The 143,217-nt window shown below is 39.4% G+C and overlaps 13 protein-coding genes and 1 long non-coding RNA gene across 15 annotated transcripts in view; 2 read left to right on the plus strand and 12 right to left on the minus strand.

The window, feature by feature from the left end:
* Positions 1-538, minus strand: part of LOC129749516 (microfibril-associated glycoprotein 4-like) — a 1,492-nt gene extending 954 nt beyond the window's left edge. The window contains exons 1-2 of the mRNA XM_055744495.1: positions 397-538; positions 1-331 (exon numbers count right to left, since the gene is read on the minus strand). The exon at positions 1-331 is cut by the window's left edge and continues 407 nt beyond it. Of these exons, the coding sequence (XP_055600470.1) occupies positions 1-331; positions 397-518 (453 nt within the window). The 5' untranslated portion in view covers positions 519-538. The remainder of the gene's footprint in view (positions 332-396) is intronic.
* An 11,312-nt stretch (positions 539-11,850) lies between these two features.
* On the minus strand, positions 11,851-13,803 carry LOC129748773 (microfibril-associated glycoprotein 4-like). Of its 2 annotated transcripts, none has more exons than XM_055743512.1 (3): positions 13,688-13,803; positions 12,943-13,626; positions 11,851-12,670 (listed from the first exon to the last, which is right to left on the minus strand). In XM_055743512.1, the coding sequence occupies exons 1-3, from the start codon at positions 13,798-13,800 to the stop codon at positions 12,544-12,546; spliced, it is 924 nt and encodes a 307-aa protein (XP_055599487.1). In that variant the 5' UTR covers positions 13,801-13,803; the 3' UTR covers positions 11,851-12,543. The 2 variants fall into 2 exon arrangements, with proteins under 2 accessions (XP_055599487.1, XP_055599488.1); XM_055743513.1 differs by having other exon boundaries at positions 12,943-13,605; positions 13,688-13,790.
* An 18,544-nt stretch (positions 13,804-32,347) lies between these two features.
* LOC129746853 (40S ribosomal protein S19a-like) lies at positions 32,348-32,916 on the plus strand. The gene has a single exon (XM_055740755.1). It carries the CDS (start codon positions 32,382-32,384, stop codon positions 32,850-32,852), a length of 471 nt encoding a protein of 156 aa, XP_055596730.1. The 5' UTR covers positions 32,348-32,381; the 3' UTR covers positions 32,853-32,916.
* Positions 32,917-35,705: 2,789 nt separating this feature from the next.
* On the minus strand, positions 35,706-37,354 carry LOC129743170 (uncharacterized). Its single transcript, XM_055735143.1, has 3 exons — positions 36,790-37,354; positions 36,129-36,691; positions 35,706-35,765 (listed from the first exon to the last, which is right to left on the minus strand). Exons 1-3 carry the CDS (start codon positions 37,352-37,354, stop codon positions 35,706-35,708), a joined length of 1,188 nt encoding a protein of 395 aa, XP_055591118.1.
* Positions 37,355-37,649: 295 nt separating this feature from the next.
* Positions 37,650-38,753, minus strand: LOC129748967 (fibrinogen-like protein A). Its single transcript, XM_055743783.1, has 2 exons — positions 38,101-38,753; positions 37,650-37,968 (listed from the first exon to the last, which is right to left on the minus strand). The coding sequence occupies exons 1-2, from the start codon at positions 38,703-38,705 to the stop codon at positions 37,836-37,838; spliced, it is 738 nt and encodes a 245-aa protein (XP_055599758.1). The 5' UTR covers positions 38,706-38,753; the 3' UTR covers positions 37,650-37,835.
* A 2,446-nt stretch (positions 38,754-41,199) lies between these two features.
* LOC129749207 (microfibril-associated glycoprotein 4-like) lies at positions 41,200-42,516 on the minus strand. The gene is made up of 3 exons (XM_055744138.1): positions 42,320-42,516; positions 41,547-42,251; positions 41,200-41,448 (listed from the first exon to the last, which is right to left on the minus strand). The coding sequence occupies exons 1-3, from the start codon at positions 42,442-42,444 to the stop codon at positions 41,322-41,324; spliced, it is 957 nt and encodes a 318-aa protein (XP_055600113.1). The 5' UTR covers positions 42,445-42,516; the 3' UTR covers positions 41,200-41,321.
* Positions 42,517-61,343: 18,827 nt separating this feature from the next.
* On the minus strand, positions 61,344-62,711 carry LOC129749737 (ficolin-2-like). Its single transcript, XM_055744794.1, has 4 exons — positions 62,503-62,711; positions 62,248-62,433; positions 61,570-62,190; positions 61,344-61,478 (listed from the first exon to the last, which is right to left on the minus strand). The coding sequence occupies exons 1-4, from the start codon at positions 62,652-62,654 to the stop codon at positions 61,352-61,354; spliced, it is 1,086 nt and encodes a 361-aa protein (XP_055600769.1). The 5' UTR covers positions 62,655-62,711; the 3' UTR covers positions 61,344-61,351.
* Positions 62,712-68,181: 5,470 nt separating this feature from the next.
* LOC129743172 (uncharacterized) lies at positions 68,182-70,482 on the minus strand. The gene has a single exon (XM_055735144.1). The coding sequence runs from the start codon at positions 70,480-70,482 to the stop codon at positions 68,182-68,184; it is 2,301 nt and encodes a 766-aa protein (XP_055591119.1).
* A 30-nt stretch (positions 70,483-70,512) lies between these two features.
* Positions 70,513-73,392, minus strand: LOC129743173 (uncharacterized). The gene has a single exon (XM_055735145.1). The coding sequence runs from the start codon at positions 73,390-73,392 to the stop codon at positions 70,513-70,515; it is 2,880 nt and encodes a 959-aa protein (XP_055591120.1).
* A 20,606-nt stretch (positions 73,393-93,998) lies between these two features.
* On the minus strand, positions 93,999-94,886 carry LOC129743174 (UPF0746 protein DDB_G0281095-like). Its single transcript, XM_055735147.1, has one exon. It carries the CDS (start codon positions 94,884-94,886, stop codon positions 93,999-94,001), a length of 888 nt encoding a protein of 295 aa, XP_055591122.1.
* A 13,980-nt stretch (positions 94,887-108,866) lies between these two features.
* Positions 108,867-109,274, minus strand: LOC129743648 (uncharacterized). The gene is made up of 2 exons (XR_008736639.1): positions 109,088-109,274; positions 108,867-109,015 (listed from the first exon to the last, which is right to left on the minus strand). It is a non-coding gene; the product is annotated as an uncharacterized LOC129743648 (long non-coding RNA).
* Positions 109,275-109,649: 375 nt separating this feature from the next.
* LOC129743175 (uncharacterized) lies at positions 109,650-112,169 on the minus strand. The gene is made up of 2 exons (XM_055735148.1): positions 111,568-112,169; positions 109,650-111,102 (listed from the first exon to the last, which is right to left on the minus strand). Exons 1-2 carry the CDS (start codon positions 112,167-112,169, stop codon positions 109,650-109,652), a joined length of 2,055 nt encoding a protein of 684 aa, XP_055591123.1.
* Positions 112,170-112,499: 330 nt separating this feature from the next.
* Positions 112,500-115,226, minus strand: LOC129743176 (uncharacterized). Its single transcript, XM_055735149.1, has one exon. The coding sequence runs from the start codon at positions 115,224-115,226 to the stop codon at positions 112,500-112,502; it is 2,727 nt and encodes a 908-aa protein (XP_055591124.1).
* A 5,249-nt stretch (positions 115,227-120,475) lies between these two features.
* Positions 120,476-124,530, plus strand: LOC129743177 (uncharacterized). The gene is made up of 2 exons (XM_055735150.1): positions 120,476-121,566; positions 121,617-124,530. Exons 1-2 carry the CDS (start codon positions 120,476-120,478, stop codon positions 124,528-124,530), a joined length of 4,005 nt encoding a protein of 1,334 aa, XP_055591125.1.
* Positions 124,531-143,217: the final 18,687 nt, after the last annotated feature.

The raw sequence follows: 143,217 nt of genomic DNA on the forward strand, positions 1-143,217 counted from the left end.
ATCGCAAAAAGCTTCGAACTCGTTTCTTAGAATCTGTTGATATATCCCGGATGGGGAATTCCGAAAATCGAAGCACGTTTGTGTGGTTTCTTCTCTTTTCTCATTTATGTGTTGCAGCTCTGTTATCATAACTCCATCGGTGGTGGAATAAAAATTGATGACTGATAAGTTATCTGTTGTTTTTTCAACAAGCGAAGGAAGCGTTCCAGGATGAGTACTCAGTTCCCTAGTTTCATGGTTTTCGGGAGATTTCATGTTCCGCCGAAGTTCCTCCATATGTAATTGATACATCTGACGGTATTCTACCAAGCTTTGAGTTAGATTTTGCAAGCTTGAAGATAAGAAAATCAATAAACATGATGAAAACAAAAAAAAAAACAACAACATCATTCTTACTAGGAGTTCATGGTTTCCAACGAGGTCTCAAGTTGCTCGCATCCGATGAAGCACGATATCCTGGGCGCAGAGCCAAACAAGACAAGCACTACGAGGTAGATTTTAAGTCGTTTGATCAACATTTTGAACTGATGACTCTCAATTTTTCGGCCATCGTTATAGTTTTTATATCTTGTAGCTCGTGTTGCAACTTGGACAAAAAATATCATCAATATATCTACGCACGCACGCTTGCGGTACAAATTTGATTAGGTTCCATTGTTTTGAGTGTTCCCTCTATACACATTCTAAACAATTAATTTCTGACTTCATGCAACCGCAACCGATTTAGGTCGTGGCACTGCTTTTTTTTTAAGGTTTTTTGTCCACTGCGGCCGGGCGATGTTATCAAATTCGAGTATTCTGAAATAGCACTGAAAACTGCTCCAGGTTGTAAATACATATGTGAATCCTTCATAACACAAACGATTAACCTATTTGACGGGACTTTAATCGTGTCATAATTAATTACGAATAATCATTTAGTCATTGAACTCGAAATGTTTCCTAAAACTTTAACTGAATTTGATTTGATTCTTTTTTTTTTCAAAAATGTATTTCATGAACATTAAAACATGAACATTTCGGATTCCATAACCGCAAGAGTGGCTAAGTAGAACGAATTCCACATCGCCAATGGTAGCTTCTCCGTGATTGACCGAGGCCATCAATTTTGCTCAGAGTTCAAAAGAACGGTATCTGGGATTGACAACACATTCACAATGAACAAAACTGACGCTCTCTCTTTATTCATCAATAACGGCGCCGGTCACGTCCTAGTAGTGAATATATAGAAAGGAAAACAAGAGAAAAGAATGAAAGAAAATAAATTTATGCTTGAGGACCGAGGTCACCTCTGCATCCTGGTAAAATAATTTTAGTATGGATGGGGTATGTAAAAGGATACAATCAGGAAACAATTTTGACAAGTGTAAAGATCTTAGTTTTGAACCTGTTTTCTGTTATTCTATTATATACTATCAGAATCCTAAAATTTTTGAAATATTATAAACTTCTTTTTAAAGGGTGATACGGTCAAAATTTGGTCAAGAAAAAACGCGTGTAAATCGGTGAAATCGTTTATTTAAAAAATCAAATTAAATTTCCTTTTCAAGTTTAATTAGTTTAAAATTCAGAAAAAAATATTCAGTTAGGCTCCCCCTTTTCTAAATCCGAATTGCCGGAAATAACCCCTGCCATCAGATTTTGTACAGCCACCTTGCCCACCTTCTTCGCCGCAGAAAGAAGCCTGCTGCTCGTCCTTAGCAGTTTATTTGGTCTTCTTTAGGTTCTGCTTGACAAACCCCAGTATTTCTCAATTGGGCGGAGCTCTAGCGTGTTGGGAGGGTTCTTGTCCTTGGGAATCACCTGCACGTTGTTGGCAGAGCCAAATGCCAAATCCGGCCAAAACAGTACGGAACAATCGGGTTTCTTCAGGAAAGGCAGCAGACGTTTATTCAAACACTCTTTCAAGTAAATTTCTCGGTTGACAGTCCCGGAAGCTATGAAAATGCTGCTTTTTAAGCGACAGGTACAGATGGCTTGCCAAACCAGATATTTCTTTGCGAACTTTGACAGTTTAATGTGCTTGGAAATATCTGCTACCTTTCCCCTTCCTTTAGCCGTATAAAACTCCTGTCCCGGACGCTGCTTGTAGTGGCTTTGACGTAGGTTTCGTCGTCCATTACCATGCAGTCAAACTTCGTCAGCATCGTCGTGTACAGCCTCCGGGATCGCGCTTTGGCCGTCGTATTTTGTTTATCATCTCGATTTGGAGTCACTACCTTCTTGTAAGTCGATAGTCCGGCTCGTTTTTTGGCTCGATGCGCGGTTGTAGACGATACACCCAGGTTATTTGTGGCATCTCGGAGAGAGAGGTTAGGGGTTAGCTTGAAACTACCGGCAACTCGTTTTGTCGTATCAGCGGCTCCCGGTTCTCAATTTCCCCCCGATCCAGACTTCCTGGCTGTCGACAAACGTTCCCCAAACACTTTAATTACATTTGTAACGGTTGATCTGGCAACTTTTAGCGATTTTGCCAGCTTTGCATGCGAGTAGCTCGGATTTTCGCGATGTGCGAGCAAAATATTCATACGCTGCTCTTCTTCCTCGGACGGCATTTTGACAAAATCAAAATAGGAGCAACATTCTACACACACACACACACACACACACACACACACACACACACACACACACACACACACACACACACACACACACACACACACACACACACACACACACACACACACACACACACACACACACACACACACACACACACACACACACACACACACACACACACACACACACACACACACACACACACACACACACACACACACACACACACACACACACACACACACACACACACACACACACACACACACACACACACACACACACACACACACACACACACACATCAGCCGTGGGGTAGCGGCCCAAGAATACTACCCCTGGGTCACTGGCCCATGTCGTAAGAGGCGACTAAATCCAGCAACCCCCCTCTCGATGACGACAACGGCAAACGGAATTGGATTACCCTACCGGACCTATTGGAAAGAAACAACCCAATGTGCCCAAGGTGTGCTGCTCATGGGAGCGCTAAAACGGTCCCATGCATAAGACCGTGCTTATGAGGTGGAAGGCTGGCGGGTTGTAAATGTGTCAGTCGATAACGGTAGCCTGTGGGGCACCGGGACAAACCTCACAGTATTGCAGTCCTTGCTGCGCTAAAGCAGGGCACTGGCGCAGTCGACCGTATATTTCCCTAGCTACTCGTGGGATTCACTAATGATTCAAAATACTAAAAATAATGATAAGAGGAAGAAGGAGGAGAGTGCGGAGAAGGGTGCAAGCCCTAATCCGTTCGGTGGCAGGAGTCTAAGGCGATCTCCAGCTCGGCAGCTTGCTGTCCAACTGGTAGAAACTCCAGAAGGCTCCATAGCGGAAGAAAGAGGAGAGCCTGTCAGCTCTCCAGAGAAGAAGGAAGTTCCTATGCCAAAGGCAATGAAGGAAGCGATGACAGAAATGAAGGCTTTGACTAGCTTGGTTTTGAGCAAGCAAAACATTCATAAGGAGGTCAAGGACAAGCTTGTGAAGGCTATGGCTCTTTTTACAGAGGCAAACAAAGCAGTCCTAGAGATGGTAAGAGCGCTAAATGGCAGCGCTACTAGCAGAGGAACAGAGGCGGAGAAACCCTCTAAGGCGAATGTCAGTCGCCCGAAACGGATCGATGCCTTCGTTCAAACGGTGAGGAATGAGCTTATTACTCCGAGAAGCTGTAAGAGTGTAAAGAGGAAACGAGGGTCGCCCGGTGATCCAAGACCTGGCACCCTAAAGAAGAGGGCCCGAGACCCGATGGTTCGACAGGACCCTGGCCAACTGAAAGGCAAGGACGACAGACCCAATGAGGGAGCGTCCTCCGAATGGCAAACAGTGACGCGTAAACACCGTAAGGAGAGAGCTACGAAAGCAAACCCCAAGCCCAAAAAGCAGCGAAGCCGCGTAAGGGAAAAAGGTGAAGCTATCGTAGTTAAGGCGCCAGAGGGTACGTACGCGGACGTGCTTCGTCAGATGCGGACCGACGACAAGCTTGCTGGACTAGGTGAAAACGTGAGGAGGATCCGTCGTACTCGTTCCGGTGAGATGATCCTCGAGTTGAAACGAAGTTCAGCAACAAAGAGTGCATCCTTCAAGGTGCTGGCGGAGGAAGTTCTAGGCGAGAAGGCGGAGGTGCGTGCGCTATGTCACGAAGTTACCATCCGTATCAAAAACCTCGACGAAATAACGACAGAAGATGAAGTCAGGACAGCGCTAGTTGACCAGTGTAAGATCGGCGAAGATCAGATCTCTATCCGATTGAGACAGGGTCCTCCTAGATCCGGAACACAGGTTGCGATTGTGAGGCTTCCGGTGGTAGCAGCCAACGCAGCACTCGAGTGCAGACGGCTAAAAGTGGGATGGTCAGTTTGTCAGATAACCATCTCCCAGCAACCAGAGGTATGCTTTCGATGCATTGAGTACGGCCACAAGTCGTTTGACTGCAAGGGAGTTGACAGACGAGGATTATGCTGGGGGTGCGGAGAATCCGGCCACATAGCGACTAGCTGCAGTAAGCCGGCGAAGTGTCTTATCTGCACTGGTGACCATGTAACTGGCAACCCAAGGTGCTCCGCCTACCAAAAGGCGCTAGCAGCGATACCAAGGGCTTGGAAGTAATCCAAATCAACCTCAACCACTGTCACGAAGCACAACAGCTTCTGCGACAGATGGCGGTGGAAGAGAAGCTAGACATTGCGTTAGTAGCAGACCCCTATTTAAGGGCCCTGAATGGCACAAATTGGGTGACCGATAGTGCCAAACTGGCCGCTATAGGGGTGACAGGAAAGTTTCCCATACAAGAAGTGGTCACATCAAATGAAGAAGGCTTTGTGATAGCCAAAGTCAATGGAATCTTCTTCTGTAGCTGCTACGCTCCACCGAGGTGGACCTTGGAGAAGTTTAGCGCTACGATGGATAGGATAGTCGATTTGCTCACAGGCCGAAGCCCCGTTATTATCGCGGGGGATTTCAATGCGTGGGCCCAGGAATGGGGTAGTTCCCATACGAACGCCAGAGGACAGAGTTTACTTGAAGCACTTGCAAGGCTGAATGTGGACCTGGCGAACGTAGGTAATACTAGAACCTACCATAGAGAGGGACGTGAATCGATTATAGATATCACATTTGCTAGTCCCAGATGGACAAGTAATTGGAGGGTGAGCGAAGACTACACTCATAGCGACCACTTTGCGATCCGTTATCGTGTGGGTGAAAGTGCACAGTCAGTCAGAGGAGAGGTAATGACAGGTGAACGACGCTGGAGGACACAACAATTTGACCGGAATGTCTTCGTCGAGGTTTTGAAGTGGGAGCAAAACCTGTCAAACTTGTCGGCGGAAAACCTGACGAAAGTACTCACACGTGCTTGTGACGCAGCAATGACGAGGAGAGTTAATCGTAGAAACCCACATCCACCAGTTTATTGGTGGACAGAGGAAATCGCGAATTTGCGTGCCACCTGCCTTCGCGCTAGACGAAACATGCAGAGAGCACGAACTCAAATGGAGAGAGACGAGCGTAGGCCGCTTTTCAAAAATGCGAAAAGAAACCTATGCAAGGCAATTAAAGAGAGTAAAAAGGCATGTTTAAGGAAACTTTGTCTTGATGCCAATGACCGACCATGGGGCGATGCCTACAGGATAGTCATGACAAAAAACAAAAGCGGTAGCACACCACCTGAAATGTGCCCCAACAAACTGAGGGAAATAACGAGAGAGCTGTTTCCTCATCATATTATTAATAGCTGGCCGCAAGTCCCGTACGACTGGGATACGAGCAATGAGGAGTTAATATCGTTGGAGGAACTGCGGGACATCGCCAAATCCCTTCAGCTGGAAAAGGCTCCGGGTCCAGATGGTATCCCGAACATTGCAGTTAAGACCGCGATTATGGAATTTCCCGAAATGTTCCGATCGTCACTGCAAATTTGTATAGAGGAAAGGATGTTTCCAGATATTTGGAAACGACAGAAGCTGGTTCTGCTGCCCAAACCAGGAAAGCCATTGGGGAACCCATCGGCATACAGGCCAATATGCCTACTGGATACGGTTGGAAAGACTCTGGAAAAGGTGATCTTGAATCGTATCCAGCGGTACACCGAGGGCGAAGGCGGATTGTCCAACAATCAATTCGGCTTTCGAAAAGGGCGATGCACAGTCGACGCCATTCGAACTGTCATCGAAACGGCTGATAAAGCCAGACTCAAGAAGAGAAGAGGGGACCGTTTTTGTGCGGTAGTAACATTGGACGTGCGTAACGCCTTCAATAGTGTCAGCTGGGCAGCGATTGCTTCTTCGCTTATAAAAATGAGGATACCGAAATATCTCTACAAATTAGTGGAAAGCTATTTCCAGAACCGCAAGCTGCTATACATGACGAGCGAAGGATTTCAGGAAATGGATGTTACAGCTGGAGTACCGCAAGGGTCGATACTGGGCCCGGTTCTGTGGAATATTACGTATGATGAGGTGCTGACATTGAGATTGAGCCTGCCAGAGGGAGTAAAGTTGGTTGGTTTCGCGGACGATGTCGTGCTACTAGCGACGGGTTACTCTACAGAAATCGTCCAGCTAAGAGCTTCAGAGGCTGTAGATGCGGTAGAGAGCTGGATGCACTCCAAAAGTTTGCAGTTGGCTCACCACAAAACCGAGATGGTCCTGATATCAAACCTAATTTCACCGCAAACAGGCAGGATTACAGTTGGATCATGCACTATCGAATCAAAGCGTGAGCTTAAATATTTGGGTGTGATGATTGACGACCGGCTCAGCTTTAAAAACCACGTTGAGTATGTGTGCAAGAAGGCGGCAACAGCAACGGCCGCACTCACGAGGATAATGGCGAACAACTCGGGGATCCGAAGTAGTCAGCGAAGGATAATTTCGAGTGTAGTTTCGTCAATCCTTCGATATGGAGGGGCTGCCTGGAAATCTGGTCTTAACATCCAGTGTAACCAGCAGAAGCTGAACAGTGTACAGAGGCGAATGAATTTGCGGGTCATCAGTGCATACCGCACCGTTTCGTCGGAGGCTGCATGCGTTGTAGCGGGAGTCATGCCCATCTCGGTTTTGTTGGTGGAGGACTCATATTGCTACGAAAATAGAGGCATGCAAAACGTGAGAACACGAGCCAGAGATAGCTCCATGGCTAACTGGCAGCAGCTGTGGGACAGCTCGGAAAAAGGGAGGTGGACTCATCGTTTGATCCCAAACATCAAAGAGTGGATGGAGAGAAAGCATGGCGAAGTGGATTTCTACATGACGCAATTCCTGACTGGTCATGGATGCTTCATGAAGTATCACCACAGGTTCGGACATGCGGCCTCGCCGGTCTGCCTAACATGCGGTGACGTGGACGAGACACCCGAACACGTGATATTCTATTGTCCAAGATTTGAAGAGGAACGTGCCAACATATTCGCCGCCTGCGGACCAGAAACGACAGCGGACAACATGTTGCAGAAGATGTGTGATGACACTAACACATGGCAGGCAGTCAGTGATGGGCTCGCCCGGATAATGGCTGCTTTGCAAAGGAGTTGGAGACTGACGCAAATTGCAATTGACGCAGGATAACGTAGGTTAACTTTACTAAGCTTAAAGAGTCCGAAGCTATGAAATGAACTACGCAAAACAATCAGCGTAGCCGATGGGAGTGAAGATGATGTTGGGCGGTCAGGATGATATTTAATTAAAATATGAACTTCTTGGCGAGTGTTGCGAAAGTAGCGCTATGCGTGAATTAGACACCCCCTTACCGAAGTATTGCCTTAGGGCAGGTACCGGTTTGGGAATTAGTCTGACGCCCCAGGTGGAGTTTAGGGCATATGTATATACGGATGAGTATATAACGAGTTGACCCATTGTTCCCATGTAGACACGGCACTCGACGTGCATTGGGAACAATTCGTAAAATTCCTTCTTCGAATTTACCACCTGGGTAACCAAAAAAAAAAAAAAAAAAACCCACACACACACACACACACACACACACACACACACACACACACACACACACACACACACACACACACACACACACACACACACACACACACACACACACACACACACACACACACACACACACACACACACACACACACACACACACACACCTTCAAAATGAGGGGTGTTCAGGCTTTTTAAATGCAAAATTGAAAAAAATACTTCAAGTTGATATGGACCAAATTTTGACCGTATCACCCTCTTTAGATTCAAATTGTGACGAAGAAGAAAAGGAAGGAGGAATATCTAAATCAATGATTGAGTGTCATGTTTTAAAAAATAATACAATTTGCCCATTCTTTAGCAAAAAATATCTTTTATTTGAAACACAACAGTTCTACACGGTGATTAGTCTGGATACTTATAACTTTTCTCAAAACCAATTTTATTTGCCATGCAGCCTTATATCCTGTCGGCACTTCAAAAGGCGCAGTAATTTAGACTTAATATAACGAAATTTGAGAAATTTTATTTAGAATTCATTATCAATTATCACCCTTATTCTGGTTTACGACGTATCTGCCGTTCGTTCGAACGGATACTTTCGATCGAATTCGAAAAAGGTATTCTTGTTTTCGTTCGAACGCGATACCTTCGTTCATGGTGTTGCCAGATCAAATTAGAAGTCTTGAGAAGTGCGTCAGAATGGGTTGATTCACGATGACGTATTCTCCCTTTTGTGGTGACAGTTCGCACGTCCTGTTTACAAAATTTTACGAACGAGAAATGGGGTGCGGCGAAATTTTTTGGGTAGCTGCACGGTCAAGGAATTTAACTCAAAACTCAGTTTAAGGATTGCAAAAAACCAAGTTCCATTTTGTGAATTAAATTTAGCGCATTTTTTGGTTTCTCATGTTTATCTCTTTGGAAATGAACAGAAAGTTTAAAATTCGTTAAAATTTCGAAAAGGAGGTTTGTTTATTAAAATGTTTCAACATTTTTTCAAAACCCTTCTTCAACACATTTCTTCTGGACCTATCCACTTTGTATTGAATAATCTGGAAAAGCGCGTCTACTTGAAACAAAAAATCCCATCGAAGGTCCAAATGTGGAAACTTCTAAAGAATTCGAATGTGCCGAATCGATCGTACGGAAATTTCTTCTGTTATTTTGACCGGAAACTGTAAACAAATGCACATGCATTCTTGTACGACAACACCATTCAGGGACATAAGAATCCAATATAGGAAAATTCTCAAGTAAACATTCCAGAAAGAAAAGGCTGAAATATTATAAATTTATACGATATGATATTTTCGAGGAATAAAAATAACATCAGATAATTAAACCACTAATCACACTAACATGAGACTTATAACCAAATTCCTCTCAGTTTTTGGCTAGAAGCAGCTCCTATCGTCGGTATTGCGCGGCAGTAATTCGAACATGAAAATTTCTGGTATCGACATTCTCATTGATTTTCGAGTGTCCAGTCAGTGTGGTCAGTGGTTTATCTTTTATAGGTTTAAGTCCATTAATTCCAGCTGGATTTCAGCTGGATTAACAAACAAATGGATTGATTTTTCATTATTTGATACTTAAAAAATTCAATTTATCTTTCATTCTTTATCCCAAAATTGAGCTGAGAACTTTTGCTAAAAACGTGTGAATGAGAATTCAATGAGGACCCAAATGTTTGCTTTGTTTCCTCAGCGTGTAGAATTGGAAGATAAGGAATCAAAACAGGAATCGCGAAATGTCAAAACCAGTGAGGCCAGGCAGTGCGTGAATCGACCTATTGTCAAAATCAACATCTCACCATGACAACAACAGCTTGTTTTTGTAAACATTCCGTAAAATTTAGCAGCTAGTGAGAACAGGCAATTATACCGGACCCCATTGTAACTGAGCGCTGTTATGGAGTGCCTGGCGACTGAAGTGCTGGAGTTGACCGGAATCGCCGCCCTCAGCAACAAAAAATTCTAAATCATCAATCGTTATCTGCAGTTGGCCATTCGGGATGAAATGGGAATGAAAATCTCCTGGAGGACAAGGCCGGATGGGATAATCGATGCCGAACGGATCTGGCCTGATTAAAAATTCAACACCATCAACAGCTGCAAATGGTCGAGGTAAATAGGTGCTGTTTCGATTGTTCAATGAGCCGGAGCCAATACCCAGCCGCTGTGGGAGTGCACTCGCTGCTGTTCTGAAAAGCGAACCAGCCGAGAGAGAAGTTTCAGAATCAAACTAAGCCTGGTTGAGAACTTGTATATAAAAAGAAAAAATTCAAATAAAAATAATTTTTTTTAATTCAGAAAATTTTTTTGTTCTGTAGTTTTTTCCAGAAAAAAATCATAGTTTTATTCACCTTTAAAATTCACAACTGACTTCATACAAAAATTTATTCATTTGCACCAGTTTGAAATTTTACAACCGCTGTTGAACTTTGTACACTTTTTGCCAAACGCTCACGGTTCGCAGGATTGTACTTGCGTTTTACAGCATTTAGAAAAAAATATTTTGAACCGCTTTTGTATTTTATAATCTGCTTTAAATTACACAAATTGTTTAAACGATCATCATTCGCAGCGTTAGACTCGCGTTTGTCAGTACATAGAAAAAATACTTTCGATCGAAAACGGGAATGCAGTTTTTTGTTCGTACGAACGATGTTCGAAAGATCGAACGGTTCTCATTCGTTGGAACGAAAACAAGAATGCAAAATTTCAAAACTTTCGAACGAATGCCATTCGATCGAAAATAAGAATAAGGGTGAATATTCCAAATTTCTTTCGCCAACGTTCAAATTTCAAATGACGATCACGGGCTTTGAACAGCAGGCAATCGTTGCTCTCGCCTCGCGCCTTTTTTGTCTCGTCTAAATCCCATTCGCCTCTTCTATTTCCATTCGCCTCTTCGCTCCGCTGGGTAGCTTGCGGTCTCTGGTGGTGGGTGGTGGAACCAGTAGTGGTCATGGCTGCGTGCTTTTCGTGAAAGTTTTCGCCTTCCAGAGGAATAGTTCAACCCCCAAAATACTCACTCCTTGTAAAATTACAAACTACGAACAAAATCGCTGAGACCTCTTTCGAGAGACTAGCAACGCTTACAAGGTTTCAACAAATGTGATAAATTAAATCAATTTTTTTTACACTTTCTGCAATAATGTCAAAAATACTTGAGATGATATCTTTCCTTTTTTAACTGTGGTTTTGAATTGTGGAATTTTCCTTTTCAGATCATGTATCATTTCTACAACCATATTATCTCTTTCATTGAAAACTGGACTTCGTGCAATGTTTTGCAGTCGTAGTTATCCGTACAAAGGTTGACTGAATAGCGGTTAGCGTGTAGAACTCCGACAGATTTTACACTGATCTGACAGGTCGCACGAATGAACGAGTTCGCACAAATATCGCAGTCATGAGTACGCAGTCCAATTTAGTGCGAGCGATTAATAATAATTAATAAAGGGTGATACGGTCATAATTTGATGTGTGTGTGTGTGTGTGTGTGTGTTTGTGTGTGTGTGTGTGTGTGTGTGTGTGTGTGTGTGTGTGTGTGTGTGTGTGTGTGTGTGTGTGTGTGTGTGTGTGTGTGTGTGTGTGTGTGTGTGTGTGTGTGTGTGTGTGTGTGTGTGTGTGTGTGTGTGTGTGTGTGTGTGTGTGTGTGTGTGTGTGTGTGTGTGTGTGTGTGTGTGTGTGTGTGTGTGTGTGTGTGTGTGTGTGTGTGTGTGTGTGTGTGTGTGTGTGTGTGTAGAATGTTGCTCCTATTTTGATTTTGGAATTCACTCTTCAGTTGTCAAAATGCCATCCAAGGAAGAAGAGCAGCGCATCATAATTTTGCTCGCGCATCGCGAGAATCCGAGCTACTCGCACGCAAAGCTGGTAAAATCGCTAAAAGTTGCCGTTACAAATGTTATTTAAGTGTTTGGGGAACTTTTGGCGACAGCCAGGAAGTCTGGAAATCGAAAACCGGAAGCCGCTGAGACGACAAAGACAGTTGCCGGTAGTTTCAAGCGAAACCCTAACCTCTCTCTCCGAGATGCCGCAAATAAGCTGGGTGTATCGTCTACAACCGTGCATCGAGCCAAAAAACGAGCCAGACTATCGACTTACAAGAAGGTAGTGACTCCAAATCGCGATGATAAACAAAATACGACGGCCAAAGCGCGATCCCGGAGGCTGTACATGACGATGCTGACGAAGTTTTACTGCGTTGTAATGGACGACGAAACCTACGTCAAAGCCGACTACAAGCAGCTTCCGGGATAGTTCCGTAAAGTTTTTAAGATATGCGCATTCGTAACTGTCCCATTTCTAAAAGAACTAAGCTTTATTTCACTTTAACTAGTTTTCAGCATTGCTATGAGAGTTTCTCGATTTTAGTTTTTTAATTTCACATTATATATTGAAAGCGTATCTTATCGAGAATTGAAAAACAATAATCACCTCACATTATCTAACAAAGTTTAGAATGGCAGCTTTGAATCGAAATTCATAGGGTGACCTTTTGTGCTAAACTTTCGATCGTCAACATGGATGGATTAAACTTTCGCCCGTATCATCATCCGAGAACTTTTGAGTGAATAATAGGAGTCGTCAAAATCTCGCCAGAACATTCCTCTGCTATTGTCCTTCACACCTTTGCCAAGATACATCCCGTTGAGGTTGCTGTAAATGAAAATAATTGAAAAAAAACCAAATTAATTATTCTACATTCCATCCAAAATAGAACGATTCATATTTTAAATTTTTTTATGGAATGTAGCCATAGGACCAATATTGCTAGCGTCAGACGTCGTAAAATCCAATTTTGACAAACGAACAAGATTATTCTAATTTGAAATACAGAATTAATTTGATGTGGGTGCTTTGGGTTTGATGCGCCCTTTAAAATGATTACTGATTTGATAATTTCATTGGGATGGTGAAACTGAACTTACCTAACAGCACATGCATCATACCACCAAGCGCCACTGCGGCCTTCCGCACAGTTTTCATAATAATCTGAATCGTTTTCCGAATCGAAGGTGCTGAACTTTTGACCACGATGATATGTGAGCGAATCCCCTGCCGTGCCACTGTACACTCCGATGCTCTTCAGTGTGTACTTTTCTGCCTTATCGGCCACGCGGAAGTCGTCGTATGTGGCCACCTTGGAATTACCCTCGAAGTCCTCCAAAATCACGCGCAACTCATGCCGCATGTAAGAGGTAAGCTGATGAATCTTCTCCAGTCCCAACCAGAATTCGCCTTCCAGATCACCGAATCCTTCCTCGTAGGCCTTCCAGCCTCGGTAGAAGTCCACGGAGCCGTTGAAACGATACTGGATCACCGTCCAGCCTCCTTCGGAATAATTGCTATCGCATAAGGCTTGGAACGGTTTCCCGAACCCGTTTTTCAACTGTAATTGGTAAATTCCGGATGGTAGATTCCGAACATCGGAGCACGTTTGTGGTACTTCTTGTTCTTTTCCATCATTTGTGTCTTGTCGCTCTGTTTTTGAGAGATCATCAATTTTTTTCCCAACCAAGTCTTCGAGGGATTTAATTTTCAACCGAAGCTCCTCCATGTCACTTCGATGCGCCTGACGGTGTTCTGCCAAACTTTGAGTTAAATTTTGCAAGCTACAAGATTGGAAAACAAATCATCACGAAGACAAAAACGTTAAAACAGTATGAACCTTACTAAGACTTAATGGTTTCGAATGAGGGCTCATGCTCGAAAGACCACGATATCTTGGGCACAGAGCCACACAAAAAAAGCACAACGAGATAGATTTTAAGTCGTTTGATCATCATTTTGAACTGAAGACTGCCAAATTTTCGGGCGTCGTCATAGTTTTTATATCTTGAAGCTCGTCTTCCGATTTGAACAAAAAACAATCTTATCAACATGGACGGCAGTTGTAGTTTTGTTTTGTGATTTTTTTTAGCATGTATGTAGGGAGTTAGGTTTTTGCTCGAGAAGCACCGCAAAAATCATTATCAGGACATCAGAGGAGAATTCTCGCACGCGCAAGCGATTTGGGTCGTCGAGTTACTATTTTAGAAGATTTATGCGCACCACGGGAAGGCGATGTTATCACCCTGATTCAGCAAAATATACTCTCAAGATGCTGAGATTTCACGCGGCATAAAAGGCGTGGCACAAAGCATACAGCTTTTTTTTGGGTTTGAGTTGAGTGGAACAATCTCACCAGATTAAGCTGATCCTCCGTGGCCGTTCGACGCACTTCATCTAAAGAGTAGATCCAGGTTCTGAGAATTCTTCTAAGATTGATGACCGGAACGCGCTTGCACAGTTTGCTGATTTTTACTTGTCGAAAAATGACGATCAATCAGGCAGCCACATCGATTGTATTGAAAAGATAGGCACGTCAGGGTCAGGAGGGACGAAGATCCAATCCAACTGTTGGGAAGAATGGCTTTAACTATAATTTAATTCTCATATTTGCACTAAGGAGTGCGATTTTAACACTTTAATATAAAGTAAGGTCTTTTTTACGCGGTAATACGTACCGCGTTTGTTGCGGAAAACCGTGGGAAAAAAACCTTTAAAGTTGCGACAGGGGGAACCTGACATGAATGACATTTGGCATTCTTTTCATGACAATGAAATTTAAAACTTACCCGAGCAGACATTGATGCCCAAACCGATAACAAACTGGGACCAAAATTAGCTGTCAACAGCAAAGTGATAGTATCTTTTGGTGGTAGTTTTTTAATGAAAGCATAAATAGGCATAACTAAGGTATCGAAAATTTTCAATTGAGAGCCACCTGAGAGCATAATTTAATATCAACAGCAACATCAAAGCAAATCTTGGTGTATAATTTATTTGATAGCAAATCTAGGCTTGTTGTTTTGTTTTGTTGTTTTATTTGGGATTTTAAGCCTCCAGGGTTTATTCATCCCATGGCATGCAAATCTAGGCAATATTAAAGTATTAATAATTTTACCAGATGCGAACCAGTGATAGAAATTACAACATGATTTTCTATAGAATGAATCCAATAGCAAAACAAGGCATAAGTAAGGTATCTCTTACATTGGTAAATTAAAAAACTTTGATAATTTAAGAATTTTTGGTGTGATTTGTTTATCTAACAGAGAAAATAAAATTTATCAATTTCTTCGCAACCTGACCTGAACAAAAAAAAAACTCACCTCATCACTTGACGACGAATTAGAAGCACCAGGTAATCGTGCTTCCCAGTGTCAGAATGTCCTTTACTCCGCAACAATTGACAGTTTATTCCGTTGCAATTTAACAATTTTTTGGTCCAAAAAGTCCTGGAGATTTTCCGTTCTTTTTTTTTCAATTTATGTTACAAATTCATGTTGGTGATTTTCAAGGATTTTCAATAAACTTGAACTCAATGACTGGCAAACGTAGACAAGAATTCAGTGGTACTAGCTTAAGCACAGAGAACCAGAGTTCGGGCTGGAGCCCCAACCGTGTGTAAAAATACCAACCGTGATTTCAAAATAAACGACGCCATTTTTGCAACTTAGCTAAGAGCCACCAGATGTCGTTACCGGTAAATTTATTTTTTCCATTTTTTCTACACACTCAAACGATAGTACCTTCAACGAATGAAAAATGCGCTCAAAGGCAAATTTATTTTCAGTCACTCAATTGGGTATTAAAATAATTGTATGTTTTTTTTCAGTTTTTGGAATGTGTTTGTTTTTTTCGACATAAAATTCACTACATCAAGACTAAATTGATTTTTTTATAATTTAGAATAAATTTCAATGATGAACACAAATTTAAAATCTCGTTCAGTATTATTTTTTTCTTTCACAAAATTGTTATTTCGGTAGGATTGGTGAAAAATTGGCGCATGGTGTTATCGGATGTCTGTAATTAGTAGAATAAAAGGGGGGAATATTTGAAGAATTTATAAAATTTTGATATCGAGTTGCTTTAAACGCCTATTGCTATTCCCATAAATTCTTAGAATTCTTAGGTGTCCGGGTAACCTCCATGCAATTACTTTGCACTGTCAAAGAGGCCAAATTCGATATTAAGAATCTATTCCAATTTCCGAATATTTTCTGAAGTAGGTACTGAAGTCCTATCCTGGCAGAAATGACGCGATGTTTACATGCTAGAATTTCGCAATGTTCGAACGAAGCTGGGTGATGATACTTTCGATTAATTAGATTTGAAATGCTTCGTTATGAGTGAAATTTGATTTAAAAAAATCTGATCCATTAGAGGGGTATCATAAATTAACACAACATACAGAAATCCTGCGGCAAATGTTGTCTGAACTATTTTTGAAATTATAATTCATATTAAAACAGACACATAGTTAAAATCTTATATGAACTTTCTCTTCAAACAACTAAATAATGTTTGCTTTTTTCTCAAACAAAATCAGTGGCTCAATACAAAACGAATACTAAATGAGGCAACATTTCCAAAAGAAAAAGATTTTGTTTAAAGGGCATATAGTTCCTGCTGCAAATTTCATTATGTTGCTTTTTCTACACCCAAAAAAAAAGAAAACTAGCTGAATTCTGTTTTGGTGCGACCTGGAAGTAAATTTTGGGTTATTTATGTTCTGAGTGTTATCAACTGTTGACAAAAAAAATCAACAACAACAGCTGAGTCACTTAGCTAAGAGCCACTAGATGGTGCTGTTTTTAGGCCAATTTTAACGGTTTTAAAATGGCCGACGATTCAAATTCTTACACACGGATTCGACACATATTTGTTCGGGGCCCGTTCTCTGGTTCTCTGTGGCTTAAGCTCGGCTTAAACTTCGCGAGAAAATTAAATCTAGCGTAACATTTCATAAGGGCGAAACTAGCAGTTAGCTCGAATCGAGAAAAACCCATTTGAAATTTTAGAATATCTAATCAAATCATATTTAAAAAATCGGCCACTTTTTGTTCAACAAAATCAAAAAATGTGAATTATATTCACTTATTGTTCGTTGGTTATCAAGAGCTTTAACTTTTTTCACTAAATTTTTGAGAATTTCGAGTTTCGCCTTTTTTTGTTTTCGATTCTAGATTCGTCTGCAAGTTTCGCCCAATTGATCGGCCGTTTTTGTTTTGTTTTTGAAGTTAGGCCCTTTGGTCCTACTCAACCCCCTGGCAACTTGACGTTTCCCATACAAATCGCGTGTGCCAGTTTTTTCTGGTTCTCTGGTTCTGTCAAAGCGAAAATCAAGCGGCTTAACATGACGGAAGGACACATATCGAAATATTTTTTATTTCAATTGATTCAAGAAATGGAAAAACGATTCAAATTTAAAAATTTTTGCTCAGTTATATGTAAAATGAATCTGTTTTCGAAAGTTCAGTCGAAGTCGAACACAGACGTAAATCTGTGTGTCCTTTATTAGGTTTTAAACTTCTGGACTGATCAAAATAATTCACTGAAATACGGCTGTTGTTTGGGACAAGTATCCCTTCCACCGAAACTATTGAGGACAACCGCACACAATGAATGTAAAACAAAACATTACCACAACAATCATCAAGTGATTTTCATTAACTGCGATACATATGATAATTCTAGATAGGCAAAATTTTCATATTATATCAGAACATTTCCCGTTTTATGGAAAAACTGTTCTTATACAATATAAAAACAGGTAGATTATTGAATGAAAATAATAATTTCGCTTGAATCTTTTTTTCATTAATTCGAAAGTTATGAATTTGCTTGATTCGCACCACATTTGATGATGTGCCCTTTCTATACGCATGGCACGAAAAGTATGTAAACAAGCGGTACACATGCGACATCTGCGATTTTGAATCAGGCACACGAAACTCGCCAGAACTGTCAAGTTGCCAGGGGGTTGGTCCTACTCGCAAAAACTAATTAGGCCGTTTTTAAAGTGGATTGAGTTTCGGATGGCCAGAAAAAGGTTTAACACCGGGAAACTTCGGAACAAAGCAAAAGCACGTTTTATTTAGTCGAGAGAAAAACTTTTATTAGATGAACACAGTTTATACACGCTTGTTCATGTTTACTCTATAGCCGTAGCTATTACACTCCGGGCGTATACACTGAGAGGAATACTCGCTGTGATTGTACACCTCAATACCCCTGCTCAATCACTGCAACGCTCCAGACCAAGTCCCACGCACAGCCTTTTAAACGTGGACCCTGGCAAACCCTTCGTCATTATGTCTGCCTCCTGTTCTTCAGACCGCACGTAGTCGACCCTGATCACCTTCTGTTGGATCAGATCTCGTAGGAAGTGGAACTTCGTATCCACATGCTTCAGTCTTCCATGACCACGGGCATCCTCGGCAATCCGGATGGTAGACTGATTATCTTCACAGATTCGTATTGGAGTCTCCGGGCACCTCTTGAGATCCACCAGAATCCGCTTCATCCATAGCGTGTGGCAAGCCGCAGTACAGAGCGCAGCTAGCTCGGCCTCTGTAGACGACAACGATACGGTTTGCTGTTTTCTTGTAATCCAGCTCACTGTACAACCAGCAACCTTGAACACGCATCCTGTAACTGACCGGCGATCAGTCACGTCATTCGCCCAGTCAGCATCGGAAAACACCGTCAACATTGGTTCGTTTTCCTTCAGCTGGTACACCAATCCAACATCCATCGAGCCTTTGATGTACCGCAACACACGCTTAAGGTGCACCCAGTGCTCCTCATTCGGGCAAACTTGGAACTGGCTGAAAAAGTTTGCTGCTGCTGACAAATCGGGTCTGGTTGCCAACGACGCATACATGAGACAGCCCACTAGCTCTCTATACGGCTTCTCGATACGCAACTCCTCAACTCCTTTCGTCAACTTCAGCCGATGTTCCATCGGTGTCGAGATTGGCTTACACTCCGACATTTCAAAGCGCTTAAGCAAGCCTTCGAAGTACTCCTTCTGACTGACGGTCATAACAGCCTCTTGCATGTTCCGTCTAATCTGCATCCCGAGGAATTGTTGCACATCGCCCATGTCAACCATTTCGTATTCACCAGCCAGGAGTTTCTTCACCGTACACAGTGCTTCGAGACAGGAACTAGCCAACAAGATATCGTCGACATAGAGAACTAATATAATCTGCTGCTTTCCATCGTCTCGCACATACAGGCACTGATCGTTTTCACTTCGGACAAATCCAAGTCGCTTCACAAACCCGTGGAATTTGGTGTTCCACGCCCGGGAAGCCTGCTTCAGACCGTAAATGGATCGGTTTAACCGGCAACACAAACCTTTCCCCTGCTGAACTCCATCTGGCAGGCTCATAAAAATTTCTTCATCTAGAGAGCCATTCAGAAAAGCTGTCTTCACGTCCATTTGGTGCAGATGCAGCCGATCCCGATTCGCTATCGCCAACACTGTGCGAATCGTATCCAGCTTTGCCACTGGTGAATACGTCTCCGTGTAGTCAAATCCCTTCCGCTGGCTTGTACCTAGGTTCACCTCTGCATCCTTTCTTAATGGCAAATACCCACTTGCAACTAATCACTGAACGGCCTTTGGGCAACTTCACTAAAGTCCAAGTGTTGTTCTTCCGCAACGACTCCAACTCTTCATGTATGGCACACTTCCACTTTTCCCAATCTTCCCGTTCACGCAGTCCAGCAATTGTTCCCGGTATATCTTCCACAAAGTTCATAGCACTCAACGCGAAACTGGCATATTCCATTTCAAAGTCTTTATGCCACTCCGGTGGCTTCCGATTACGGACTGGCCTCTCCCCAGAGTTCACTGGCCTTGAAAGTTCACTACTTTCCGCAGGTTCACCACCACTATCAGCGTCCACAAGAATCCCATCACTTCCCCCCTCAGGATCAGAGTCATTCACAAAACTATCAAACTCATCGTCTGAAACCTCGTTTCCAACCCCCACTGGGGAATCCCCACCCTGTTCCGGAAATGATTCCTTGTCCGACACGGAACCACCACAATTCGTGATATACTGCCGATTGACTTGCGGCTTCCACTGAACGACTTGCTTCCCAACACTATCCCCGATTTCCACAAAATCAACATCACGCGCCGTTACGATCTGTCTCTTAGAAGGATCCCACACACGATAAGCGTTTGGCGAATACCCCAGAAAAATTCCTTTCCACGCTTTAGAATCGAGTTTACGCCTTGTCTCCTTAGGAATGTGCACAAACACTTGACTCCCAAAAGCACGTAGTTTCGAAATATCTGGCTTTTTGGATTCCCATAACTCATATGGTGTCTTCTTCTTATCAACAGCACTCGTGGGACTTCGATTTACAAGGAAAGCTGCCGTCTGAACAGCCTGTCCCCAAAAGGACTTATCAACATTCGAGTCTGCTAGCATAGCGCGAACCTTCTCTATTAGCGTCCGGTTCATACGCTCACTGACCCCATTCAGCTCTGGAGTATAAGGCACGGTCCACTCCAGCTGAATACCCTTGGATCTACAAAAACTACGAAAACGATTCGATTTATACTCACCACCGTTATCACATCTTACCCGTGAGATTCTGGTGTCGAACTTGGCGGTAACAAGTGCTTCATAGTCCTTAAAGCAACCGAACACCTCATCTTTGGTACGCAGGAGATAAACCATTGTGAAATGGCTCCAATCATCGATGAATGTTACGAAAAACTTCACACCATCGAGTCCTATAGGTGTCACAGGACCGCACACATCTGTGTGGATGAGTTCAAGCACTCGCGAGGATCTTCTTCCCTCAACCGACGGAAACGGTTTGCGTGTCTGCTTCCCCATAACACACGGTTCACAAACTACCACATCTTTCGTTTTCGTACCGTCCAATTTCATTCCAGACACCATATTTTCCCGAATCAACACTTCAAGTTTCTTCTCACTGATGTGTCCCAAACGGCGATGCCAAAGTTCGAGATCCTTCCGAATACGTCCACAAGCAAGCAACGAAGATTCACTAGACGCGCCCTTATCCACCACAAAATCCAGTTCGTAAAGTTTGTTACGACGGAAACCACACGCGACGATCTCAGAATTGTTGTATATTTTCACTTTTCCACCCTCAAAAACGACACGCATTCCCGCTTTTTCAACTCGAAGGACAGAAAACAGGTTGCATCTTAATTGTGGAACATACAACGCATCGTTTATCGTGCACTCAATCGATTTACCATTCACTCGCGACATAACTTTCACAGTGCCGAAATGGGTTCCCTTAATAGAATCCCCATCTTTCGCTACAGCAATCATAACTGGATCTTTCAGCGGCTGAAGTTCTGTAAACAGATGCTTGTCTCGCACCAGGTGATCTGTGGCACCGGAGTCAATGAACCACTTAGCCCAAGAGCCCTCATTTGATTCAAGCCCCCCACACACACCAACGAAGCTAACACCACCAGAACCACTCGGACTGGCAACACTTCCTTTAGAACTCTTCTTCTGCTGCTTTTTCTTCTTTTGCTGCGGACAATCAGCAAGCTTATGGTCCCCTTTGCAGCCAAAACACTTTATTTTGTTTTTCACTTGCTGCTTCGTGCCGGCAAACGCAGCCCCGTTATTTCTCACAGAAACACTATCACTTTCTTGTGCACTTCTTTTGATTTCTTCGTCCAAAAGTCTGCACTTCACAAACTCCATGCTAAGGTTCTCTTCCGGCATGGTTTCCAGGGCTGTGACCACTGTGGAGTACGACTGGCCCATCGTGAGCAACAAATGACACAACACATCCAAGTCCTCCATCACAGCGCCCGTGTTTCGATAATCCCGCACTAAACGATCGAACTTCAAAAAGTGGTCCTTTAATGAGCCACCCTCGAAACGCAATTGCAACATGCTGCGCTTCAGGTGCATCCGATTTGCAATGCTTCTCCTTGCGAACACCCGCTGCAGAGTTTCCCATATCTCCTTCGAAGACTTCTTCTCCTGGATATACTCCAGCTGGGAGTCGTGAATCCGGGAGATCAGCAATGACTTGCACTTTCGTTCACGTTTCAAGTGCCTCTCTCGTAATCTCGCTTTTTCCATCCGGATAGGAGCCGGGTCGTCATCCTCGACCTTCAGCGCATCCAATTCGTCTATCTCCGCATCCAGGCAATCCAGAAGGTCGTACTCCTCTAGTAGGACCATCATCCGGTACTTCCAAGCGGAATAGTTGGAACCATCAAACAAAGCGAGATGGAACCGCTCGCTTCCTTCTTCCGCCATAGTCGGAAACAGTTTCTACTTTCGTACACTCGCGACGAAACGTAAACCGGGCCAATAACCTAAAGTGGATTGAGTTTCGGATGGCCAGAAAAAGGTTTAACACCGGGAAACTTCGGAACAAAGCAAAAGCACGTTTTATTTAGTCGAGAGAAAAACTTTTATTAGATGAACACAGTTTATACACGCTTGTTCATGTTTACTCTATAGCCGTAGCTATTACACTCCGGGCGTATACACTGAGAGGAATACTCGCTGTAATTGTACACCTCAATAGTTTTGTCACACACGGTCAACTCAGTTACGCCACGAATAGAAGAATCAACCCCATTTAGAATAGGCGTAACTTCACGTTCCAACAAAAATGCATAAAAATGAAGTTTCGTCCAATTAAATTTTATAAATTTTTTAAAAGTTAAAATCACTTATAAGATGAAACCGCGTTTAGTGCAACCGCGTACATCCGGAATGGCCGTTTACTCGATTTGTTTACATTTGGCAGTTTCGCCCTTTTGTAATGTTACGCTAGAAATGTAATTTTTAAATTTCGGTAGTGAATTTGCGAATGCGCTAAATTTAAACAATTTTAGTTATCAGCTGGGTTATGAAGTACGTTCGTAGACCTAAATTTTGAGTGTACATCGTTAATTTAAGGATATTTGGTTTTCGAGAAATGAGGAAATCAAAATAAAATTTTTCTGGAAGCTTAATGAGCTGTCAGTGTTGAACGAGTGTTTCTCGAAACAGAAGTGTTGGCGTATTCTCCGTTCCAAAATTCGATACCGGCTTATCTTTTATTTTAAGAGGTTTTGCGAAATGGTAGAATCGATGTCAATACATTAAAAAATGAATTTCGAATCAGTCTCAAAAAATGTTTTAATTTTTATTCCCCTGATATGATGAAATTTTTACAGTGAAAATCAGGCAATCGAAATATTTTTTTAATGAGTTTTAAATATTGAGTCTGTTTCGAAATTCATCATTTTTAAATCTGGGAAAAATCTCTAAACAACTACAAACGTCATCATACTAATGCACGACCGGACGCACGGTACCGTTGCATAAATATACGCGACACTACATGGATATATTGGCGCAGTCACCGGTCCACTTCTGAGTGAATGTTGTTTTGAAAACAGCTGTTTCAGTTCTAGTACGACAAGCGCCGGAATTCGGGTGCAATTTATTTGGAAGAAAACGAATATTGTTGCTTACAGTTGTGACCAAACTTAATAACTCGTTCGTCCGATTCATTTCGCAGGGTTTCAACGAAACTAGTTTACCGTACACATCCTTGGATGTAGAGGCTGAACAAGTTGAGGTAAGTTGAAAGTCCTCTTAAAAAAATTTCACCCACAAGGTACAACACCACCGCTGCCGCCAGGGAGCCATAGAGAACCACGGCCCAACATTACGAACCAAAAACCCGCAAACAAAATCCAGAAAACCGGAAAAAGAAAGTCTGGTACATATTGATGTTTTCTTAGGTTTAACCGCGTTCAACTCAACGCTAATGTGGAAGGTGGCTGATTTAGCGGTCAGTAGTAGGTAATCTGAAATTAAGTCAAGAAATAATGTGCATAATATTTTTTAAATTCCATATTTTTATTCGATCTTTAGTACTGATTTCAAAAGCAACGCCAACTATGTCGATCAATCGAAAATGCGACAACCTTCTGGTACATTATTGCGGTACATAATCACTACTGGTGACAGTATCACTCGCTCAGCAATACCAGCCGTGTGGAAGTCTCCTGGTGAGGAAAATTACCGGAAGTTTTTAGACCAACTTACATTAACAACAGTCGTCAGAAGGATACCCGTCTCTTCAGTTTGATTCATGCACCGGACATACCGCGGGAATGAGCTAAAAGCAATCATCAAACAACAAGCACCGGAAGCACTGGGCCTTATTCTGCGAGGCGAATGAAGTGACTTGTAGTCACATTAGTCGTAGTCACGTGACTCTAGTCGGGGTATTCCGAGAGGCGACTCACTCACGGTGACTAGTTCATTGCCTCGGTGGCTTGATGTTCATTTTGACGTTCCAGAGGCAATGAACCAGTTTCATCGGGTTCACCATGCGAACTGTCAAACATGTAAGGAACATTCAAAGCAGGTAGTGTGATATTCAATTTCTTGGATGACGTCACATTCATGAAGAATTTGAATATAACTAATGCATGAAAAAAAATCAAACCAATCTTTTTCGAGTATGCCCGTAAATCCCTTAGCAGAATTGAAATTGTCTTCCGCTCTAGTCCATGATGAGAATTAAGATTTTCATTTTTGTGCGTGATAAATTTTCAGATTTAGATTTAAAAAATAAGAATTAAAAAGTAAAATAGCTATAGAGAATTCCAAATTCAAAGATCCAATTCAGATTGAAAACTGAAATGTCATTCTATATTATCGATTGTCAGGTTAATGTTAATGTTTATTTCTATATTAAGAAAAGGATTTTTTTAAGGATTCAGTTCTTTTAAAGACTGAATTTCATTTTTTATTTTATTGTTTGTTTGAAATTGAAACTTTTAATCAGAAATATGTTTTTATGAAAGTTTTTTGTATTTGGAATTAGTTCTCTGTGGAATTAGCATGACGTTTAATCGAAAAATTCAAGATTAAACGTCATGCTGATTCCACAAAGAACTAATTCCAAATACAAAAAACCTTCATAAAAACATATTTCAGATTAAAAGTTTAAATTTCAAACAAACAATAAAATAAAAAATGAAATTCAGTCTTAAAAAAATCCTTTTCTTAATATAGAAATAAACATATGCAATTGTTCTGTCTCAATAACTTGAACAAATGACGTCACTTTTATGAAGCATAGACAAATTAAGAATAATTTAGAATAAATTACATAGGTTCAAGTAAAGCAGCGATTTTTCAATTACTGGTATATTGATTTTTTAGCATCAGGAGCGTTGTAATTCGCGATTTTAGCTTCTGTAGCGAATGTTTCACGGAAACTCAGAATCAATCAGCCTTTCGAATTTCGTGCTTTTAATTCAGATTCACGAGCAAAAAATAATTAAAGCTTTAATTAATAAATTCTCAATAATGATTCTGATACAAACTGCGAATAAAAGCTCAAAATTCCAGGGGATTTAAGAATAATATTCAAAGATCGTTTCCAAACTTCAATTTCAAAGTTCCGAGTTCCGATTCAAAAATAATTTCGTACCGTCAACTGGGGCAACATGCAACAATTTTCAACTTCAATAGCTTCTAAAAAACTTATGTTCACAGTTAATCGTATCCTTTATGCATCAAAAGTTTTAAGGATGCTGGGACATCAAATTGGCGTAGTTTAAAAAATTATTGGTTTCTTCAGTTATTTTTAATTTTCTAAAAACATGCGATTTTCACACTTCTTAGAAAATGGGGTAACTTGCAACAAACTTTGTTTTTATTGAAGAATCTTATGAACACGTACGATAATTCATAATTTTCAATATATTTGCGATGTCTTAAAGACCATTACGCATGACAACACCAATTGCAGTAGTTTTTGGGTCTGTAAAAACAAATTTTCACATTTTTTCTGAAATTAAGGATGCTGCATACATTTAGGGGTTAAATAATACTACGAAAAATTCTAAAAGCTGAAATCATAAAAATAAATGTTTGGATGAATGAAATTTAAATGTTTACAAACACGTGATTCAAAACATTCATATTCCAACAATTGGAAACGAGATTTACAAGGTATTTCTTTGATTTGCATTTTGTTGCATTTAACCCCAGACACCTAACTGAATATTAAAAATATTCATTTAAAAAAATTGGGTGATTGTTCGAAAAATATTTTTACAGAAACAATGTTGGTATAATATGAGGAAACCTGTAAAAAGTTTGTGTGTAATTTTATCAAGCCGATCCGTCATACTGGGTAAAGTTTTTTTCGGCATCAAAAAATGTTAAAATTTGTACATTTATTGCTCGATTTTTCAAATTTTACATAAAAATAAAAAACTTAAGACAACTAGCTTAAGATGCGAGAAATTATGCCATCATCATTTTGTTATCATTAAAAGATAACTTTATTACAATACATTAAATTAAAAATTGATTCAATGTAGTGTTATATAAATGTTGCATCGAACCCCGCTGTTGCATGATGCCCCGTTTGACGGTATTTTAGTTTTGAAATCATTAAGTCTAGTCCACACTTGGCAACTTGAACTGCGATTTCGGTTGATGAGACTTGTTTATGTTTACAATTTGGTTGCTGTAAGTCTCCCATATTTGTCGGGAGACTTTAGACATGCATCTCTTCGTATAGTTCAAAATGTAAACATAAACGAGTCTCAGTAACCGAATTTGCAATTCAAATTGCCAAGTGTGGGCGAGGCTTTAGACAGTTTAGATACACGATTCAGCTGAAATTTACAAATTTCAAATTCAAATTTTCGATTTGATAGGTTAACCACACCTCAAAAGTTAAATCTCCTATTTGATTTTTACAATTAAATATACTTTCACCGAATTGTCAAAATTATGAATATGCAGAAAAGTTAATCAATTGCTGATTTTCATTAAGTCAATGAGTTAATCTGCCTTGAATATCGAGTTTTCATTTCTTTTGACTTTATCATACAAATTTGGTATTTAAGTTTAATGATTGTATGCCGAATGTAAAAGTTTTGATTTGAAGCACCAAACTATGAATGTAAAGAAACTTTTCATGCCTAATCTGAGTACAACAAATCCAAAATTTTTACAGTTTTTTTTATCCATGCATCGCTTTAAGAATGAGCATTTAAATTTAAAAAATCGTTGATGATCAAATAAACAATGTCCATGTCTATTTTATGGCCTACTAATACATACGTATTCAACAGAATGTAATACCTTAGCATTTAAGTATTTTTTGTGCTTGACAGTTCATTGAAATTCATTTGAAATGACTTTCACCTAATGTAAATGCATATTCAGGTGATTCAGATCACTTCGAGGTAACGCAAAGCGTTTTTCTGTTGATCGAAAATTTTGAGCAAAAAAACGTGGCCCTCAGTATGTAAATTTATTTCTTTGTATTTGCGTATAACTCAAGCTGTAGTACAGGCACTCCTGGACATAAAAAATGTCAATTTGATGACAGATTAAATTAGGTCAAAATTTTGCATAGTTTATTGCGTCACCTATGTTTGTACTTTTTTAATCCTGACGCATCGAAATGAACCATAATGATAAAAATTCATCGTGCGAGCTGTCAACAAAACAAAAATTAATCTGAAATCGCTGAAAAATTTGGAATACTTTCAAGGTAGACGATTTTTAACTCTTATTAGCAAAAAAATTGCCTTGCTTACTTTTGAATCATTGTTTTTCTATAGAAACGTGACCAAAATATCATTGGAGAAACATAAGTAACTCAAAATCCGTCTGAACGTTCTTCAAGGTTGCCTGGATCTGAGCTGCTGATGGTGTCTTCCGAGTGCTTTGAGAAGTACAGCAACTCGATGCTGGAAGGAACGATTAGCCTAGATGATGTCGCCAAATTGTCGACGAGCTGGGACCGGAAATTTCTGCTCCGACGAAAATTTTGGGTTGGTCTAAATGTCGACGCTGATTAATCGAAATTTTTTGTCTTCGATGAAGGATTCTCGATAGAGAAAAGGCCCAAATATGCATTTTAAATACATTTTATATACATACATCAGTTTGAATTTAATAAATTGTAATCAAATTGTGAAACTGTGAAATTATCATATACGAAATCACAATTCTATTCGAATTCGGAGAAAGATCTTGCAAGGACCCTAAAATTATCTATAAAACTTACAGGATAGAATGAAGCGTCCAAATTGAAGTATATTTAAATAAAATAATTGAATGGTTTAAAGTGTTCAATAAATTCAAAATAGTTTTTCTCAATCGAAACCTTTTATTTTTTAAGTTGAAGTTAAGTTTGAAAGATACAAACTTTGATGATCATTTAACCGGATTTCTAAAAAAATATGCCTTGATTGTATTTTAATTAACATTTTTAATCTTATAATTTAAAGCTTCTGTAAAAAGTTTTCTTTAAATTTTATCATATCTAGAAAGTCTCAATTTGTTTTTCCAAATAGGTGCTGACTTCAAAAGTGACTTGCCACGGACTTGAGTCACGCTATTCGAGAATTTGATTTATAAAAATCACATATACAAAAATCAATACACGATTATTAATGGAATTATTTATGAACTGATTAAATAGATTCAAAATTGGCTTCTGGAATAAAAACTTTCAATTTAATATTGATTTTTTGTATATGTTTCATCCAAGTCACTTACGAAATAGGTAACGACTCTAAAAGTCACTTGCCACCGACTCGAGTCACGCCATTCGCCTCTGAGAATACGGTGACAGTTAAAAAAAGTTCATTCAAGTCACCTAAAGTTCATTGAAGTCACGGCATTCGCCTGCTAGAATACGGTGACTCTAAAAAACCAAGTCACTTCACGTCACTCGCCTCGCAGAATAAGCCCCAATACTATGTATAGTGAATATCGCCTTCATGTATGCAATTTTAATTTTCATAGTACATTGCGAACATATGTTATATGAAAACCACCTTCAATTATAATTCGCTTTCACATAAGAAAGCGATATTCACAATACACAGTAATGCACCTACCATGTACACATTGAACTATGAATGTCGCCTTCACTTAAGCAATCATGAGTGATGCCAATATTCATGTTACATGACCCTGTTCTTAATATCAGTTTATAACCGAAAAAAAGGATATGCATGATACATATGTACAGAACATAATAAATGCATAAGCTAAGGCGCTCAAGGGTTTGATAAATGAAATATAAATTTTAAATGCAATATATATTCATTTTGATGTGTAATATGTGCAGTTGCTAAAAGAAGACAATTTTCATATAACATTTCTATTAAAAACGTAATCCCACCATCTACCGTCAAGTAAAACGGGTTTTCAACTTCAATGATGTGTTATAAAAAAACGAATAGATTTTTATTTACTTTATTTGACTTATGTCATATGTCGTCTCACAAAATCGTATCAATACTTATAAAAGGCAAGGCATGATCAAATTAATTTATTAATAATCTTTACTTAGTTCGAATTAAAAATTTAACGGCACTATGTAACCTGTTGAAGAAAATTCTTAAGCATTGACCACCTTTATTATTTAATATTTCAGAAACGTCAAACTTTAGTTCTTTGTATGACCAAGAGTCTCCGGTCACGACAGACTGTTATCCAACGGTTGGACATTCGGAAATGGCAATTATTGAGAAATGCCAGTTTATCGTTCGGAGATATGAATATGGATGAATTGAGGAACTATGACAATCTGAAGTAAATTAAAGTAGGTAAGTCAATTTTTTACGTTATGTTTCAACTCGTTTGACCATCAGTCATTACTACACAAATTAAGAGGGGTTTCGTGATGTGAATTTTAGCGCCTTAATTTATGCAATCCATGCTGATAGTGCGTATTTAACATTTTGAGAGGTACATACAAGCGTATTTTAACAACAAAATTCTAGCAAATTTTGCTATCACGTTCTGAAAATTTGATTTGCTTTAATTTTGCTAGACAGCAAAAATGAAAGCAAAACTTCTGTGCATGGTTAGCTACGTGTACAAAATTTTGCGTAAATTTAGACCTTTACTATATTTTTTTTTTCAAAAGAATTGAGAGCATAACGATGTCAAAGTTTGCTATTATCGATAAATATGTGATGCTTTATATTGGCATCACGGTGCTGTCCATGCTCTCGAAAAATGAGGTGTAGTTAGGGTCTCAGTTTTAGCAAAATTTGGTATCACTTTGCTAACCAAGTATGAAAATTTGTGCTCTCATTTTTGCTGTGTACCACCTTATGTCAAGCAAAATGAGAGCAAATTAAACTCTCAGGGCGTGATAGCAAAATTTACTGTAATTTTGCCATAAAAGTCTGCTCGGGTAGACCTTAGACTTGAGACAAGAGACATGAGACTTGAATTCTGAGACATTGGACATTACACAAGAAACATGAAACTTAAGACCTGAGACTTAAGACCGGATACATGAGACCGAAGACATGAGACATGAGACACTCCGCAAACTGAAAAATTTTGGAATTGCAAAAACGAAAAGATGGTCATCATTTGAATGAAAAAAAATTGCGCCAGTTATTTTTTTTTTTATTTTACGGCTAATGTTACCAAATTAGATAAGCTAATCATTGCTAAATAATTTCTTATCAATTCCGAACAAAGTAAATGAGAAGCAGTAAAAGTATTTTGATCAACTTTGTCCGTTCATCCGAAACAACAGTCACATGAAGTTTTATTAATGGCTATCCTGGGGCAAGATAGGTAGAGAAAAAGGTATAACATATAATGACACTATAATTTAAACATTACAGTTCTCAGCATGAGTAAAATTTTGCTCGCGTTTTTTTGTTATTTTTTATTGCTGCCAGACGTGCTGAGAACAGTAGCGTCCATTACCAGGGGGCTCAAATGAGCCTCTTGGTGTGGGGGAGTGTAGTGGGCCGCTACATAAAAAAAAACACTGCGCTTAACTTCAATCGACAGAGCCGTGTAAACGCAGGGTCAAAAATACTTATAAAATTTTGAACGATATGTACGGGATTGAAGCAAAATTACATTGTTCAAATAAGTATACAGTCGCATTCTTTGAAATAACATGTGTGGCAACTAGTAAAATTTATGTTCAAATGCTTTCAATATTCTGATTACGAGAGAGTTTTTCCTTGGAAACTTAACAGTATTTTCGCAAAATATTCGAATTTCGGAAAGCATTTTTTCAAATGTAGTTGTAAAAATGACTTGTTGCAACTTGTAATGAATGCTACTTTCTTTTAGATCCTACAAAATTAAAAAAAAAACAGTTATAAGGAATTTAGCAAAAAGCAATTTTTCAACTCAATAAAAAATCAACGTAAAAATAACGTTTTTCAATCGCATAAGCGCTTAATGAATTGTAGATGCTTTGGTTAACATTTTTATATTTTTTTCAGAATTTAAAATCGGCAACTTTGCTAGAAAACTAATATTTTTAAAATGTTTAATACATTTTTGTGGAATTTCTATAACTAAAGGGTGATACGGTCAAAATTTGGTCAATATAAACTTGACGTATTTCTTTCAATTTTGCATTTAAAAAACCTGAACACCCCTCATTTTGAAGGTGTGTGTGTGTGTAGAATGTTGCTCCTATTTTGATTTTGGAATTCACTTTTCAGTTGTCAAAATGCCGTCCAAAAAAAGAAGAGCAGCGTATCAAAATCGAAAACCGGAAGTCGCTGAGACGACAAAAAGAGTTGCCGGTAGTTTCAAGCGAAACCCTAACCTCTCTCTACGAGATGCCGCAAATAAGCTGGGTGTATCGTCTACAACCGCGCATCGAGCCAAAAAACGAGCCGGACTATCGACTTACAAGAAGGTAGTGACTCCAAATCGAGATGATAAACAAAATACGACGGCCAAAGCGCGATCCCGAAGGCTGTACACGACGATGCTGACGAAGTTTGACTGCGTGATAATGGACGACGAAACCTACGTCAAAGCCGACTACAAGCAGCTTCCGGGACAGGAGTTTTATACGGCTAAAGGAAGGGGAAAGGTAGCAGATATTTCCAAGCACATTAAACTGTCAAAGTTCGCGAAGAAATATCTGGTTTGGCAAGCCATCTGTACCTGTGGCTTGAAAAGCAGCATTTTCATAGCTTTCGGGACTGTCAACCAAGAAATTTACGTGAAAGAGTGTTTGAACATACGTCTGCTGCCTTTCCTGAAGAAAAACGGTTGTTCCGTACTGTTTTGGCCGAATTTGGCATCTTGCCATTACGATAAAAAGGCCATGGAGTGGTATACCGCCAACAACGTGCAGGTGGTTCCCAAGGACAAGAACCCTCCCAACACGCCAGAGCTTCGCCCAATTGAGAAATACTGGGCTATTATCAAGCGGAACCTAAAGAAGACCAAAAACCCGCTAAGGACGAGCAGCAGTTCAAGGCAAACTGGCTTTACACGCGTTTTCCCTCGACCAAATTTTGACCGTATCACCAGGTCCTACCGGCTTCCGAGAAATTTTGGCGACAGAACACTAGCGCCAAAATAGATTTTACGGACTGAGATCCAAGCTGAAATTGTGTAATCTGTTACACACACTTCTGCATAAAAATCAAAGCAACTCGCGTTTATTTCTTTGTTTACATCCCAGTTCTCTTCTCCTCTTTTTCCGGTTGCGCTAAGATTGCAAGATGCCAGGAATAACCGTCAAGGACCTCGATCAGGACAAAGTTGTCCAGGGTGTTGCCCTCTTCCTGAAAAAATCAGGTAAACTGAAGGTCCCAGATTACGTCGACCTCATCAAAACCGGCAAATTCAAGGAATTGGCCCCGACCGACCCGGATTGGTTTTACGTCCGTTGTGCGTCGATCCTGCGTCGCCTGTACCATCAGAGCCCGTCCGGGGTTGGCTCGATCTGCCGCATTTACGGTAGCCGCCAGCGAAATGAAGTGCGCCCGTCCCACTTCTGTCGTTCCGATGGCAGCGCGACCCGAAAGGCCGTCCAGGCCCTCGAGCAGCTCAAGCTAATCGAGAAGCTTCCTGAGGGAGGTCGCAAACTGACCAGCCAGGGCCAGCGGGATCTGGACCGAATTGCCTCCCAGATCGTGAGCAAACAGCGGGCTGCCCAGAAGAAGGAAGCATCTACGATTGTGTTGTCGTAAAAAAAGGAGTTATGATGGTGCGCATCGTGGAGTGTTGTAATGCCCTTTTCTGGTGGATGTACGATAAGTTAAATAATAATAACAAAAGTTATCTTTGTTTACACCACAGCACAGTGGTCAAAGTTGCAAAAAAATGTGAATTTTTACAAAGTTGTTTAAATGTGTTGAATATATACATATGTAACTGAATTGAACATTATGAGCTTGTGGAATATATGCCAGCAGTTGTTTTAATTTTTGATATGTTTATTTGAAACATTTATTTGCCCCGTATAAATAAAACATTGATTCTGTACGAGATCCTCGTTTCAAAATTCATTCAATCAAAACTTGGCTGTTGAACAAATTTGAGAAAATGAACTTGAAAATTATTCGAGTAGTGTCTTATTTTACATAAATTTGGTATGAGACATCCTTCCCTGTTTCACAAAGTGACATGGGATATTCAAAAAAACAAATCATCTATTACGTCAAATGTTCAATTTTAATAAATTACAGTAAAAATGTAACAATTGTAAAAACCTGGGTAACTGGGCAGGACAATCAGGTTGTTTGGCTTGCAAGATTCTTTTCTACTGGGATCCTATATCGGAAATTCCGTCTGCTGTACAGCTGTAATTCAATTTGGTTTGGATTTGAAGCATAAATTTATACACTTTCAACTTATCAACTTACCGGAAGAATAGAAGATTCCATTTTTCTCGAAATCTGCTAAAATGTGTCGCACTGGCAAACGATCGAGTTCGGTGTTGGCTGATTCTTCGCAAGAACGGGCAGCCAACATTAATGATCCATCCATAATTGGTCTTCTTGAATTTTTCATTAGCCGTTACATCGGATGCTAAGCTGAAATTAAATTCGTTGATAACACATTCCTGAATCTCCTTCTTGCATCCTGATTCGGATTCAGAATCAAATTTTTTTCATTTTTAGTTTGTTAACTTACCGGTGTAGCGCATTTCCTTGAATTTTGTGAATGCTAGGGTAATCCGTTCCGCTGGCGAACGATCGGGGTCAGGATTGACTGGAAACGGCCAGTTGCAACAAAATGTTCCATCAAAAGTGAGAAAGAATAACAATTCACCCATAGTGCAAAATGATTGGCGTGAACAATGTGAACAAAAATCTTGTTTGGGAAAAGTGACGTTTGTTTTCAATGTATTAGTGAGAGGTGCAATCGTCAAGTGCAAAACTTGGATCCCATCTCGTTGGATGGCAGCACCATATGCATTGTGTTGTTGTCTCCGAAGATTCGTTCGTGAAATAATATGCCCGATCATCTTGATAGTTAGGGATCTTTAATTTAAGTAAACCATTAAGACACTTACGCCAGATGGTCTTTTTTATACACAACAATAAACAATAAACAATCAATGATTTCCTTCTCAAACAGAGTAGAATAAGAAAAGCTGAGTTTCGGTTTCATTGAAATTCAAATCAAGTGTTTTCCGGATTCCAGTATAAGGTTAATAATTCGTCAAAAAGATCAACCAAAATATATTTTCACCATTGAAAGTATTGTGGATGGCTCTGCGGTACTTACTTCCAACGGATATACTTCTAAAGTTGATTTGTTTTTCCAAGACACACGTTGGTTACCATGGCTAGATGCATGAATCTTGCCGCCGGAACCCTTAAGATGGCGTCGCCAACTTCGAAGGTCCATATAGAAGAATGATTGTTGGTGGCAAAGCCTTCTTCCTTATCACAAAATTTATTGCAATTTGATTTTTTTATTTGTGGCATAGAACAGGATCCGCCTCATAATACCAGTTTTACTTTATGATAAGTAAAGAAAACTCTATGTTGTGGTATGAGCCTACTGGGTTGAATGATTCAACTGAATCAAAGCAATCGAAAGACCCCTTTTGATTCAACCACGGTGAATGAAAAGTTCATATACCAGTATTTCGATAGCAACTTACTACCTTCTTCAGTGAACGTTTTCGATTGATGAATGTGTATCGTTTCCCTCCCTTATATTGACCGGGTTAGGTAAGCTACTACTAGGTAGCAAAAATCTCCGAATGCTCGGCAGTTGTGCCGTTGTCTGTTTTTTGGGTCTACCTACCCTATTCTGGGTGTTTTCTGGTAGTGCTAAATTATTTTCTACCCGTTTGGGCATTGTCAGGTAAATTATTGTATTTCTTTTTACCTAAGAATATGAACAACCAAGTGTGCCCTGGTCCGGTGTCTCCGTTTAAGAGATGAACTGATTTTTCATTGAAGATTTCAATGCTTTCAGCAACATCCAATTTTAGCGAATTACTATTCAAAGATCGGATCAGCGAGACATTTCCTCGATCAATAGAGTGACCAGATTCACACATGTGTAAAGCTACTGCAGATCTAGGATTCTGTGAAGGAAGAATTTTCTTCTTTGAGTCAGATTTAGCTATAGCCATGTGTTACTCGAATCTATCAATCAACTTCCTTTTGGTTTGTCCAATGTACACCTTATCACAGTCGGAACAACTGATTTTGTACACACCAGATCTATGAAGGAGCTCCACTGGATCTTTTGTCGATCCTAAGATGGATTTCAGTTGATTATTAGAGCTAGTGAACACTAGTTCAATATCAAACTTAGTCAACTTGTGTCGCAATTCGACTGCGTTGACACTGTTGAACTCCATGGACCTTCGTTGAAACTCCTTCTGAATAGGAGTTAAAGTAGTGAAAGATTTCCGTTTAAGCAATCTTTCTTTTTTCCTTATAATGGCTTGAATGGATCTACTTTGGTATCCATTTTTATTAGCCGTTTGGAAAATACATTGAAGTTCCTTTTCTCTTCCTTCAGTTGAAAGGGGAATGGAGTTCATCCGATGGATCATGTGGTGGAACGCCGCCATCTTATGCTGGAACGAGTGGTTCGAGGTGCTCGGTATTACCCTCATGGTGTTTGTCGGCTTTCTGTAGATTTCGAATTGGAATAGGCCATCATCTCTCCTTACCAGAACATCCAGGAAAGGTAATTTCCTGTCTTCTTCTATTTCGCAAGTGAATTTAATATTCTTATGCAAACCGTTTATGGATGTTAGAAGTTCTTCTAGAAAATCTTTGTTTACTACACAAAAAATGTCATCTCCACCATTTTTCGGGTAATAAATCTTGATTTTCAAGAGTCTCCTCCAAATGAGCCATAAACAGTTCACACAAGAATGGAGACAGAGGATTTCCCATTGGTGCCCCCTTTGTTTGTCTATAGAACAAATCTCTAAATTTAAAGAAGGTTTGTCCCATACACAAGTCCGCCAATTTCTTGTAGTTTCTAACTTTGAGTTTCCAAGTGCTCCCATTGTGTTGTTGAAGCAACCAATCTTCTAACAAATTAGAAGCTTCTTTAACGGGAACACTTGGAAACAAAGCTGAAACATCAAAGGAAACCATGACCTCGTCCTCTTCTATGCCTCTCGACGCCTGCAATCTCTTCACGAACTCTAAGGTGTTGGTCACCGATCTCGTTTTAAAAGGTTTTGGCATCCTTTTAAACTCGTTCAGTAACCACTTCGCCACTTTTTCAGTGGGCGCGTTCACTCCCGAAATTATCTCCCTCATCTCATTCCCTGGTTTGTGAATCTTCGGTAAACCTTTGATTCTAGGGACGATTGGGGCAGACACTTTCAGGGCGCCCGGCGCAAACCCTAAGATCGGTCCACAGTCCTTCAGCGTTTTTTCCACCTCCTTAACCATCTCCGGTAGTGGGTCCTCTCTTCGAACTCGATACGGTCCTTCATCGATTTTGGCCTGCATCAATCCGTTGTAATCCGTTTTGTCCATGATGACCACCGAATTTCCCTTGTCCGCCTTGACGTAGAACACCTCCTTTCTCCTAAGTTCTGGATTTCCTCGACGTTGGATTTCCCATTGATGCCCTTTCTCAAGACATCTGCCACTTCGGCTCTGGCGCAATCCTTCTGGGCCGTGGACAGCTTACTGGACCTAATAGCCGTCTCTACATCGATGATTATCTGGTCCATCCTTGGTTTCCTCGACACCGCGTAGTTTAGACCTTTGTTAAGTAGATCGATCTGTTTGTCGGTGAACTCTTCCTTCGATCGATTCACCACAAAACCATCCAGTACCGCCACGCTGGGTTTCTCGTAGTTCCGGGGCGGCTGCCTCGCCTTCAGTAGCTCCAACTTATTCCGTAGCACCCTTTCCTTACGCCTTTCCTCGCACTTTTCCGCCACCTTGACCTTCGTCAGAAACGCTGGGAACTCGATCGGGTAGTCCCTGGCCAGCTTCAAATGCAATGCGTAGCACTTCAACGTTTTGATGTTAAGTTGTGCATACAACTTCTCAACACTGTCTTTTATGAAACCACTTTCGAGTTTCTTCACTAGTTTCGATGGCACTTTTTCATTTACCACCACTTTATGACTAACAGGAGTTAGCCCAAGATTTAAACACTCCTTCAGGAATGCTATGCTTTTACGTAGCCCCGCGAAACACTTCTTCAATTTTAAAAACACGTTTGGCTCAAACGGCTTGGATGCCATATTCACTATGTTGTGGTATGAGCCTACTTGGTTGAATGATTCAACTGAATCAAAGCAATCGAAAGACCCCTTTTGATTCAACCACGGTAAATGAAAAGTTCATATACCAGTATTTCGATAGCAACTTACTACCTTCTTCAGTGAACATTCATCAATCGAAAACGTTCACTGAAGAAGGTAGTAAGTTGCTATCGAAATACTGGTACATGAACTTTTCATTTACCGTGGTTGAATCAAAAGGGGTCTTTCGATTGCTTTGATTCAAAGAAAACTCCTTTTTTTTACAAAAAGCTCAACGACTGTCAATTTTATTGCCTTCCCATTTCATTTATTGATTTCGAACATGAGTCTGAGTCGCCAGAACAAAAAAAAAATTATCGCCTAGTTTGGAATACAGGGTTTTGAAAGTTTTTTCTCAATACAAAAAAAAAAGAATTTCGAGAATGGTAGCTTGCTGATTTCAGAATTCAATATCAATGGCTTAAATTTTCGGTCGGATCATCATTCGTGAGCTTTTGAGCGAAAAACAGGAGGTATCTTCATCGAAATAGAACCAGTACATGCCTTCGCAATCCGCTTTCTCAGTCTTACCCTGGTAGATTCCGTTGAGGTTGCTGGAAAAGGAAAGATGAGATAAATTTAAAATAAAATTGTACGAATTTAGTGTGACCTTAGTATTCAAAAACATGAATTTTAGGCAAAAAGAGTAAAAATTATATCCTTAGGATGGGTAAAATTTAGCTTACCTAGCAGCCAAATAACTGTGCCACCAAGCGCCATGATGGTATGCTACATAATTTTGACCATCTGCTGGCTCGTTGTCCGCATCGAAGGTGCTGAACTTTATGCCTAGGTGACGGTTGAGCGATTTCCCGGCTGTGCCATTGTACTGGCCGAGGCTCTCCAGTGTGTACTTTTCTGCCTCATCGGCCACGCGGAAGTCATCGTATGTGGCCACCTTGGAATTACCCTTGAAGTCCTCCAAAAGCACGAGCAACTCATGCCGTTTGGAAGAGGTAAGGCGATGAATCTTCTCCAGTCCCAACCAGAATTCACCATTCAGATCACCGAATCCATCCTCGTAGGCCTTCCAGCCTCGGTAGAAGTCCACGGAGCCGTTGAAACGATACTGGATCACCGTCCAGCCTCCATCTGAGTAATTGTTATCGCATAAGGCTTCGAACGGTTTTCCGAATCCGGTTTTCGGCTGCAATTGGTATACCCCGGATGGTGAACTCCGAACATCGAAGCACGTTTGTGAAACCTTATCGGTTTTATTAATTTGACGAAAGTTTCCTGACGATGAGGCTCTATGTAGCTCGTGTCCGACAGAGCTCGATATCTTGGACATAGAGCCACAGAAAACAAGCGCTACGAGGTAGATTTTGAGTCGTTTGATCAACATTTTCAACTGATGACTGCAAATTTTTCGGGCGTCGTCAGACTTTTTATACACTGAGGCTCGTGTTACAATTTTGGCAAAAACTTCTTATCAACTTTTGTACCCACGTGGATTGCGGTCATTATTTTTGGGTTTGTTGTTAAGCTTTCTTCTAATATCTCGCTCACACTGACGACATCATGAGAGAGTTTTGAACTTTATTCAACCGCAAACCGGTTTTGACCGTCAAGTTGCTATTTGAGAAGATTTTTTCCAACAGCGAAGCTGCAAAGCGGAATCCCGGAACAGCATAATCAACCCTTAAGTGCTGAGAACTCACGCGTCCCATTAATTAGCTATTTGAGATAAGAATCGTCCCCTCCTAAGGTTGAAAGGAAGGGGTTGGTCATTGATTTCACCCGAAATATCAAATCTCATTTAAAATTTCAATCTAAATTCTCAATTCTGAATCTGAATTCTGAATCTGAATTCTGAATCTGAATTCTGAATCTGAATTCTGAATCTGAATCTGAATTCTGAATCTGAATTCTGAATCTGAATTCTGAATCTGAATTCTGAATCTGAATTCTGAATCTGAATTCTGAATCTGAATTCTGAATCTGAATTCTGAATCTGAATTCTGAATCTGAATTCTGAATCTGAATTCTGAATCTGAATTCTGAATCTGAATTCTGAATCTGAATTCTGAATCTGAATTCTGAATCTGAATTCTGAATCTGAATTCTGAATCTGAATTCTGAATCTGAATTCTGAATCTGAATTCTGAATCTGAATTCTGAATCTGAATTCTGAATCTGAATCTGAATTCTGAATCTGAATTCTGAATCTGAATTCTGAATCTGAATTCTGAATCTGAATTCTGAATCTGAATTCTAAATCTGAATTCTAAATCTGAATTCTGAATCTGAATTCTGAATCTGAATTCTGAATCTGAATTCTGAATCTGAATTCTGAATCTGAATTCTGAATCTGAATTCTGAATCTGAATTCTGAATCTGAATTCTGAATCTGAATTCTGAATCTGAATTCTGAATCTGAATTCTGAATCTGAATTCTGAATCTGAATTCTGAATCTGAATTCTGAATCTGAATTCTGAATCTGAATTCTGAATCTGAATTCTGAATCTGAATTCTGAATCTGAATTCTGAATCTGAATTCTGAATCTGAATTCTGAATCTGAATTCTGAATCTGAATTCTGAATCTGAATTCTGAATCTGAATTCTGAATCTGAATTCTGAATCTGAATTCTGAATCTGAATTCTGAATCTGAATTCTGAATCTGAATTCTGAATCTGAATTCTGAATCTGAATTCTGAATCTGAATTCTGAATCTGAATTCTGAATCTGAATTCTGAATCTGAATTCTGAATCTGAATTCTGAATCTGAATTCTGAATCTGAATTCTGAATCTGAATTCTGAATCTGAATTCTGAATCTGAATTCTGAATCTGAATTCTGAATCTGAATTCTGAATCTGAATTCTGAATCTGAATTCTGAATCTGAATTCTGAATCTGAATTCTGAATCTGAATTCTGAATCTGAATTCTGAATCTGAATTCTGAATCTGAATTCTGAATCTGAATTCTGAATCTGAATTCTGAATCTGAATTCTGAATCTGAATTCTGAATCTGAATTCTGAATCTGAATTCTGAATCTGAATTCTGAATCTGAATTCTGAATCTGAATTCTGAATCTGAATTCTGAATCTGAATTCTGAATCTGAATTCTGAATCTGAATTCTGAATCTGAATTCTGAATCTGAATTCTGAATCTGAATTCTGAATCTGAATTCTGAATCTGAATTCTGAATCTGAATTCTGAATCTGAATTCTGAATCTGAATTCTGAATCTGAATTCTGAATCTGAGTTCTGAATCTGAATTCTGAATCTGAATTCTGAATCTGAATTCTGAATCTGAATTCTGAATCTGAATTCTGAATCTGAATTCTGAATCTGAATTCTGAATCTGAATTCTGAATCTGAATTCTGAATCTGAATTCTGAATCTGAATTCTGAATCTGAATTCTGAATCTGAATTCTGAATCTGAATTCTGAATCTGAATTCTGAATCTGAATTCTGAATCTGAATTCTGAATCTGAATTCTAAATCTGAATTCTGAATCTGAATTCTAAATCTGAATACTGAATCTGAATTCTGAATTCTGAATCTGAATTTCTAATCTAAATTTTTATTTAATTTTTCTAAACCTGGATTCGGGATATTTTTGTATTAATTCATTTGTGAGTGGATCGTTTAAAAATTCAGAATCTGTTTATTTGAGTTTTTCAGAGAAATTTCCTGCATTGCTGCGGTGAGTTTATGATTTTTAGTTTTTTTTAAATAAGTCTTTTTTATTATTGAAATTGACTATTTCATGGATTTTCTTTTCATTACTAAAGAGTAATTTTTCATTTATTACCAACTTGCATTAAGATTTATTGGCATTCATGAATATTTTTCTGAACTGTTCTGCCAACGTTTTTTCATAAATAATTAAGAAAAAAAAGAACTTAACATAATCTGATAGAGCTTAAAATGGCAGCAAGTGTCAAAAAACTTTTTAAATCTTCTCCCGGATCATCATTCGTGAGCTTTTGAGCGAATACAAGGAGTTATGGAAATACAGCCAGAACATTCCCTTTTTGTTGTCCTTCACGCCTTTACCAAGATACTTCCCGTTGAGATTGCTGGAAAAGAAAACATTCGAAAAAAAAATCAAACAAAATTAACTGTTCTAAGTTCAGTAAAAAATAAAACGTCTTTTGGATAGAGGAATCAAATTTACCTAACAGCACATTCATAGTACCACCAAGCGCCACTCCGGTCTTCAGCACAGTTGTAGTAATAATCCGAATCGTTGTCCGCATCGAAGGTGCTGAACTTTTGACCACGATGATAAGTAAGTGAATCCTCTGCTGTGCCATTGTGCCGTCCCAGGCTCTCCAGTCTGTACTTCTCTGCCTCATCGGCCACGCGGAAGTCGTCGTATGTGGCCACCTTGGAATTACCCTCAAAGTCCTCTAAGAGCACATGCAATTCATGACGTTTGGAAGAGGTGAGCTCATGAATGGTCTCCAATCCCAGCCAGAACTCCCCTTGCAGATCACCGAATCCATCCTCGTAGTCCTTCCAGCCTCGGTAGAAGTCCACGGAGCCGTCGAAACGCTTTTGGATCACCGTCCAGCCTCCACCTGAGTAATCGTTATCGCATAAGGCTCCGTACGGTGCCCCGTATCGTTTTTTTGAGTGCAATTGATGTATTCCGGATGGAGAATTACGAACATCGTAGCACGTTCGTGGAGCTTCTTCTCTTTCATCACTTGTCCCACTTTTGATATATCCATCGTTGGATGAAGAAGAGGATACCGGTAGTTTATCAATGTTTTTTCCAACGAAGTTTTCGAGGATTTTCATTTTCTGCCAAAGCTTTTCCATATCTGATTGGTACGTCTGGCGGTGTTCTGTCAAGCTTTGGGTTAGATTGTTCAGGCTGAAAGATAAGAGACAACCAAAAAGATCAACACAAGAAAAAAAACTTACCAACAACATGATCCTTACCGAGAGTTGATGGTATCTAAAGAAGCCCCGAAACGCTCGTACCCCATAGAAGAGCACAATATTTTGGGCACAGAGCCACACAGAACGAGCGCTACGAGATAGATTTTGAATTGTTTGATCAACATTTTGGACTGAAAACTGTGATTGTTTCGGGCGTCGTCATTGGTTTTATATGTTGAAGCTTGTGTTGCGATTTGGGCAAAAACATTTTATCAACAAATCTACCAACATGAATGGCGGTAGCAGTTTTTTTGTTCGTTTTTTTTTTCAGTTCTGTAATGAAGTTTGCGCTAAAAATCCCCCGCTAAAATCGTTATCAGGACATGGGGAGAGAATTCTTGCACGCACGCGCAAGCGATTTAGGTCGTCGAGTTGCTATTTTAGTTAGAAGTTTAATGCTCACCGCAGGAGGCTGTTGTTATCAAATTTGGGAATTCTGTATCAGCACAACAAACTCTTGAGGTGCTGAGAATTCTCACGAGATAAGATCCGCGTTCTGAGTTTTCTTCTAAGATTGTTGACCGGAACGTGCTTGCAAAGTTGACTGAATTTTTTTTTTTTTTTTTTTTGAACAAAAATGACTATCAATCAGCCAACGACCTCGATTATATTAAAAACCCGCTCGATGAATTTTAAATTTCTTCTGGAAAAAATCGTTTTTCATCGTTTTATTAATCATAAATTCAACAATATCAACAGAACAGTACAAAAAATTACAAATACAAACCAAATTTTGCCTATTTGAAACTCAATAAAAAGGCTTTTAAATGATAGAAAACAGTTTTCAAAAATTCAAACTATAGGCTAAGTTATTCATGATTATGCGACATAGTTTCATGTTGATCAAAGCTACCCCGGTGATCGATGTTACCCCGTTTTACGGTACTCCAATTCTTAAGCAAAAATAAAGGTCAAGTGGTTGATGGAAAAAGTATTCTCCTTCAATATGAGAAAAAGAAACTTGAAATTTATGTAATAAAACGGAATATGTAGGGGAGAATGAGGATACTAGATTCCTGGGGATACTTGATTCTTTAGCTATATCTCGAAACTGGAATGTCTTACAAAGATCAAATGTTCTAGAAAAATGTACCAAAATGAGCAAAATAACAATGCTTGTAGTTTAAAAATTTTTAACAAAATAATTGTTTGAGTAATGGCTGAATCAAAGCAATCGAAAGATTCCTTTTAATTCAACCACGGTAAATGAAAAGTTCATATACCAGTATCATTCAACCAAGTAGGCTCACAACACAACAGAGTTTGAGTAATTGAACTTTGTTTGAAAAATATCACAAAATGTAACTTGAAGATCTTTTTTCGTCACTTTAAAATGTTCCTTACATGGGAAAATTATGAAAAAAATATTTGTTCCAATGTATCAATCGTTCGAGCTTAAAATGAACTTCATAATGCCATATTTTCAAAGCAATGGAAAACTCTCTACTTTTTTCAGAAAAAGTTTTCTAAAATGTTGATTATGGGTACAATTGATCCCCTAAAGCAGTGGTCGGCAACCTTTTCAGTCGGAAGAGCCAAAAACCTCAAATTTTCAAAATTTTGGAGTTTAAAAGAGCCACGTTAAAGATTTATCGTTTTTTTAATAAAAAAAATCAAAATAAATGAATGATCAATGAACATTAGTTTTACGAAAATAACTTCAAATGCGTTAAAGTTTTTTTTTCTAACTCTTGGATTTTTCTTTTCATTCTGTTTCTGATTATATTTAAGATCATGGATTCTCTTCTGGATCGTCAACTCTTCTTATATATGTAGTTTGAATGTATATCATTTTTAATACTTTGGCAAAATCGAGTCAAGAAAGTTTAAAGTGCATATTGAACTTATTTACAAAAGCAGAATGTTTATAATTTCTTCGGCAAAAACTAGCTTGTATAATAACGAAGTAAAGAGAAATATTTTTTTTTTATTGAAAAGCTTTTTTAAGACACTTACCTACCAGATTTATTAAATTCTTTCCAACTAAAATTTATTTAGTCGAAAGTTTTAATCTTGAAAAATTTTGCTTCTGACTGCTGGAAGAATTTTAAAAATTCATGAAATCAAGCGAACGAGTCTTCAGAATTTTATGCATCTGGAAAATTAAAAAATCTCATTCCATGTCACATGTGATTTTTTCGAATTGTGCGTCCAATTCGATGAAAAATACAATTTGATACATTGTATATTATTCATCAATGCTTGTCAAAGCTTAGTTTGTTGGAGTAAAGTGTTGATTGACCAGTATAAATTTCTAAAAATGAAATTATGTAGCCTTCATGTAAAAACCGTGACAAATCATAAAGAAACAGTATACTTGAACTGGCAAAAATCAGTTTTAATCACTCGCCGTTCGATTTCTCTGTACTACCAAAACGCTAGCGGTATGCGTACCAAGACTACAGCTTTTTACAACGCGCTCTCAGCAAGTGACTACGACTGCATACTGATCACTGAAACCTGGTTGAATAATAATATTCTGAATAGCGAACTAGCCTCAAACTACTCCATTTATCGTTGTGACCGCAGTTCAGCCACGAGCACGGCTCGACGAGGAGGAGGTGTGTTGATTGCTGTAAAAAATTGACTCAGTGCAATCCCTCTGGTCTTTGAAAACTGCGAACATCTTGAACAAACCGCTGTGAAAGTCAACATCGGCCGGACTACCCTATATTTGTGTTGCATCTATCTACGACCAAATAGCTGCCTCCGAAACTATGAGTCACATTTTACTGCCGTTCAAGAGATTATCAGTAAAGCATCTGTCAGAGATTTCGTCATTGTTGTGGGTGATTATAATCTGCCACACCTCCACTGGACATATGATCTCGACATTCATAGCTACCTACCGACAAACCCCTCAACCGAAATTGAAATCGCTCTATCGGAAACGCTACTCTCCACTGGATTACATCAGCTTTGCGGCGTACCGAACAACAATCTACGGTTTTTAGACCTTGCCTTCTCAAACGATCCCGTCAAAGTAAACATGATTGAATCTCCCACCCCGATAGTTCCGGTGGACCGCCATCACAAGCCGTATATTTTTTGCATCGACGTTGACTTTGACGTTGGACCTTCTGAAGAGCCTATTGGTGAACTCGATTTTGATTTCAGAAACTGTAATTTCGAGCTAGTGGCAGCTGCTCTCGACTCAACCAATTGGGAATGTCTTGATGTGGCTTCGAACGTGGAATCTGCTGTCGAAATGTTCTACATGAAACTATACACAGTTTTGAAACAAAATGTCCCTTTAAAGCGCCGCCATACATTCATATCTAGGAAACACGAATGGTGGAATTCTGATCTTCGTCGTTTACGCAACCAGCTTCGAAAAGCACGCAAACGTTACAATCGAATTCGCTCTGAAGACAGTAAACATCATCTTAGACGCTTAGAAAACGAATTTAAAGGTTTAAACGAGCTGCTTCACCGTCAACATGTTTCGCGGCTTCAAGAAAACATGAAAAATGACCCCTCATCATTTTGGACACATCTCAAACATAAAAAACAAAACGCCGCAGTCCCCGTTGATGTAAGCTTCCGCGGTGTAACCTCCTCCAGCTTGACCGAATCGGCAAATATGTTTGCTGAATTCTTCCAAAGCGTTTACTCTCCACCTAGTAATGGCACAGACAACAGCTACCTCGCATCGCTCGAGTCTTATGACATAAACTTGCCCTTGCCGTGTTTTTCCGTTCAGGATATCTACGAGAAGCTGACCGCAGTTGACCCAACGAAAGGATCTGGTCCTGACGGCATTCCTCCTGTGGTTCTGAAACATTGCGCCGCATCTGTAGCTGCCCCGATTTGCAGTATTTTAAATCGATCGCTCAACGAAAGGACGTTCCCCAGTGCTTGGAAGGTTGCAGCAATTTCTCCGATTTATAAATCAGGCAATGCTCATCACGTCGAAAACTACCGCCCAATCTCAATCCTGAGTTCAATTTCAAAAGTTTTCGAAGTTTTAATGCACGAGCGATTGTATGCTGCCATAAAACCTCTTATCTCAGAGTCTCAGCATGGATTCGTAAAGAAACGGTCTACGGTGACGAATCTGATGTGTTACGTTAGTTTCCTGAGTAATAGTCTGGAGAAAGGTTGTCAAGTGGACTCAGTCTATATTGACTTTGCAAAAGCGTTTGACCGTGTCCCGCACAGAATTCTCCTTGCAAAGATGGATCGCCTAGGGTTTCCAGCTTGGTCACTTGATTGGATTGCTTCTTATCTGTTGCACCGACAGGCTTTCACGAAAATTAGGAATTCACGATCACGAACTTTCGCCACCCCATCTGGAGTACCGCAGGGAAGTCACCTTGGACCCCTTCTGTTCATAGTTTTCGTGAATGACCTATGTAATACTTTTCAATCCGACACTCTGCTTTATGCTGATGACTTGAAGCTGTTCAGAAGAATTAGCAGTTCCGTTGACTGTCTTGCCTTACAAAACGACATCGGCAGATTAGAAGACTGGTGCCGCTTAAATGGAATGACGGCAAACGCCAAAAAATGCAAGATAGTCAACTTCACTCGTGCACGTAACACAGTCAACTTCGAATATCAACTCTCGGGTTCAACATTGGAGAATGTCAAATCCATTCTCGACCTGGGAGTGAAAATTGACAGCAAACTAACATTCGCTGAACACATTGCGCTCACGTCTGCGAAGGGTTTTGCTGCATTAGGATTCTTGCGTCGTAGCACGAAAGACTTCGACGACGTCTATGCACTGAAAGCAGTGTACTGCTCTTCGGTTCGTAGCATTATGGAATACGCCGCTCAGGTATGGGCTCCTTCTCAGAGTACACACTGCTACCGACTTGAACGTGTCCAGCGAAGCTTCGTTAGGTACGCTCTCCGGCGACTTCCTTGGAACGAACCACTTCGACTTCCACCGTACGAGCAAAGGTGTGCTCTGATAAGCATTGCTTCTCTCGAAAAGCGTCGTACCGAGCTACAACAAACATTTATTTTTGATGTCTTAACTTATCGTGTTGACTCTGCTTACGTATTGGAACGCGTCAACCTTTACATATCAACGAGGACACTACGACAACGTCCATTCCTCTGGATACCTTTTCACCGCACTGCATATGGCCGAAACCATCCCATAGATAAATGTTGTGAACGTTTCAACTCAGTGTACCATCTTTTTAATTTCGATACGTGTAAACGTAAATTTAAATTAGAATTAAGTAGTATGTCTTAGTTTTAAGTTAGTCTGTACGGTATTCCAACCAAAGATGAACTAAATAAAAAAAAAAATATATTTTTAAAGTTTAAAAAAAAAATGAAAATAAATCAACGATGATTAACTCTCAATCGCAAATGAAAAAAATATCCGTTACTGCAAATTTGTTCAAAATTTGTGTGCTTTTTGTGCATATTAGCTGCACGCTGCAATTTCAAATATTTATGTTCAAAGACTAGAAGGTTTACATTTTTTTTTCAATACATACTACCTATTAAATTATTAAAAAAAACTGTTTCAGGGCGAAAATATCCATTTGGTTATTGGAAACAAATATTTAACCTGTGGTTAAATTTTCAAATAGTTTTTCCGAATTGTAATTACTGTTTATTCTCAATGATGATTCGAGTTTAAAAAGCTGACAAACTTTAATTTCTAATTCTCAATTCTTAGTTTTGGATTTCTGTATTTCAATTTCATGTAAATATCTATTCACTTTGTTTAATCCGTTGTTTATTGAACAGGCTTTCTAGAACTTTTCTGTAAGTATCCAGACCGGGCAAATCCGGGCATTGGGTTTCTAAATTTAAAACTCAAAACTGGTTAATATCCGGGCAAATCCAGCCAAGACCAACGTATTTTTCGAAAAAGACATGAAAAAAGCTGAATAATAAACACACGAAAAATGATTTTCTATACCAAGGCACATAAGAGGCGTTCAAATCTTATTTAACAATTTTAAAAAATTGCATGCGAATTTGTTTTGTAAAATCAGCGGAAAATTTGGAATTTCATTAAAAAAAAATGTGAATAATCCAGGAAAAATCGGGCCTTTTTCCTCGATATACGGCAACCAGACCGAGCCTGGCATAATCAATTTTTTTCTTTGAAAATCTGGGCCAGCCCCGGATGAAGCGGTAAATTCAAATTTACGGCTAATATTAGAAACCGTTCTGAGTATTTGTTTTGCTTAAAGATTAAAAATTCTTGAACTTAATTCTTATGCTAAATTCAGGTATATCCAGATTCGCAAGTCGGATGAAAAAAACAATCTATAATTAAAGATTCATGCTTGAGGGCTCTTGAATATATTTCACATCTCGGTTCATTTTTTGATTCTGAATTTGAATTAAGATTTAAAAAGCATAGGTAGGGGAGAGTGGGGATACTTGATCCCCTTTTCTTATTTTCACCATATCTTTTCGGAAAAATTTAGCAACTCGCCGTCTTTGACATTTTCTGACAGCTTGTAACTTCAAGTTTCTATGCTCCAAAAATTAGAGCGATACTTGAACCCGTTGATGGACAAGAAGCATTTTCGTGGGAGTAAAAAATATGCGATTTTTCTGAAGTTAGGGGAGACTTGATCCCCTATTGAAGGAGACTTGATCTTTTATTCAGGAAGCCCTAATCCTTGTATAAAAATCAAACAAAACCCCAAGATAGAATGTTAATTGACTATTTTGGTCATGTTTGTTCTCATTTCACAATTTATAGCAGACATAAGAAGGAAATTTTATAACTTTGTCTGAACGCTAATAACATTGCATACTTAAAGGCGCTATTTTTTATAATTAAGAGAAAATTAATTATTTTTGCTCATTTCTTCAGACAACTGTTTGATATATATTAGTTTTTGGATAAATATTAGTAATTTCGTAATCAGCAATTATTACGATCAATTCAGAAGAAGAATATGCCGTTTGGAAGGGGGATCAATTGTACCCAACTCTAGGGGATCAATTGTACCCATAATCAACATTTTAGAAAACTTTTTCTGAAAAAAGTTGAGAGTTTTCCATTACTTTGAAAATATGGCATTATGAAGTTCATTTTACGCTCGAACGATTGATACATTGGAACAAATATTTTTTTCATTATTTTCCCATGTAAGGAACATTTTAAAGTGATGAAAAAAGATCTTCAAGTTACATTTTGTGAAATTTGTCAAACAAAGTTCAATTACTCAAACAATTATTTTTTTAAAAAATTTTAAACTACAAGCATTGTTATTTTGTTCATTTTGGCACATTTTTCTAGAACATTTGATCTTTGTAAGACATTCCAGTTTCGAGATATAGCTAAGGAATCAAGTATCCCCAGGGATCAAGTATCCTCATTCTCCCCTATTGAAATCGGAAACAGATTCAAAATTCAATTTTTGAATGCAGGTTCAGAATTTAGATTTAGAAATACTATTAAAAATACAATTTCCGATTTAGAAAGTAAATTGAGTTTTATAACGTTGATTGGGAACGTAATTTTAAAATTTCAGCTGAAGATCACAAATGTAAAGCAAAACTTGATTATATTTGGAAGTTGGTTTTATGAAAATAAAGCCTGATTTATATTCATGAAAAATCATCCACAGGATTTTTGCTTTGGAATTGATTATAAATGAAGAATGTTTCCTGATAAAGAAACATGTAATCTTGACGAGGAAAAATCTGCAGTTTAATATTCTCTCGAAGTTTTGATTCGTTTATTTTCAAATAGCTTTTTAGATAGTAAAATTTCGAACTCAAATATTGAATTTAGATTTGTAAGAATCAGACGTGAAAAACAAATTTTTTATATTTTACTTTAGCTTTAAATTTTTTTCATCGATAATTGAATCGAAATGGTTGATAAATTTTAATAAAATCTTGGAAATTTCAACTGATCAATTTCCATAGAGAGCCAAAAGTAATAATGAGTGCTTGAAATATAAAAAGAAGATGATGATAATTTAATTCTGTTGTTTTAAAATAACAGTTATACTTTGCATTTACAGTTAATGGTAAACTAATTCTTGATTTCTATGCTGATGCTTTAAAAACAGTAAAAAGCAAATAAATTGTAAAATTAGGCTTTTAAAAATGCCATTTTGTCATTTGGTTCTTTCCGCTTGTTACTACAGCGGATGCAATTTTAAAATTCTTCTCTGAACCTATGAAAATTCGTGTGCCAGGTCATAAGACTTACGATCAGCACGATCTTATACACATTTTATTCAAAAATATATATAATATTAAAGGGCCGCAGCTTTACATCAAAAGAGCCGCAGGTTGCCGACCTATGCCCTAGAGTTAGGTACAATTGATCCCTCTTCCAAACGGCATATTATTCTTCTGAATTGATCGTTATGATTGCTGATTACGAAATAACTAATATTTATCCAAAAACTAATATTTATCCAACAATTTTCTGAAGAAAAGAGCAAAAATAATTAATTTTCTCTTAATTATAAAAAATAGCGCCTTTAAGTATGCAATGTTATTAGCGTTGAGACAAAGTTATTGAATTTTCTTGTTATGTCTGCTATGAATTCTGAAATGACAACAAACATGACCATAGTCAATTAACATTCTATCTTGCGGTTTTGTTTGATTTTTTCCAAGAATTAGGGCTTCCTGAATAAAATATCAAGTCTCCTTCAATAGGGGATCAAGTCTCCCCTAACTTGAGAAAAATCGCAATTTTTTTACTCCCACGGAAATGCTTCTAGTTCATCAACGGGTTCAAGAATCGTTCTAATTTTTGGAGCATAGAAACTTGAAGTTACAAGCTGTCAGAAAATGTCAAAGACGGCGAGTTGCTAAATTTTTCCAAAAAGATATGGTGAAAATAAGAAAAGGGGATCAAGTATCTCCACTCTCCTCTACGGATTTCAGTTCAAGTTTTTTTACTTTTAACTAAATTTTATATTTTAAATTCTATTGAAAACTGCTGCTTGGATATGTTTAAATTTCATCCGAGGTAAACAAAATTCAAAAATGACGAGTGATATGATCAACAATTTTTTTTCTTATGTGCGTATTCATACGGATCGGAGCCTACAAATATTGTGGAATTATTTCAAAGAACAATTTAAAAAAAAAATAAGGATTTTTAATTTATCGTTGGAAACCAATTGAAGGATGTTGGACTATTGTTATTCATGTATCTACAAATTCCATTTTACCAGAACTATTTTCCCAGATATACACATATGAATAAAAATTCATGTAACATTTGGATGACACTTATTGTAACAAAGATATTCCAAATAATAAATTTTAAATTAGATTTTCATATAAAAATAAGTTTTTCAGAAGATCCAAATCAATTATCTTTCTAGACGTTGTCATTTTTTGTCGTTCGAAAGGACAAAAACTTGAATAAAAATGGAAATTATTTTTTAAAGTAAAAAAATACTATTCCATTGCACTGGAATAGTTCAACTTTTTTTTTTCTTTGTTATGGGAGTTTAACACGAAAAATAGTTCAACAGATAAAAATTTATAAATATGGACTACAAACCTTAAAAAAACCTCAACGTATGGGGACTTGCCTGAAAATGATTTAGAAAAGGCTAAATTTTCCAGTTCTGAAGAAAATAGAGTTACTTTTTTTTTCTTCTTCTTTTGTACCGCAGGCCGATTTCTTTCACAGAAATATTTCAGTGACAATCCACAAACGAACCGTCGTTTTTAAGTTCTCTTTGTTAACTGGTTACTCTTGGACTCAATCGGCTAGATTCAAACTCGACTTTTCAAAGATCTCTCACTTTTTCAGGAAATCGTCTCGTTTTTGAGTATTTTTCGAACTCTCTCTCTCTCTCTCTCTGTTTCTGTGCACGTTCATTGATACTCAGAATGATATTTGTAATTCAGAACGTAACCATTCAAAGCGCTTATTAGGGTGGGTAATACAATTGTGATATTATTCATAGTTCGTTATCAACTACTTTATTCAATATTGGTTATTATTAATCCATAGCTATCAATATTCTCTACACTGCAAAAAATCCACACTTAAAACGTATGTTTTTCCACACATACGGTTTCAAAATTGTTCAACATATTGATTCTATTAGAACCAGTTAATAATTAATATCTTCACACATAAATTTAATGTAAGAAAAAAAAACTGGGCTGGCTGTTCTGAAATGAACGTGTGAAAGCTGCCCACAAATCATCGAACATATTTTCGATGATATTTTTCTTCCAGTCAAAATGGCGCGAACGCAAATTCAAAACACGTTTGAATTTGTTCTGAATCGGATCGAAAAAGAAATGTATCGGACAATACGGATGGGAATAGATTGTTGCCTGCAGAAATGGCCGCTGCAAGAGAAGATCGAGCCGTCTTCCTGTAAATCATCGATCTTCCGTCACTGTTTGAAGCAGAAACAAATGGCCAAAATATACCGAACAGACGGAGTAACAACGACTGGGAAGCAGTTTTGGAAGCCCTGGCTGCTTCTTCCGGACGATGACAGCTGTGGAACGAAGGTAAATGCAAGATTTTTTTAATTCTTAGAAGAATCTTATGCTGAGATTCTATTTCAGGAAAAAGAAATTGACTGGAAGCTGCCAGTGGATATGAGTCTCCGAAGAACGTTCTGATGGTTCACCGAATGTTCTGGAAGATGTAATTAAAAGAACAAAGTACTCCTAACAATAAACATTAAACACATTAAACAAAGGAAGAAATTCGATTCCAGATGACTTTTTTTTTCTTCATCCTATGCGAATGATTCATCTCATCGTTCCGGATGACGAGAAGAGTTATGTTGACGGGGAATTTTCTGTGAGTATTTTACGTAGTATATAACATTTTTGTTGAGAAAAGTAAATCAATAAATTTGGCTTTCCAAGTTTTACGTGTTTGAGTATAATTCTCGCAATTTTCATCAGAAAAAAAGGAAAATATAGAACTATCAACAGCAGAAAAGTTTATTTTACTTATCTGCCTTTAATAAAGTCTTTGAATGCCAAATTTTATAAAGTTCATTTGTACCACATATGACCTTTATGTGTCGCCACATATAACGTTTCTATGTTTTTCGTTATATGTGGGACACATAGTTTTCATCTGTAGGACAAATTGCAAAAATCTATATAGGCTGACACATACCCACAATGTGTCGATTTCGTTGAGTGTACAACACCGTCATTAGATTTGATTTGAATAGATCAACACCTCTCTGTGTAACTGGTCTGCTCGGAACCTTGAGCAGCACTGATTGCTTTTTCATATGTAAGTATCCGGATCGGAACGAATTCGCAACCGGACCGATGACTGTCAAACTAATAGTTGTCAGTTTGATCTATCCGGTTTTCTATCGAATTCTGTTGGATTTTCCTGACCATTTCTCCGCTGCCATACAATTACAGATATCGAAATCGATCAGTTTAGTATCGAGTCGAATTCTGTCAGTTTTTCTTGACGGGCCATCATTTAAAAAACGATCGGTTTGTTTGTGTTTGTCGCACGCCGCGTTTTCGTTTCTGGTCAAAATTTGACACCTGTTATCAAATTAAGTGGCTGCCCTTTCAAGCTCTCCACAGTCTGCTTCATACCTACCCTCAGGCAAATTGTTACAGTGAAAACCCGATTTTATCACCCCCATGATGAATTTTAGAGTGATAAATCGGGGAGAGTGATAAAATCGGGAGATTTCGAAAAAATGATTTTAATCCGTCAATATCTAATAAATTACTGCAAAAAACGTCACTGCAAAAAAATTACATTTAGATGGTATGTTTCTCCACACATACACTCAACGAATCCGAAACATTGTAGCTATGTGTGAGCCTATATAGATTTTTGCAATTTGTTTCACAATTGAATAATATGTGTCGCCGCATATACCCAAAAACATAGAAAGAATTTATATGTGGCGACACATAAAAAGTATATATTTAATCAAATGAATATTATGAAATTCAACACTCAGAGGCTATATGTAAGCAACATAAGTTTAATAAATCATTTTTATTTGTTTCTATTCAAATTATTAAAAACTTTTTAAAGAATGGAAATTGAGCACTTGCAAACTATCACATTAAGCTTTATGTACTTATAAAAAAACGAACGAACTAATTTGACAGTTCGTAAACATCACTTTTTGCCTTTTTGTTATTGAAATGGCTGATTTAAAAAAAACGAATAAGAATTTACTGATGTAAAAAAATTTCAAAATTTTAAATTTTCTTATTATCATATTAATCACTCGCTTTCAAGTAGCTACTAATTGTTTAAACTTAAACTGGATAGCTTAGCAATTTTAAGATTTTGATTTAAACATCTCAATATTTATTAGCCTTGAGAAAATATTTTGGAAGTAAGTATGTGTCCACGTGGACATGACCCAAACCCCTACCCCCCTCTCCGTGGACAAGCGTGAACATTTCCATACCCCCCTCCCCCCCTTAAGTTGTCCACGTGGTATGTGGACGGCCCCTTATTTAGTTTTTCTTCAATGTTAAATGTTATTGATATCTCCGGAATGGTAAGTTCGATTTGATGTTTTTGGTTTGAACGTTTAATATATTAGTAAATTAAAATACATTATTTGTTTACTTTTCAGCAAGCTGATCGGCGAAAAACGCAAGGTCGAAGATATAGATGCGGCAAACAAACTTTGATGGAGCCGTCTGTTGATGCGCCGCTGATGGTTACCACGAATGATTTAATTTTAAACAAATTTGGCAAACAATAAAGTGAATGTTTTCAGCATGAAATATCTAGAATTATTCTTATTAGAAAGTGATTTACCGTTTCCATAAGAATCTCTTATGAAAAGCACCAACCACTCATTGAAGTAGGCGTTCATCTTCAGAATTCATTCGCGTCATAAGACAATCTTATGAATTTTATTACTTTTTCTTATGGCGCCACTTCATAAGAGAATCTCATGGCATACATAATAGTATTTTACTGAGTGTAGCGCATTCAATTTGCTGAAACAAGGTGGTGGAGAAAAAGCTGGGGGAGCTTCGGCCACAATTTCATGGGATTTCTTGACAATGATGCACACAATGGCAATTCGTTCGAAATCGTACAAATTTTTGTCTGGTTTTTGGCCGAAAACGAACCGATTTTAGTTCGAAATCGAACCGAACTGGTCAGAAATCTGACCGATTTGGTTCGAAATCGAACTCATTTCCGTCCGAAATCGGTCGGGATTGGATCAGAAAAAGAACCGATTGTTTTGACAGCTCACTCGCAAAAACTTATCGTCGTCAGGAAAGTTGTGTCACCAGGACACTGAATTCGTCCGAATTCGGTTGGATTTCTGGTCAGATTTCTAACCGATTGACGGGTTGAACGGACCGAAATCCAACCGATTTTGGTCCGTTTTTTCGATCCGGGTAGCGGCAAACCCGAGGCCAGAGATGCCAATGTGTCTGATTTTGCAGGATTTGCCTGATTTTTCGACGCTCAGCCTGACAACCTGATAAGCCATTCAATTTGCCTGATTTTTTAAAATATGCCTGATTTTTACTAATTTGATGAAAAATGGGTACTATGGAACTGGATTAGGTACCATTCCTTAAGTGAAAAAGGAAGTGGGTTAATCAAAGCAATCGAAAGATTCGGTTGAGTTCTTATTTAAGAAAGAGAATGAAAGGGAATCTTTCGATTGCTTTGATTCAGTAGACTTATCCAACCAAGTAGGCTCACAACACATATTAGAGTGAAAATGTGGAGCGATGACCAAAAAAAAAGGTCATCACTTTCAGTGAAATTTCCGTTACTTAAACGGAACGGAACTGTGGAATATTTGATTTGCGCTGTACTGGCTGAACGGGAGACACGCGTCTACTCTAGCTGTAGATTGCCAGTCGACTGACGACTTCTCACGACACGACAGCTCAGCCGTCGTGTGTGTGCGTATTGCAAGGATGCTTTAGGGAGATTATCGACTGAGAGAGGCCTATCTGCCGAGAGAGTTCCGTGCTGGCAATTATCGGCTACACATCTCCCCCCTACACAAAAGTAAAAAACGAAAACAAATTTTTTTGCCAAATTTCAAACTGAGTATAGGGTATGTGAGCCTTAACTTGGCATGCTCCTTATCTTGGCATGCCAAAATGCATTTTGGTAATTTATATGTCAAACATATGCCTAAAAATATAAAATAAATCAAACATAAAAGAAAATAGCATTTGTCTACATTCTGCATAGCATTTGTCCGCAATTGAATATAAATAACTGCGTAATAATTTTTTTTTACATGACGAACTGGAAGTAAAATAACGATTTTCGGAAAAAATCTGAAATGAACCTACCTTGCTAGTGCATCTGCCACTTTCGGATAGATTTAAAAAACACACTTCAATATGAAAAAATCACTGAAAAATACCATTGGTTACAGCAAAACGTGGCAAAAAATATTAAATTTTAGCCTACTCCAAACAACGTAAATATTTGATCTAAAATTGAAGAAAATATAAACATTTTTTTCGCCTAATCTTGGCATGAAATTCCACTAATTGAAGTTTGTATGTATGTGTGAGAACGAAATCAGAAAGCAGACGGTAGCCGGCAGCCGGCAGCCGAATCGTCGGCCGTTAGTGCACAGTGGTCTGGAAATTTAAAACCGGTCGAAAGTAAAAAGAATGATTGAAATAACTTAAAAATACCATTAATGTATTTCGGACTATAATCAATTTATTTATCTCTCAAGCATATCTGGCATCTTAGTTGGAATTATAATACTAAAAGTTTAGCTGCCTTTTTTTTTGGTAAATTTCTAGAACTTTTCCTCTCAACTTCTGAGCACGAAATCAACAGGGTTCGGATCCGAAACGATATCTTGGATCTCAACGTTGAAGTAACTTTATCCATACAAAAAAAAATTACAATTGGAAATAAGGTTCAACGTATTTTTATTTCATTTTATTTGTGCTGGAGATGAACATTTGCTGTATATGTGTCGCTTTGAAAGGAATGGTTACAAAGTTCAAATTATGACATTCTAAATATTATGTTTATTGAAAAAAGTAATGGCATTACAATGTTGAAAAATTATGTTATTTAGAGCTAAATTTTATTGTTTTCAATTTCATGTGAAATCAAAAATTATATTTTGACCAAGTTTGTTTTATATTATGGATCACTGTGCATCAGCAGAGGTGACGCATTTGTTTTCCGTAGGAAAGGAATATGCGAAGGAAGCGCTGCGAGTTTGGATGATGATTTTGCATGAGTGCGAGTGAGATGCAGCTTGAATTTCACCCAGCTTGTAAATTTGTTGTTCGCTTTCATTGGCTATAGTCCCCAAACGAACGAGTGAGAAGCAATCTATTTCAATCAGGCTGACTGGAGTGAGCGATAGTTTGCTTGTTTTGCTATCCGGGTGTACGCAAACGATTGCTAGAAAATTCCTAAGGGCGACATTTTAAATATGTAGGTATGATTCAAAGAATCGTTCGCTTACTTGAGTTTTAGCTTTAGCTTGCTTCTTGCCTCGGTCATAATGGTTTTTAAAATGTCTTTCCTCCTTTTATGGGAGTGGAATAAAAAGAATATGAACATTCACTATCGTATGTTAACTTCAATGGAAACAGATCTATCATGATTATATTTTAAAAAATTGAACAAACGATTTGTTTGCACGGTTAATAAACATATTTATGTTAACCAATGCAATATTTTGGAACCTATTTGTTCTAGATTGTCATTCTGATAATAGAAATTTTAAACACACCAAAAACTGAAACGAACAAGTGAAACTTTTTTACGTTAGTTTATAATTCTGCACGGAAATATCAATTCTAAAAATTGGTTGACATTTCGTACTTTCGACTTTTTGAAAACAACACAGAACATTGTTGTGCTTCCTTCCAGGATATTATCAATGAATTCGTGGGTGCTGTTGTTGTATTAGTGAGGCAAATTTCTTCTAGAGGCGGCCAATTTAAGGAACTCCTAAAGGGCCACAATTCGGAACGGGGGCCACAATAAGGAGCATTTCAATCAATAGTTTGATCAGGTTTATCTCAAATTATCCACCGCTTTAAAGCAAGGACATATTTTTACTACATTTCAGGCTAGTAAGCAATCATATTTGTCGAAGGGCTTTTGAAGGTACATATAACAGGGAGACTACAATCATGGGAAATATAGTCAACCATGCCTTAGGGGCCAAGTTCGGGTACATTTACCCTATGCAAACATATATTTCATATTTCATACATATATTTCATATATGTTTAATATAAGTATTTTAATCGAACTTTAATCACACAATTTTTGTAAGCGCAGTTTTTCACGGCTCATTCATGCCAATATTTATCCTTAAATAAGACCTACCATCATAAACCTTTTGTCAAAAGGCACAAGTTGAAATCTTCAAAAGTGGTGTTTGCTGGTTCACTTTACTTCACAGGTTCCAGAAAAGAAGTCAACTTATTATCAGCACTCTATGCAAACATATGGGAAAATTTTCCCTAACCTTTCCTCTGCCGTCCCCTGGCTACTACTGGAAACTCGAGTTTAATTGGATATTATCACAATCATCATCAATTGGACTTCTTGTTTTAATTTTCGTACCGTTCGTTTGCTTGACTGAACAATTCTTCTGCTGAACTCACGTCTCAACCCTTTTTTTAATTAACGTATCTCCTGTATCCTCCTCCTCTTGAATTAACGTATCTCCTGTTGAACCTCCTGTTTCAATATTTTCAGTTCAAACACTTATTAAGTTAAAGGCCTTGCGTCTAACCTTTTTGGACCTCCCGTTCCAACGCTAAGTTACAGTCCCATCTAATTTTTTCTGTTTGTCAACTCTTTATTGGATATCCCGCATATCGCTCTATTTTTATCAGCCTTCCTCCTTAAGGCGTTTCTGTGAATAATAAGTCGACTCCTGTATTTTATTTTATCTTCTTCTAGACGGAGTTTCGAACTGGACGGTTTAATTTGTTTCTATTAATGACTAAACGAAGAAATTTGACCGTGTCTTCATCTCAAAAATCCATTGTTATACGTTCGACAAAGGCGTTAAACGACATTACTTGTCTCGACTCGAAACGGAAAATCTAGCTCTAGACAGCTACCAAACTAATTGAACAGAAGGTTTCTCAAACCAACTATTTTCTACAAGATACCATGCAACATACAGAATATATTGGTCCTGTCGTTCCAATAAGTAGTTTATCTCACCATCTTTTATGTACTGGACATCCCCCTCCAGATATATTATCATTTAATCACGACTCCGATTTTTCAAACTAACTCTTTGTACTGGACTATTCAAACTGGTTTTTCTGAACAGAAGTTTCTCACACATAAAACAAGACCTTTTGCTGGTGGCCATTCTGCATCACACAAATTTGGTTGGTCATCAAAACACGGTATCAAAGTAACAATTAGAAACTTTTCATTTCAGCCAACGTAAATTCGTGAAGTGAACCTTCAGAATACTCATCATGTTGGTCCTCCCAATCCAACGTAAATTCGTGAAATGAACACTCTTAAAGTTGGTCCACCTGATCCACTATACCAATGAAGTGAACCTTCAGAGCACTCCTCATGTTGGTCCTCCCGATCCAACGTTATTTCATGAAGTGAACCTTCAGAGCACTCCTCATGTTGGTCCTCCCGATCCAACGTAAATTAATATTTTCTAACCTTCGGTTCACATTTTCACTTGTTCGATGGTATTACGAAACATGATTTTGAAGCGTAACTTGAAGGTTATTAAGCACACATTTTAACCTATAACTTCTCTCTCTCTCTCTCTCTCTCTCTCTCTCTCTCTCTCTCTCTCTCTCTCTCTCTCTCTCTCTCTCTCAATTTTTGTTGTTGGAAGAATGTATTTTTTATTTGTATAACCGGATTCAAACTTTTTAAATGATTGAATTTGGATTCTCAATAAGATTTGATATTCCATGTTGACTGTTGCATTAAGCAATTACAAACTGCCTTAAATTTAACTCGTTCATCAAAACTTATTTTTCTTTATAGGTGTAAAAAGTTATTTATTTAGTTATATATTTAAACATCTGCGTAATTCAGAAATCGATTAAATATTAGGAATTTTGAAAAAGTGACATGAGAAGTTCCATAATCTGTCAAATCGCAAAATAGAGAAATGTTCAGAGTTTTTTGAAAACCAACTCGCCCTCTTACGCTCAGTCACAAAATATTCATAAGTGCTACTCGTTCGTTCATGCAAAGAAAAAGAAATTCAAGATTGAACAGCATAGTTCCGGAAACTCATGCATGTGTGTCGATTATCCAAATGCTACTTATTTGTATTTTACATCAGCTTTGCTTCTGCCAATTGCTGTGTTGTTACTACACTTTTTTTTAAAGCGAGAGAGCACACTTTCTCACAATATTAAGACATGTGTGTGTGTGAATCATTTGAATTTTGAGTATGTTTTAGTGAGGCTATTTGATCTTCGTAACGAAGGTAAAAGGTGATGCGCAAAAAGTGATGCGAAAGAGAAAAAAACGCAGTCGAAATTTTGTTTTCTTGCACAAACTAAACGGTGTCAAGTCCGCCATCCACAATCATCAATAACTAAATGTCAATATAACACTGTACTGGCATCACTTTGACTCACAGCTATCCGCCAAAAGGAAAAAAACACAATGCCCACAACAAACAAATTTTCTTTTCAAGTTTTTTTTTAATGGTTTACTTACCTGCAAGCCAGCGAAACACAAACACTTCACAACCGAACCCACTCAACTTCAACACGAAAAACTAGCCTCCCGTTCAGCCAAATTAAAATTCTCCTGCCAGGATTCGCCATTGTGGAATATTTGATTTGCGCTGTACTGGCTGAACGGGAGACACGCGTCTACTCTAGCTATAGATTGCCAGTTGACTGACGACTGCTCACGACACGACAGCTTAGCCGTCGTGTGTGTGCGTATTGCAAGGATGCTTTAGGGAGATTATCGACTGAGAGAGGCCTATCTGCCGAGAGAGTTCCGTGCTAGCAAGGAACATGCTAGCAAAGTTTGCTGATATCGAATGTACAAAAAGGGCAAACCTAGGAGGACGAAGATACAATCTAATTTTAAGTCGAATGTTTTAATTTTATTGAAAAAAGTTTTTTTTCCTATTTAAATTAAGCTTTTACTCGGATCATCATTCGTGAAATTTTAAGCGAGATCCAGCTGCCGTGAAAATACCACCAGTTCATTCCGGCGCCATTGTCCTTAGCACCATGTCCGAGATACTGCCCGTTGAGGTTGCTGGAAAAGAAAACAGAGTCTTGTTTGTCATGGCTTTGTGTGTAACGATTAACGACAGTCTGTCTGGAGCACGTCTCAAAACGAAACCTACCTTTCTGAACATGAACCGTACCACCAAGCGCCCGTTTTTGCGACTGCACAATTGGTTGTACCAAATGAATCGTTATCTGCATCCAAGGTGCTGAACTTTTTACCGAGCGAATAGCTGAGCGAATCCCCTGCTGTCCCGCTGTACTGCCCGAGGCTCTCTAGTGTGTACTTTTCTGCCTCATCGGCCACCCGGAAGTCATCGTACTTGGCCACCACGGATTTACCTTCAAAATCTTCCAATAGCACGTGCAACTCATGCCGCATGGAAGAGGTGAGCTGATGGATTCGCTTCAATCCCAGCCAAAATTCACCTCGCAGATCTCCGAACCCTTCCTCGTAGGCTTTCCAACCTCGGTAGAAGTCAACGGAGCCGTTGAAGCGATTCTGAATCACCGTCCAGCCTCCGTTTTCGTAGTCTTGGTCACAAAGAGCCTCAAACGATTCTTGGAACCCACGTTGAGGCAGTAGTCGATTTATTCCGGACAGTAGCTTCGGAACCTCGGAACATGTTTGTGCAATATCTGGGGTGCTGATAGTACAAATCTTCCCGACTCTCTGTTTCAGAATCAAATCATTGATCATTTCCGTGGTGGGAAGGACTTCGAGTGTTCGGGTAATTTGCCTGTGGAGTATAGAAAATGATTTGCTGGTTCATTCGAATCAATCGAATCAATCGTACCGGGTGTCACCGAGCAAGACCGAAACGTTCAGAATCATAATTTCGATATCGGTCTGCAGTTTAGCCAGCGTTTTCACCTGTTTTGCCACAAGCTCTTGCGTCTGTGTCAAAGTCCGCCACAGATCGGCGATTTCCGTCCGATACTTTTGATGGTTCTCCCTCGAGCGGAAATGTTCGTTTTGTAGGCTTCAAAGTGTAGAAATCCCATTGGAGTTTTGAAAAAAATATTACCTGTTTACAAATGTGAGATCTTACTTGAAGTTGATGGCATCCAATGCGGCCAGAAAAAGTTCCTGCGCGAAGTAGCTTGTTGACGAAACATTCGGACTGATGGGATTTTCAATAGCATTGCAACAGCCGAATGCACTAAGCACTAAAAAGGGAATTGTGGTCCGTTTGGCAAACATTTCGAACGATGACTTGAAGTTTGGTGCTCTGAATCATGTCTTTTATAGTGACTTTCTTACAGGAAGCTCGCACGCTCCATAGGATTTATCTGAAGTTGCTATCTCAAACCACATCCTTTGCGGATGATAGTCAAGCATTTTGTAGTTTCTACGTTCATTTTTTTATGGCTGTTGGAATATAATTCACTAAAGGTTCTCGCAGCAGCTCTAGTTGGAGCAGGAGCAGCTCAAAGCTAAAAAACAATGAGTTTATTAGAGCAAAGTTTTACATAGGATTTTTTGTTTCTTACATTTGTCTCCTTTAGTACAAGAGGAGTATCCGTGTTTTGATGCCAAGTTATAATAATCGAGAGCATAGATTTCTGGCCTAGAGTTCGAGAAAATGCGCATTATTACAAATAATTCTGATACCAATAAAAGAAAATCTAACCTATATCGGCCCTTTTGAACGGAATGCTCGACTGTGCGTGGTATCAGCCTTAGATCGGGTTTTTACCGATGTGCGCTAAATATTACAAAAAGTTAGATTTAGTCAAAGGTTCACAACTATTTAAAAAGGTACTCACGAATGGCGCAAACAACTTTAACAACTAAAACTATCGTTAATTTATAAAATATACGCAGAGCGTCACTTGTCTTTCTTGGTTCGTCGCAAATTTTCACTTCTAACCGTTTTCTGGTTTGACAGTTCGTAGCGTGGCCGTTAGGTCTGTTCAGATGCAGCGACGTCAGGGATGCCAGAACAATGGCAAATATTGAACGGAAATGAATGGCCAAATTAAAACAAATAATGGAGTTTTCTGCATGTTTGTTTGTAGCTTATCCACCATGAGTGCAGGGATTCACCGCAGATTTTTTAATTGTTTTTTTTCGTCAGTATACTTATTTTTAAACAAGTATCCATTTTTACCTTTTCCTTCAAAACAATGATAACGATTTTCAATTTAGCTATTCTTTTCTTATGTTTATCAATCAATTTAATATATTTCTTAATCAATTTAAAAAAATCTAACATCGACTGTTTTTAGAACGTATAGCATTCCAGATTTCCCGGTTTTATCCTGGCGTACCAAATATTCAAGGAAAATAATGTGGCGAGTCCGTATCAGCTCGGATTCCCGGATTTTATCACAATGATCCGGTTTTTGTCCGGGTGTATTCACATAATTTTTTGAATTTATCAAAAACAAAATCAAATTATGTAATTATTTGTTTTAATTTCTGATTCGAAAACGGATACTTCATAATTATTTTCATCCAAATTAATAGGTTTTTTTTTTTTGAGGCATTGAACACATTTGATGTGCTTCGAGGAAAAAATAAAGGTACAAGTTTCTCCTATCTTTTCCTCATTTTATTCGAATACGTGCTGAAAAGTTCTGGAAGGCATAACATAAAATTCCATTGATTTTTCGCACCACTCGCACTCGATTCATTAAGACATGCACGCACATAGAATCGCTCGATCAGATAATTACTTTTACTTTGTTGAAAATAAATTCATTTCAATATGAATTAAAATTTCATAAAATCTGCCAGCCTAACTTTTCATGTTTATTTCATGTCTATCCTTTGCGGTCATTCTTGTTTATCATGAAATAAAACAATTCCTGTGGTAACTATGCCAACTATTGTAATGCACTATGAGAGATTGTCATACAAGCAAGCGGACAAATTTATGTTAATTGGAGTTTTTTCAACGCTTTTGATTGTATTTCGAAATGGTCGACGATGTCCGGTGAGTTTTTATAATAGTCATACAAAATTTACTCGTTGTCCCTACGTTTCGAGCTACTCGAGGAGTATTTTTTGTTTGATTAATATTAAAACACACCGAAAAATTTCGATAATTTCGAAATACAAACATGTATTGAAATGTTTTCAACAATTTGACTGTTATTACTTTTGGTTACGATCGTAAGATCAAAAGGTTATATTTCACGATCCCATTTTGGAAATTAAATAGTGTAATTAAAAAAAAATTTATAAAACATGGAAAAAAATTATACAGGTGAGCAGAACTCAGGCCCCTATTATTTCAGTGGCTTCCCTTTTATATTTCAAACATTTCTAGCCAGCTCTAATTTGTATGAAAAAGCACGTTTGAAAAGTGAGGACAACATAGGTAGCTCGTTAGGATACCTAGTTTCAAAGTCAAAAAAGGAAATCTGGAAAACTGATCTGATCGTTTTATAATTACATTTCATAGAGGATAGGTACAAAAACTGACACTGGTGAAATTTTAAAAAATCTTGAGATTGGAACTGAACTTTTCAGAACTTGTTGAATATCCACGTAAACATAAAAATAAAAACAGCCGGACCTATATGATCTCGTTCGAAAAAAACTTTATATTCCTTTTAGCGATTCTGAAACATCTTAACACTGTATTTTCAAAGAGATTAACGTTTACATCATAAGTATTGTTTGGTAATGTTTTGTAATCAGTGATCATAAATTTGCCTTGCAACTTTTTTATCAAACATATATATCTTTGCCATTTTTTCTTATTTTTCAACATCTTAAGAATGGAATTGTTCTGAAATACGAGCTTTTTTTAAACAGAGTGTCTTCTTCCTGTCGTAAACTTAGGGCTGGTCCTCGTTCCCTTGCCGTCTTTAAGTTGCTGCTTTTCCACTGCTCCGTGATCTTCTCACTACGAAATCCGAATTTAGAATGGCCATAAAGCATTAAAATCATCGTTCGCATTAAAATTATGTTTATTCTCAGATTTTGGTTTTCACACTACATATTTACATTTGATGAAGTGATACAGAATTTCCTCTTTTCAGCTTTGTTTCTGTCTTTTGATAAGTATTTACAATGTTCAATCTTGAATAAATTGTTCGTGTGGACCACCTTAGTGGGATTGTTTTTCTTGAATTTGAAAGATTTGCTACCTAAAGCTACTATGTACAACTACAACAAAATTATCTTAATATACAACTAATCTACTGTGTACAGGTTGCTTATTAAAGCATGTTCAGAGATTTGGCATTTTTCTTTAAATTTGGAAACAATATCATTAATTTTAAGATCAACTATTGGGATATTTGCATCCTGGTGGAGTTCCGAAATTCTAGTATCGAACGGGCGATCTAGAATCATCCGCAGGAATCTGTTCTGCATCTTCTGGAGCTTGTTCCTGTGAGTTTGTGCACATGACCCCCACACCGGAGCAGCGTAGAAGATCGCGGGTGCAATTATTTGTTTGTAGACGGCCAGTTTGTTACCCCTACAGAGGCGGGATCTACGTTTTATCAATGGATACAAACACCTGGTCAAAGCGGAGCATTTTAACAGTGTCTTCTCAATATGAGAGCGGAATAATAGTATTTGATCGATCAACAAGCCAAGATAAGTGACTTCAGCGGACCACTCAACCGATGTGTTATTCATAGTCACAGCGCAAGATGGGGGAGGTACCAGTTTAGGGGATTGCCTGTGCAGGAACAGAATGGCTTGGGTTTTAGATGCGTTTATTTTTATTTTCCACTTATTTGCGTTGTCAACAAAGGTGTCAAGGCATCGCTGCAGTTAGTTAGTAATTTCGCGAGGTTTTCTCCCTTTGAGGGCAATTGCAGTATCGTCCGCGAATAGAAAGAATACGCAGCCATTGCCTAGTGATGGAATGTCGGAGGTGTATAGGCTATAAAGCAGAGGGCCAAGCAGGCTGCCCTGCGGAACACCTGCTGGAATGGCTTACGTGCTTGATAGGGATCCATTTAAAGATACCTTGAACGACCTTTGTTGAAGATAGCTACGGATGATTTTTATCAAATGTTTTGGAAAATTGAAGGAACGAAGCTTGTACACAAGTCCTTCGTGCCAAACATTGTCAAAGGCTTTCTCGACGTCTAGTAAAGCCATAGCTGTGGACTTGGAAACAGCCTTATTCATCCGGATGGTGTTCATTACCCTTACTTACTGTGGGGAAGTACCGACCGGAAGTACCGGAAGTACCGAAGTAAGTTAAACAACTTCCAGTTCGCTTACAAAAATGGTATGTCCACGGTTACGGCCTTACATACCCTTACACAAAAACCAGAAAAGACTGTAGAGGCAAAAGAAATAGCACTCGCTTCTTTTTTAGACATTGAAGGGGCATTCGACAACGCATCTCACACTTCAATCGAAACAGCTATGAAAAGACGAGGGTGCCACCCGGCAATTGTTAACTGGACCAGTGCCATGCTAATAAACAGAACCATTTATGCAAGCTTGGGAGGACTTACAATCAAAGCCACACCAACGAAGGGATGTCCCCAAGGCGGGGTTCTATCACCGTTGTTGTGGTCCTTGATAGTGGACGACCTCCTAAACAAACTTGTATCCATGGGATTCGAAGTTATTGGCTTTGCAGACGACGTAGATATTATAGTTCGGGGAAAACATGAGAATGTGTTGTCTGATAGAATGCAAACTGCACTCAACTACGCACTATTTTGGTGCAGGGAAGAGGGACTAAACATAAACCCTTCCAAAACTACTGTGATAGCCTTCACTAGGAGACGAAAAATTACACTAAAACCTCTAACATTAGATGGGGAAGTGTTAAACCTCGAATCACAAGTGAAATATTTAGGCATAGTACTAGACTCAAAGCTATCATGGAACCCACAGATAGAGCATGTAATCGCTAAGGCTACAACAGCTCTATGGGTCTGCCTCAAAGGAGTAGGGAAAAAATGGGGACTACAGCCGAAAATTATCTACTGGATATTTGCAGCAATTATAAGACCCAAAATCTCTTATGCCTCCTTAGTATGGTGGACCAAAACTATGCAAATTACGGCCCAGAAAAAACTAGCGAAGCTCCAAAGACTAGCAACGCTAGCTATAACTGGCGCAAAGCGAAGCACACCGAATGAGGCTCTAAATGCACTACTAAATATTCTGCCTCTACATCAATTCATTGAGTTAGAGACAGAACGTAGTGCCTTGAGACTCTCCAAAAACAAAACTCTCTATGAGGGGGATCCTACAGGACACCTAAAAATCCTAAAGATATTTAAAATAAACTCACTGTACCGTCGAGCGATAACCGGACCCTACGTTGTGTGATTTTAAGCTTTTCTTTCCGGATCCACTCAGTTTCAACAAACTAACGGCTTACGCAAAGGACTTCTAATTTTATTCGAACAAATAGCAAATTATGTTCTACATTGCGGACTCGATTTATTCTCACAGACTTCACGGTACAGACTGACTAAGCGGAAACTGCTAGACAATCTCGTTCCTACCCGCCGACCCTCGTTGACAGACAGTGCGCGCTTGTGTTGGTGCAAGCGACATTCGCAACTGTCAGTTGATGGGGTTCGGCTACCTAGCTCTACCTAGAGATTACACCGCAGGAGCGGTTTTTTAGCAGTGGGCGCAACATACCCGCCGCCTTGAATACGATTCAACACACAAATACTAATACAAATTGTTTACAAATTCTAATTTAACGTAAACATCAACTTCATCATTCTAAAACTATCTCTTAAACATGCGGCAAGGAATTGGATTATTTTCTAGGATAAAACTACACTAAATTCGCTGCTAACTCTTTCGCTGGTGGGTTGCTGGTTGCTGGACATCCTTCTGCGTCGGTGGTGGCATCGGAGAACGGCAGCAAGCAGATTTTGGTGACTGGTCGTGTGATGATTCCCTTTGCTGTGCGAAGTGAGACAACCCGGACGATGTTGTCTTTTCCTGGTCGGACTGCTGTGATTCTCGCAAGTGGCCACCTGAGGGGGGCCTGCAACTCGTCTACTACGATGACCATTCGTCCCGGAGTGATTTCGTCGTTTCTGCTACGGTGCCTGGAATCTCGCTGAAGCTCGGCCAAATACTCGTCTCGCCAACGGACCCAAAACTGCTGGACGTGCTGCTGGAGCTGCTGATAGTGGGTTAGCCGGTTAACAGGAACGGTGGAGACGTCTGGGTCGGGCAAGGCTGTCGCTGTGGTTCCGATGAGAAAGTGCGAGGGCGTAAGGATGTCGAGGTCTTCTGGATCATCAGTAATCGGGAGCAGTGGGCGTGAATTCATTATGGATTCGATTTCTGCCAGTACGGTTGCCATGTCCTCGAACGATAGTTTGGTGGGCCCGAGCTGGCGAAACAAATGCTTCTTGGCGACCTTCACTGCCGCCTCCCACAATCCGTCGAAGTGTGGGGCTTTCGGGGGAGTAAGGTGCCACTGTATTCCTTCGGAGGCGCAGACGTTCTCGATTTGGTCCCGGTCTTTCGTGTTGTTCAGCATCCGGTACAGTTCGATGAGCTCATTTTTTGCACCCTCGAAGTTTTTCCCATTGTCGGAGTGTAGGTGGGCAGGCTTGCCGCGTCGGGCGATGAAACGGCGAAGAGCATTCAGGAATGTGTGGGTAGACAAATCGCTAGCGAGCTCTATGTGGACGCCCTTCGTTGTGAAGCATACAAAAATGCAGATGTAAGCTTTCAGCGCTGGTGCTCGGGAATGTGCTGGCTTCAGATAGAGCGGGCCGGCATAATCAACGCCTGTGACTTCGAACGGTCTTCCTGGAACTACTCGCTGTGCCGGTAGTTGGCCTATTTGTTGTTGTACTGGTTCTGGATTCAAGCGGGTGCAGCGAAAGCAATTGCGTACAATGCTTCGCACCAATCGGCGGCCATTCAGTGGCCAGAATTCTTGGCGAATCGTAGCGAGCAAATGGCGCCCGCCGCCGTGAAGGAGCTTAAGGTGGTAGTATTGGGCAATTATGCGACTGAAGGGATGATTGATAGGGAGCAGGGCAGGGTGTTTGGTGTGATAGGGCAACTGGGACAAGTTTAGTCTACCTCCAACCCTCAATATTCTCTCGGAGTCTAGGATAGGATTCAGCAGCCGGATGGAGGACTTTCTTGACACATTTTTTCCCTTTTCAAGTTCCCGAATTTCATCGCTGAAGGCATCTTCCTGTGCTAAACGAGTGAGGCGTATTTTTGCAATTTGCAGTTCGTCGATTGTTAAGGACTTGCTGAAGGGAGGACTGGGCGATGATGGTAGATTCTTTCTTGCTTTAATAGCGGCTCGGATGTTGGAGAGATAACGTAAGCAATAGCCGGTAACGCTCTGCAGACGGGTGTAGGAATCGTAGCGTAGGAACAGCGGGTTGATATCAATTTTGATCTCAACAGTGGCTACGATTTGTCGCGCTTCTAGTGCAGCTTCAGGCGCTCCTGGTAGATCGAATACAGGCCACTTTGACGGAGGTAGAGCTAACCAGTTAGGTCCGTTGTTCCAGCATTCAGAGCGGAGTAATTCATCGACAGTCATGCCACGCGAAACAAAGTCAGCTGGATTGTCGGTTCCCGGAACATGTCGCCACTGCGAACCCTGGGTGTGATGATGTACCTCAGCTACTCTATTTGCCACGTACGTCTTCCAGTTGTGTGGAGGAGCTTTCAGCCAATGCAGCGTAACTGTAGAATCCGTCCAAAAGTGGGAAGCCTCAATTTCTAGATCGAGGGCTTGTTTGACATGGTCGTAAAGGTGAGCGCCGAGCGCTGCAGCACATAATTCGAGACGAGCAATGTTCGATTTCTTCAGTGGAGCTACTCTGGACTTCGAGACGAGTAGCTGAACTCTGACGTTGCCTTTGGAATCTGCACATCGTGCGTAAACGCATGCCCCGTATGCGGCTTCGGAAGCATCGGTGAATGTATGCAGTTGTACCTTGGAGTTTGGCAGAAAGGCGTATCGTTGAACACGGAATGCGGATATTTTAGGCAAATCTTGGCAATAATTTCTCCACTTCTCTTGTAGGCTTTCTGGCACTGGATCGTCCCATCCACATGGTAGTAGCCAGAGCTGCTGCATGACCATCTTTGCTGTCACAACCACCGGAGAGATCAGTCACATCGGGTCGAAGAGTTTAGCGATAGTGGACAAGATTGCTCGCTTGGTCCACGGTTTTTCGTTTGGTTCGACTTGTGAATCGAATCGAAGAAAGTCGGCCTCGGGTTCCCAGCTAATTCCCAGTGTTTTCACCGTCTCGTTAGGGCCAAACTGCAGTGAAGATTGTGTGCCTATTTGGTCGTCGTTCAAACCGTGAAGTACCTCGAGACGGTTTGAAGTCCATTTACGCAGCTCGAATCCTCCTTTCGACAGCAGCTCAGATAGTTCGTTCCTCAAACGTACGGCTTCTTCGATCGATTGGGCTCCTCCGATGAAATCGTCCACATAGAAACATTTTTCTAGAGCCGCCTGGCCCAGGGGGTACGATGAACCTTCTTCTTTCGCTAGCTGCTTCAGGGTACGGGTCGCGAGAAAGGATGATGGGGCCAGACCGTACGTTACGGTGAGCAACTCGTAGGTCTGGATTGGAGTGTGGTTGGTGAAACGCCAGAGAATCCTCTGCAGGGGTGTGTCTTCTGGATGTACTAGAACCTGTCGGTACATTTTGGCTATGTCGCCTACGAGAGCAATTGGCAGGGTACGGAAACGGAGAATGAGCGTAAGCAAGTCGTCCTGCACTACAGGATCCACGCAAAGGGCTTCATTGAGTGAGAAGCCGGATGAAGCTTTTGATGAGCCGTCGAAAACGACTCTGACCTTCGTGGTCGTGCTTGAATCCTTAATTACGGGATGGTGTGGCAGGTAATAGGATACGGGAGAGCGATCGTCGTCCGCGTTGACCAGTTTCATGTGGCCAAGGGAGAGATATTCCCGCATGAATTTGTCGTATTCCTCCTTGAGTTCCGGGTTTCTATTCAATCGGCGTTCCAGTAATTTGTACCGGCGAAGCGCGCTCATTTTCGAGTTGCCAATCATGACGTTGAAATCAGCTTTTCGGGGTAAGCGTACCAAATATCGTCCTTCTTCGCTGCGTGTGGTAGTAGAATCGTACAGAGTTTCACAAAATTTCTCCTCCGCTGAATATGTGTCATTGATGCACAGGCTTTCGGTTGTCCAGAACCTTTCGATGATCTGCTCTAGGGTAACCATGGACACGACGGTTGTTTGTAGCCTTTTGTCAACCTCCTCCTCACCATCGGGACCAACATACGTACCGGAGCCTGATACTATCCACCCAAAAACGCTATCGACAAGGAGAGGAAGTCGATTGTCGATCTGTAGACGAGCTGCAGTGGGGAAGAAATCGTGAAAATGCCTAGCACCTAAGACAAGATCGATCGGTTGACTTCGATGAAAAGAGGGGTCAGCAAGTGAGATTTCCTTCGGAAGTTTCCAGCCTAATTGGGATACGTCCTGTGCAGGGAGATTAGCGGTTACTTTGTGCATCACAAGAAAGTTGGCATCGCAGAAGAAGTTGCTAGAGCGAGATTTAACTTGGGTAAAAATTGATTCTCGAACTGGTTTCGACAGTTGACCTGCGCCCATAATTGTCACGTTTACCCTATGTCGTTTTACGCGTAGCAGCTGTGCCATGCGTTCGGTGATTAAGTTAGGCTGCGACGCGCTGTCCAGAAGCGCACGGGCTGGGTGAGGTTTTCCGAAGGCGTCGACGACATTAACGATAGCAGTCATAAGGAAAACGGTCTCGTTCGGCTGGCTGATGGGTGTGCTGCTTTCGATGTGTGGAACGATTGCAGCAGTTGCTGCGGATGTTTGCTGAGCCGGACCGGCTCGTGGGGAGGATGAATTTGTTTGGACTACCACAGATGTCGAGCTGTTCGGCTGGTGTTCATTGTTGTTCCTCCTTCCTTCATCTGAGCGGTTAATGTGCAAAAGCGAATGATGTCTACGACCACAGTGTCGACAATTGTGGGTAGAGCAGTTGTGTCCTACCTGGTTTGGTAGCAGGCAGTTGATGCAGAAACCTTTGGTGGTGACTATCTTTAGGCGCTCGTTGACAGGCATACGATGGAATTTCGAGCACTTTAGCAAAGTGTGTTGCTGATGACACGCCGGGCAGTTCCAATTCGTGGCAGCGGTTGACGAAAAGGATGAAAGGCGCTGGTGGCTGGTAAATCGTTTTGCATGCTGCGGTGGTGCAACGATGTTTGAGCTTGACGGGTGGTGGTTGACCGATATTGATTCCAGCACACGGATTCGACGCTGCAGAAATTCGATGATACAGGCGTAATTCGGGTTCTCGATGGTGGACGCATGATCCTCCCAGGCCCTAAGAGAATCGTCGTGCAATCGCGTACACAGTAGGTGCTCCAGAATCGCACTCCAGCTATCGGTTGGCTCCCCCAGTTGATGCAGGATTTTAGTATGGCGCTCGAAATCGTCGACCAAGCTATGAAGCGTAGCTGCTGTCTCCTTTCTTACGCGTGGTATGTCGAACAATGCCTGTAGGTGCCTCTTCTTTAGAAGGTACTCGTTAGCATACCGACCAGTAAGCATGTTCCATGCTAGATTGTAATTAGCCGAAGAAATGGAGATCGATTCAACTAACTGAGCAGCTTCCCCCTTCAAAGCTGCCCTTAAATAGTGGAATTTTTGTATGGGTGGTAGGTCGGGATTATTATGAATGAGAGCGACGTATGTGTCATGAAATGGTAACCATTGCTCGTAGTCACCATCGAATTCGGGAAGGGATATCGTGGGTAGTTTGATTCCAGAAAGATGTGTGGTTGAGAGAGAGGGTTGAGGATTTGGCGTTTCAAAGGAAGTAGTGGCGGGCAATTTAGATACTAAGTCCCCTTTGACTTTGAACAATCTAGGCTCGAAATTGGCTCGCAATTCTGCATTTCGTGTCCTACCTTCTTCAGTCGCTTCGGTGTCCTCTAGTTCACCCTGCACCTGCTCTAGCGCCGTCCACATAGAATCGAAGTACTCCAAACGTACCCAACAAACATTTTTGCTGATTAAAAACGCCAATTCTCTGATTGTATGCTGTTTTGAAGTGCTGATTGCTGTTTCAGCTTTCTGGCTGAAGAAAGAAATATTTCAGCGCTGTTTCAGCGTATAAGGAAGTTTTATTTCAGCCAATAGAAAGTAGGGGAAAATTGGCTGAAGAATAACTCGTTCAGCCTTTGTCCAACCATTTTTGACACCTTCAAATTTGACAGCCGTCAGCTGTATAAGGGTAGCTTCGAAAGCGTCTTTCAGCAATATCAAACTTGTTATTGTTGTTATTCATGTCATGACGAATCAAAATAATTATCTTTTGAATCGTCTAATGATTCGGAATTTCTCATTTGGCATGATAAAATGGCCTTGCCGGGAAATTTACATTATATTCTCAAAGCAATTTCAATTTCTTCATTTGAAATTGACCTTGGTTGAGAAATATTTTGGTCGCTTAAGAGCGACAGTTTTCTGTTCCTTCGCAGAATGCATGGTTGGTTCTGCCTTCTGCGGCATGAGACTAACAAGTCGTAGGTTCAAAGTTCGAGACGAGTTTAAATGAAGAAAAAATAACACGTGAGGGGAAAAGTAGCTGGCAAACATCGGACATACATCGGTCAACATTCTTTTTGTTTTTTTTTTGTTGCTCCGTCAATTGACGTTTCATGTGGTTTCATGTCATCTTGGCTGATTAATTTCTCCAGATCTCGATGTTTAAGGGCTGAACAGCAGCTTCTCTCTAAATTTGGGTTGCCTTCTTTCAGCAAGATAGCTGATTTAAAATTAGAACTAAACAATGTTTCAGCGGTTGTTCAGCAAAAAATGTTTGTTGGGTATTCTCACTTGTGGCTGGTCTCGTTGCTCATCGTATCCATCGATGAATGCCTCTGCCCGACCCAGGGATGCGATCAGTGTGTCCCTCCGGGAAAGCAACTGGGCTTTCTGAAGCTCGTGGGCCATCGTGTCACCAACGGTCGGCGAAGATGGTCGAAGAGATTCTGCAAAATGGGGACCAAAGTAGCTCCGAGGAGAAAGCAATAAATCTCTTGGACAGGTACTCACCTGGTCCAAGGCAATAAGTGCCTTGTACTAATTATATAGTCAGCAACCGTTAACCTCAAGGAACGAGATAGTTGCAAGCCGGATTCGTAGTAGTCGTTTCACCAACGGTCGACGAGGCTTAATGCAGCAATAAACGGTCGATAGTTCTGCAAAAAGGGACCAAAGTAGCTCCGGGGAGAAAACATAAACTTCTTGGACAGGTACTCACCTGGTCCAAGGCAATTTGTGCCTTGTACTATTATATTAGTAAGCAACCGTTAACCTCACGTAGCGAGGTAGTTGCAAGGTGGTTCGGTAGCCCAGTAGGTTTCAACATGAGCGTCGTGGCTCGACAATGTACGGAACCAAATGGAATTGGATGATCCGGGACACTACTTTGGAATCGTGCATCCAACGGGTGTAACGGTAAGCCGGAACTAGACACGTGACTCAGTGACGTGGTTGCAATATGTGTATTGCGACGAATGTTCTCGAACAAAAAAATGGGAAAATATCTAAAGCGTACCCGTGGGGTTAGCAGGACATCTTGGACAGCTACTAACCGTCGGCCAGAAGGATTTAGGCCTTGTAAAATAAATGATTCATCTGTCCTCAAAGATGGCTGGCGCAAAACGTGGTCGAGTTTCAATGGCGAAGTCCAATGAATAGATTCTATGGATCGTAATGGCGGCTTCCAGAACGATCCTGGTCACGGCACCATATGTACCGTCGAGCGATAACCGGACCCTACGTTGTGTGATTTTAAGCTTTTCTTTCCGGATCCACTCAGTTTCAACAAACTAACGGCTTACGCAAAGGACTTCTAATTTTATTCGAACAAATAGCAAATTATGTTCTACATTGCGGACTCGATTTATTCTCACAGACTTCACGGTACAGACTGACTAAGCGAAAACTGCTAGACAATCTCGTTCCTACCCGCCGACCCTCGTTGACAGACAGTGCGCGCTTGTGTTGGTGCAAGCGATATTCGCAACTGTCAGTTGATGGGGTTCGGCTACCTAGCTCTACCTAGAGATTACACCGCAGGAGCGGTTTTTTAGCAGTGGGCGCAACACTCACTTATTGTGAAGAACGATGACTGGATGGAACCCGTTTTCAACCTAGACATACCATACAATGTAACTATCAATAATAGGGACGTGTGGGAGTCAGGTGGACCTGCGGTTCCTTCCGGATCAATAAAATTCTTTACTGATGGGTCTAAAATGGATAATAGAACTGGGGCAGGGGTCTTCGGACCTAGACTCAGGATCTCAATTCCTATGGGAAACTGGCCAACAGTATTCCAAGCAGAAGTTCAAGCAATTTTAGAGTGCACTTTAGCCTGTTTGAAAAGAGGATACAGGTACACAAGTATCTATATACTCTCTGATAGTCAGGCCGCTCTTCGAGCACTAAGTACCTTCACATGTTACTCCAAGCTAGTATGGGAGTGTAATTTTGCACTAAGAAACCTGGCCATACGGAACAGAGTATTTTTATTCTGGGTTCCAGGCCACTGCGGTATCCTAGGGAACGAAGAAGCAGACCAGCTAGCTAGGGAAGGATCTCAGGGCCTGTTAATTGGACCAGAACCCTTCTGCGGAGTATCGAGGAGTGCCTTAAATATGAAACTCAAGAACTGGGAAAGCACCACTATTGTTTCCAACTGGAGAACAGCAGAGGGAGCAACTCAGGCGAAAAGATTCATTGAACCAAGCGCACGACTCTCCAAAAACATGTTGAACTTAAGTAAGCACGAGTTAAGTACATACACTGGTCTATTGACAGGACACTGTCCAACAAAACAGCATCTCAAAAGGATAAACATTATTCAAAACGACGACTGTCGGTTCTGCGGGTTCGAAAAAGAAACTGCAGAGCATCTTCTTATAGGGTTCTACTTTAACTAAGAATGCATTGTGTTTAATCATAACACACCTTACTATATGAAATACCTTGGGACCGGGAGAAAAGGGACAGAAGAGCTGACAGCACGGGAGGAGTGTAGAGAACGTCACACGCGGTCGGAGTGAGGAGGATTCTACGGTTGTGAAAATGGGAAATAAACGACGTTGGGCGGACACTACAATTGGCGACGATCGGGAGAACGAACCAGGAGCGTGAAAGGTACGTTATTCAATTGTTTTCTGGACATTAGAGTCAGTTGCACCTGGTAGATGTTGTATTCGAAAACGGAAGCCGAAATGGCCGTCGAAGGGGTGCGAGTGTTTTGCTGTTGTGAGGAGCGCGATGAGTTGCGAGAGGAGTGCGGTGAAGGGAAATGGAATCCTTGAGAATGTTATGAGGAATTACATTATAGTATGGCTCTTTTGGTTTTAATGGAAAATAAACAAAAACAAAAGTACCTAGGTACATAGAAGACAAAGGTACATATTTTGTTAGTGGTGTAGATTGATTGATGGATTCATTTGGAAAGAGTAATAGAAATCGCTCTTGAACGAGAGAAACAATTTTAATAGTTTTTATTGTTTGGTAAGATCCAGAGTTTTAAAAAGGTCGAAATTAAAGTAAATTTAGGTTTTCTTAAAAAAAAGGGAATAGTGAATGAAGGAATGCGAAATATACGATACCATCAAGTGAGTATTTTGAAACAGAAAAATGTAAGGAGGTGTAAGCTTGCTGAAAACTTTTCAGAGGATCAGTAGTCGAAGTACACTGAAAAAAATATATGAATAGAAAAACATAGGATTATGAATATAATTATTTTAGAAAAGTGGAGCATTGGCTTAGCTGGTACTTTAACTCTGGTGCAACGAGCGTAGAGTTGAGTATTTGTGCTCAGCAGAGAGCTAAGTTTAACTCTAGAGCCGGGAGCCTAGAGTGGAGTGTTAGAACATTAGCAGGAGGCTATGTTCAACTCTAGAGCTGGGAGCCTAGAGTGGAGTGTTAGAACATTAGCAGGAGGCTATGTTCAACTCTAGAGCCGGGAGCCTAGAGTGGAGTGTTGGAACATTAGCAGGAGGCTATGTTCAACTCTAGAGCTGGGAGCCTAGAGTGGAGTGTTAGAACATTAGCAGGGAGCTATGTTCAACTCTAGTGCAGAGTGTCTAGAGTGGAGTGTTAGAACATAAGCCGGGAGCTATGTTCAACTCTAGCGCAAGGTGCCTAGAGTGGAGAGTGTCTAAAATTAGCAGGGAGCTAAATATGATAATTCTAGAGCTATGGGCTTAGAGACGAGATAAACTAGCTAGCGAGCTAAATAGGATTTATCTAGATGAGGAAGCCAAGACTTAGGTTACCAGATTGCCCGGTTTTATCCGGGATTGCTCGGATATTTGATACAAAATTTGGGAATAGTCCGGCCCGGCCCGGTTGTCCGGAATTTTTGGTCGTCAATATAGAAATGAAATGCAAGAATTTTGCCAGGTTTTCAAAGAAAATTGCCCGTTGAAAGTAACAGGGAGCTACGTGTATCTCTTGTGTTGAAGTGCTCAGGATCAATTTTGACGATAGCCATAATTATTACTAGTGTAGCGAACAGAGCGATGAGTGCAAGACTCAGCAGGAAGATAAGTAGAACTGGACTTAAATAAAGAAAGTTAGACAAGTTTGTGTTGGCATTTCAGATTTAAGATACTTAAGTTTATCGAATAGGCCAGAAGTGGAATAGAAAGGATCATAAGACGATTGGCATTAGAAAAGTGTCCAACTGAAGAAATGAATAATAATAAGAAAATATTTGGGATCTAGGATGTGTACTACTTTTGGGTGTTAGAGTACTAGGTTCAAAACTACACAAGAATTTAATTCGGAAAATATTCGTAAGAGATTTCAGAGAATTTAAAATGATCGTGGAAAGAATAGAATTTATCAGATGAAATTCTATCATTATATATTGAAGCTCTGGAGAGTGGTAGCTTCCAGTAAAAAAAAAAAATCTCGAAATAGAAGACCTAATCATAGTGGTTGACATGCAACTAAAAAAAATGTGTAGCGAAAAAGGAACACCGTCAAAATGGCTAAGGGAATGTATCGTTCTTGGTCCAGAGAGGTATCGAGAGAATGAAGCGTGTTCAAAACGGGATGTTAGCTTACGAACTCCCAAGTGTTTCAATTTGATTGAACGAGTTAAAACCTTAATAACGTTGTGAAAGACATTGGGGTAGGAGAAGAAAGGGAAGAAAGTCTGCTATGTGTTCCACATTGGAAGCTAAACTGTTTTGTAGAAGAGTGCAATCTGAGTTGCCGTGATGGAAGTAAGAATGTTAATCACATAATGGTGTTGTAAAGAAGCGTTAAAGTGACCAAAGTCTATGATAAGTAATTTCGGATATTTAGAATATTCTAATCTGTTGAAAATTTTAGGTAGTTGCTGATTGATGTAAAAAAAAAACCTTGAAAAATCGAAATGATCCTATGACGAATAAGCAAGACATGGTAAATCTGGACAGCTCATAAATCTTATTATTTATAACTATAGTCATTTTGATAGTTTCTCCAATAACTAAATTATTAGGCACTGTTTATACTTCTTAATATAATTGTTGTGAAATCACGGCTTTCACTTGAAAATCTTGTACAAATCAGGAAAGGTTTTAGCTTACGGTTCAAAGCTGGCTCACAAAAGCCATCGAAATATGCGATGGTGAAAGGACACGCAAAATTAGTATTAAAGCTGGTTTTTGAAGAGCTTCAACGCATTGAATTTACAAAGCTCTCATTGAAGAAAATGAGGGGAGAGGGGATGCTAACCATTTAGTTTTTCAGAATTCGAGTTAAAACAGAGATTATTTAAAGTTAGAAACGAGAACAGAATAAGTTTATAATTTAGCGAACGATTAAACTAATTTATCCAAATTTGAAGGTTTTGTTCAAACGGATTGACGTTGCTGTTATATTTGTTTCGTTTTTATTTTTCATTTAAAGAAAAGTAGGGATATAGGGTTCTACTTTAACTAAGAATGCATTGTGTTTAATCATAACACACCTTACTATATGAAATACCTTGGGACCGGGAGAAAAGGGACAGAAGAGCTGACAGCACGGGAGGAGTGTAGAGAACGTCACACGCGGTCGGAGTGAGGAGGATTCTACGGTTGTGAAAATGGGAAATAAACGACGTTGGGCGGACACTACACTTCTATGCAACTGCTGCGCCCTCCTAAATAGGAGAGAGCGTGTACTTGGGGCAAAGTTAATAAGCGCACAAAACATATCCCAGCCAACATGAAATCGTAAAAGAAATCATCGTCGAACTCGTATATAGATGCAACTCAAATCGGAATCGTAAATATGTACACTTACCATTCGACCATATCGTTTATTCATCGTAGAAGATGCAACTTCCCAATGAAATACGACTTAGTTACGATATGTTGGATGAAGTCGTATTTAGTTCCGCCGATGTCAAATGAAATCTTATAACGATCGCATAAGATTTCTTAAGAAGCATTTTATTGGTACACAAATTACTTTCGAATCGAAATCGTAAATGACTTCGAATAAATTCGTAAAGAATACTACGTTAGCATCGTCTTTCGTATCACGTTGTATGTTTACTAGAATGTCACATTAGTAGGCAAATTAACACCGTGTCTTTCCGATATAGCTACAAATATTACAACAAGTATAATTATAATCGTATAATCGGTCACTTTACCCACGATATAAATATATTTAATGCGATCAAATCAGATTCGTATTAACAGATACTTAGCGTTCGCCCACATCTCATCATGATATTAAAACTTCATCGTGATAAATCGTGTTCAGTGGATGTGCAATTTTGCGATCGTGCTTGCAATTTTGTATTAGCATTTGAATTTTGTGAAAGTTGACGACTAAAGCAAACAAGCAAACGGATGAAAAAAAATAATAAAGGTAGGTTTTGGAAAAACGACATTGGACAGAAACCTCACTAACATTTTCCTTTCAAAAATAACAGGATCACTCTCCCCTACTAGGCTCAGCAGAAAAAAACCCGCCGGATAATTACACGACGATTTGCATGTGCATACTACGAGTATCAAGGAATGTTCACGGACAGAATTGTGGCCCGGCAATTTCCGCTGTAAACCCGGAAGAAAGAGGCGTCAAAGATCCTGAGGGAGGCATGGAGGCGGTGGCAGTTAGGAAAGTAGCGAGCGGGACAATGTCCGGTTGCGGTACCTACGAAAATATATGTAGTGCATACCAATGTTAATTATAATAAAAATCAGTTAAAATCATCAATTAATTTTATTTCTTCCTAGCGTCGTATTTCAATCACAATATTACACATAACATGCTACATAAAATGGTCCGCAAAATCGTTTTATGATACAAATCGTACATGAGTACATCCCAACTCACATAAAATATCGTTTAAAGAGTCCATCAAATGTCAAATTGCATCATATCGTACAAGCTTACAACACACATCTTATAAAATGTGACTTAAGTTGTCAATCGATGTTAAAATCTCTCAACATCGTATAAGACTACAACACATCTCGCATAAAGGGTGACATAAATCGACATTCCATCGTCAGATTGCTTCGAGTCATACAAGAGTACAAAACATCTCGCATAAAGGGTGACTTAAATCGCCAATCCATCGACAGATTGCTTCAAGTCGTACAAGAGTTCGGAACACCTCGCAAAAAGGGTGACTTAAATCGCCAATTCATCGTCAGATTGCTTCAAGTCGTACAAGAGTTCAACACACCTCGCATTGAAAACGACGCCAATGCGACATAAAGTACCAAAGTATTTCTAACATCGTAAATGACATCACATATGATGTTGTCGATGTCGTAAACCAGAAAATAACGAAAACATGTACGTATATTGCCTCCACTTTTGGTAGGTATATGCTTTTTTCTAACGTCATGTACGATGATTTGTGTCGACATAGACGTACGTATATCTTTTGATATACCTACCAAATTGTTGGCTGGGATGGTTGCATATCAGCCCTAAGAAGGTTATATCATACATCTTTGATATCATACCCGATTGGGATAAAATGCTTAGTCAGCAATCAACTGTCACTCCAATCAATAGTGCAGGTGAACCTGACAGCATATAGTAACGCGGGGTAAACACCACAATAGATCAACTACTGGTCGCAGTGGGCTCTCCCGTACAGGAAAAAAAAAATTACCCTTACTAGTTGGTGGGTGGTGGTGGTGACCATGTCTAAAACCAAACTGTTCAGGCAATAATATATTGTGGTCCTGTACGAACTGTAGCAGACGATTGAGAATTAGTTTTTCAAACAGTTTGCCCAGCGCTGAGAGGAGACTTATAGGTCGGTAACTTGAGGGCAGAGTAGGGTCTTTTCCGGGTTTGAGAATCGGAACGATCTTGGCTTCCTTCCAGATGCTTGGATAATAGTGCAATTCTAAACACTTGTTGAAGATAACGCTCAACAGCAGGTAGGCCTTGGTGTTAAATTTCTTTAAGATAATGTTAAAAACTCCATCAAACCCGGGAGCTTTCATGTTCTTGGTAGCCCTCAGCGCTGAGCTCACTTGTTCGGCAGAGATTTGGTCTTCTCGGGGTACTACGCAAGGGGAGCTATCAAGGGTGTGGACGCATTGAGCAACCTGACTTACAAATGGACTGGCCATGTTCGAGCCAAGCAAATGCGATGAGGCGATGTGGTTTCCTATCGCATCTGCTTTCTCGACAGGTGAATGAGCAGACCGTCACTAACTTTAAGAGGGGGAACTGGTTTGGGGTGTGATTTAAGTACTTTGGCAACCTTCCAGAAGGGTCTGGAACGTTCATCCAAGTTTTGGATGACACGTTCAAAATTTTTGTTTTTTAGTGAGTCCATTCTGGAAGAGATCAACTTATTAAGATCGGACACTTCTATCTTACGGTTCAGATCTCTGGTCCTCTGAAACTGGCGTCTACGAACATTGCGAAGTCTAATAAGAAGCTGGGTGTGGGAGTCAATAGCAATAAACTTACCCCTCACAGGAACACGTCGGATGCACGTCTCGTCGGCCACGGTGATCGCTCGGTGTAGTTTCTCCAGAGCCCGATTGATGTCTGCCTCGTCCTCGAGCGGCGGGTCCTCTTCGATATTTTCGTCAACTATTCGTGAGAAACGAACCCAGTCGACCCGATGGTAGTCCTTGCGGAGTTGTGGTGGACGCCGAGCTGCATTGCCAATACTTGCCACCACAGGGTAGTGGTCAGAAATAAGCTCGTTTAGCACCTGCGGCTTGGAGATCGTGGTGTTAGACAGGAACAAATCCAAAGTCGAGGGGTTTCCCGCCCGGGAGACATACGTTGGTTCGTCCGGAAATTCCACTGTGTAGAGCCCATGCTGCGAGTGGTCGAATAATAGCCGACAGTTTTGGTTTTGGTGATAGTTCCGCCATGCTTCGTGGCGGGCGTTGAAATCGCCACCGATTACAAATCGGCAGCTGGAACGTGTGATGGCAGTGAGGTCCCTGGAAAAGTGTGCTGCCAACCCGTTGCTGGCGAAGCACTGACGTGGGCAGTACACTGCCTTGAACCGGACGTTTCCAGTCGTTGTCTCAACCTCTACACTTATGGCTTCGATGATGGTGGTGCGAATGTGCGGCATGATCTTGAAGATTATTCCTTTTCGTACTACGATGGCCACCCCGCCCCCCCTGGAGCTGGTGCGGTCAAGTCGAACGATGATGTGATCCGGCAGCCAAAAACTGTCACCGGGTTTTAGATGGGTCTCGGAGAGCAGACCCACGTCGATGTTTTGCTTACTGAGAAAGTCAGTAAGCTCGATGGATTTTGCCCTAATAGAGCAAGCGTTCCAGGTAAGTACAGTGATGGGTTTAGGATCCATACTGAATGATGAACTTTCCTAGCACCTGAATTTGCGGCATCGGCTCAAGTCATATGCTCGAAGATGTTCAACAATTCCTCCGGAGAGAACTTGTCGGATTCTTCAGATGATGTTATCGGGCGCCAACCAGGGGGAGATGGCAAACTTGAACCAGCGGTGGGACCGGTTGATGTTGGGTATTGATTGAAGGCTGCAGCCGTGGCTGTGCTATCGGCTTCGATTGGAGTGGCGGAAAATCCTTGCTAGTAAAGCGCAAGGGTTTGGTTTGGCTTTGCCTGGGTTGATGTGATGTTGATGCCTCTTTTCGGATCTGTTTGTAAGTTTCTCGCTTTGGGCAACTCCTGTCGTTGCCCTGATGGTCAGCTCCACAGTTGGCACACTTTACCGTCGAATCATTGTTGTCTTCCTCGGGACACTCCGAAGAAATGTGTGACAAGGCGCATCGACTGCAGCGTGGCGCCAGAAAGCAATTACGAGTGCCATGGCCAAAGTTGAGGCACCTCTGGCACTGGGTAACGTCTCTGTACTTCTCCCAGCGAATTCGGACGGCTAGGAGGGTTTGAACTGCTTTGAGAGCATTTAATGTGACTGTACCCTTCGGGAAATGAACCAGGAAAAGGCTGTTCGAGTACTGCTTCACTTGCTCGTCCTTCCTTTTGATCCTGTAGATTGCCGAAGGTGTCAGCTTGTATCGGTCCTTCAATTCCTGGCCAATCAGCTTAGCGTCGAAATTTGGCAGGCCCCGGATAACAACCTTGAACGGCTTGTCACCAGGAATATCCTGAGTGAAAAATTCAATTTTTGATTTTTTCAAAAATACTGTAACGCGATTGTAGTCCTCTCTGGAACGGGTGTGGACCTTGATGCCTATTCCACGCAGTTCATACTCGGCAGATATGCCGATCGAAGCAAAGTCGCTGATGAGCTTCTGCAGTGGTACGTTTTTAACTACCAATGCATGGGGGCAGTTTCATTTTCACCGGCGACCCGCCGATGTTGACGTTTTCCATAAAACCACCGAAGTCACCTACGTCGCTGGCGTTCGAGGCTGTCTCTGTATAGCCGACGCTTTTCGAGGCGCAATTACTAGCACCTACCGAGGGGCCACGTTTTGTCTTCTTGGTATTATCCATTGAAATGGGGTCAGTTTTCGTAGGGCTTCCTGCCTTCCTCTTTTTTCTCGCCATCGTTTCGACGACGCGAAAAATGCTCGCGATGGAACTCTCGCACAACACGGAAAACTAAAGAAAGAAACTTTACTGAGCGGGAGAGATACGTCCGAACGATACGATGGTTCAACACGGAATGATGAATGGCCATAAAGCACGAGTGCTGTTCTTTTTATAGGCAATAGTCCACGCGTTCCGCCTACAATCAAAGTAGTCCGTTTAGGCAATTATGTCATATTCTTTGTCCGTCAGTCAGTGATGCATATTTGAGATATCATGAACTGCTGGTTTTCTCTCTTTTTCTTGTCTCATCTGTATCCTACACTTCCTAATGAAAATTTAATGGATTTTTTTCCGATTTTTGTCCACGTGAGTTCTCATAGTACAACACAGAGCCATGTTTTGTTGATTTTTCTGTGTTTTCTCTGCTACTTTGATCATGAGGTTTGACAGGTCTGAGCGCTAGTGGCGACTCCACTCGGAAAAAAGGCTATTTCCAGCGATCCATTATGCTATTATTTTACAACAAATGCATTTTCTTAACTACCCATCATGGGATTTGAACCAAAAACTCCTAAGGACCGTATTTATGAATTTATGAATACAACTTCAAGCCTCTCTGTGAAAAAGATTATGAAGTGTTTTGACAGCTGTTCAGTGATCGCGTGTTATAAACAGAATGTCTCGAAAAAAGTTGTGTTTTGAATCCCGGCGCAGCAATGAAGGGACTTTCGGAAGAATAACGGAAAACGATTGTGACCAAATACTGTTCGAAGCCCGGTTTGACAATAAGAAAATTGGCGAAACAGGAAGGAGTCAGCATCTGTGCTGTTCAAAATGCTATTGCCCGATTTGGTATGCACAACACTTTCAGGGATCGACCTGGTCGTGGCCGAAAAGTTGGTGAATCCAAGCCGGCTTTGGACAAAAAGATTTGCCAGCAGTTTGTAAGAAAACGGAATATGTCAGTTCGGGATTGCGCAAGAAAGTGCGGGACATCAATCGGAATGGTGCAACGTGCCAAGGCACGTAGCTCGTTGAAGACCTACAAGAAGCAGAACTGTCCGAAACGCAACAAAATGCAGGCGAAATCCGTGAAAACTCAAGTTCAAAAGTTGTACGATGAGGTTTTGAGCAAGAAGAATCTGTGCATTATTATGGATGATGAAACATATGTGAAAATGGACTACAAAACTCTTCCAGGTGCACAATTCTACACTGTGCCTCAAGGAACAGATGTCCCAAACTCGGAGAAGTCAATTTTTTTGTAAAAAATTTGGCAAGAAGGTGCTGGTTTGGCAAGGAATTTGTCAATGTGGTATGAAGTCATCACCTTTTTTCACTTTCGTGAACATGAATGCCGAAATATATCGGACTGAATGTCTTCAAAAGCGTATTTTGCCACTCATTCAGAATCATAAAGGTCAGACACTATTTTGGCCAGATCTTGCATTATGCCACTACGCGCGTTCAATCTTGGAGTGGTATCGAGAGATGGAAGTCAATTTCGTAGCAAAAGCAATGAATCCTCCAAATTGCCCAGAGATCCGGCCTATCGAAAGGCATTGGGCCTTGATGAAAGGGAAACTGCGGAAGAAGGACCATGGAGCTGTTGACATCAATCAGTTCAAGAAGGACTGGATAAATGTAAGCAAAACCATCGATGCAACCGTTGTGCAGAACTTAATGCGAGGAATCAACGGAAAAGTGCGTGAACTGAGCAGATCCAAGGATAATTAGATGATCCTTGCTGTTATCCCATTCTTTGAAGTCTAATAAACATGTACAAACAACCAGAATTGAAAAATAAAAAAGCAATAAATAAATAGAAGACTTATAACGTGTATTCCCTGGTGACCGCAAACAATGACACCAACCGTGAGATCCGGAGGCGAATTATCAGCGGAAGTCGTGCCTACTATGGACTCCACAAGCAACTGCGGTCGAGAAGACTTAGCCCTCGCACGAAGTGTAACCTGTATATGACGCTTATTAGACCGGTTGTTCTCTACGGGAACGAGACATGGATATTGCTCGAGGAGGACCTGCGTACACTCGGAGTATTTGAGCGACGAGTGTTAAGAACCATCTTTGGCGGCGTACAGGAGAACGGAGTGTGGAGGCGAAGGATGAACCACGAACTCGCGCGACTCTACGGCGAACCCAGTATCCAGAAGGTGGTGAAGGCTGGCCGGATACGCTGGGCGGGACATGTTGCGAGAATGCCGGACGACTGTCCTGCAAAACAGGTGTTCGCTACGAATCCGGTAGGAACAAGACGAGCGGGGGCGCAACGAGCGAGGTGTTTAGACCAAGTGGAGCGTGATCTGGCAAACGTGGGGTGCCCGAGAAATTTGAGAACGGTTGCCATGGACCGAGTGAACTATAGGAATTATGTTCGTCAAGTTATGTCGTGAGACGGTATACTATGTAAATAAAAAAATAATAACGTGTATTCATTATTTTCGATACTGTCCCTACCGAAACCAAAGTTTCCCTACAAAATTTATCCATTTTCTTGCTGCCTCCAATATCCATCGTCAAACTCCATCCCTTCTTCCTTTCCTCACTTTCTTACCACGGCAGCAAAGGGAGTGTTTTTTTTTAAATTAAGTACACATTAAATACACTCAGAAAAATACTCTTAAGTATGCCAAAAGATTCTCTTATGAACTGTGTACCTACCACAATAAAATAAAGCTACATTTTCAACCGTTTTTAAATTGAAACAAAAATTCGGAAGGCCTCCCCAATTTCAGCTTTCTATCCGTAAACGTGTTTCAATTTAAGGTAAGCGCTTCCATTTGCCACGGAGATTGTCGAAATGAGAAAATTGGAAAACAAATATTCTTGGTCTTATCTCGTCTGGCTTAGGCTCTGTTCCTACTTTGAAAGGGGAAGGAAAATCGGAAGACCCTTCTCTAGTGGGAAAAAAAACTGAAAAATCTGTCTACCAGACTTGATATGCGATGCATTAAAAAAATGGAAAGGAGAAATTCTTTTGCTTCTTGGGCGAGACAAAAAAAAATCCGAACAAACGTGCCACAAGTCGAGGGATAATAACTCGATGTGGTGCTTCCATGAATGGAAAATTTGCCGTAAAAAAACTCGAACTGAACTCTTGAAAATTTTGGAAAGGGATTGAAAATTTTTCGGAATCACAGCTTAGGCAGCAGTGATGATTCTCCATTTCCAAATAAATTGGGAAGGGTCCAGCTAATGATAGATATAAATATTTTAAATTTTCCCGCTGCGTGTTGCTTTTTTCCCCTCTACTTTTCAGCAGATCGCAGGATGTTCGAGGAATTTTGGAGTTGAGGAGGATTTTTCGAGTTTGGGAAGAAATCAAATAAATACGATCCGACGAGGGGAGGATGTTAATTATATCGTCGATGTTAAGGGTTAATCTGTTTTGGCTTAGATTTTTCGAGAGCTGACTTTCCGACGTTGAAAATTTCAGGTGGAATGGTTTTCTATAATTATAAATCTATCACAAAAATCCTGAAGTCTGGATCTGAATTCTGAATCTGAATTCTGAATCTGAATTCTGAATCTGAATTCTGAATCTGAATTCTGAATCTGAATTCTGAATCTGAATTCTGAATCTGAATTCTGAATCTGAATTCTGAATCTGAATTCTGAATCTGAATTCTGAATCTGAATTCTGAATCTGAATTCTGAATCTGAATTCTGAATCTGAATTCTGAATCTGAATTCTGAATCTGAATTCTGAATCTGAATTCTGAATCTGAATTCTGAATCTGAATTCTGAATCTGAATTCTGAATCTGAATTCTGAATCTGAATTCTGAATCTGAATTCTGAATCTGAATTCTGAATCTGAATTCTGAATCTGAATTCTGAATCTGAATTCTGAATCTGAATTCTGAATCTGAATTCTGAATCTGAATTCTGAATCTGAATTCTGAATCTGAATTCTGAATCTGAATTCTGAATCTGAATTCTGAATCTGAATTCTGAATCTGAATTCTGAATCTGAATTCTGAATCTGAATTCTGAATCTGAATTCTGAATCTGAATTCTGAATCTGAATTCTGAATCTGAATTCTGAATCTGAATTCTGAATCTGAATTCTGAATCTGAATTCTGAATCTGAATTCTGAATCTGAATTCTGAATCTGAATTCTGAATCTGAATTCTGAATCTGAATTCTGAATCTGAATTCTGAATCTGAATTCTGAATCTGAATTCTGAATCTGAATTCTGAATCTGAATTCTGAATCTGAATTCTGAATCTGAATTCTGAATCTGAATTCTGAATCTGAATTCTGAATCTGAATTCTGAATCTGAATTCTGAATCTGAATTCTGAATCTGAATTCTGAATCTGAATTCTGAATCTGAATTCTGAATCTGAATTCTGAATCTGAATTCTGAATCTGAATTCTGAATCTGAATTCTGAATCTGAATTCTGAATCTGAATTCTGAATATGAATTCTGAATCTGAATTCTGAATCTGAATTCTGAATCTGGATTCTGAATCTGAATTCTGAATCTGAATTCTGAATCTGAATTCTGAATCTGAATTCTGAATCTGAATTCTGAATCTGAATTCTGAATCTGAATTCTGAATCTGAATTCTGAATCTGAATTCTGAATCTGAATTCTGAATCTGAATTCTGAATCTGAATTCTGAATCTGAATTCTGAATCTGAATTCTGAATCTGAATTCTGAATCTGAATTCTGAATCTGAATTCTGAATCTGAATTCTGAATCTGAATTCTGTAAATTTATTTTTCGGCATATCGGTGAAAACGGTTTTTCACCGATATGCCGAAAAATAAATTTACAAAATTAATTAACGGTGGTTAACTTATCTTAAGAATCTGAATTCTGAATCTGAATTCTAAATCTGAATTCTGAATCTGAATTCTGAATCTGAATTCTGAATCTGAATTCTGAATCTGAATTCTGAATCTGAATTCTGAATCTGAATTCTGAATCTGAATTCTGAATCTGAATTCTGAATCTGAATTCTGAATCTGAATTCTGAATCTGAATTCTGAATCTGAATTCTGAATCTGAATTCTGAATCTGAATTCTGATTCTGAATTCTGAATCTGAATTCTGAATCTGAATTCTGAATCTGAATTCTAAATCTGAATTCTGAATCTGAATTCTGAATCTGAATTCTGAATCTGAATTCTGAATCTGAATTCTGAATCTGAATTCTGAATTCTTAATCTGAATTCTGAATCTGAATTCTGAATCTGAATTCTGAATCTGAATTCTGAATCGGAATTCTGAATCTGAATTCTGAATCTGAATTCTGAATCTGAATTCTTTTTTTTTTTTTTTTTTTTTTTTTTTTTTTTTTTTTTTTTTTTTTTTTTTTTTTTTTTTTTTTTTTTTTTTTTTTTTTACGCTTTATTTATTGAGGGATTAACCTTCAGTTTTCACCCTCAGTATTAATATATAAATACTGGACGTTACAGAGTTTCTTAAATTTGGTCGTACAATGCACTTTGCTTAAGGAATTTTATCACTATTTTTTCACTTTGTTTGTTGTTTTTCAACATATTCACTAGTCCTCCTCCGGCGTCGGGAAAAATATTAGCTCTTTGCATGTCGTACTTCCTGCAGTCCATCAATAAGTGTTTAACTGTGATTGAAACACCACATGTTACACACGTTGGGGCTTCAGTTCGTTCCAATATGTGTTTATGGGTTATCTTGCTGTGTCCAGTCCTTAACCTTGTAAGAATTTTCTGGTCCTTCTTCAGCGCCGTGTCTATCCATTTCGATGTTGATGATTTGATTTCTCTTAGTGTTGTTTCCTGTTCGTTTTTCCAATTTCGTTCATGTGCCATCCACAGTTGATGTTTAACCCATTTAAGTGCGTCCGCCTTGGGTGTTTTTCTGGATATCCTTTCTCCTTCTCTGCCCAAATTTGCCAATTTGTCTGCTTTTTCGTTGCCAAGAATGCCAACGTGACTAGGTATCCAGACCAATGTCACGTTTCCTTTGTTTCTATGTTTTTGAATATCTTGGATAATCGGATGTTTTATCCCAGATTCTAAGGCTTCTAGTACACTAGCTGAATCAGAATATATTATCGTTGGAATACTCGCTTTTTCTACAGCTAGCGCAATCGCTGTTGCTTCAGCCGAGAATATTGAAAAAGTGTCAGGTAGCCTGTTAGAAACATTGTTTTTGGTTGGACTAAATACGCCAAAACCGACTTTTCCATTTGAAAGAGATCCATCTGTGAAGGCTTCTCTTTTGTGGGGGTACACTGTATTTTTTAAGTTTGAAAATAAAGCAATTGCTGCTGCCTTGTTTCCACCCGTTTTATATTGCCTTTTGATAGTCCAATCTATTATAATAGGATTTTCAAACCAGTCCCTGGTTACTTCGGAGCGAAGTTTTGCTATAGGAGGTAAACGGCAATTTGATGTTCCTTCCAGTAAGTTGTTGGCTCTATTTAAAATAAAATTTTCACTATGCTGTGCTCTTTCAGCAATCCATGCAGCTTTCCTTGCCCAATTTTCAGCAACAAGGAATTCGAAAGGAAGTACTCCGTTTTCCACGTAGAGCGCTTTTACTGGCGTTGTATAAAATGCACCGGATACAGTTCGCAACATGTTGTGGTATATTGTTTTCAGGGTGAGTATTTCGTGTGGTTCAAAAATTTCCAAACCGTAAAACAGCTTGGATATCACAGTTGCATAACCAATTTTCATAAGTGTTTCTCTACTTCCGAGGCTACTGAGAGTTTTTAAAAACCTTATCCTAATTTCACAGTCTTTTTTTTAAACTTTCAAGTGGGCGCTGGCATTTCCTTTTTGGTTTAAGTTAATTCCCAAGATCCGTGCATTTCTTTTTCGCTGAATTTCTGTTCCGTTTATCGATAGATTTCTCATTCTAAAGAAATGGTGGCGACCTTTCGTGTTTGAGCATGTGTGTAGGAGGGAGCTTTTTTCTGCATTTATCGTGAAGCCATTTTTGTCGGTCCATTTGATTATAGTATCTATACCTTTTTGTAGTTTTTTTCGACAAATTGCAGCGAACTTACTTCCACATATAAGCAGTATATCATCAGCATAAATTAACACCATGATGCCTTTTGGAATTACTTTGAAAACTTCGTTAATGACCAGTATAAAGAGAGTTGGTGAGATCACTGAACCTTGTGGTACTCCTGTTTCTTGTGGCCGCACGGAGGAAAGTGATCCGTCAACAACCACTCGAAACGTTCGGTTGCATAAAAATTTTGTAACCATTTGATAGGTTCTATTTCCCACTTTATATTTTTCCAAAGCTTGTAAAATGCCTGGACGCCATGTGCGATCAAACGCTTTCGATAGATCTAAGGAAACAATTTCCGAATGCTGTCTCTCTTGACGATGTTCTGTCAATATGTCTTTTAATTGACTCAAATAGCTCGTGGTACCTCTACCACTTCGAAATGCGTGTTGATTTTTGTGAAGGATTTTGTTTTTCTCTAAATAGTGCTGTAATCTTTGGTTTATCATTCTCTCATAAATTTTTGCCATGCATGAAGTTAGAGAAATTGGTCTAAAACCTTTGGTATCTCCGGGTTTGGGTATTGGGATTATTCTACTTTCGCACCAATCGGATGGATAGTCTCCGTTTCGCCACAGATCGTTAAATAGATTAAGTACAATCTTTTTTGCAATAGGTGCCATGTTAGTTATCATGCTATACGTGATTTCATCTGGTCCTGCAGCCTTACTTTTACATTTACCTAACGCTACATTCAATTCAATGGCTGAGAAATCTGAATCCATTATTTCGTTGGTAGCGATGAAAGGGGGAGGTGAAAATGTATTTCTTCTTAGAGTTTCTGGATAGTTGTTCAAAGAGAAGCTTTCTTGGAATGTATCGGCTAAGTGGTTAGCAATTTCGTGAGTATCTTCCGTGAGATTTCCGTTGATAGTCATTCTCATTTTATTGTAAGTCTTTTTACCGGTAATTTTTTCAAACCTTTTCCAAATAACAGAAGCTGGTGTGTGGGCATTGAAAGAACTGGCAAATTCCTTCCAAGATTTCTTTTTTCCTTTAACAATTGCTGTTTTTGCCTCCGCTCTAGCTTTCCTGAATTTTTCGTTTTTATCATTCCAACTGTTATCCGTTTTAAGAGTTTTTAGTAGAATTTTCCATGCCTCTTTTCGTTTTTGGATAAGTTGGCTGATTTCTACAGTCCACCAGGAAGCGTATTTTGGAGAGGTATTTCCTGTCGTTCGAGGTATGGCACGTTTAGCAGTTTCGAAAATAGCTTGAGTGATATTTTTTACGTTAAGATGCGAGACGGAGAGGAGTTCATCGCCTATTTCAAGATGATTTTTCTCCCAATCGGCTTCTTTGATTTTCCATTTTTCTACGACAGGTAGTTCAGGGCAAATACTGTCAAGAGTAACCGAAATTGGAACATGATCACTGTTTACTGGATCGGTATAGGTTGACCATTTCAACCTTTTAAGGATCGATGTAGAAGCAAAGGTAACATCAATTGAGGTGTCTTGACAGTCCCGAGTTGGACTAAATCTTGTTTTTGAGCCATCATTTAGTGGAACCATTTCGTGATCAGCTGCCCATGTCGAAATTTTGTCACCCATATTGTTAGTGCAAGTGTCCCACGTGAAATGACGCCCATTGAAATCTCCACCAACAAGAAAGGGGGGATTAAGGTTTTCCATCAATGCTCTAAGCGATCTGTCTGCTGTGTTATGATAGCATATGCATATATGCATATCAATGTTACTTTTATCGGGGAAAGTAACTTGACTGCCACCGCAGGAATAATGGAATCTATTTCGAGAACTTCATGAGGTGCTTGTTTCAAAATACACAAGACCGCATGTCCTTTTTTGGAGTTGGGACAAAATTTGGATGTATAAATAGTGTAGTTATTTTCCAAAAGGGAGTTGTAAGAGTCAGTCAGGGTTTCTTGAAACATTATACTTATCGGTAGGTGGTCCCACAGCAGTTTCGTTAGTTCCGCTTCATTTCTCCAGAAGCCTCTGATGTTCCATTGGAAAATCAGATGTTGACCTCGAGACCTAGCAGGTCGAGATGTGTAGACCGGTTGAGCAGGCGGAGATAAAAGTAGTGTTTGGTTCATTGCTGGTGTGGTTCGAGCGGGTCCTCTGCTTGTGCCTTCACCAGGGTCGCATAGTGTCGCATGGTTATTTGATGATCTGTGAAGGTGGATCGAGTTTGAAACTGTTCTGTGGGGGTTGGTTAAGGAACTTACCCGCAAATGTCCCGGGTGCCCCCGTACGGCACACTCCCGACGAACATCTGGCGTCCCAGGATCATGCCAGGCAGCCGACGGGGGGCGAAGGCTTTGGGACAAAGTTGCACACATCTGGGCTATGGGAGGAGGTTCACCTTCGACGGGTATGAGGATTGCGTCCCGGAGGGATCCCCTGCCATCCCACATATTACCCGGGATCCGTACTACACTTTCGGAGATCCCGTGCCACAGATGGCCTGGAAGCTCCTTAAGTTTTTGATGCCTGTTTGTATTTTTAGTGTTGGTAGCTAGTTGGGTGGTTGAGGTGAATGTTGTTGATTCAATTCCTGTACTCAGTTTACTTGCGAAAAAACTGATCCTTAGATTGGGATCCTTGTTGTTCCTCTCGTTGCTCTCCTTGTTCCATTCCATCATCCGAATCTTCTAGAGTTTCTTCTTCCTCTTCCTCTTCTTCCTCTTCTTGTTTTGCGTTTTTATTTTTCTTTTTGTTTGCTAGCGGAGATTGTGGTCCTCGCTTTCCTGGTTTCTCAGAATTTTTCGATTGCGATTGATTGGTTTTGGTTGTTTGTCTTGTAGACATTGGAGGTGGCAGGGTAACTGTAGGTTTTTTTGGAACTGATTTTGGTGCTTGAAATCCTAATTTAGGCTGTTGCTCTTGTTTTTGTTGTTTTTGAAGCTGTTGTTGAAGTGCTTTGTGAAAATTTTCTTGCTGTTGATTTGAAACTGGTGTTGTCGTACCGGATCGGCTTGTGGGAGTAGTAGCTTGACTGCGCTCCTTAGTTGGAGTCATAGCTGGCGAAATATTGTGTTCTCGTAAATAATTTTTCACTCTTTCTTTATACATAGAGAATTCCGTTTCTATCTTAGCATATTTTTCGTTTTCTTTCATTAGGATGTTCACTTTTTCCGTAAGATTTTTCAAGCTGGCAACCAGCGTTTCAATAAGCTTATCTTTTTGAACATTGTCCGCGTCGGCAACCGACGCATATGTGGGTCTAGCGTTTGGCAAGCTAACCCTCTTCCGAGCTTCCGCCCAGGAGATGGACTCATCCGTTTTAACACGAATAACCGCTTCCTCATGGCGATAAAGAGGACATTTCCTCCCCGCCGCGGAATGTTCATTATTTTCCTCGGGGCAGTGTGGGCAACAGAATTTTTCTTTGCATGCGTTGTCTGTATTAGAATGACTTCCAGAGCATCTGGTGCAACGGGTTTTCCTTGACATCTTTTTTTAGTGTGTCTGTATTCTAGACAATTTCTACAAATCATAGGACTTTCATAGTACGTACGTACAGCGATTTTCATCCACCCAAAATATATTTCTTTGGGTAAACGTGTGCTGCCAAAAGTTAATACCATTAGAGGTGTATTTACTGGTTGTTTTTCAATAAATTTTGTAATTTTTCGCACAGCGATTACACCTTGATCTTTAAGTTGTTCTAAGATGTCATTCTCAGCGATATTAGTAGATTCCGGTTGATAAACCAGTCCTAAGGTTTTATTCAAACCAGGATGTTCAACAATGTCTACAGTTGTGTTTATGTCTAGTTCTTTGATATTCTTGAGCTCTTCTGCCAATTTAGGGTTGAAGGTGCTAAGTGTGTAACTTAAGCCCCTGCTATCTATCGCCATCTGTATTTCTGTTTTCAAGGATTTTCCTAATTTAGCTTCAATTAACGATGAAAACCAAAAAGGGTTGTTGGGAAGAGGGTTTGGGTTTTCTCCAGATCGTTTCACCATCAAAAAAATTTTGCGCCCATCAAACGTCGACGAGCGCATATATGGGGGGATGGGGGATGAATCCACATGTGTTGTGGAACCCCCACCCCCGGGGGGTGCGCCAACCATGGCGCTCTTCTGCTAGTTCTTCTTACTTTTACTTCTTTGTATGTTTTCACTCCCAAGATCCACAATTTAAAAATAGGGGGGGGGGGGGGGGAGGAGGGTACTAGTAACTAGTACGTTTTATATGTTTCACTACCAGGGTACCAAATTTCTCAAGAGGTGTGTCAAATTGCGCAGCAGCTCAAATCGGTTTACCCAGGATTTCACTCATATGCCACGCAACTCGTAGCTACCCGGATCCCAGAATAGCAGCAGAGGTAAATTAGATTGCTCTAATCCCAACCCAAACTTCAAAACACGTGCTTTCAATTGCTTCTTCCCTCTATTCTTTCTCCGCAACGCGCAACCGGAGCGCCACTCGACGCACTCGCGCTCTTCCTCTCTTTCCACAGCAAGAGTTCTAGTAAGCTTTTTATAGCATGAGCGAGCTTTCGCTGAGGGCTTTTTATATTGCTTACTCTCTTTTTTCGAAGGAACTCTGTTCCGTTTGTTGTACGTTGTACCCGTAAACACTAGCGCGCGCAAAACTACTTCGAATTTTGAGCCCTTCACATAGGCTGCCCGATATACGGGACTTCACGCACACTGTTTGTGCTTCGTATCTTTTGGGGACTATCTATAAGCTCTTCACCCTACTGAGGGGAATTATCGAAAAATATCACTCAAAATAACCACTCCGCACTCACGTCACTGTGTTAACTTTAATCAGAAAAGATTTTCCTGATGCTTATGCCTAAGCTCAACGATGAATTTAACCCGTTTATTACTTCCGACATGCGATTTTAGGAAACTTTCTTTGCCGAACGATTCGAAACATCTGATTCTGAAATCTGAATCTGAATTCTGAATCTGAATTCTGAATCTGAATTCTGAATCTGAATTCTGAATCTGAATTCTGAATCTGAATTCTGAATCTGAATTCTGAATCTGAATTCTGAATCTGAATTCTGAATCTGAATTCTGAATCTGAATTCTGAATCTGAATTTTGAATCTGAATTCTGAATCTGAATTCTGAATCTGAATTCTGAATCTGAATTCTGAATCTGAATTCTGAATCTGAATTCTGAATCTGAATTCTGAATCTGAATTCTGAATCTGAATTCTGAATCTGAATTCTAAATCTGAATTCTGAATCTGAATTCTGAATCTGAATTCTGAATCTGAATTCTGAATCTGAATTCTGAATCTGAATTCTGAATCTGAATTCTGAATCTGAATTCTGAATCTGAATTCTGAATCTGAATTCTGAATCTGAATTCTGAATCTGAATTCTGAATATGAATTCTGAATCTGAATTCTGAATCTGAATTCTGAATCTGAATTCTGAATCTGAATTCTGAATCTGAATTCTGAATCTGAATTCTGAATCTGAATTCTGAATCTGAATTCTGAATCTGAATTCTGAATCTGAATTCTGAATCTGAATTCTGAATCTGAATTCTGAATCTGAATTCTGAATCTGAATTCTGAATCTGAATTCTGAATCTGAATTCTGAATCTGAATTCTGAATCTGAATTCTGAATCTGAATTCTGAATCTGAATTCTGAATCTGAATTCTGAATCTGAATTCTGAATCTGAATTCTGAATCTGAATTCTGAATCTGAATTCTGAATCTGAATTCTGAATCTGAATTCTGAATCTGAATTCTGAATCTGAATTCTGAATCTGAATTCTGAATCTGAATTCTGAATCTGAATTCTGAATCTGAATTCTGAATCTGAATTTTGAATCTGAATTCTGAATCTGAATTCTGAATCTGAATTCTGAATCTGAATTCTGAATCTGAATTCTGAATCTGAATTCTGAATCTGAATTCTGAATCTGAATTCTGAATCTGAATTCTGTAAATTTATTTTTCGGCATATCGGTGAAAACGGTTTTTCACCGATATGCCGAAAAATAAATTTACAAAATTAATTAACGGTGGTTAACTTATCTTAAGAATCTGAATTCTGAATCTGAATTCTAAATCTGAATTCTGAATCTGAATTCTGAATCTGAATTCTGAATCTGAATTCTGAATCTGAATTCTGAATCTGAATTCTGAATCTGAATTCTGAATCTGAATTCTGAATCTGAATTCTGAATCTGAATTCTGAATCTGAATTCTGAATCTGAATTCTGAATCTGAATTCTGAATCTGAATTCTGAATCTGAATTCTGAATCTGAATTCTGAATCTGAATTCTGAATCTGAATTCTGAATCTGAATTCTGAATCTGAATTCTGAATCTGAATTCTAAATCTGAATTCTGAATCTGAATTCTGAATCTGAATTCTGAATCTGAATTCTGAATCTGAATTCTGAATCTGAATTCTGAATTCTTAATCTGAATTCTGAATCTGAATTCTGAATCTGAATTCTGAATCTGAATTCTGAATCTGAATTCTGAATCTGAATTCTGAATCGGAATTCTGAATCTGAATTCTGAATCTGAATTCTGAATCTGAATTCTGAATCTGAATTCTGAATCTGAATTCTGAATCTGAATTCTGAATCTGAATTCTGAATCTGAATTCTGAATCTGAATTTTTAAATTGAATTGTTGTCTTCATTTGCGCTATCGCTTTTTGTTATCTTCGAAAAGGGTGTTTTAACCCATTTATCAATTGTTCGAATGTGTTCGAATGCGTATTAATTTTTGCAAATACTTTTTTCAACTTCGCTTGGTCAAAAGTGTCGAAATGTTGTGTCCCCGGATAGTTGCTGAACACCTCCGGATTAAAAGCGTTTTTTTTTTCGTTATATGGACGAAAGCTCAATATTGAATTTTGTTTTTTCAATCCGCCATTTATTATAATTTTGAGCCTGATTGTGTTTGACTGCACACGTGTTCGATTGTGAGGCAGATGCTTCGTAGGGGTGGGCAAAAGGACGGGTGAAAGTGTTGGCAGCATGTTGAAATTTTGTCACCACAATTATATTTAACGTTTGTTGCCGTTGATGTTTTGGATTGGCCATAGCACCAAGCTGAGGGTGCTAGCGAATCGAGAAAAAATAAATGTTTAAATATTTATGTTCCGATACACACACGAGCGTGAGCAAATCAATCGCAACGGTCAAACATTTGGCGATGCAAAACCGACGCAATTATTTGTGAATATTGTGCTCGAATTATCAGTTGATCTCATCAGCCAAATCGAAAGACGAATATTTAATTTATGAAAAATTAATATACCCACGTATTTCTGTTACAATTTAAGCCTTAGTAAGATTAAACCTTGAATGAGACTTTTTTTCAAACTCATACAATTTTACAATCACAAGATAAAGCAAGCGGTGAAAAGAGCAAACTTATCAACTGAAAACCCAAATCAGCCAAACAGCCAAGCAAATGGGGCTAACCACAGAGCCTACTACATTCGAAAGCTTTTCAATTAATGCCTCGACAGCTGCAGCAGTTTTCCATTCACTGTGTAGCTCACAATGGGTCCAATTCATTCTAAGCGCGTAGCAAGGTGGCGGGGGGAACTATTCGAACATCTAAAACAAAAAGGGAAAATTGGCATCGACTGAAAGTTACCAACGGGGGAATGTCGATAGTGTGGTGCACTTGGTTGGAATACCAGTCTGCTTGGATAACTGAAGCGAAGGCTTCCTACAAGGTTTACTACAATGTACCAATTAGTGAGGAATTCTGGAAATAGCAGTAGGCTTAGAAAAGGCGTGCTCGAAGTTAAATTTATTAGGCAGAGAGTTGTGGATTGTTATACTGGGAGACCTTATGTCATGTTTTGTCCAAAATTTAATGATTTTCGGGTGATTATCGTTATAGCTACCAAGCCAAGTCCGTACGAAATACTCGTCTATGGGGGCGGTGGGGTTCGAAATTGAAATCTAGCTAGAATAAAACATTCAAAAAAAGCACAACAAATAATCCAGATTATTACTGAAAAATGTTTTCTTACTCATGTATGACCATCACACATGCTCGAAAGTATAATAAATTTTACTGATACGATTCAAAATCAATCAGAACCAATGTTTTAAATTATTGTCATTTTCTGGTAAGTCATTAATAAATTGTTCTGAACTACAAATTTGTTCGAAAATAAATGTTAAGCAGTCTAGTTTACTAATCAATATATCAGAAACACCAGAAATAGAATGCGAATTAAGTTTAATGCACAGTGAATATTTGAGTTAGCGCACAGAAACAGAATGTATAAATTTTATTATAAAAAATAACACAAGATTTAAAAAGTGGTACAAATCGAACTATGCAGTAAATTTCATACCAGGTTAGAAACTAACCATAATGAAAAAAAATCATCAAAAAAAATTTATCATCTAAATTAAAATTTATTCTCTTCTTTGTAAATATCGAAAGCACGAAGTATCTTATTTTATTGAACATAACCCCACTGATAATTCGTTTGCTTAGGGAATTACATCAGTTTATCAGTGATAACCCATTCAAATTTAGCTTTACGGCTGCTACTTCAATCATTTTTCTTTTGGAAGAACTTTTGGAATTATGGAAGAATTATTCTAAAAAATTGAATGAATCAAGAAAGAAGATTAAAATAAATAGGGGGCACATTTTTTATTTTCGAACTCAGGTACGTTATCCAAAATTTTAAGCTTTTCGCCGCCTATATTGAAATGTTGGGCTCTCGAAAGGATAAAATGTTGTAACTATGTTTTACTTATAACAAATTTAGATCTTTAGGATTCCAAGAAGATTATTTTTTCAAAACATAGAAATTCAGGATAAAAAAAGGCAAATTAAAATGTGACAACAAATTTCAAAAGTTGGTTTCTTTAAAATACTGTAAATTTATTTGGGAATCAAAACTAAATATGAAGATGAAAAAGTCAATTTTTAGCCAATTTAGAAGGAAACGTTTTCAAACATTTGCCATTTAAAAAACTTATTCAATGACCCTTTTGAATGTCCAGTTGAAAATTGAGAAAAACAAGAAAATAAAATTGAGGCTTAAATTTGTTTCTTGAAGAATATTACTTATTAGCATATTATTTGTAATGACATATCGTATTGAGTATTGAACACATCGCACATGGCTTTCAACCGGTTGATATACACAATTTGTATTCTGTGTATGAATTTTAAAGTTGGAATGATTGTTTTAAAATTTAAAACATGAATATTTATTTACATTTCCTATTAGAAACCCATTCTAAGATAGGGGTTTTGTGCGTCAATATTTGAGTTTCAATACAAAAGTTAATTGAATTACAGTTTTTAACTTACTATAAAAAATAAATTTCAATACGTGAAGATCATATACTTAGTGCCGTAAAATGAAATTTCTGTGTCTGTGGCTTTTAGTGTGATTGAAGACTGCATTTCGCCGGAGGCGAGTCAATTTTTTGACGTGTTTGTTAACAATCATTTCTGAGCACCTTTTGGAATCAAAAAATTTCTGGTTACTATGGGAAATTAATTTCTTGATCTGAAAATTTTACTTGGAAAAAATCTCCATGGGGAAGGTTAACTCCCTGGGCAGTTACAAACGTGTGTATTTCAAAAACTATTCATTTAATCAAAAAACTTTCTAGGGAAATGAAGGTGTTAATATGACATTTAATCTAAAAATATTAAAAAAAAAATTATCAATGATTCCAAGAAATACTTTTACATTTTCATACAAATTCATCTCGAAGAATTGGATCTCTTAAATCTGATTCTAACAAGGATTTGTCGATCTTGGATCGATCTTTGCGAGATCGATCTTTTAAACTCAAATTTCGATTTTTAGATCAATTCTTTTAACTTGAAAAAATCGATTAAATCGGTTTATTTTCGATCCGATCTTTCGATCTTTTGAAGCTTTTTTTTCTTATTGTTCCTGAGATCTTGAGATTCAGTTTCATGCAGAGTTTAGATTTCTGTATCATCCTAAAGGCTGCTTTTCATTAGTGGTACTTCCATGCCAATAAAATTGAGACCAAATTAATTGGTGCGTTTTTAAATCTATATTGTTGAGTTTAGCCACAACTTTTATCAAACACTCAAGTTATTCAAAGTACCATAGAACAGTCACTTGAAAGCTTATTAAGCTTGAATTAGCTTCAATATTCTGTAGCATTTTATTCAGCTCAATATTTAACTTCTTCTCGACACTTTTATGTCTCATAGGTGAGCTGCCGAAATCACAGAATAATCTGTAATTTTACTGATTTTTTGCAAATTTTCGCTATAGAATTGTACACATCCACTCTTAATACAAATAATACTTGAAAAATTTGGATGCTTGAAGAATTAAACTTTAGCCTCCCAGATGATAGATAAACATGTTACTCTAGTGCTTTGACCTGTGGCTGAAATACCAGCGTGATTAAAAGATCCGCAGCTTTTTTAAAACGAGCATTATACCAAGTGAACTAACTTAAAATGGTTGAATTGCTCATCAGTAAAATTACAAAATTTAGACTTGTTCCTATCTAACTTGCTTATAATTTGATCTTGAAATGTGTCGTATGAAAAAATGCATATGGTTATTATGTTTTCAATTTACACTAGGGTTCCCAGAACGCGCTGGACAAGTCCGGACTATTTTATCTAAAAACCTAAAAAATCCGAGCGTTTAATTTTAAAATTGTCAACCGAAAATCCAGGCAATATCCCGGCAAATTGGTCAAAACACGGGACAAGCTCATCAAAAAATTAAGTAAAAGAACTTTTAAAAAAATTTTGTTCATCCAAACTTATCAGCAGGTGTTTAAGTGTATTAGGTTAGAAAAAAGCCTATCATGAATATTTTTTAAATCTTGTTCAACGAATTGCGCAATTTGATTTGGCAAATAAAGTGAATAAATTCAAGCATTTTTTCAATGAAATCGGGCTCATACATTTGATGAGCTTTCCTATCGTTTTTTTTTTTACTATTTACTACAGCATAAGCTAGCACTCATGCAGCACTTCTTATAAAAAATTTAGAAGATCGATCTTGTAGAGATCGATCCTTTTGCTCCGATTTTTGAGGTAGATCGATACTGGAACCATTCAGCTGAATCGATCTTCGGAAACGATTTTTTCCAGAAGATCGAACAATACTTATTTTAACATAAATTTCTTTGTCCATCAGAACACATCTGTCACATTGCGTAAAAATCGGTTGCACAGATTGCGATCTATTAGTTAGTTATTTACATGGTGTCTGCTAGTCAGGCATCACTATTTGCCTGCCGGAAATGGATTTATTGCATTATTTAAGGGGTCTGCATTCAGTTATTCCCAATTACCATAGACTTTTTACCATATTTAAAATCAAGGGTTCCACTCTGATGCTTAGTTTGAACTTCGTGTGGATCCTAGAGTTGCTCCTTATACTTTTTAACCATTTGGTCCAAAAATAAAATCAGAAAAAATCAACAGTTCATGAGGTTTCAAGTCAACAATGAAGAATTTTCGAGGCGCAGAATGCCCAAAAGGCCCAAATTTGTGCAAAAATATTTTTTCCATGTCTTTTTACATCGTGAATATCTCAAACACACGTTAACATAAAAATCTGGCAAAAAAGATATGATTCATATCCGATTTCTACACCCAAAATAATTTAGAAATTATTTCTACATGATTTTTTACATAAATTGAGATTTTGTTGCATGATATCGATTCCACGTGAGTTTCCTAGTAGCCTCATAATATCAAGGATGCCCCAGCAAAAGCTACAGTACTTCCACATAACTCAAATATAAATTCCACGTAAAGTCTATGGGGATGAATTTATTCCGTTTTTTGCATTTGTCTCAAGCGTAGAAAAGAGTTGTGTCAGCCAGCTGTTGTGAAAATTTGTGTGGCCCCGGAAGAAGAACGTACCTGTTACCGTACTTTGGTACGACTTTCCGGAACACTGAACACAGGACACCATACGCAACAACCGACAAGGTAAAATCATTTTTTAATTTAATCATTAATTTTCTATTAAATACTGAATACTTTTTATTTTTTTTTTTCAGAATTTCACAATTTGCCTTGCGTTACTGGAACTGCGGGAATTGAAGTGTTCCTATTGCGTGTTGCGTGAAAGTGTAGTGTAAAGGTTAAGTATTATGAATATAAAGTTTTTTCCACAAGGAAATTTTGTTTCATTTTCAGCATTATAAACAACAACATAAATACAAATCGACCTACTTTTCATTCTGATACTAAAAACATTCCCCGTAGCTTTTATAAGCAGAGTGCGTTGAAATCACTAAAAATTCACGTAAATTGTAGATGAGGCCCATGAAACACGATTTTTTACAGGGAGGCGATAACTTATTGATTTCGTAGGATTTACTTGAATATCAATTGGATAAAAATTATGTAGTTTTTCACGTAGCCACTACGTGCAAATTATTTTGGGTGTAGTAATATGGCTATCACCAAAATGAAGTGTCCAGATACTAAATGATCATAGCTTTAGATGTCTAAGATATTTTTTTGACATATTACGATCAAATTGTGATAGTGATAGTGCCATGTTTTGCTTGCAGCGCTTGTTGCATGGCAATCTCCCATATAGTAAATGGACCGAAAATCTGAAAACTGCACAATTTTCTAAGCACTCTGAATTTCTTCGTCGCTTGTGGTCGCATCTAAACTCTTCAGGATAAGTTAGTACATAGGTACCTCAAACTTTGACAAAATTATGGATTCTGCCCTGATAAAAAAGATTGGAGAAGAAGGCGATGGCTTGTTGGTACCGCACGTGTTTTTTTTTTTCGCTTCGTCGCGGTGAAACTTAAATTTTTGTGAGTTTAAGAAGTTTCTCATTAGGAAATTGTGAATTTTTCTTGGTATTAGAGGATAAACCATAGTGATTAATAATTGCATGTTTCATTGTGTGTGCCCGACCTGATTCTCCGTTGATTTCATCCACCTCCAGCAGTTGACATCGTTGAATGATCCGCTGCAAGAGGAATCACTTGACTTGACTTGAAAATGTACTTTTATTTCAATTTTTGTTACAATGTTACACATTTTATACCCTAAGAGACACAGGATATCCTTTTTAACTTTGATGATAGGAATTTTTTAAGCTATTTGTATTTTCCTGATTCTATCAGATTTAGCAAGAATTTATCACATCCGTGAAATGAGAAATTTGTGGAATTTTAAAAACGACTACTTACAACTACTATGTACAACCTAAAGCTACTATATACAACATAAAGCTACTAAAAATTAAAAGTTTGGATTATAATTTTCTATGTACAAAGTGTTTATCAAAGCGTATTCTGATTGGTCGAATTTTTCTATAAATTTGTTTTTTTTTTTTCGTTAATGTTAGTTAATGTTAATGCAAAACTAAGAATCGCATCAGGATTTCGTCCCAATGAAACCGAACTGAAAATCGAGAATAATAAACTGGATACAGATTCCACAATCTAGTCAAAGGCAACAAATTTACATTTAAATAAATTTTAACCAAGACATCGTAAATCTTCAAAACTAAGGTTACCAGATATTTTTCCGAATTTGCCCTGCCCGGAAAAGTTTTGAATCAAATCAGACCTCTCTTATGTGGTTTTTTTTTTCTGAGAAATCGAATGGAGGCTATTTGAGCCAATGCACGCATAGGTTATGGCCGTTTTAACCTCAATTACTATACTTTTTTTTTTTTATATTTCAGAAAAAACATGCTCAGACTTGAGAATTCTGAATAAAATGAGACTTTTTTGTGTGATTTTTTTCCGCGGAATCAAGTAAAGGCTATTTAAGCCACCTCATGCTTCGTAAAATGATGCAATGGCTGATTTTACCCTCGTTTTCCCTACATTTATTTATGTAAAGAGCAAGATCGGACTGAAACCAAATGAGATTTATCTGAAGTGATTTTTTCCTTGGAATTGATTGGAGGCTATATGAGCCATCAAAAAGGAGTTATGGCTGTTTTTACTCTCAATTCCCCAACATTTTTAATATAGTTCAGAAAAAGCTTGTTTAGACTGGAAGATTTTGAAGTTTCATTTGGTTCAAAATTTTCAAGTCCGAACTTGCTGTTTCCATGATTGATTGAAAAATATAGGGGAACAAAGGGTAAAATCAGCCTCAACTTCATTTTTTAAGCGTGTAGCAGCTCGAAAAGCCTTTATTTAATTCCTTGGGAAAAAAAAATCACACAAGGTACAAGGTTTATTTTTGTTCAAAATTTTCTAAACCAAACCAGTGTTTTTTTGGATTTTTAACAAAATATAGGGGAATTAGGGGTTATAAAGGCACTAAATATGTCCAATCGATTTTCCGGACAATTTCACTAAAGGAGAGTATATTTTCATAGATTTGGTTCATGTGGGAGGGAAGATATTGAATTTCTTCGAGGTTTATACACTTTTTTCCCCATTGTGAATTGTTTTCAATCAAAAACTGCTAAAATACTGTGAACGGAAGCTGGTCGTTTCAGCGTTTGGCCAAAGTTCTTCGAAATGAAAAGTTACCTCATCCGCCATATTGGTTGGCAGATTTCCAGAATGATGACGTATTTGTTATGAAAAATGACGAGCATTGTATTAAATTTTACAGTTTTTCCAAAAAAAAAATTTTAATGACAGTAATTTGTACGCCACTGTCCTTAAATGCATAAATTCGACTTCCCAGATTTATGAGCTTCTTAAAACAATACGATTTAGTTTGTGGTTCTGCATAAAATGTGAATTAACCTCGGAAATATCTAAATTTTGGTAGAAATTGTAATTATTGGAAACTATTTCCAAGCATATTGTAAGCTTAAAAATGGAAAATATTGCAAGAAAACACATCTAATAGTCCTAATAAATCATTTAACACGCAAATTTCGAGTTTATTAACAGTAAAAAAATTAATTGATAAATCATCTTTTCTCGTAACTATTTTCTTATTCGAGTTTTGGAATGATTCCAAGCTCTTTATTTAATATATTTCATACTGAAATCAATTGATTCAACACTAACTTTAATTCCTTAATAAATACTAATCACTGAACTTTTTAATGCAAATGACGAAAAACGTAGATTTAATTTTTTCCTATGGAATGTATGAAGAATGTCATAACAACTACGTCATCATGCCTGGCGTGGGGGTACGTTCACGCATGATTACGGTACCCTATAATTCAAATACTCTGGCGTTTGGCATCATTCCTTATCCGGAAATTACCCGCCAATGACGATAACCGTTTTGATACACAAGCAAACATTTTCACATAAGAGGAGAGCACAGTTGGCGTTGCTCGAATGTGGTCGCCTTTTTTCCGCGGTCGCGTTTTTCGTCATGATACATCGATATTTAGCTTAGCTTAGCTTGTTTGACTACTCATATCCACCTTTAATCATTGAACTCGAAATGCTTAATTTACAGGTTTTTGTTTTTAAATCGTTTTAGAGGAATGAAGTATTTTTTACATTTGATTTCAAACTATACATTTCGAATTCCATGATCGCTGGCGTGGCTAAGCAGAACAAGTTCCACGTCGCCAATGGTTGCTACTCCGTGATTAATCGAGGCCATCAATTTTGCACAAAGTCCAAAGGAATGGTGCTTGGGATTAGCAGCCATTCTCATTGTACAAAACTGATGCTCTCCCTTTTTTATATGATTTATCTGATTAATAACGGCGCCGGCCACGTCCTAGTAGTCAATGGGGAAAAGGGAAGGATTGTTAGTTAGATACTCTTTAAGTTCAACTAGCAACCTCTCACTCCTGCATATTCCAAAAACATTTTTTGAAATAGTCAGAACCAGAGATAAGCTAGTATCATCAACTATGGAAACCGTCTATACGTCTGCGAATCCATATTCAAGTATCCAAGGAAGGAGTTGTGTTAGTTGGTGGAAGGTAGAGATCAGGATCCATTTTGGTAAATGGTGCGATCATGATTTTCCTACACCTCCTATGCTCCTAGACATTTCCTAAGGAAACTCCTATTTCTATGAGGCATTTGATAAACGTGCAATAAAATGGAACGAATAAAATATTGAAGGCAAATCAATACCATCCAAATTTCTTCTTTGATAAACTAGCTTTTTTCCCTAAACGTTATCCCTGTTGAAGCAAAGAGTTTTCAAAAAGGCTTTACTGTTTAAAGACGGAAAGCAACTTTAAATGAAAATGAATTATATTTTAATATTTAGACACAAATTTTCGTAAAATGTTTTTGAAAACTCTTTGATTCTTTGCTCTCCTTTGCCTCACATTTTAGAAGTCTTAAGACCTTTGATGCTCAAAGAGCACAAATCAATGTTTTAAATAATCTAAACTTTTAAATACATTTTCGCACATAAAGCAGGTTACGCAAATTATAACATAACCCACTGAACGGATTAAAACGGGTAAAACAAACATCCTACACAAATAAGTCGCGTGGGAGTCGGACACTCAAACACGTCCTTGCTCGACAAGTGCCGGGCGAATTCGAACTCCTTAATTTTTTTTAAATAACTGCAATTATAAAAATAAAACTCAAAATATTGCAATAAAATAGAGAACATTAAGATTGTTTACAAAGTATGTGTACCGTCGAGCGATAAACCGGACCCTACGTTGTGATAATTTTTCTTTCCGGATCCACTCAGTTTCAAAAACTAACGTCTTACGCAAGGGACTTCTACATTATTCGACCGATGTATAACAAATTCTGTTCCATTTCAACGGACTCGATTTATTGCCACAGACGTTCTTCAACAGACTGACAAAACGGAAACTGCTAGATGAGCTCGTTCCTACCCGCCGACCCTTATTGTCAGACAGTGCGCGCTTGTGTTGGTGCGAGCGATATTCGCAACTGTCAGTTGATGGGGTTCGGCTACCTAGCTCTACCTAGAGATTACACCGCAGGAGCGGTTTTTTAGCAGTGGGCGCAACATACCCGCCGCCTTGAATACGATTCAACACACAAATACTAATATGAATTCCCGAATAGAAATGTACCGTGAAAAAACGATGAATTCCATATTCACAGACCATAAATATTATCGTCCTCGATACCGTGAATGCACATTGGAATTCATATTTTTCGACCATACATTTCATCGTTTTGACGAAAATAACCATGAAAAAGGGGTATTGTTATGCAGCGTGACCATGAAAAAAATGGCGATTTCCCATACATTGGGAAGCTCAATAATATAACGTTCATGGTTTTAACAGCTTCCAGTTTTCATAATAAAACCATGAAAATCCGTTTATTTCCAATGTTTTAACGAAGGTGAAAGTCAAGGTAAATTGATGGTTTATGTAAAATTGTTTTTTCTTTGGTTTTCACATGTTAATTTTTATGTTCATTTTCCGATAAACAAAACTAAATATTTTTGCTTGGAACTATTTTTATTTATTATATGAAGTTTAGGAAACACTTGTCATACCTATTTATAGAACTATCTGCACGGCGTCTCGGCGAGCTTCCGTCTGCACAATTTCCTGGGACACAGATAGACATTTTCAAGCTTCGCAGGCCACGATTTTACCAATCCGCTCGTTACGGATTATGCCTTCGAAGCCCCATTACGCCCTTGTCGGTCATTGTGCGCGGGCCTTCCTTGATGCGGGCGCTGTAGAACTGTACACTTTTCGTCAGCCGCTAGAGAAAAGAAAAATTTATTATCACTTTGTTTGTCTACAAATCAAGTAATATGCACAAAAAAGTACTCACCCCCATAGCCGGAGATTGAGTCACCGACTTCCGATCCGCATCCGGACAGTTGGATTGCGGAATTAGTCCGGATTCACCGATCCCGAACGAGAAAACCGCAACAAAATCACCCGGTAAAAATGGCGCGCGCGCAAACATGAAAATATTTTCTTACACGAAAAAATGGAAATGTGTAAAAGGAGCAAAAATTAACCAATCAGCGTTTTCGTTTGGATTTTCATTTTACCATGAAGTACACTGTAACAATAATAATCAAGAGATAATTATTGTAATACCATGTTTCTGTCATTTTCGACAACAATGAAATATTTTGAATTAACGATATACTTCACGGTGACTTTAAAAATTATGGTGATTTCATAATGTAATGCGGTTGAAATATATTTAGAAACCACGATGAAATTGATTGTCAAATTAAAAATCATTGTTCAGTTATCTTAATACCATGGTATTTGCTATTCGGGTTGTTTACAACTGCTCATCTAAACGTAAACATCATACTGAAAATTCTAAACTATCTCCTAAACATGCAGTGAGAATTTGATTATTTCCTAGGATAAAACTACACTAAATTCGCTGCTATTTCCTCTGCTGATTGGTTGCTGGTCGCTGGACATCCTTCTGCGTCGGTGGTGGCAGCGGAGAACGGCAACAAGCAGATTTTGGTGACTGGTCGTGTGATTATTCCTTTCGCTGTTCGGAGCGAGACAACACGGACGATGTTGTCTTTTCCTGGTCGAACTGCTGTGATTCTCGCAAGTGGCCACCTAAGGGGAGCCTGCAGCTCGTCTACTACGATGACCATTCGTCCCGGGGTGATTTCGTTGTTTCTGCTACGGTGCCTGGAATCTCGCTGAAGCTCGGCCAAATATTCGTCTCGCCAACGGACCCAAAATTGCTGGACATGCTGCTGGAGCTGCTGATAGTGGGTCAGCCGGTTAACAGGAACAGTGGAGACGTCTGGGTCGGGCAAGGCTGTTGCAGTGGTGCCGATGAGGAAGTGCGAAGGCGTAAGGATGTCGAGGTCTTCTGGATCGTCAGTAATCGGGAGCAGTGGGCGTGAGTTCATTATGGATTCGATTTCTGCCAGTACGGTGGCCATGTCTTCGAACGATTGTTTGGTGGGCCCGAGCTGGCGAAATAAATGCTTCTTGGCGACCTTCACTGCTGCCTCCCACAATCCGCCGAAGTGTGGGGCCTTTGGGGGAGTGAGGTGCCACTGAATTCCTTCGGAGGCGCAGACGTTCTCAATTTGGTCCCGGTTCTTGGTGTTGTTCAGCATCCGGTACAGTTCGATGAGCTCATTTTTTGCACCCTCGAAGTTTTTCCCATTGTCGGAGTGTAGGTGGGCAGGCTTGCCGCGTCGGGCGATGAAACGGCGAAGAGCATTCAGGAATGTGTGGGTGGACAAGTCGCTAGCGAGCTCTATGTGGACGCCCTTCGTTGTGAAGCATACAAAAATGCAGATGTACGCTTTCAGCGCTGGTGCTCGGAAATGTGCTGGCTTGAGATAGAGCGGGCCCGCATAGTCAACGCCTGTGACTTCGAACGGTCTTCCTGGAACTACTCGCTGTGCCGGTAGTTGGCCTATTTGTTGTTGTACTGGTTCTGGATTCAAACGGGTGCAGCGAAAGCAATTGCGTACAATGCTTCGCACCAATCGGCGGCCATTTAGTGGCCAGAATTCTTGGCGAATCGTAGCGAGCAAGTGACGCCCGCCGCCGTGAAGGAGCTTAAGGTGGTAATATTGAGCAACTATGCGAGTGAAGGGATGATTGATAGGGAGCAGGGCAGGGTGTTTGGTGTGATAGGGCAACTGGGACAAGTTTAGTCTACCTCCAACCCTCAATATTCTCTCGGAGTCTAGGATAGGATTCAGCAGCCGGATGGAGGACTTTCTTGACACATTTTTTCCCTTTTCAAGTTCCCGAATTTCATCGCTGAAGGCATCTTCCTGTGCTAAACGAGTGAGGCGTATTTTTGCAATTCGCAGTTCGTCGATTGTTAAGGATCGGCTAGGGGGAGGACTGGGCGATGATGGTGTATTCTTTCTAGCTTTAATCGCGGCTCGGATGTTGGAGAGGTAACGCAAGCAATAGCCGGTAACGCACTGCAGACGGGTGTAAGGCCGATGACATAGTGAGTGCGATGCGATGCGAATTGGCGGAAAATTTACGGACGCAGCCTACGCGAACTCGAGCGGCGGAACAAATTGACATCTGCTTCGCCGCGTTGAGTATGTCAGGTTTAAGCGATTCACATACATTTTCATCAAATGTGGTTCACCGCATTGAACCGCATTCACCGCATCGCATCGCATCGTATTCACTATGTCATCGGCCTAAGAATCGTAGCGTAGAAACAGCGGGTTGATATCGTTTTTGATCTGAACAGTGGCTACGACTTGGCGCGCTTCTAGTGCAGCTTCAGGCGCTCCTGGTAGTTCGAACACAGGCCAGTTTGACGGAGGGAGAGCTAACCAGTTAGGTCCGTTGTTCCAGCATTCGGAGCGGAGTAATTCATCAATTGTCATGCCGCGCGAAACGAAATCAGCTGGATTGTCGGTTCCCGGAACATGTCGCCACTGCGAACCTTGGGTGTGATGATGTACCTCAGCTACTCTGTTCGCCACGTATGTCTTCCAGTTGTGTGGGGGAGCTTTCAGCCAATGCAGCGTTACGGTGGAATCCGTCCAAAAGTGGGAAGCCTCAATTTCTAGATCGAGGGCTCGTTTGACATGGTCGTAAAGGTGAGCGCCGAGCGCTGCAGCACATAATTCGAGACGAGCAATGTTAGATTTCTTCAGTGGAGCTAGTCTGGACTTCGAGACGAGTAGCTGAACTCTGACGTTGCCTTTGGAATCTGCACATCGTGCGTAAACGCATGCCCCGTATGCGGCTTCGGAAGCATCGGTGAATGTGTGCAGTTGTACCTTAGAGTTTGGCAGAAAGGCGTATCGTTGAACACGGAATGCGGATATTTTGGGCAAATCTTGGCAATAATTTCTCCATTTCTCTTGTAGGCTTTCCGGCACTGGATCGTCCCATCCACATGGTAGTATCCAGAGCTGCTGCATGACCATCTTTGCTGTCACCACCACCGGAGAGATCAGGCCCATCGGGTCGAAGAGTTTGGCGATGGTGGACAAGATTGCTCGCTTGGTCCATGGTTTTTCGTTTGGCTCGACCTGTGAATCGAATCGAAGAAAGTCGGCCTCGGGTTCCCAGCTAATTCCCAGCGTTTTCACCGTCTCGTTAGGGCCGAATTGCAGAGATGATTGCGTCCCAATTTGGTCGTCGTTCAAACCGTGAAGTACCTCGAGACGGTTCGAAGTCCATTTACGCAGCTCGAATCCTCCTTTCGACAGTAGCTCAGATAGCTCGTTCCTCAGACGTAAGGCTTCTTCGATCAATTAGGCTCCTCCGATGAAGTCGTCCACATAAAAACATTTCTCGAGAGCCACCTGGCCCAGGGGGTACGATGAGCCTTCTTCTTTCGCTAGCTGCTTCAGGGTGCGGGTCGCGAGAAAGGATGATGGGGCCAGACCGTACGTAACGGTGAGCAACTCGTAGGTCTGGATTGGAGTGTGGTTGGTGAATCGCCAGAGGATTCTCTGCAGGGGTGTGTCTTCTGGGTGTACTAGAACCTGTCGATACATTTTTGCTATGTCGCCTACGAGAGCAATTGGCAGGGTACGGAAGCGGAGAATGAGCGTAAGCAAGTCGTCCTGCACTACAGGACCCACGCAAAGGGCTTCATTGAGTGAGAAGCCGGATGAAGCTTTTGATGAGCCGTCGAAAACGACTCTGTCCTTCGTGGTCGTGCTTGAATCCTTAATTACGGGATGGTGTGGCAGGTAATAGGATACGGGAGAGCGATCGTCGTCCGTGTTGACCAGTTTCATGTGGCCAAGGGAGAGATATTCCCGCATGAATCTGTCGTATTCCTCCTTGAGTTCCGGGTTCCTATCCAGTCGGCGTTCCAGTAATTGGTACCGGCGAAGCGCGCTCGCTTTCGAGTTGCCAATAATGACGTTGAAATCAGCTTTTCGGGGTAAGCGTACCAAATATCGTCCTTCTTCGTTGCGTGTGGTGGTAGAATCGTACAGAGTTTCACAAAATTTCTCCTCCGCTGAATATGTGTCATTGATGCACAGGCTTTCGGTCGTCCAGAACCTTTCGATGATCTGCTCAAGGGAAACCATGGACACGACGGTTGTTTGAAGCCTTTTGTCAACCTCCTCCTCACCTTCGGGACCAACATACGTACCGGAACCTGATACTATCCACCCAAAAACGCTATCGACAAGAAGAGTAAGTCGATTGTCGATCTGTAGACGAGCTGCAGTGGGGAAGAAGTCGTGAAAATGCCTAGCACCTAAGATGAGATCGATCGGTTGACTGCGATGAAAAGAGGGGTCAGCAAGCGAGATTTCCCTCGGAAGTTTCCAGCCTAATTGGGATACGTCTTGTGCAGGGAGATTAGCGGTTACTTTGTGCATCACAAGAAAGTTGGCATCACAGCAGAAGTTGCTAGAGCGAGATTTAACTTGGGTAAAAATTGATTCGCGAACTGGTTTTGAAAGTTGACCTGCGCCCATAATTGTCACGTTTACCCTATGTCGTTTTACGCGTAGCAGCTGTGCCATGCGTTCGGTAATTAAGTTCGGCTGCGACGCGCTGTCCAGAAGCGCACGAGCTGGATGAGGTTTTCCGAAGGCGTCGACCACATTTACGATTGCTGTCATAAGGAAAACGGTCTCGTTCGGCTGGTTGATGGGTGTGCTGCTTTCGATGTGTGGAACGATTGCAGCAGTTGCTGCGGATGTTTGCTGAGCCGGACCGGCTCGTGGGGAGGATGAATTTGTTTGGATTACCACAGATGTCGAGCTGTTTGGCTGGTGTTCATTGTTGTTTCTCCTTCCTTCATCTGAGCGGTTAATGTGCAAAAGCGAATGATGTCTACGACCACAGTGTCGACAATTGTGGGTAGAGCAATTGTGTCCCACCTGGTTTGGGAGCAAGCAGTTGATGCAGAAGCCTTTAGTGGTGACTATTTTTAGGCGCTCGTTGACAGGCATACGATGAAATTTCGAGCACTTTAGCAAAGTGTGTTGCTGATGACACGCCGGGCAGTTCAAATTCGTGGCTGCGGTTGACGAAAAAGATGAAAGGCGCTGGTGGCTGGTAAATCGTTTTGCATGCTGCGGTGGCGCAACGATGTTTGAGCTTGACGGGTGGTGGTTGACCGATATTGATTCCAGCACACGGATTCGTCGTTGCAGAAACTCGATGATACAGGCGTAGTTCGGGTTCTCGATGGTCGACGCATGATCCTCCCAGGCCCTAAGAGAGTCGTCGTGCAATCGCGTACACAGTAGATGCTCCAGAATCGCACTCCAGCTATCGGTTGGCTCCCCCAGTTGATGCAGGATTTTCGTATGGCGCTCGAAATCGTCGACCAAGCTGTGAAGCGTAGTTGCTGTCTCCTTTCTCACGCGTGGTATGTCAAACAATGCCTGTAGGTGCCTCTTCTTTAGTAGGTACTCGTTAGCATACCGACCAGTAAGCATGTTCCATGCTAGATTGTAGTTAGCCGAAGAAATGGAGATCGATTCAACTAACTGAGCAGCTTCCCCTTTCAAAGCTGCCCTTAAATAATGGAACTTTTGTATGGGTTGTAGGTCGGGATTATTGTGAATGAGAGCGACGTATGTGTCATGAAATGGTAACCATTGCTCGTAGCCACCATCGAACTCGGGAAGGGATATCGTGGGTAGTTTGATTCCAGAAAGATGTGTGGTTGAGAGAGAGGGTTGAGGATTTGGCGTTTCAAAGGAAGTAGTGGCGGGCAATTTAGATACTAAGTCCCCTTTGACTTTGAACAATCTAGGATCGAAATTGGCTCGCAATTCTGCATTTTGTGTCCTACCTTCTTCAGTCGCTTCGGTGTCCTCTAGTTCACCCTGCACCTGCTCTAGCGCCGTCCACATGGAATCGAAGTACTCCAAACGTATTCTCACTTGAGGCTGGTCTCGTTGCTCGTCGTATCCATCGATGAATGCCTCTGCCCGACCCAGGGACGCGATCAGTGTGTCCCTCCGGGAAAGCAGCTGGGCTTTCTGAAGCTCGTGGGCCATCATGTCACCAACGGTCGGCGAAGATGGTCGAAGAGGTTCTGCAAAATGGGGACCAAAGTAGCTCCGAGGAGAAAGAAATAAACCTCTTGGACAGGTACTCACCTGATCCAAGGCAATCAGTGCCTTGTACTATTTAGTAATATAGTCAGCAACCATTAACCTCAAGTAACGAGGTAGTTGCAAGCCGGTTTTGATAGGAGTTGTTCCACCAACGGTCGACGAGGATGAACGGAATGATAACGATTGATGGTTCTGCAAAAAGGGACCAAAGTAGCTCCGGGGGAGAAAAAATAAACCTCTTGGACAGGTACTCACCTGGTCCAAGGCAATTCGTGCCTTGTACTAATATATTAGTTAGCAACCGTTAACCTCACGTAGCGAGGTAGTTGCAAGGTGGTTCGGTAGCCCAGTAGGTTTCGGCATGAGCGTCGCGGCTCGATAACGTACGATGGTTGTTCGCAAATGGGATTGGATGATCCGGGACACTACTTTGGAATCGTTTGTCCAACGGGCGTAACGGTAAGCCGGAACTAGACACGTGACTCAGTGACGTGGTTTCAATATGTGTATTGCGACGAATCTTCTCGAACAAAAAAAATGGGAAATATCTAAAGCGTACCCGTGGGGTTAGCAGGACATCTTGGACAGCTACTAACCGTCAACCAGAAGGATTTAGGCCTTGTAAAATAAATGATTCATCTGTCCTCAAAGATGGCTGGCGCAAAACGTGGTCGAGAATTCTATGGATCGTAATGGCGACTTCCAGAATGATCCTGGTCACGGCACCATATGTACCGTCGAGCGATAAACCGGACCCTACGTTGTGATAATTTTTCTTTCCGGATCCACTCAGTTTCAAAAACTAACGTCTTACGCAAGGAACTTCTACATTATTCGACCGATGTATAACAAATTCTGTTCCATTTCAACGGACTCGATTTATTGCCACAGACGTTCTTCAACAGACTGACAAAACGGAAACTGCTAGATGAGCTCGTTCCTACCCGCCGACCCTTATTGACAGACAGTGCGCGCTTGTGTTGGTGCGAGCGATATTCGCAACTGTCAGTTGATGGGGTTCGGCTACCTAGCTCTACCTAGAGATTACACCGCAGGAGCGGTTTTTTAGCAGTGGGCGCAACAGTATGTTTCCAGATGCGTAAATGATATGCCGCAAACACACATCGAGCTGGTTCGCCGTCTTTCAACAAAAACTCTAATGAAACCTACTATATTCAGGTGTTTGTTTCATTTTCCCTGCACACAAAGTGTACAGTTAAAGTTAATGAAAAGTAAGAGTGAAATTGGAAATTGCCATCATTGGTTTAAAATCCCTGAGAAAAAAGAAAAAAATGCCATCATGGAATATCCTCACCGGGGTTTTCCGTATTCGTCAGAGATGTTGCCTTTTCTCCACCCAGCGGCGCTCGCAAAAAGTTACTCCTGATCTAGGTGCGAGGCGCGATGCATACTTTTGCCACAGTCACATATATCACTTCAACAAAACATGAAAAATCCCCGATCAGCCAAACTAAATTATAATTTTTCTTGAAAACACATTACGACAGGACCAAAACCGAGACCGACAGAAAACGCGACCGTTCTCGAGCACGGCTTGCTGCGAGTTCTTCGTCATGATACATCGATATTTATTTGATCAAGTTTAGATAAGTTTAACAACAGTGCAGTGAATTCTTTTATCTCAATCGAGTTACAATCGGAATATATATTCAATGTCGATATTCTTTGATGGTTCACGGCTATGACGGTCAACACTTACATTCGTGTAGATTCGAGAAGAAAAGGCACGTGCCCCAAATGTGAAAAATAAAGAAAAGCTAAATTTTCTTTAGTGATAGTGATGAAAAGGGAAGAACTTTCAATTATTTTTCCAATGTTCCCCGAATTGGGTTTTGTGACTGGAAGAAACTTGTTGAGGTAGAAGAAAAAATACAAATTCCAGTGCTGGGGAGTAGTGTTTTTTTTCGGTGGCCTGCTTAGGTTTACTAGTTACAAAAGCAAAGCGCAAAAAACAGAAGTTGAGAAATCAAGGTGGAATATGCTGGGTTTCTGCTGGGAGCTGGGTTTCAAAAAAAGTGTTTTCAGTTCATATGATAGTAAAATAACATGATTTCCACAATGTGATGTGGTTTCTTAATATTTTGCATGTGCGATCACCGGTCAAGAGAAAATAATATGAGAAATCGTGGCTTTTGGAAGTATGGTTTTAAATCAGCGAAGAGTGTTTGCTGTCGATCTATTTGGTGGGATCAAGGATTGAAAAACTCATTCATACGAGCGACGGAACCCGCATCGCTCCGATTTTTGCTCATAAAAATGCTCTGGAACGCGAATGAGGTGTGAGCGAGAATCTCCTGTTCTCACGAATCAATTCCAACCGAAACGAAAACACAAACAAGGCTCCTGATTCCTTATTGCTTTGCTTCCCTTTTCGCACACAAAATCTAGCATCAACCCGAAGATTGCGTAGCAGCGAGCCGGTTCATGAAAATTTTTATCAACCCGCTCATGAGCCGTGTTGATAATGGTATTATTTTTCCCGTGGAAAAATGTTCGTCCCTTTGCGGAGGTTGAGCTTGAACAAACACTAACAGCAACAATGCTGACGCCAAGCCGTGTTGGCTTTCAATAGCGTTGGACAAAAAGAATTGAAAATAAGATGTTGACACGGCCACATCTGCACGAGCAATCTACTCATTCGACGAACATGACTGGGTTAAAAACACCGCAGTAGATCTAGTGACAGATCAGTGACAGAGGTGCAATTTGATAGTAAGAGGAAGAAAATAAGGGAGAAGAAGAAAAGGAAGTTGGGAATTAAAGCGTGGATTATTCGTAGTAAGTTAAAAACTTCTAAGTGTCGGAGATAGTTTATTAATAGATAATAACAGTAGGATATAGGACCTCATTGAAAAGATTCTAACTTGCAATCTGCAATCTGCAATCAGGTTACATCCTCTATGCGCATCTGCCGTAGGCAAATCTAAAGTTCGTTGAGCCCTCACACCAAGTGCTGTAAATTAAAAGAGCTCAGCATCGACAAACGTAACCCGAAAGGTTTCCGAATCGAGTTAGTTTGGGTAAGGAGATCTCAAAAACGATCAGCAATAACGTGCGTTAATTATTTACAAAGCAAATCTTGAACAGGTTTATAAACTGCTCCCTTCAAATAAGCCAATTTAGAATTGGAAAGAAAGGCAGTGGATAGGGTGACCAAGTGTCCATAATTGGAGTTGCAGTAACACTAAATAATTGTAAGTTGAAATCGAAATAATTGAAAGTATCTGTTATTAATCCTTAACATACATTCCAGTTTGAGCTGTATAAAACTGCTACAAGAACGGTGTTCTTATTGAGATCCGAAAGAGTTTACTCAACAAATTCAAAAATTATTTACGGATCAATCCTCCAAATGGAAAGTACCAGCGGACAAGATTACACCCTAACTCCCTGTGTAAAATGTGGAAGCGCTTCGACCCAAAATGAGGGCATGGTATGCTGCAATGGATGCGAAGGATGGTTCCACTTCCGATGTGTCGGAGTTACCGAATCCCGCAAACGACAAAAAAAGTGGTTCTGCCCTGCCGAACTGTGCCAGCAGACCTATTCAAAGCTGTTACGGAAACAGGAATCATCAGCAGCGGCACGAAAAGCAGCGTCGGCAAAAAAGGGGGACGGATCGGAAAAGTCCAGCAAAAGGTCCGAACATCAATCTAGTTCCTCCGACGAAGACAAACGTAAAAGTCAACAGGATGAACAGAAGGCACGAAGCAAAAAACAAGAAGAAGATCGCATTCTGGAAATTGAACGGCAGGATTACGAAATTGCGTTCAAGGCTCGACAATACGCTATCGAAGCCGAGCTCCGAGAAAGAGAACGAGAATTAGAGAGGGAAATGATGGAAAAAGTTCTTCTCGACAAAAAAGCAGACGTGGAACGTTTAAAACAAATGCGTAGCTCGTTCCAAGAGCAAATGAATGCTGTTGACGAAGAACTGGCACAATTAACGATCAAAGCAAATCAAACGGCACCTTCCATCCAACAAAACAAGAAAACTTCAACACCGCTGACTAGAAGAAACAGTATGTCATCGATTAAGTCTGTGATTCCGGTATCGAAGAAAACTTGTCCTCAAGAATCCGATAGTTCTGATGATCCTAAGACTTGCGCTTCAAATGACTCGTCGGTGGCAAGTGAATCTGAATCTGAAAGTGATTGTTCAATATCAACAAACATATCCCCTCGTAGTAGACCAACCAGAGCTCAACTGGCAGCGAGAAATGGCCTCACCCGGAAGCTTCCTCATTTTTCGGGGAAAGCTGAGGAATGGCCACTCTTTTTCAGCAGTTTTACCTCCTCAACCAAAGCCTGTGGATACAACGATGTCGAGAATCTCGTTCGGTTGCAAGAAAGCCTAACAGGTACAGCCCTGGAGAGTGTTCGTGGTCAGTTACTGTTTCCCCAGCTGGTTCCTAAAATAATGAAAAAGTTGCGCAAGTTATATGGTCGCCCTGAGTTGCTGTTGCATTGTTTTACGGAGAAGGTGCGGAAGTTACAACCTCCTAAAGCCGATAAACTTTCCACATACATACCGTTTGGTAATGCTGTCGAACAGTTGTGCAACCACCTCGAAGCGGCCCAATTACAAGCCCATCTGAACAATCCTACGTCGATTCAGGACTTAGTCAGTAAATTGCCTTCAGGAGATAAACGAGAATGGGTTCGTTATAAGAAAAGGAAATCGACCGTCAACCTCCGCACATTCACCAAGTTTATCTCAAGAATCGTCGACGAAGCTTGCGAAGCAAACGTTGAGATAGAGTCCATAGGGGAAACGAAAAATATGAATAAACTGAAAGGCACCGAAAAGTTTTCCGTGTTTAACCACAATTATGACGACGGCGAGAGGACAACTGCTCAGAGTTTTCATTCTCAAAAACCGTGCAAAGTGTGCAACCACACAGATCACAGACTGCGTTTCTGTGAGGACAACGCAGAACGCGCGAACGTGAGGACAACGCAAAAGATTACCTGAAGCAGAGCGTTTTGAGATTGTTAACAAATGGAAATTGTGTCACATCTGTTTAAATGAACATGGTAGGTTGCCCTGTAGGTTTCGGAAAATTCGTTGCGACGTAGAGCAATGCCAGGAAAAACATCATCCACTACTCCATCCATCAGGAGAGACTGTCTCTTTGAATACACATTCTCCAAAAGATACCAAGATCATGTTTCGTATGATGCCGGTAATACTGACGTTTGGAAATCAATCGATCAACACAGTCGCATTTTTGGACGAAGGTGCCTCAGTCACGCTTATGGAAAAATCTCTAGCCAAAAAATTATCGTTGAAGGGTGAAAAAGAACACCTCACTATCAAATGGACAGCTGACATTTCACGGATAGAGAAAGACTCTATGCGAGCAAACGTAAAGATATCTTCCGTCACCGATGGGAAAAAATGGCTTCTTCAAAATGTTCGCACCGTTAGCGAGCTTCTCTTACCAAACCAAAATCTAAATGTCAAGGAATTGATCAATCAGTACGATTATCTGCGGGGGCTATCAGTGCAATCGTACGGAGGAGACCGCCCGGGAATTCTTATCGGCTTGAACAACCTCAATCTGATTGCACCGTTGGAAACTAAGGTTGGCAAAGCAGGAGAGCCCATCGCAGTACGATCCAAACTCGGATGGACGGTCCACGGGCCCGTAAAGGATTATGTTTCTGGCAATGCGAATGATTATTTCCACGTTCATGCAGAGCCGACAAACCAAGAATTTCACGACCTCCTTAAATTTCAATATACATTAGAAGAATCGGTTTTCAAAACTCCTCGTGAATCCCACGAGGATATGAGAGCTCGAAAAATTCTCGAGTCAACTACGGTAAGAATCGGTGATAGATATGAAACTGGCTTAATATGGAAAACAGATGATCCACATTTTCCGGACAGCTACTGGATGGCTTTAAAACGCTTTAAACAACTCGAAAAACGGTTCTCGTCGAATCCGGAGTTGCACAGCAAGGTCTGCAAGCAAATCGTCGACTACCTACAAAAAGGTTATGCCCACGTCGCCTCTGCAGATGAAATATCATCAACGGAACCTCACAAAGTTTGGTATTTGCCTCTGAATGCTATCACCAGCAAAAGTAAACCGGGAAAAATTCGTCTTGTGTGGGACGCGGCTGCCCAAGTGAACGGAACATCGCTTAATTCTCAGCTTTTAAAGGGCCCAGATATGCTCGTGTCTCTACCGGCTGTTATTAACAGATTCCGGGAGCGTCGTGTAGCGTTCGGTGCAGACATTATGGAAATGTATCACCAACTCCGGATAAGAAATGAAGATTCCAACGCTTTCTCTTCAGAAAAAATCCCTCGGAGCCGGTGCAAATTTACGTTATGGACGTTGCAAACTTTGGAGCAACCTGCTCGCCTTGTTCCGCTCAATACGTGAAAAATCGTAACGCTGAAGAATACGCTCCAAACTATCCAGAAGCCTCAGCAGCTATCATAGACAACCACTACGTAGATGATTACTATGATAGTGTAGATTCATCTGAAGAAGCAATCGAACGGATCGCGCAAGTGCGTCTCATCCACAGTAAAGCTGGGTTCTATATACGAAATTGGGTATCAAATTGTAAAAAAGTCCTCGAAAGCATCGACGAAGTGAAAGTAGATCAACAAATCCACTTCAACAAAGATAAGCAGACTGAAAACGAACGTGTACTGGGCATTATATGGAACCCTCAAGACGACGCCTTTTCCTTTTCAACTGCCCATCGACAAGATGTTCTGAAATACCTCAACGGAGAATCCAGACCAACCAAACGGATTGTAATGAGCTGCATCATGGGATTTTTCGATCCCCTTGGCCTTCTGACTCCGTTCACTGTACACGGGAAAATCCTGATACAGGAACTCTGGCGGGCGGGCTGCGAGTGGGACGAGACCATAAACGACGAGTCGTGGGAAAAGTGGCAACGCTGGATTTCGTTACTCCCTCTTGTAGAGCAAATACAAATAGATAGATGCTACCTGGGAGACCTTCACTCTAAGGACGTGGAATCAATAGAAATTCACGCGTTCTCTGACGCTAGTGAGCAGGCATATGGTAGCGCCGTTTATTTTAGAATTTCGTCAGCGGTAGGAGTGAAATGTTCTCTCATAATGTCACGAACCAAAGTAGCACCGTTGAAGCGAATTTCGATCCCGCGATTAGAGCTGATGGCAGCATTGCTTAGCGCTAATCTAGTTAAATCTGTTCTTCAAAACCATAGCTTGAAGGTTGAGCGTTGTTTCTTTTGGACAGACTCGCAGACTGCCTTAAGCTGGATTCAATCGGATCCACATAAATTTCAACAATTCGTTTCGTTCCGAATATCGGAAATCCAAGAACTTACAAATATCTCCGATTGGCGGTGGATAGCAAGTAAGCAGAACATCGCAGATGTACTCACCAAATGGGGAGTGGGTCCACCCTTACATTGCCCCCCGTTTTTATATGAACCAGCGAACCAATGGCTATCTGAAAACCAATCGCTTACTTGTACACAGGAAGAAATGAAATCGGTTTTCCTTAATTACCACGAATGTCACTCTCATAAATTCGTTATCAATGTGGAAGATTTTTCTAGTTTAAATCGATTACTTCGTGTCCTGGCAACCGTTTACAGATTCATCTGTAACTTAAAACGAAAAAAAGAACAGAAACCCATATGGTGTGTGAAAGCGGAAAAAGGGCTAGTGAAGTTGATTCTGGCAAACCTTTCTACGGTAATATGTCCACTACAACAAGAGGAACTGCTGAAGGCTGAATTTGTGCTGTGGAAAAACACTCAGTTAGAAGCCTTCCCAGACGAAACCCACATATTGTCTAAAATTGAAAGCGGCAGCAGAAATTTAGGTAAGCCACTTATTAGTAAAACTAGTCCCCTGTATCAGTTGACTCCTATTATGGATATCGAAGGTGTTATTCGCGTGGGTGGCCGCTTAGCCTACGCAGAACACATACCCTTCGATAAAAAATACCCTATTATATTACCAAAAAAACATGCAGCTACTCGTTTACTAATACAAAGCTACCATGAACGTTATGGACACGCCAATCGCGAGACAGTATTCAATGAGTTAAGGCAAAAGTTCTACATTCCGGGTTTACGCACAGCCATTCAACAAGTAGCAAAACTTTGCATTTGGTGCAAGGTATACAGATGTCACCCGGAAGTTCCCCAAATGGGCCCTCTGCCTATACAAAGAGTTACTACTCAATTCGGTCCCTTTAGCTCAGTTGGAGTGGACTACCTAGGACCGATCGAGGTCACTGTAGGAAGACGTAAAGAAAAAAGATGGGTAGCAGTGTTTACTTGTATGGTTATACGAGCTGTTCATTTAGAGCTTGTCTTTAGTTTATCAACTGAATCCTGCCTTATGGCTCTACGAAGATTCATCTGTAAACAAGGAACGCCAAACGAATTCTTTTCAGATAATGGCACTAATTTTGTTGGGACGTGGAACGAACTTCGCAAGAAGATTGACTATGAATGCGCTGAAACAATTATAAGTTCTCATATCAAGTGGACTTTCAATCCACCCGGAACCCCTCATATGGGCGGCATATGGGAACGAATGGTTCGTTCAGTTAAAGAATCATTGAAAGCTTTCGACGATGGTCGTAAACTTACCGACGAAATCTTATTAACAACTTTAGCGGAAGCTCAAGATATGATAAATATGCGTCCACTCACCTATGTACCCCAAGGCCCGGCGGAAGAGGAAGCTTTAACCCCCAATCATTTCCTACGGACGGTGAAGAAAGCGGATGGCGACCCTGTTGACGAAACTCAGTTATCAGATGCACTAAAGGATATTTTCAAGCGGTCTCAATACCTGGCCGACCAAATGTGGCAGCGGTGGTATAAGGAATATCTTCCAATGATAAACAGACGTACTAAATGGTTCGAGGACCGAAAGCAAATAAGAAAAGGCGATCTGGTATTGGTGGTTAGTGGCAAGAATCGAAAGCAATGGGTAAGAGGTATCATCGTTGAATTGTTTGAAGGACCTGATGGGCGCACTCGGCAAGTTCTGGTACGGACCGCAAAGGGAATCAATCGTCGAGCAGTTGTGAACTTGACCATTTTGGAGTTAGACACAGGAAGTAAGTCCGGACAGCCAGAGGAGTCACCGGAATTACGGGCGGGGGTGTTGACACGGCCACATCTGCACGAGCAATCTACTCATTCGACGAACATGACTGGGTTAAAAACACCGCAGTAGATCTAGTGACAGATCAGTGACAGAGGTGCAATTTGATAGTAAGAGGAAGAAAATAAGGGAGAAGAAGAAAAGGAAGTTGGGAATTAAAGCGTGGATTATTCGTAGTAAGTTAAAAACTTCTAAGTGTCGGAGATAGTTTATTAATAGATAATAACAGTAGGATATAGGACCTCATTGAAAAGATTCTAACTTGCAATCTGCAATCTGCAATCAGGTTACATCCTCTATGCGCATCTGCCGTAGGCAAATCTAAAGTTCGTTGAGCCCTCACACCAAGTGCTGTAAATTAAAAGAGCTCAGCATCGACAAACGTAACCCGAAAGGTTTCCGAATCGAGTTAGTTTGGGTAAGGAGATCTCAAAAACGATCAGCAATAACGTGCGTTAATTATTTACAAAGCAAATCTTGAACAGGTTTATAAACTGCTCCCTTCAAATAAGCCAATTTAGAATTGGAAAGAAAGGCAGTGGATAGTGTGGAGAGTGGATATTCCATAGTATGCCAATGTTAGTACATGTTAGATGGTTGCCATTCGATAGCCCCTCGTCAGCCGACACTTCGCCCATTCTTCGCCCATTCTTCGCTCGCGTCCTGCTGTCACATCAGCGGTCAGCCAGTCAGTCATGCATCGCTCCTCCTTGAGCAAGAATACCGCGAACGCGCAGCAAGCGTAGCAACAACCTCCCACGGCGCAGGCGACCTCCCTTCCGGCAATCCAGCGCATCAGGTCAGGTAGTGTCACGAGAACAGGTATGTTGCCCAAAGTAGAACCCACAATTGGCGATCCTGCCAGGAGCGTGGTATTTTTAGAATACTACGCAAAACTTAATAATATTTTGAGAACCAACTACTCAAGAATTTTCAATTGGATAAAGTTTGCGGTAGCCATTTTTTTTAATCGACCTAGGACATGAAAATCGTAGTGAAGCCGCCAGCTCATGGCTATGATGATGATTTACTTATGCGGAAATCCGAAAAGAATAAACTTTGTCTTACAACTAAACGAGTATACCGAGTGGTGTCCTGGAAATTAAAATGAAAAGCAAACATTCTAAAACACACTAATAAGAGAATCCTAACAAGCCATTAATTTACGTTTATCAAAGTAATCAAACAGAAAATTGCAATTTGTGCTATTGTAGATCATTATTCAAAATATAAATAACATTGTGTATGTGTAATGTTTTCCCCGAAAAAATAATAATAAGTGTTTCCTTAGATGTGCTTTTAATGATCGAAGCCTTTTTTTTTTATTAGTGTATTGAAAACTTGATTGAGAAAATCTGACGCGATGCAGACTTCCGTCAGTAGTTTGGCGCGATGAAGACTTCCGCCTGGTTATGTTGAAAATTTGATTAAGAAAATCTGACGCGATGCAGACTTCCGTCAGTAGTTTGGCGCGATGTAGACTTCCGCCTTGTTGTATTGAAAATTTGAAAGAGAAAATCTGACGCGATGCAGACTTCCGTCAGTAGTTTGGCGCGATGTAGACTTCCGCCTTGTTGCATTGAAAATTTGAATAAGGAAATCTGACGCGATGCAGACTTCCGTCAGTAGTTTGGCGCGATGCAGACTTCCGCCTGATTGCATTGAAGATTTGATTGAGGAAATCTGACGCGATGCAGACTTCCGTCAATAGTTTGGCGCGATGTAGACTTCCGCCTAGTTGTGTTATGAATTTGATTGAGAAAATCTGACGTGATGCAGACTTCCGTCAGTAGTTTGGCGCGATGCAGACTTCCGCCTTGTTGGATTGAAGATTTGATTGAGAAAATCTGACGTGATGCAGACTTCCGTCAGTAGTTCGGCGCGATGTAGACTTCCGCCTGGTTATGTTGAAAATTTGATTGAGAAAATCTGACGCGATGCAGGCTTCCTACAGTAGTTTGGCGAGATATAGACTGGATAACGGATAGTTATCAACTGTGTGGTGAAGACTTCCGTCAAAAAACCAGTTGAATGAGTTTGGCGCGATGAAGGCTTCCGTCAATATGATATGTTTGAAGGGTATTTCGAGTTTTGCGCGATGAAGCCTTTCGCCTTAATGATGTTTCGCTTTGCAAATAACTGAATCGATAAAAATTGCCGGCAGTAAATAGTATGGAAAAATGTTTAGAGTAGTAGTAGATGTTGTCATTGAAATAAGATCTGCGAATACCCTCTACTGGGTATTTTGAAGCGAATATAAGAATAATATTTACATCTGGCGCGGTAGAAACTTTCGAAATCGAGTAAATCATCAAGGCTTGTTAATGGTAATATTTGCATTAGTTGTAGCATAATGCAGTAACAAAAACTGCAATAAAATGATACCATGAATCCTGCATCGAGAAATATTAGAACTTAGAAAATAATGTTTGTCAGTTAGCCCATAATTAACGATAATGAAACAGTTAAATCCTCAAGCCAAAAATAACGCTTTGTCAGCTTACAGGAAATATTTTTGCTTAGTTACTTGATTGACGAACGTAAATTTTAGAAGCATAACTCTTCATTCTATCATATAAAATATAAGGGTCACCGTGCCGAAGGAATTGATTCAAGCAGTGCAAGTTCTCTTATGGTGATAATTACGAATGGACTGAAATCTTTGGTGCTCACTTCATTGAAAATATATTTCTTGTAGCGAACGGAAATTAAAGTACCTTATCAAGCTTCAGTCGGGTAGCTTGAACGGAATGCGACATCGTTGAATTAAGTTACCTGATACCGTTCAGAGCACGTATTTGAGCCTTTTTCTGACCTCACTACTCATTTTAAGGTCAGTTTTAAGTGCAAGGGGTTTGTGCTCCGAAAAATCTATGAAAAAGTCGCTGGTTCTGTAAGGCACTCAAGACGGTGTCATTCACTGAGCGGCTTTGAATCATAGCATACACGTTATGAAACCTACCATTAGTTTCATAGAGAAATCTTTCGATATCTGGAACCAGCATTACACGGTTTTGTGGGACACTCCATTACTAAGTCACTTCTGCAATTCTTGTTTTGAGGGTATCCAAGTTGATACCCATATTAAAATCAGAATAATAGAATCAATGAGAAGCATCATAAAGAGTCTAAGTTCTAGAGAAAAAAACTGCATTTGGTTGATTCTTCGAGCAAAGCAAAATGGCATCTAAAATCTAACTTTGTATATTATGTGGAGCGAAAAAAAACTAGCAGCGGCAGTACAATTTTTAAAGAAAATATGTAACCAGTGCGTTAACTTACTGTTCAGTTTAGTGAGAATCTTTTGTGTAAATTGCGTGAATTCATCATATGCAAGGAGGTGCTTTAGTGCGTGAGGGAGAATGATCACCGCAATTTCCCGAACACCGTACCAGCCGATACAATTGGGTCAACTCAGCGCTAGTCGACACCAGGTGGAGCTGAAGAAGGCGTTAGCGCCACCATTGCGCCCAGAGAAAACGGGACATGATGGGAGGAATTACTGGATGGACTTCGAAACCTTTGTCCTGCGTACGGGGTCAGCGTACTCCGATCCTGATAGCGTCACTTGGAATTCATACCGCAAGGCATCCACATTACACGGAGCCTTGCCTAACAGAGCACCAGACCAAGTGTGAAACGGAAGTATTCAGAAAACGGAACTTAAACAGATCCAGGTAAACGCTATCGTCTGCCCCGTACCAGGCAATGTAACATTAAAACCTATTCCCCATCATGATCCTAGGGCCCCGATATTTTCTGCTGAAAACTGACCGACAGCTTCACCTGGCGATTGTCTGAAAGCCTAGCAGTGCTGACGACCCGGTCCGTCAGACAATCCAGCGATCAGGAGCTTGTTTGGCATCGCGACCAGCTTCAGCCGCCGTGCTTTACGCCGTCCGAGATCCGCCCTCCGGTCAGTTCGAAGTTTGGTCCATAATACGGTGCCGGTAGTGCCACGTGTCCCGTCTACCTGTGGTCTGATGTTGGAGCTGAACAGCCGACACCCGGACCAGCCCACCACGTCCCAGTCGAATCACCACAAAGCCATCAGACTGTGCAGTCCGTAGCCGAAGGTTACCGTAGACGAGAGCCACCAGCGTTAGTTCACCGTGCCCGGTTAAAAGGTAGGACCAAACAACCATTTAAGGGTGGAACTTACCGCGCGGTTCTTGAAAACCATTTTCCACTACCCATTCGTCCAGTGCCCAGTGTCGCGACCTAAAGTGCTAGGGAAAATAAAGTGGGATTTCAAACGAGCAATCTAAAGTGTTTCCTTGTATCGCGAAATTTCATTTACGAGTGTGCCGTCCCTGAGGCTTAGAGGGGGGTTCTTGCTCGACTGAGCAGCAGGCTAGCCCGTTGGTTACAAATATTGCGTATGGTTCGTACAGTAACTGTATACTCCATTCTATTTTTGCTAAAAGGAAAACACATACATTTCGTCCTAACAATGGTTTATGATAAGAAACATTTAACATAGATTTTCATGGGTTTATTTGTGTTCTTTTTATTTGCAAGTTTAAAAAAAACTGTTTTAAATACGAATTGATGTGTTAACAAACCACTCTGCCCAAATTTTGATTGATCACCAAAATACGAACGGTAAAGGCGGCGCTTAGGAATTCGTTTAAGTGACCTTTCTCAAAATCTATCCTGTACCGATTCGCTTGTATGGTTAGATAAATTAGAGGGAGAGCGATAATTATTACTCTCTCCATTGTCGTTGGATTCACCCAGTCATGCGGCAAGTCAGTCCAAAGGTCCAAACCAGCAGTAGGTAGCTGAATCCCATCACTATTCTCTACCGCTCTTCACTTCCGGCGGATTCAATCAGTTGCCGCCAGTGATTAAACCATACACGACTCTTACAAGATGTGGCTACGGAATTTTAGCAGCTTTATTCTCAAGGGGTCAATCGTTGTTGATGATGACGTCCAAACGGAAATAACCAATTCCAGGTGTCCGTGCATAAGTCATACGTTATAGAACTGATCAGCAAGCTTCCGGTTTTTCGCTCGCCAAAACCCGGATAACCTCGATCTGTAACACGGATGACGAATCCAAGCTGCATCATCATCTTAAGATTGTCTGTTTTGCTTTCATGAATGTTCTTCCAGTTTCGTGGCACCGGCATATCACTATTAAAATGAAATAAGAAGGAAACTGAATAACGTTGTCCAGATAAACTAAGTTTTCCTTAATACATACCTTAGTATTTTTGGCCAATTGTTTGTTCCTGAAGCGACGAAAAGAAGCAGTGACATTTTATTCAGATTCGGCAGTATTTTTTGACCACAACCGGAGCGCTGCTTACGTACTTGTATGCACATCGTATTGATCTCGTCGTCCAGATTCGGTTAGTAGTGTTTCGTTGGCTATTTCGCGACCCTAGTTGCCTCTCTTCAGGGTGACTGGTTTTTCATGGATCCGGAGTTCCTATACGTTTGGTGGTATTCAGTGCCTGGACAAGACGCGTGGATCGATCTCCCAAAAGTAGGCACGTACGCGACAGATTGGACACTTTACAGCCCATATATAGAAGACACCGTCATGCGATTAACGTCGGAACAGTTTTATCCTTCTCTCGCAAGTACGAACGTATGAAATTTGGAAAATTATTTTTTTTCTTACGACTTTGTTTATGTTGAAAGCGAAATCATCTAGTTTTGTTTACTTCTTGTTTTGAAAACATGCACGATGAAATAGGAACAGTCAAATTATGGCTGAATGTTTTTTTAAAAATCACGAACAAGATTCGAATAGGATGTAAAGCGGCAGTGCTAGCCAAAAGTACATTGGATATAAAAAAATCATTGAAATTTTTTAATCTAAACATGATATGAACATGGTGTCAGGGTATTCTACCATAATTCTTTCAATTTTTTTTTTATTTATCGAGAGTAGAAGGGGGATGTGGAGAGTGGATATTCCATAGTATGCCAATGTTAGTACATGTTAGATGGTTGCCATTCGATAGCCCCTCGTCAGCCGACACTTCGCCCATTCTTCGCCCATTCTTCGCTCGCGTCCTGCTGTCACATCAGCGGTCAGCCAGTCAGTCATGCATCGCTCCTCCTTGAGCAAGAATACCGCGAACGCGCAGCAAGCGTAGCAACAACCTCCCACGGCGCAGGCGACCTCCCTTCCGGCAATCCAGCGCATCAGGTCAGGTAGTGTCACGAGAACAGGTATGTTGCCCAAAGTAGAACCCACAGATAGGGTGACCAAGTGTCCATAATTGGAGTTGCAGTAACACTAAATAATTGTAAGTTGAAATCGAAATAATTGAAAGTATCTGTTATTAATCCTTAACATACATTCCAGTTTGAGCTGTATAAAACTGCTACAAGAACGGTGTTCTTATTGAGATCCGAAAGAGTTTACTCAACATAAGAAGAACAGAGTACGTACGGCCGGCACATCCAATCCATGTTAGTGATGTTATTATTCTTTTCAGGCAAATATGCCGAGGCCGAAAAAATTATTTTGCTTCTTGCTAGTGCTGTTATTATTGCTTCCTATGGAAGAAAGTGCGTCAGTTTTTGAAGCTAGGAGCTTAAAGTAACATCAATAACATCAACAGCAACAATGTGAACAAGTGTAGGCCAACGGGAGGCCAGACGGTTTGTCACTGAGATGGACGAGCCGACAGAATCCTTTTTCTTTTTTTTCCTGCTTTTTTTTTCTTCTGAACTGACGTACTTGCTTCCCTAAACAGACAGCAAGCTCGGTAAAAAAATTTTCATGAAGCAAATACGAGTCTCTCGTGATCCCGTTGCTCAGACTCGCTCATGAACACTGAGAATCGAAAATACCCAAACTTGAGAACTGCCACCCGCCAAACCTAAGTTCAAGATTGACAACTTAAGTTTGTGAAAAAATCACAGCTTGCCAATAAGCCAAACTTGTCCTTTGGGCGAAGAACTGTTTTTTTGGGGGGTTTTTGTTGTAAGCGCATCTGATTCTGTTACCTCCATCGTGGCAGATTTAGGTTTGGGGGGTAAGTTCAAAGCGAAGAACTGTTTTTTTGGGGGATAACTTTTATTCCCGCTTCATTCGCAGAAAGTCTCACATATACGATGATGTAGCTGCCTCTCTCAACAACTCTCCGGTGGTCGAGCGGTTAGCATCCTGAGATGGTAATCGCAAAGACATTGCAGGTATGGGTGTGATTCCTGTACCTGTCGATATTTTTTTTTATTCTGATTTCCATTTTATTGTGGTATCAGATTTTGGGGGATGAGTTCTCCTTTAAGAGCTTAACTTTGAGCTATGCCACCAATAGCCAAACCTGTAGGGAGGGAGTTTCATTCGGGTTGGCGGGGAAAGTTCTCAAGTTTGGGTATTTTCGAGGTTCAGTGAATATTTTGTAATACGAGCAACATAGAAACCACCGTCGTAGAATCGTTTGTGTTGCTGTTCGTGATTGTATTGAACACACACGAATAGCGAGTCGGCGGCGAAGCATTTTCGTGTGCGTTTCGAGGAGTGAGCGATTTTTATAGTCCTTGGGTGGGATGCAACCTTATTACGATTTTAATCTTCCGCATTGTATGATTTCTATATAGTTATTGTACATAAAGCATATGTAGCATTTGGTAGAATTGATGAGCCCGATTTATGCCTACTGTATGTGACAGAAGTTTCCATTATAATGTTTAAATTTCCAATATTCATAAGGCATGCGGAGTACATTTCCAGGATTTTTTTTTCTAATTTTTGTGAATTTTTCATGCAGAATAAATGTGAGGGGGGAATAACTTTTATGAAAAAAAAACTTTTCAAGCCCTAAACAGACCTCGAAAGGTTTCATGATGTACTGATATTTTCCGTTTCTCTCGATGACCAGAAATGATTGTACACTGCAATCCTCAACAGTTCATCAATGAAAATAAAAGTTTAGACTTAGTAATGTTTTTCAATCTAAGGTTTAGAATTTCTGTGTACAAAATAAATCATTTCCAGCCCTTCTAGGATGGTGATCGACAAAGTTTCTTCACATTACGCCTGGTTACTTCATCAAGGAGCATTTTTCTTAGCATGCTTCCAACGATACTGTCCATTTGAAACGTATGGTACTGGTGGTCCACGTTTCTTCCTGTTCCTGTGTTCCAGATGTCTCTGCGTTCTCTGCTCCATGGTAGGCCCAACCACTTTGTGTTTTTGATCATTTTAATATTTTTATGTTAAAATAATCAAAGACATGAACAAAGACGAGAAGAATAATACTTCTTATTCTTATTGTTCTTAATTTTATTATTCTTTGGGAGTCAGACATAAGTTCTGGCTATGGAAGTACGATTAGTGATTAGTGACAATCAAAAATTTTCACATAACTAAAATTACATGGCGTGACAATAATCACTAATGTGCCAAAGCGTAAACCTTATGTTACTACTTCGATTATGACGTTTTCAATAAGTCGAAATCGTTCAACACGAACTGCTGAAGCCATATATTGTCTACCAATTTTTGAGAAATGAAAACATCTTAAAACTGCGTTATTTTTTATTGAAATTTTAAAACACGTACAACACGAAATCTAAGAAAAATAGTGTGAGAATCTCGTAATGGCAACCCCGGGAGCCCCGGATGTGGCAGAACATAATATATGACGACCCCCCGAATGCAAACTCCCTGCGCCCGTCCGTCGACTTTTGTCATTAAATTATTATTATACACTCTCTCCATTTTATTCTTCATTTCCCGTGATTTTTTTCTCTACTTCGCATTTCGTTCTCCCGGTTACTGTCGGCTTCGCACCATAGTAATCCTGAGCAGACGCACTCTCACACAAACACGAAAGGCGGCAAGCACCGGGACTTCCGGTGGCACTTTGCGTTTTTACTTCACAGCTCCCGTTTCCGTTGAGGACGACGATGCCAACAGACAACGGAATGGACGTCCACTTCGCTAAATATATGATCTTGAACCTGCTACTAGTCCCTATCCTATCGTTGTTGGGTTGGCGAATTGGCAGGAGCTGGATGGTGGTCCAATTTAATTTCAGCCCTCGGTCGCACCACAAATCACTACGTGGCCCAACATGTACCGCACTCCGAGAGGAAATTAAAATGATATAGCATGGTAACGCACTTCGATAATACCGCAACGAGATTCGACCACATCGGTCCCGGGTGCTTCTATGGCCTCAGTCAATTGGACCATCGTAAAATGGAAAATCGTTAGCGAAAAATAATAACCACGTCTACGGGGAGTTGCTATTTTCCAGCGCCATGCCCAGTGTTCCCGATCAGTGTTATGATTATGGCTAGTGATTTTAATTTCCATCCTAGTATCGTAGTAGACTGTGCCTACTGGCTATGTTTGTGGTTAATGTTTGTCGAACTAGCCTGCTAGGTTAGTAACCAGATTAATCAATTGTCACTTTTCATACAGTTCCGATGTTGCCCGTAGGTATATTATGCAGGTAGGGTTGTCCTTAATCAGATCTTTATTGGTGCAAAGCTATTTTCCAAAAGTTTGTGCGATATGCAAAAGTCTTTCTGAAAAAGATTCTTCGCAATGATTCTTTACTGTGTATTATTGGAAAATTAAGAACCAAGCTTTGAATCAATACAAAGTCTGTCTATAACAAGAGTTTTTTTCGCCTTTTCGCCTATATTCAAATTCAATTAGTACATCAGCGACGCTTTAGCATGTTTTCACTTTAAAAACCATGAATAAATTTTTTTCGTCAAATAATTGGAAAATTTGTACGAAAACAGAGCTGAACATAACTTCCTCTCAATCGAACCTGATTGAGGAGTGCCTCAAAACGTTCAACGTTTCGTTTTTTCCCCCTGAAAAATCAACATATTCGATACCAAACGACGTAGAAAAGACAAATATGGCGATATTTGGTGATGTTTCGAAAAACAAATTTGACACTAATTATATTCGGATTTGTCATGTGAAATAATACGATATTCGCTCCTACGACATGTTAAACATTTGATAGTCAAAAACGACAAAAATGATAAAAATTACAAAAATTACAAAAATTACAAAAATTACAATAATTACAAAAATTACAAAAATTACAAAAATGACAAAAATGACAAAAGTGACAAAAATGACAAAAATGACAAAAATGACAAAAATGACAAAAATGACAAAAATGACAAAAATGACAAAAATGACAAAAATGACAAAAATGACAAAAATGACAAAAATGACAAAAATGACAAAAATGACAAAAATGACAAAAATGACAAAAATGACAAAAATGACAAAAATGACAAAAATGACAAAAATGACAAAAATGACAAAAATGACAAAAATGACAAAAATGACAAAAATGACAAAAATGACAAAAATGACAAAAATGACAAAAATGACAAAAATGACAAAAATGACAAAAATGACAAAAATGACAAAAATGACAAAAATGACAAAAATGACAAAAATGACAAAAATGACAAAAATGACAAAAATGACAAAAATGTCAAAAATGACAAAAATGACAAAAAAGAAAAAAATTACAAAAATGACAAAAATCACAAAAATGACAAAAATGACATAAATGACAAAAAAATGACACTAATGACAAAAATAACAAAAATGACAAAAATGACAAAAAATGACAAAAATTACAAAAATTACAAAAATGACAAAAATGACAATAATGACAAAAATGACAAAAATGACAAAAATGACAAAAATGACAAAAATGACAAAAATGACAAAAATGACAAAAATGACAAAAATGACAAAAATGACAAAAATGACAAAAATGACAAAAATGACAAAAATGACAAAAATGACAAAAATGACAAAAATGACAAAAATGACAAAAATGACAAAAATGACAAAAATGACAAAAATGACAAAAATGACAAAAATGACAAAAATGACAAAAATGACAAAAATGACAAAAATGACAAAAATGACAAAAATGACAAACATGACAAACATGACAAAAATGACAAAAATGTCAAAAATGTCAAAAATGACAAAAATGACAAAAATGACAAAAATGACAAAAAAAGACAAAAATGACAAAAATGACAAAAATGACAAAAATGACAAAAATGACAAAAATGACAAAAAACACAAAAATGACAAAAATGGCAAAAATGACAAAAATTACAAAAATTGCAAAAATGACAAAAATTACAAAAATGGCAAAAATGACAAAAATTACAAAAATGACAAAAATGACAAAAATTACAAAAATGACAAAAATGACAAAAATGACAAAAAATGACAAAAATGACAAAAATGACAAAAATGACCAAAATGACAAATATGACAAAAATGACAAAAATGACAAAAATGACAAAAATGACAAAAATGACAAAAATGACAAAACGACAAAAATGACAAAAATGACAAAAATGACAAAAATGACAAAAATGACAAAAATGACAAAAATGACAAAAATGACAAAAATGACAAAAATGACAAAAATGACAAAAATGACAAAAATGACAAAAATGACAAAAATGACAAAAATGACAAAAATGACAAAAATGACAAAAATGACAAAAATGACAAAAATGACAAAAATGACAAAAATGACAAAAATGACAAAAATGACAAAAATGACAAAAATGACAAAAATGACAAAAATGACAAAAATGACAAAAATGACAAAAATGACAAAAATGACAAAAATGACAAAAATGACAAAAATGACAAAAATGACAAAAATGACAAAAATGACAAAAATGACAAAAATGACAAAAATGACAAAAATGACAAAAATGACAAAAATGACAAAAATGACAAAAATGACAAAAATGACAAAAATGACAAAAATGACAAAAATGACAAAAATGACAAAAATGACAAAAATGACAAAAATGACAAAAATGACAAAAATGACAAAAATGACAAAAATGACAAAAATGACAAAAATGACAAAAATGACAAAAATGACAAAAATGACAAAAATGACAAAAATGACAAAAATGACAAAAATGACAAAAATGACAAAAATGACAAAAATGACAAAAATGACAAAAATGACAAAAATGACAAAAATGACAAAAATGACAAAAATGACAAAAATGACAAAAATGACAAAAATGACAAAAATGACAAAAATGACAAAAATGACAAAAATGACAAAAATGACAAAAATGACAAAAATGACAAAAATGACAAAAATGACAAAAATGACAAAAATGACAAAAATGACAAAAATGACAAAAATGACAAAAATGACAAAAATGACAAAAATGACAAAAATGACAAAAATGACAAAAATGACAAAAATGACAAAAATGACAAAAATGACAAAAATGACAAAAATGACAAAAATGACAAAAATGACAAAAATGACAAAAATGACAAAAATGACAAAAATGACAAAAATGACAAAAATGACAAAAATGACAAAAATGACAAAAATGACAAAAATGACAAAAATGACAAAAATGACAAAAATGACAAAAATGACAAAAATGACAAAAATGACAAAAATGACAAAAATGACAAAAATGACAAAAATGACAAAAATGACAAAAATGACAAAAATGACAAAAATGACAAAAATGACAAAAATGACAAAAATGACAAAAATGACAAAAATGACAAAAATGACAAAAATGACAAAAATGACAAAAATGACAAAAATGACAAAAATGACAAAAATGACAAAAATGACAAAAATGACAAAAATGACAAAAATGACAAAAATGACAAAAATGACAAAAATGACAAAAATGACAAAAATGACAAAAATGACAAAAATGAAAAAAATGACAAAAATGACATAAATAACATAAATTAGAAAAATTACAAAAGTTTCAAAAATTACAAAAATTACAAAAATTACAAAAATTACAAAAATTACAAAAATTACAAAAATTACAAAAATTACAAAAATTACAAAAATTACAAAAATTACAAAAATTACAAAAATTACAAAAATTACAAAAATTACAAAAATTACAAAAATGACAAAAATTACAAAAATTACAAAAATTAGAAAAATTACAAAAATGACAAAAATTACAAAAATTACAAAAATTACAAAAATTACAAAAATTACAAAAATTACAAAAATTACAAAAATTACAAAAATTACAAAAATTACAAAAATTACAAAAATTACAAAAATTACAAAAATTACAAAAATTACAAAATGTACAAAAATTATCAAAATTACAAAAAATACAAAAATTACAAAAGTTACAAAAATTACAAAAATTACAAAAATTACAAAAATCACAAAAATTACAAAAATTACAAAAATTACAAAAATTACAAAAATTACAAAAATTACAAAAATTACAAAAATTACAAAAATTACAAAAATTACAAAAATTACAAAAATTACAAAAATTACAAAAATTACAAAAATTACAAAAATTACAAAAATTACAAAAATTACAAAAATTACAAAAATTACAAAAATTACAAAAATTACAAAAATTACAAAAATTACAAAAATTACAAAAATTACAAAAATTACAAAAATTACAAAAATTACAAAAATTAGAAAAATTACAAAAATTACAAAAATTACAAAAATTACAAAAATTACAAAAATTACAAAAATGACAAAAATTACAAAAATTACAAAAATTACAAAAATTACAAAAATTACAAAAATTACAAAAATTACAAAAATTACAAAAATTACAAAAATTACAAAAATTACAAAAATTACAAAATGTACAAAAATTATCAAAATTACAAAAAATACAAAAATTACAAAAATTACAAAAATTACAAAAATTACAAAAATTACAAAAATTGCAAAAATTACAAAAATTATAAAAATTTAGTCTCTAGGTCCAAAGAAGGGTCACTCATCTTCAATAGTATTCCTACTAAAAGTCGTTTTATTCTTCATTATGCACTTTAAAACCATTTCATCGCCACCTACTGTTAACTTCATCATTACACGTCCGACATGACTGGATCTTAAGTAATAGGTATCAACAAACACTCTGTCTCAAAACCTGCCTTTTAAAACGGTAGGACAGCTCCAGATCCAATCCATGCCAATCACAATCTCCGGCGAGTGAATTTTGTCTTGAGAAGTGGCCGTCGCACTCCTCAAAACAAAATTCGCTTCAGCCAGCTGAAAAAACGTAAACACAGCACGTGTCTGCTAAAAACAGCTGAGCTGATGAGATTTGTTTCTTCGAGAGGTTTTTTGCCAGGACCCCCGGGGGTCCGCTTTAAATGTCTACTTGCGGGTGAGGTCATTGATCGCACCAGTTTTCACTGTGGTCTGTTCTTTTTTTCCTGACGTTTAAAAGTTTCGATTAATTACGGTTACTTGACCTTCTGAGACCGGAATTCCAAAAATAGGTTCACTGCCAAATTTAAACCCCTGGGGGTCCCCAGATGAAGTCCCTGCTCAACAAGTGTTTTTATTTTTGCTTCAGGCGAGATTCCCTTTTTTGCTTGCTGTCTGCAATTGTCGGCCCGGCACGGGGGCGGCGGAATTGAATTATTTGAACCATAATCAACGAGCTGATACTAATCGAATCAATGTCCCTGAACTTGTTCGACTCTTCGATAGCCGGAACCATAGAGCATGGAAACCGGGGAAATCGTCAGAAGACCGCCACGCCGCGTCACATCACCATAACCACGTGATTCTGCTGAGTCGTGACAGAACCGGGACGATCTTCCCACTCAAGTGCCCCCCGTCAAGCTGGATGTGTGTGAGCGGTTTGCCGGAGGAGTTCTTCGAGCAAGGAATCAGACTGACCGTTGTTGGCCAATTCTGGACCTTTTCGAAACCGCAACGCCAGAAGAACACAAGATACGATGGCGTTCCGTCTAGTCATTCGGATTGGATTCGGTTTAGCCAATTAAAACATATAATTATTCACAAAGAAGAAAATGGGATATTTCAGCTTTAATTTTTTTTAAATTGAACATGGAACAGTTACTTTAATCATACGATAAGGAGTACTGTGTGGGTCAAGGACAAAGAACAGCAATGGGCGATGGAATCGAAAAGTTATTCTTTCTCTCCTTAAGAAAACCCTGCAAGATCTGTCAAAAGTTGGGTGAAATTTTAGCTGCATCCCACTTGCAGCGGCAGCGGCAGCGCTTCCATCGCCTATAGAGAGAGAATAGATCACTGGAAAAAGCTAATTTTCCGAGCGGTGTCGCCACTAGTGCTCAGAGCTGTCAAACCTCATGATCTAAGTAGCATAGAAAACACAGAAATATCAACAAAACATGGCACTGTGTTGCACTATGACAGATCACGAGGAAAAAAATATAAAAAAATTAACAAAATGTTTTATGAAAGTAGACACTATGTTTAAAAAAAGCTTAAATTTCAGAACTCTCCCATTCTTAACCCTTAATTTCATGATTTTTTATTTTTTATCAAAAAATTCTCAATAGTGCGCAATGATGAATACATGAAGGGAAAAATAATGAAAAAATATTATTTTCCAAAATTCGGTAATTTAATAAAAATATTACTTAATGAAAATTTGCAACAACATGAACGGTTACCTATAGGGTAAAAGCACTAGTTATTGAACAGGTGCTAGTTATTGAACAGCACGAAAACATTATCCAATTCAAAGCTATTTTCGCAAGATAACCATAAACCTTTGTTTTTCACAGTACAATAAAAGTATTTTCTATCGATTTCTCAAAAAAAACTATAAAAGCTTATCATTAGATAGAACAATCAAGCATTTAAAATTTTTTTTCCAAATTTTTCGCAATTTTTCTATCAAAACAAGAAAAAAGGCTTGTTTTAAAATCAGGGGAAAAGCTATATTTTATCATATTTTTCTAACTTCTTTTGTTATCAAATAAGTCTAAATCGAAAGTTTATGGATTTGTGAAACTATTTTATGCAGTCAGTTATCAAAAATTTGAAAATTTAAGTGTTCGGTAACTGGATCGCCGAAAACGCCAATGTTCCAATTATTGAACTGTTCAATCTTTCTGTGTATTTTTGTCTAAGCATGCTTGATCCAATAAGGCATTTCCCGACTTGTCAACCGAACAGCTGATTTTTCACGTTTACAATTTTCGACATCTGGTGGTAGGGTAAAAATAACAACAACACTACGCATGTTCAATGGCCGGATAGTAACGAAAGCAAATTGGCGGTGCAATAGTAATGGTTATGCAAAATTCTTAATTTTTAAAACTACCTAAAATTAAAAAATTGTAGACATGACATACTTTGGAGGTAATGTTGATGTTTATAATGTTAAATTGAAAAAAATATATCTTTTGAAGAAATAATTTAACAGTGCTAATCTCCCAAGTTCAAAATGGCGACCAGTAGGTGTCTACATTTTTCAAAACAAAAACAAAATGATACCCTACCACCATCTGTCTCAGGAAATACTCTATTATTGAACACTGTTTGTTATTTGACATTGGTGAACAAATTGGATTTGTCCGAGTTGTTGGTCGATAACTTCTCTAATCTTGAAGAAATGGTAATTATTTTATGATTTTCATTATTATTTCTTAATCAATTTATCAATACTCACAGGATACCAGCAAGTCGCGATCAAAATACACGGAAGAACGCCTGGATTCAGCGGTTTCCAATGTCGTCAATAACAAAATGGGCCTACGGAAGGCTTCACGAATGTTTGGCGTTCCTGTCTCGACAATTCATTTTAGAATAGCCAAAGGTTATTTATCCGGATGCCATGTTAAGCATGGACCCAGCTCCATTCTGACAGCTGCTGAGGAGGCAGAACTAGAGAATTGGATCTTCGGTATGCAGAGCCGAGGTTTTCCGGTTACCAAAACTCTGCTCACTCAAACCGTGAAATTATTTCTGGACAATCACCCACGCCAAAATTCCTTCAGAAACAATACTCCAGGTAAACGGTTGTACTAAAGCTTAGTTTTAGAATTGTCAGCATATTTTTGTTCATTAACAGGACGTTCTTGGATGAACCTGTTCCTGAAACGACATCCCAAGATTTCCATTAGAACTCCAGAATTTGTCACAAGTGCGAGTGCAACTGTTTCTCCAAAGGATATCATCTCGTGGTTCCAGAAAATCGAAAACTACCTGGTGTCGAATTACTCTCTCGTTATCTTATTTTAATCGCCGCTGGGATATATTCTTATTTAATTTTTGGCATTTCGGCGAGTTATGAAAATTCAAAGTAGAATGTTTAGACAGAACATGAAAGCATTATAGGTGGAAAGATCAAAGCTAGAGCGCTTTGGGTAGAAGAAATTGAATAGTTGGTGAAAATGTGAGCAGGGCTTTTGTTTTGTGAACAGCTTTTGAACTAGTTGCGTGATTCTTTGCCGCTCGCCGTTTCAATGTTGATAGGAAGCGATGAAGAAACCCATCGCATTCCTACCCACATTGAAACACGGACGGGTCGAACACATGAGATTGTGCCCGACCGGGCAAAAAATCACCCAAGCAGCGCTCACATGGAAGAATTGGCTCAGCAATAGAACAGCACATGTGAGCGCTGCTTGGGTGATTTTTTGCCCGGTCGGGCACAATCTCATGTGTTCGACCCGTCCGTGTTTCAATGTGGGTAGGAATGCGATGGGTTTCTTCATCGCTTCCTATCAACATTGAAACGGCGAGCGGCAAAGAATCACGCAACTAGTTCAAAAGCTGTTCACAAAACAAAAGCCCTGCTCACATTTTCACCAACTATTCAATTTCTTCTACCCAAAGCGCTCTAGCTTTTATCTTTCCACCTATAATACTTTCATGTTCTGTCTAAACATTCTACCTTGAATTTTCATAACTCGCCGAAATGCCAAAAATTAAATAAGAATTACTCTCTCGACATTTTGAATGATCCTGACAGGATTTACAACGGAGATGAGACTTCGTTTTTCTTAAATCCTAAGACAAAAACTGTCTTCGCAATGAGAGGGAGTCGAACCGTTTACGAAGTAGAACGAAGCTCGAGTAAAGTTAATATCACCACTATGTTTACTTTTTCGGCATCAGGGAAAATGGTTCCTCCTACCATCGTTTATCCCTATAAAACAATTTCCAAAGCAGTTGCAGAATCAGCTCCGCCATCGTGGGGTTTGGCAAAATCGGATAAAGGATGAATGACGTGCGATGTTTTTCGTGACTACATAAGAAATATGTTTAGTCCTTTCCTCGAAAAACATAACATCCTACGACCAGTGGTTTACATAATCGATGGACATAGCAGTCACATAGTAAAACTGGATTTCTGGACACCGTGAGAGTTCAGAATTTAGCTGCGAGTAGTAGTGTATGATAGTTATCAACCTAAGTTTCTGCCTAAGTATGTGCTCACATGCATTCTTAGATTATTAAGTTCGACAAATTTCCAATGCAGCGCGTCATCATACCCGGACCCCATGGCTTCGTATGAACTGTTATGGAGTGCATGTATTTGTGTTTATGTAGGTTTATTTTTGGTAGAACGAGTCAATCAGGTGGGCTAGTAAACTTACTCACAGGTATTCCGGCATCCGTGTATATACCTGTCCAGCTAGCAACTGATTGAACATTCTCATTATATAGTCAGTTATATGAGGAAACACATCTTATCTGACGGCCACTTATGGGATTCGAACCCAAAAGTTTTCTTGCCGATACCGGGAATCGAACCCAGTACGCCTGGCATACCAAAACCAGACTCGACTACATCGGCGCTGTTTGTTTTGCTGTTACGGAGTTACCTCCAAATTTGATTACATCGACTTGCTGCGGTCTCCCAAAATGGCAACGCTTGCGGTCGAATGAAGTCGTGAATTTCCTCATGGTGTTATCGTGATAGTTTAGGGAGGGGTTTCGAGGGAAGTAAACTAAAAAAAAATCGAATTTCATAG

The sequence above is a fragment of the Uranotaenia lowii genome, chromosome 2 (genome assembly GCF_029784155.1).
Source record: "Uranotaenia lowii strain MFRU-FL chromosome 2, ASM2978415v1, whole genome shotgun sequence".
NCBI lineage: Eukaryota > Metazoa > Arthropoda > Insecta > Diptera > Culicidae > Uranotaenia > Uranotaenia lowii.

Excerpts from the sequence above, each read along its gene's own strand:
- LOC129748773 (XM_055743512.1), bottom strand. The coding sequence starts at position 13,800 with ATGATGATCAAACGACTTAAAATCTATCTCGTTGTGCTTTTTTTGTGT. Across the intron at positions 13,627-13,687 it reads TTCGAAACCATTAAGTCTTA|CTTGCAAAATTTAACTCAAA; the intron begins GTAAGGTTCATA and ends CCAATCTTGTAG. Across the intron at positions 12,671-12,942 it reads TATGATGCATGTGCTGTTAG|CAACCTCAACGGGATGTATC; the intron begins GTAAGTTCAGTT and ends TTTCATTTACAG.
- LOC129746853 (XM_055740755.1), top strand. The coding sequence starts at position 32,382 with ATGCCAGGAATAACCGTCAAGGACCTCGATCAGGACAAAGTTGTCCAG.
- LOC129743170 (XM_055735143.1), bottom strand. The coding sequence starts at position 37,354 with ATGGCATCCAAGCCGTTTGAGCCAAACGTGTTTTTAAAATTGAAGAAG. Across the intron at positions 36,692-36,789 it reads AGAGACGGCTATTAGGTCCA|AACTTAGGAGAAAGGAGGTG; the intron begins GTAAGCTGTCCA and ends GAGGAAATCCAG. Across the intron at positions 35,766-36,128 it reads GGAGCACTTGGAAACTCAAA|AAAGCCGACAAACACCATGA; the intron begins GTTAGAAACTAC and ends CGAAATCTACAG.
- LOC129748967 (XM_055743783.1), bottom strand. The coding sequence starts at position 38,705 with ATGTCCAAGATATCGAGCTCTGTCGGACACGAGCTACATAGAGCCTCA. Across the intron at positions 37,969-38,100 it reads CACAGTTATTTGGCTGCTAG|CAACCTCAACGGAATCTACC; the intron begins GTAAGCTAAATT and ends TTCCTTTTCCAG.
- LOC129749207 (XM_055744138.1), bottom strand. The coding sequence starts at position 42,444 with ATGTTGATCAAACAATTCAAAATCTATCTCGTAGCGCTCGTTCTGTGT. Across the intron at positions 42,252-42,319 it reads TTAGATACCATCAACTCTCG|CCTGAACAATCTAACCCAAA; the intron begins GTAAGGATCATG and ends CTTATCTTTCAG. Across the intron at positions 41,449-41,546 it reads TACTATGAATGTGCTGTTAG|CAATCTCAACGGGAAGTATC; the intron begins GTAAATTTGATT and ends TTTCTTTTCCAG.
- LOC129749737 (XM_055744794.1), bottom strand. The coding sequence starts at position 62,654 with ATGTTTGCCAAACGGACCACAATTCCCTTTTTAGTGCTTAGTGCATTC. Across the intron at positions 62,434-62,502 it reads TTGGATGCCATCAACTTCAA|CCTACAAAACGAACATTTCC; the intron begins GTAAGATCTCAC and ends TACACTTTGAAG. Across the intron at positions 61,479-61,569 it reads TACGGTTCATGTTCAGAAAG|CAACCTCAACGGGCAGTATC; the intron begins GTAGGTTTCGTT and ends TTTCTTTTCCAG.
- LOC129743172 (XM_055735144.1), bottom strand. The coding sequence starts at position 70,482 with ATGGTCATGCAGCAGCTCTGGCTACTACCATGTGGATGGGACGATCCA.
- LOC129743173 (XM_055735145.1), bottom strand. The coding sequence starts at position 73,392 with ATGTGGACGGCGCTAGAGCAGGTGCAGGGTGAACTAGAGGACACCGAA.
- LOC129743174 (XM_055735147.1), bottom strand. The coding sequence starts at position 94,886 with ATGTCAAGGAAAACCCGTTGCACCAGATGCTCTGGAAGTCATTCTAAT.
- LOC129743175 (XM_055735148.1), bottom strand. The coding sequence starts at position 112,169 with ATGGTCATGCAGCAGCTCTGGATACTACCATGTGGATGGGACGATCCA. Across the intron at positions 111,103-111,567 it reads TGGAACAACGGACCTAACTG|CCGATCCTTAACAATCGACG; the intron begins GTTAGCTCTCCC and ends TCCTCCCCCTAG.
- LOC129743176 (XM_055735149.1), bottom strand. The coding sequence starts at position 115,226 with ATGGCCCACGAGCTTCAGAAAGCCCAGCTGCTTTCCCGGAGGGACACA.
- LOC129743177 (XM_055735150.1), top strand. The coding sequence starts at position 120,476 with ATGTTTCGTATGATGCCGGTAATACTGACGTTTGGAAATCAATCGATC. Across the intron at positions 121,567-121,616 it reads GGTGCAGACATTATGGAAAT|AAAAAATCCCTCGGAGCCGG; the intron begins GTATCACCAACT and ends CTTTCTCTTCAG.